The sequence below is a fragment of the Ostrinia furnacalis genome, unplaced genomic scaffold (genome assembly GCF_004193835.3).
Source record: "Ostrinia furnacalis isolate ACB-3 unplaced genomic scaffold, ASM419383v2 OfSCF1268, whole genome shotgun sequence".
NCBI classification, from domain to species: domain Eukaryota; kingdom Metazoa; phylum Arthropoda; class Insecta; order Lepidoptera; family Crambidae; genus Ostrinia; species Ostrinia furnacalis.
The window spans coordinates 22,247-166,425 of NW_021131507.1; the positions used below are offsets into that span (position 1 = coordinate 22,247).

General features: G+C 37.5%; 4 protein-coding genes, 1 long non-coding RNA gene and 1 pseudogene across 8 annotated transcripts; 5 read left to right on the forward strand and 1 right to left on the reverse strand.

Annotated features, from left to right (window-relative positions):
* Positions 1-4,610: 4,610 nt before the first annotated feature.
* Cad86C (Cadherin 86C) lies at positions 4,611-21,631 on the forward strand. 4 transcript variants are annotated; one of them, XM_028303667.1, is made up of 13 exons: positions 4,611-4,803; positions 6,261-6,505; positions 7,311-7,394; positions 8,278-8,403; positions 9,138-9,402; positions 15,180-15,372; positions 15,930-16,173; positions 16,438-17,023; positions 17,113-17,455; positions 17,560-17,887; positions 17,977-18,107; positions 18,615-18,932; positions 19,154-21,631. In XM_028303667.1, exons 1-13 carry the CDS (start codon positions 4,611-4,613, stop codon positions 21,624-21,626), a joined length of 5,529 nt encoding a protein of 1,842 aa, XP_028159468.1. In that variant the 3' UTR covers positions 21,627-21,631. The 4 variants fall into 4 exon arrangements, with proteins under 4 accessions (XP_028159468.1, XP_028159471.1, XP_028159470.1 ...); XM_028303670.1 differs by lacking the exon at positions 19,154-21,631 and adding an exon at positions 18,356-18,411 and having other exon boundaries at positions 18,644-18,732; XM_028303669.1 differs by lacking the exon at positions 19,154-21,631 and adding an exon at positions 18,356-18,411 and having other exon boundaries at positions 18,615-18,705.
* Positions 21,632-26,835: 5,204 nt separating this feature from the next.
* On the forward strand, positions 26,836-56,346 carry LOC114352182 (uncharacterized). Its single transcript, XR_003655839.1, has 3 exons — positions 26,836-26,906; positions 27,221-27,409; positions 56,197-56,346. It is a non-coding gene; the product is annotated as an uncharacterized LOC114352182 (long non-coding RNA).
* Positions 34,345-35,332, forward strand: LOC114352181 (uncharacterized; annotated as a pseudogene).
* A 3,323-nt stretch (positions 56,347-59,669) lies between the features above and the next one.
* Positions 59,670-60,308, forward strand: LOC114352208 (uncharacterized; the record flags this gene model as incomplete). The annotated part of the gene is made up of 3 exons (XM_028303728.1): positions 59,670-59,737; positions 59,875-59,992; positions 60,073-60,308. Coding segments are annotated over 3 exons (372 nt in total), but the record flags the coding sequence as incomplete, so codon positions are not given.
* Positions 60,309-60,816: 508 nt separating this feature from the next.
* On the forward strand, positions 60,817-61,975 carry CycC (cyclin C). Its single transcript, XM_028303682.1, has 3 exons — positions 60,817-61,407; positions 61,511-61,603; positions 61,691-61,975. Exons 1-3 carry the CDS (start codon positions 60,817-60,819, stop codon positions 61,811-61,813), a joined length of 807 nt encoding a protein of 268 aa, XP_028159483.1. The 3' UTR covers positions 61,814-61,975.
* Positions 61,976-103,774: 41,799 nt separating this feature from the next.
* On the reverse strand, positions 103,775-110,240 carry Atg14 (autophagy related protein 14). Its single transcript, XM_028303729.1, has 7 exons — positions 109,958-110,240; positions 109,183-109,605; positions 108,504-108,631; positions 106,771-106,924; positions 105,309-105,499; positions 104,409-105,080; positions 103,775-103,788 (listed from the first exon to the last, which is right to left on the reverse strand). The coding sequence occupies exons 1-7, from the start codon at positions 110,134-110,136 to the stop codon at positions 103,775-103,777; spliced, it is 1,761 nt and encodes a 586-aa protein (XP_028159530.1). The 5' UTR covers positions 110,137-110,240.
* Between the last annotated feature and the right edge of the window lie 33,939 nt (positions 110,241-144,179).

The window sequence follows — 144,179 nt, forward strand, 5'->3', positions numbered from 1 at the left end:
ATAGGTCGGTAATAGGAACAACTGCTTTTTCAGATTAAATTGCTATTTATTAATTATTGTGTGATTGAATACTCATTTTTACTACTTGAATTCAAAGATTACTTCATCATTGTTATAAATAAATTAAAGTGTCTTTTCTATCACCACGTCTTATATCTAATTTTCTAACGTTTATCCGAAGTGAGCTTAAACTGGCGGTAATAGGCGCATTTACGTTACCTACTTTGAATCTAAAAAGTGTTTTCAACATGTTTTCTTCTTTTTCTTTCACTATTAGTCACTTAATGCTGTAAGTGACAGTAGGCTCATACATACTTGATATCACCTTTATCTGGTGAAGGTCAAGGAAAGTAGGTACCTGGATGCGGACGTCATTTGGCTGAAACGATTTCTTTCAATTGTCTGTCCTACTATAATTTCATTTCCAAAGTGTACGTACCCAAAATTGTGTATTCATTCTCCATTGTAGACGCCATACCTAGCGTCGTCGCATCTCTCATTCGCTGTCTCTAAGCAGTGTCGGGCACGAGTCGAGCACGCAATAACTCCCGGTGAATAATTACTCTAGGATGGGCCCACAAAGTTGTGCTAAGACGTCTCAGGCTGTAGACAAGGGGAACAAGATGAATCCGTAATTAAGACACAAATTAACCCGGGTAAGTGTTCTGTTTTATAACAAACTATCCATCATACCGTGGAGGTAAATTAATACCTTACATTCTTTGAGATGATTAATGTCGTCAACAATGTCCTATCTATTAAATTGGTTGGTATAGAGGAGTTTTAACATTCAACAAACATAGTGTCATTTGTTTTTCCAAAATATTTAAAGTAGACATTTAAAAAATATGAGTTTTATTCTATGAAAACTGTCTCACTTCGTTTTATTGTCCTACAAACAATGTCTTCATTCATATTAAAACATTAGCCGATGTAAGTCCATAAGACAGCTATCAGGATAGCTCCAGCTCTTGAAGGCACTAGATTATCTACCATATTCCACACGAGCGATCTTGTTCGTTGTCAACCGCACCGAAGCGATAGCGCTGCCATCTCGAAGCGCTGCCTCTGTAAATTATTCGCGAGATTAGAAACGGAGGAAGTAGCCGCATGAAATAGAAATAAAATTAATCTCATAGCATCCTTAAGCGAGTTATTACCTACAAAGCTATAAGGCTGCTTCCTGGTCGCAACAGAAGCGGTGCGATTTCATAACACAATTTTCCCTTTCGCAACTCGAGTGAGAAGTGTGCAGGGATGCGCGTGAGCGGGTGATTAAGCGGGTTACGTTATTTTTATTCCACAGTAGACAAAACATAAGGCAACTTGAAACTACGCTTACTTTGGTCAAGTCTCATCTTAGGCTGGGTTGCACCATCTTACTTTAACTTTGACATACGTCAAAAATCTGTCAAACTCCATACAAAAAACATCGGCTAACGTTATAGTTACCGTCAAAGTGGTGCAACAAGACCGGCCGTTGTGGAAATATTTATGAGGTTTTTGTCTAACTGTGGACATCCTTTAGTAGAAATGAAGGTGTAAAGCTCATGTCTACCTAAAGTAATGAGAAGGCATTTGATAAAATTATACAGCCGCATACTTCCATAAGTGACACGGATAGTGTGACGTATATTTATAGCAAATGAGGTAGTATTCAAAGCGTACTATAGGTACCTACCTACTACGAATAAATACGATATGCTCCACATATCAGCAAACATAAGTTACCTCGCTGCCAACTTCAGCTATACTTGTTGAGTTACATCGGAAACGTTGGCTTCAGGCCAACAGATTTGCATAAAGGTTACTCACTCAGCGGATGTTTTCATAGCTCAAATATAATTTAAATCAAAGCTGCACTACTTTTGCAATATTACTATTTACTACATAGGTATCTACGTACCTACTACATTACTCGACCTACATTGATAACTTGCTTTGCCACCCTTATTTTTTCAAAAATGTAGGTAAAAAGATTGAGCTCACATCTAGAGAAATTCACTTTCATGAATGCATTCCTTTATTTGCTTTATAAATATTTCTATCGATTTTAGACGAAAGCCAAAGGATATCTCATTTTGAAAATGACATAAGATATGATCTTAATAGGAGCGGTGAAATATGGTCTCCACTTTTGGTCTGAACTCTGCTGTAACTTACAGCAGAAGCAGGCAACGAAATGCGGATTTTTACAGCCTGTAAGCTCCACATTAAGCTCCGTGTGTAAAAACCCGCATATCCTTGTCGCTCTCGCTACCGCCTACTGCTAAGCCAAAGCTCCTAACCGAACAGCTAATACTCTGCGGTTGCCGCTCTGATCCAACGCCAGTCCAGAGATACGGGCAATTTATAATTTAATGCACTCCACTCGCTTGTCCTAGATGCGTCTGCGCCTAACTTTTGATTTCTCCAAGTTATCGACGAATACAAACTGGGTTGAACTTCAAAGCAAATCTGTCCCGAAGTTAAGGCAGCCGACGCCGAGGCGACAGTTCGACTTCCCTTTGTTTGACTAAAACGTGGGGTCGAATGTGAATTTGGAAATTCAATAAAGGTTTGTCGTTAATTTAAAAGGAAAATACAGGCGAAATTAAAGCAGTAATTTCTTTTAGTTTGCGTTGAAATTAGATAAACATTTTGCGCATAACCAGCGGTAAAACAAATTAAAGTGTAAACAACTTCTATATCTTTGATCTTTTTAAACGGCTATTGATGTGGGCACGAATTGCTACTTAAAGCAGAATGTTTTGCTTCTCTCTCCAATTTCCTTGGAGAGCGGAAGACAGCGCTATTCAAACATGACACAAAGACAGAACTCAAAGTGCTTAGTGCCAAAATAGATGAGCAACTTTGCGCCTAACTTCGCCCTGCATTCCGCATTTCAAAGAAGTTTGTGAGCTCTTACGAGTGTGCCAAAGTGCCAAATTGTGCCGCTGCAAATTAGTCTTGTGCTGGCGATACGAGTATTATTCACGTTGTAAATAGCGTTTTATTAGAATGCTTTGAAGAAATTGAAGATTCAAAGGGTGTTTTATCTTTGTTGTTATATTCTTGCGAGTTTCGCTTGCAGGCGTATCTTTACTTACTAATTAAACTCTGATTTTTAATTCGACGGAATTTTGACATTTCAGAAGTGTTGTCAACATTGAAACATTCCCATTATGAATGGAGAGCATTTTCACAAATTAAAAAATAATCCTTTCTTGAATTTAAGGTTTCACTTGAAAAACTAAGGCTTAAAAATGTACTGATCATTTCAAAATGGTTATTTGAATTTTTATTATCATATTTTTGAAGTTACAAAAAAGATTGGGAAATTATTTTTCTATTACTGGACTCCCTGGCCAATAATCCATGGGTTACAAACCTTTTTTATGAAAATCCTTTTGTTAATAAAATCTTAGGTTCATAAAATAACCAATTTAACAAGATGCCAATTTTATAATCCAAGTTGATTATGACGACGATAATGATGATTGATGATCAATACATATTTTCGTAAATGATAATATGTTGTTTTACTGTGTTAAAAACACGTTTTTTTCTATTTAAACTCTAAAATGTACATAATAATTAGTGTACATTGAATTGACACTACAAACAATAGTTCATTCTTGTAAGTTGTACTTGATGAAATTTCATTTCGTATTATTTAATAATAATTCAAAGCAAAAAAGGCTTATTACATCTGAATTGTCAAAAAATGACAGCTGTCAGAATTCCGTCGAATTAAAAATCGGACTATAATTTCGTGAAAGTGAGCAAGTCGATTATTGTTTATACGTGGGGTGGGTGTATGTCTATTAGTTAGCCACATTTTGATTGTGAATTTACTAAGTCATTCCCTGAGTATGAAGCGACTATTATAAATTAAAATAGATTAGATATGCCGTATGGTGACGGCAGAGTAGAATACATTTGTCACCAACCCCTACTCTTCCCGCGGGTGTCGTAAGAGGCGACTTAGGGACTACACATCAAACAGAGAACGGGCAGCAGCGCTCTCTGAAAAACATCAATCTTTTAAACTGCGATCTCCAACCCGCCTGCCAAGCGTGGGGATTATGGCAAAACCCTCCACTATAGTGGAGGAGGCTCATAGTCCAGTAGTGGACTGTAAAGGGCTGTTGATGATTATAAATTAAAAACTGAGTTTTTTTTAGGAATTAAGTGAATCTTTACCTACGTACCTACTTATTAATTTCTTGAAAGTGAGCAAGTCGATTTTATTATTGTATACTACATATGTCTATTAATTAGTCACGTCATTTGCATTGCGAATTTGCTAAATCATTGGCTGAATATGAAACAACTTTTAAAAATCGACCTACATTTTTATTGAAAACTGTTTTTTAGGAATTAAGTAGGTACCTAAGTGAGCAGACAGCTCTGACTCCGAGCTTCTGGCCGCTCTATTTCTCTGACCGCTGAGTTACTCGGACAGTAATTAAACCCTTCAAAATACTGTTCGCAGAGTAGCGACTTTGGTGTCTTTCTTGTCCGCTTCTTATTTAACAAGAATGGCAATCTGTTTCCACAATTATTCTGCCAACATCACGTAAGTGACCAACATAGTGAAGTGACGTATGCTTTTGTTTTGTTCCAGGATGACGTTTGCCGTGGTGGTTGCGCTGGTGCTGGCGTGCGGAGCGCGCGCGCGCGCCGGCGAGCCGGTGTTCGACCCGAGCACGCTTATGCGGCTCGTGCTCGTGCCGGCGGACGCGGCCGTCGGCTCCGTCGTGTACCGCGTGCGCGCCTCCGACCCCGACTTCGACTACCCGCTGCATTTCGAACTCATAGGTACATACAATGATCTGGAACTGGCAAACGTCAATGGGCAGGGCACATGGTACGCAAAAGTGACGGCCGATGGGGCAGCAAGGTTCTGGAATGGAGGCTGCGTATCGGAAAACGCAGCGTGGGATGTCCACCCACAAGGTGGACCGATGACATCATAAAGGTAGCAGGGAAGCACTGGCCGCAGGCCGCTACCAATCGATCAACATGGAAAGCATTGAGGGAGGCCTATGTTCAGCAGTGGACGTCTTATGGCTGAAATGATGATGATGATGAGGTACATAGAATACTTGTCAATCAATCAAAAGGAAACAACAAGGCTTCGTGCCATTGCCTTTTCCTCTTCCTCACTTGTTCCTTCTAGAGATGCACTTGGCCAATCATTCGCGAAGGGAGAGCGACAAGCGATGGTTCATTTGGATACCTACCTAGTCTATTCGTAAGTAGAGCCGGTGTTCGACCCGAGCACGCTCATGCGGCCGTCGGCTCCGTCGTGTACCGCGTGCGCGCCTCCGACCCCGACTTCGACTACCCGCTGCATTTCGAGCTCATAAGTATAAAATCTACTGCCAAGAGTCACCAAAGAGGTGCCGGGCTGCCACCAGAACTTTGGCCTTTGGACCTCTCTCCAAAGAGGTGCTAAGACAGGCTGATTTTATCCACCTCTTTGCTAAGAGCACCTGTCTGAGATCCGGAAGTCCCAGACTCGATTTCCCAGTAGGCATAATTTTCAGCGGCTAAGCAGTGGCATTTTTGATACCAAACCAGTTTCATTGGCCAATCTTTTGCAAAGGGGAAACGACAAGCGATTGCGTACTTGGATACCAAGTCAGCTTCGTAAATATCTTTTGTGTGCTGAAATAGCTGGAAACTGGCCGGCCAAGTAATAGAAAAAGCTTGTGCATCATAGACTCTTCAATTTCATCATCATAGATTCCTTTTTAGGCAGTCTCTGAACCCATGCTACTTTGATCTAAAAGTTGATCTGTACACCTCAAAAGTAGCTACAATTTAAGTCTTATATTTTATGATTAGGTGCACTAGGACTACAATATCTCATGCCCTTCAATGGTACTTGATCTCACAACTAGTATCTTATTACCTACCTACGTCTATGCGCAGCATGCGTAAAACTAGTAGCATTACAACACGGAAATCGAAAAGAAATACGTTATTACGACCACAACTACCCACGAGTTATGGTATGATTGAATTTACTGATCTAACTATGGGCAGGCTATCTAAAGCACCGCGCCGCAATTGATATATTTCTTCAGTGCTGTTTACTGATACTTCGTAACACTTTGCACATTAAGTTACTCGTAAACATTGGGTTCAGGGACATTTTCTCTCCTAGGATACTCGAGCCTGTAACTTAAAGACCATTATATGGGTAGCTACGATAAAAATATCATTTTAATGAGCAATAACCTAACATTTTAATGTACCGTTTTGCACAGGTCAAATGGGTCGCCTAGACATCGGCATAGTGACGCTGCCCTGCACCCGCTACAATTCCGTGTGCCAAGCCAATGTGGTCCTTCTGCGGAGGCTGGAGCCAGGCCGCTACGTGGACTTCAGGTTGTCAGTGCGGAACACCAGGGGACGAAGCAATCGCATCGCCTGTTCCATCACTGGCACCAACGCCACTACGCCCAGAGACACCATTTTCCCGCACCAGCCCAGCATCATTTTAGTCCCTGAGGTAAGCAAAAATAAAAGCTATTTTTAATTCACGAGCCATCAAATAATGATCCTACAGGCGCTGCAGTGCGCTCAGTCGTTAACATACTTCGAGATATTGGTTCGTAAGGACGCAGGTGCCGCCCAGCTCGCTTCATCACCATCACACGAGCTGAAGCTGACAGCCATCGCAATTTATTACATAAACGCCGCCCTATTTAAGACGTGATTACACTTTTTTTCTTTAAAATAAAAGTTAGCAAAAACAAGAACGACCGAAATGAATATTAAAAATGCACGAACCCACCTGATTAGGTACAATTATCTTCATATATTACAAAAGTAATTCGCTATTTTTTCAATATCATAAGAAGTAGAGAATTATGTTATAGTTTTAATTTAAGACCGGCATTTGCGTACGTAACTGAATATAAATGTAAAGTTGTGTTACGCACCAGCAAATGAGGCAGCGTCGGAGCTTGATTGATGATGATAGCTATGAGTACAGCAGCAGCGCCCTCTGCGAATATGAAATATCGAAATTAACTCGCACTCTATAAAATGTCATGCACAGACGGAACGTGAGAAATTAGGGCGCGGCAACACGCAAAATAAACATAACAAACCTACGCGTGTTCTTACAAAAACCTTCGCGACACAGTTCGCCCCGTATCCTACGTTTCATCTACATTCATTAGACACACACAACCTATTCATTGGCAATTCTTTACATCAAAGATTTCCCAGTAATTTGATCATGGCTTTCAACCTATTCAGAATACTCATCTCAGTGAGTGTTGATTTCAACCTTTGATTTATTTTTGCAGGACGCAAAAAGAGGGACAGACCTAGAGATTGTTATAGCGAGGAAAAATCCATTGTCACCAAAACCTTTAGAGCTGGAGTTGTGGGTAAGTAATTACGGCTTTTGCATTTAAAATACGTGTTACGGCGAACCATTAGGGTGTTTAATGTCATTTTCTGACGCTCGCAGTTCGCCACGCATTCTGATATAACCACATAATGGGGTTTCGTTTACACACTAATAGAGCTCATTTTCACCGCGGAGCTTCGTATCCTAACGCCCCCGACAAAATTCGTTTTAAGATTTATGTGGTTGGCTCAGCACACGGCCGCATAGGGAATTATACCTGCCTCTAATAATTTGCTGGAATACTTTTGATGTTAATATTGCGTTTCAAAACTTCCAACGGGAAACAATCGTGTTGGAGACAATTAAGACGTTGATATTCGAAGTTTTAGCAAAGTAGCACCAGATACTATTAATTATATTCACAAAGTTGTTAAACATTCCACGCACAAAAATTAAGGAACGATTAGAAGTCGGTTCATTAAAATGCTGCTTTCAGACCGCAATCTTGTTCAAATGGTCGAAAACTTCAAAATTACGTTTACAATCGGTGCGTTGGTTTCGGAATTTTATTTAAATTGGTCTGATTTGCATGAAATCTGGCTGGGATTCCTTTCGAATTCGCTAGAGCCTTGAGATGGGTGCACAATGGGATGGGTTGGGCTTTCGCGACTCCCTATCCAATGATGTTGCACAATTACCGGACATTAAGAAGGCTCGAGGCGTGTTAAATTTCTCACACTCCGTGGCGAACGGCGGGCACCCGTAACCTGAGGTCGTTTTGTCGGCCACTTAAATGCTATAATAATGGAGAGCGTGTCCTTACGCGTACTGTAATTTCAAAGCATCGTCTATTACGGTCTTGTTTCTGTTTTGCTAAATGGATGTAGCAATTATATGGTTTTTACGTTTTTTCGTTGCAGGGATCACCGCTTTTTGCGATACGACAGCGGCGGGTGTCGACTGAGAACACTGAGGGTACCATTTTCTTGGTGGGACCCCTAGACTTCGAGGCGCAGTCTATGTACCATCTGACTCTGCTGGCTGTGGTATGCGTTTAAACTGAACCAGTCCATTAGCTTTTACTTCATTATTATGGTAATCGAGTTGCGCATTCGCAGGCCGGGTGACTATGTCGACCGAAATGGAAGGTCAACTACCGGACAAATCTTAATAATGCGCCCTTATATCAATCACAGTCTATTATTAAATGGATCTAAAACAAGGCTAGTATGTAGTGGTTTTTCAGAAAGAACTTTTAGTATTCATCTAGCATTTAGAAAGCAACAATAAGCTAAATACGAGTTAACAACACTTCGTGAAGTTACTTTCTACTTTAATTATGCAGTATTGCAATGCGAAATTGGATAACTATGAGGATGAAATGAATCTAACATTGTTAGTTTGCGAGCGAATTACTAAGTATAATGGTACGGATAGGTACTAGTAAAATACATGGCTTTAATTATCACATACTACGTATATTTGAAAATAATGATTGGTGATGTGCTACTCTATATTATACTTCACATAATTTCGAACCGACTTTAAATACATCACTAAATATTGAATGCCTCTAGAGACATAAAAATTTGTTCAGATTGCATGCTACTTATCCCAAAGTTAGTATTAATGTTTTACATTTGACTTTGTCGAATGTGAAACAATTTCGAAATCGAATCTTACTCAGTCTACAGGCTCCGTAACTGATGAACAATAATCACATCAAAGATTACTCATAAAACAATTGATTTCCTTATCACCATTTAATTTTATCCTCCAGGACCCATACGTAGAACTGGGCAAGGACACCCGCAACATCGCCGCATTGGAGGTCGTGGTGGTAGTGCAAGACGTGCAGGACATGCCCCCTGTCTTCACGGCAGCGCCCCCTGTCACCCACCTGCCGAGACAGGTGGCGCCAGGGGACGTGGTGGTCAGGGTACGGGCAGAAGACGGCGACAAGGGAGCGCCCAGGGCAATCAGATACGGCCTGGTGTCTGAGGGCAATCCGTTCACTCCGTTTTTCAATATCAACGAAACTACGGGTGAGTTTTATTATTTAATACTCTAACTAAATGCAGGTCATTCCGTTTATGTAGATTCCAATTAAATGTAGCCCTTGTGCTTGATGGTGTTAGATGCTCTATGACATTTTAAAGTTTCATCGAAATGAGTTCTTGCATGAAGGAGTAAAACATAGGTAAGCATCAGCTAGCGACTTTTTTAGCTAATTATATTTTATCTTATTAGTGAAACTTTCAGAAAGTTAATGATTGTAGGTTAATAATCGTATTGTAAATATTAACGAAATATGCTGAAGAGAACAATTATTTTACCTTGTCCGTCCATTCTATTCTTGACACCACAATGGAACGAAACAAAAATTGAGAGAGAAAATAATTAATTGAAACGTAAATATAAAAAGAAGACCGCAGAAAAAAAATATCAACATAACATCGCCCATCACTGTTTGCATAATGGAAATGAATGTAATTAAAAGATTTTTACCATTAATTAAATCGTGGGCCGTTTTAACTGAAATTAAATAACCATTTCGCACGTCACGGGTTCGGCTAAGTGCCCAGTGCCCACCCGTGTCAACATTTTGCGAAATGAGGCCGAACGTTCGCCACCACTGGGAAATTATAAACATGCATTTGCCCAGTGGGCAATTTGTACCAAGATTGTACTTTTACGTGTCCGTAAGGTCAGCGCCTTTTTAACGAGTTGTTCTGTCTACGTTCTGGTTAGGTTCTACGGATAGGTGGTACTTTAAGTGATGTATAACAACCCAAAAGGTCATTGCTACCCGCAACGGCTCTGTGTTGTTAAAATTTATCAAGAACATTTTTCTTCTTCCCATTGATGAAATAAATACAAACAACTGACATAATAGTCCGCGAAGTCTCTCGAATCTATCTAATAACATGTGGCATGTGCTATTTCCTGATAGATTTTACCTAGTTTTCCTAGAATTCTACATAATATGGGCAAGGAGGTCTATCCTCAACCGAAAAACATCACGAACCAAAAAGGTTTGGATGCCACTGAACTACACAGTCAATTGTAGGTCACGAACTCACAAGATGCCTCTAAAACCTATACTCTAGTTTAATAACCCCCACAGACCAGAAATACCTCTAACATTAACCATTAAGTGCCCACCTAATACCCTCGGCCAGTCACTTGAATTACACACCAGCCTTCTACGACTTCCGATCCTACAAGGATTCGTTGAAATTAACCCAAATGTGTCCAACTGAAGCCATGAAACATTCTATAATGGATACTAATGATTTGGAACTTATTTTGACTTATAGTATTTGGGTTTTTGAATTCTATGGCTGGTTGGGTTTGGGTTTTTGAATTCTATGGCTATTGTAGTTGGGTTTTTGAATTCTATGGCTGGGTTGCACCATCTTACTTTAACTCTGACAAACGTCAAAAATCTGTCAAACTCCATACAAAAACACCGGTTATCGTTATAGTTACGGTCAAAGTTAGGTGGTGCAACTAAGTCTAAGATTATTTAGTATCATCAACATAATACTCATAAGAGACGATGTAGAATTTGACCTCATTCAACTACAAAATACCGATGCCACAAACATGACAGCCCTATGTCGTGGCAAAATACCCTCCAGTACAGTTTATAACATGTGCTGTAACGAGCCAGATAACGGTGAAGTGGCTCAGGCATAAATACGTTACGTCATGCGATGCACTATCACGTGCATACAGCCTGTAAAAAGTATAGGTCAGTGGGACTCCTTGGTCTATGTTTTTTTTCTTCGCGATAGCATCTTGACAACCGACGGGCAGTCGCTTCCGTAGGATATCCTCTTTCCTTATCAAGCTTTACAAAGGCACCATATTATACCCTTGCGTGACTCCGCTAACAGTATCAGATCGTTATATTCCTAGTTTACAACTTTCGTCATTTGCGAAACAATTAACATCACCATTTAAACTTGATTCGGACGTTTCCCGATTTGCGGTTTCAATGCCTAATAGAAGTTTGTATAATGGCTCATTAGACCATACCGGTCGCTGTGCGTCTATTGTTTATGGGCGGCCTTGTTTCATAAAGGTAGGGTTGACAGGGTCCAAACAAACCCAGATAGTTTAGACTTTTTGGACGCCTTTCCTAATTCAGACTAGAGTCTTGCCAGAGTAGGTTTTACTGACATTCAGCCGGCTGAAACTTTACAAATATCCTATAGGAGATCTAGACACGCGAGCGTCAAGCTGAGTTCCAGCGAAGAGACGCACCGCGTGTATATTTACACGAACCTCTTGGAGTCACTTTTGACCCCTGTTCTTAACTCAAAAACTATTTTACATAAACACGTCTTTGACTCATTCTTTTTAACTTCGGAAACTGAATCAATTCATCCAAATGTTCAGCATTGCCTGACAAATCCAGCTTTCTGATTAGACTGATCCAGCTTGATTTTAGGTACGACCTGGCAGCCCTATTAGGGTTACTTCCCTTGAATGCTGGGCTGACAATACTTGGGTTCCAACATTATCAGCTCGGGAACTATGCGAGGCCGGAGCACCGTTAAAAGTTGACGATATTAGAGCACTTGTGAATTTACCGTATTAATCAGACCACCTATGGAACTTGAATACGGAGTTTGAATGCCGAAGTTGGGGACTTCTGATATTGGTTATGGAAGTATGGGAATTCTGTGAGAATGGAACGCGTATGTAAATTGGATACCTGTAGATGTAGATTCTTAATTATTTCGCGAAAGTTTAATCCTATTTCGAGGGGGATCGATTTTGTGGGTGTATTTTAAACGGTTCGTATGGTTAAAGCATTGTGTTAAGATTTATAATTAACTTATTTTTGTGTGAAAGTAAGTACTATTCAGCAACGTACAGATTTAGGTACTATGATAGACCAAGCAAGTGCAATAACTGAAGAAGTAGGTAATTAAGTAGGAATATGAACTGAAAACCGTCTGTGAGACTGACGGTCTGCATACCTTTACCTACCTATTGATTTTATGGACTAAGAGCTGGTGAACCCCAGACTTTCAATGTTTTTAAAAGCCAAAAATTTATTGCTGCCAAAGCCAATAAAACCCAAACTTCATGATGGTCCATCGTTCTTCCCTGTGTTGGGACGACAAGAGAGTGCGCTGACAAACTTTTAAAAAATGACGAAGGTCTGGGACTCACGGGCTTTTGCTGTATCATAAAGAGAGTTCTTATTATTATTTTAACTAAGTAATATTATGAGGTTTTAAACTTTCATGGTCACTAACTTCATTATTATTATTTACGGGATTGCTACCATACCATAATAATTATTATTATGTGGATCAGAATGCCACATATTAGTACTAAAATATAAAATTATAGCATAGAATAATGCCTTTAAGCAAACTAACAAAGGCCCAGAATCAAAGTGTAGCGTGCTCTATTCGTTCTAATGAACCTTTGAAGATAATTAATACAAACACGGTGCTCATTATGAATTAATGAGCAACTAATTTGCGCCTTGTCATCACGACAGAATCATAAAGAGAGCACTTTTGTATGGTAATTAAGACGCACTTCGTCTAAACATTTATGTGGGCGAAATAAAAAAAAAAACGATCAAAGAATTTATAAATTATGTAGTGGTATGATTTAAATAAGCAATACTAGAGACACGCAATAATGTTTTGTAATTTTTGTTAATTCATCAAAATCGACTGTTGTCATTTTTATATGAGAAGGCACTATATTTTTTTGTAAGAAAGAAATTTTGTACCGAGGATAAACAAAAGTTTATTATGATTATTGTAGTCATAATATTAATATTGTTTTTTTTTATTCAAACTAGCAATAAATTGCCATCTATCGGGGATTGAGGGAATCATTTCTTTCGTTTCCCACCAAAAAATATGTCAAACTAGAAACGTAAGTGTTTATCACGCTAAATGCATAGATGGCGCTAAAACAAGCCTACGAAAAATGTTTCTAATGTTTAAGAGTTTTTATGCTAATTTCAAAGATGGCGCTAAAGCAGATAAACAAGGAAAATGTTTTTCAAGGTCTAAGAGTTTTAATGTGTATTTCATAGATGGCGCAAACAAAGAAAATTAAAAAAATAATGGAAACATTTGAAAAGCGAAATGGCAATGCCAGATTTTGTATGGAAGGTGGCGTCTTTTTTTTTTCGCGCGGCCATCGACCAAACTTTGTTTTTCGATTACAAAATAGTGTAATAAACCAAACATACTATGGCATGTATACCTCTAAACTCAGTCTGAACTGAGTTACGAGCATTATAAGTTTAATGATTTTCATACTAGATTTGCTTTTTGCGCGCAAGTTTTGTAAGAAATTGTAACAAAATATTGCGCTATTTTTTTATTGCGCTGATTCTGCTGCATACTGATGTCTGGAGCCTTTAATTTATGGTATTGTTGGTTTACACATACAATGTCATTATTTTGTTGCAATTTCTTACAAAACTTGCGCGCAAACAGCAAATCTAGTATGAAAATCATCAAAATTCTGATGCTCGTAACTCAGTTCAGACTGAGTTTAATGTCATAGTAAGTTTGGTTTATTACACTATTTTGTAATCAAAAAACAAGGTTTGGTCGAAAAAAAAAAGACGCCAATTTCCGGCATTGTCTTTTATTAGACTGGCTGTAAAAGCTTTTTTATCAACCGACTTCAAAAAAAGGAGGAGGTTCTCAATTCGACCCGTATGTTTTTTTAATTTTAAGAACAAAAACGTTTACTTACAGTCGACAATTATTTTTTCATTTGTTTTAACTTTCCCACCAATAGGATTGTTGACTGTTGAGTTGATTGAAGCTGTTTTAAGTGTTTTTTTTTTTGGTAAATATCGGCAAGACGTTCATTTAGTAAATCGGGAAGAAATTTTTCTTAGTAATTTTTTTCCTCTAGTCTATAGAAGTTAGTTGATTATTGACCTTGTCTACTAGACAATTATAAGGCGAAACACAAATTAAAGTAACTTATTTATAAAGTGCATAAGGTCTGTTTTCAACCGACTTCAAAAAAAGGAGGAGGTTCTCAATTCGACCCGTATGTTTTTTTTTTTTTTTTTTTTCTATGTTTGTTACGCGATAGCTCCGCCAATTATGAACCGATTTGAACAAATCTTTTTTCAGCGTATAGGTAATATCTCAAGGGTGGTCCCATTTAAATTTAATAATAAAAAAAACAACCCCCAAGGGTGGAAAATTGGGGATGAACTTTTTTATACGCAATATCTCCGCCGATTATAAACCAATTAGAACGATTACTATTTTGTTGAATAGGTATTATCAAAAGGGTGGTTTCATGCGAATTTGAAGAAAATTTTCACCCCCAAGGGTGGAAAATTGGGGATGAACTTTTTTATAATATACATTAAGAATATGGTCTCAATGTACTGCCTACCTTCAGTGGTAACATCAAGGTAATAATTAGTCAACTAAAAAGCAAGAAATAAGTTAAATTTTATAAAAAAAAATAAAACCGACTCCAAAAAACCTACACTAAAAAGCAGAATAATAATTACTAATTACCTACTTATTTATTAGGACGAATTATTAATATTTATGTAGGTATACCATGATTGATACTTTTGGAGTCGGTGCAGGCAAACTTTACATGTTTCATAATCTTGGCACCGACTCCAGAAGTATCAATCATGGTATACCTACATAAATATTAATAATTCGTCCTAATAAATAAGTAGGTAATTAGTAATTATTATTCTGCTTTTTAGTGTAGGTTTTTTGGAGTCGGTTTTATTTTTTTTTTAGTATTAACTATCTAATCATATTACTTATTTCTCTTCCAGGTGAAGTGACTCTCGAGCGACCTATTGAAGAGATAGCAGCGATATCCCACGCTGGAGCCCCCATCCTCCTGACTGTAGTCGCTGAGGAGGTCCGCCTGTCCCGAGAGGAGCCCGAGGCCATGTCTTCCACAGTCCAGCTGGCATTCATACTGCCTGAGAGAGAGAACTCGCCGCCGTACTTTGAGAACCAATTGTAAGTCAAGTATTCTTTAATACTAAGTAAATTGGCACATGTGCGTGCGAAATTAATGCTAAAAGGCTTTGTCTGCTAGTTAACATTTGGACCAAACGGAAAAAATACACAAAGCTATGTAGCATATTGAGAAGTTTTGATCTCATAATTAACCTTTGCCTTTTATGCCTAGAGCTAGACCTAAGTACGAAATTGCGTTAGTGCCTTTAATCTTGGAATAGCCTAAAATTAGTATTTAGGGGCAAAAATAAGTGTGTGTTACAGTTAATTTTTGTCATGAAATAAAAAAGACTTGTAGTATTAACGCTAATAAGCAGGCACATAAATATTTGTGTCTTTGTTATTCCTACTAGGTGGACCGAATGATCTGGTAAAGGTCGCGGGAAGAGCCTGGATGCGGGCAGCGCAGGACCGTTCATTAGCCTTGACCAAAGGCTTGGGAGGCCTTTGTCCAGCAGTGGACGTCATTTGGCTAAAACGAACGAATGAACGAACGATTATTTTAATGCAACGAATTTTTCGGATGACATTGACGGTCCCTTTTCTCCTGTTTCCAGTTACATCACATACTTGGACGAGAACGCTCCCCAAGGCACAGCGCTCACCTTCATCGACCCATACATCCCCCAAGTGAACGACAACGATGCGGGGAAGAACGGCGTCTTCTCTCTTACCCTGGTGGGGAACAATGGAACCTTCGAGATTTCTCCCACGGTGGCGGAGAGACATGCTCAGTTCATTATTAAAGTCCGGGACAATACGATGCTGGACTTCGAGGCGCGGAAGTCTGTTGTATTTCAGGTGGGTTTCTAGTTATTATCGCTATTGAGCAACGCAAGCAAGTACAGAGTATAAGACTTATAGTATTTTCCTATCGTCCATCTGGTCCAGTTTTCTTCAACAAAAAGTGAGTTCGAGAATATTGCTGACTTTTAGGCCACATAAAGTAACTACTGGCGATAGTCGTACTATCACCCTCAAATTAGGCTTCTAGATGCCATAAAACTTCTGCGATAATTTTAAAGTGCTACTCTTTACTGATCCCTTTATTCTTTGCATTTACAGATTCTGGCACAAGAACTTGGTCCAGCAACGAATTTGTCAGCGACTGCCAACGTCACGGTCTACCTAAACGACGTCAACGACAACCCGCCCGTCTTCCTGGCCTTGTCTTACGACGTCGAGCTACCAGAGAACGTGACAGCCGGCACTAGGGTCGTACAAGTCCAAGCTGATGACGTTGACACTGGTGCTTTTGGGAAAATCCAATACACTGCCATACTAGGATACCTAAACACATCGCTACACTTAGACCCCATATCAGGGGTCATTACTGTAGCAACGAACAACCACGGCTTCGACCGTGAAGCAATGCCAGACTTGCATTTTTTAGTAGAGGCTAGAGATAACGACGGAGTAGGTTTAAGAGTAACAGTGCCATTAATTATTAAGTTATTAGATGTAAATGACAACCCACCAGAGTTTGAGAGGTCGTTGTACGAGTTTGTGCTGTCGCCAAGCTTGAACAATTTCACTTCGGCAGCGTTTGTAAAGGCAGTTGATAAAGACGCTGAGCCACCAAATAATGTAGTCAGATATGAAATTATACAAGGCAACGAGCAAGGCAAGTTTGCCATAAATGAAGAAACAGGTGAGCTATACAAAGAAATCACACTATTAAAATTACCTAGTTCGTAAATATGCATCCATATATTCACCAAAATTATTCTTAATTTACAGGTGAGCTGTATCTTCTAGAAGCCCTCAAAAGAACGAAGAAACAAAACGTTCACAGGCAAAAACGCCAAGATATCGACCAAGACAGCGAAGTTGTTGTTCTTGTAGTCAGAGCGTACGATTTGGGAGATCCCATGCTATCTTCTTCTACAACTGTGAAGATATACCCACCAGAGAGTAAAACAAGGACGATGTCCTTCATAGTGCCTGGTGCTAATCCTGATAGGCAAAAGTTAGAAGAAGTGCTAAGCACACTTTCGGGAGGCAAAGTAAATATAATCGAAATAAAGCCATATAAAGGAAACGGTGGTACAGATTTGAGCGGGCAGGAGTCTAGTCAAGAAAAGTAAGTAACGCAAAATTGAGCCGACAGGCTTCTGCTTTGATCATGCCTTTTTTTCTTTTTTCTTAAGTTATTTTCGGTGTAAAACCTAATCTTTTTAATTTCAGGAGTGAAGTAATAGCTATAGTCCGCATGACAGGGAACACAGCAATCAATGTGGCGAAGCTTCAAGATCAGCTTGCCAAAAATATTACCATTTACACTAATGGCAGTGGTACGAACACTGTCATCAATCCTGTAACTAATACAGGATCAAATACTGGAATCGGCAACACCGGTTCTGGTACTTCTGGTAACACTGGTTCTGGTAATGCAGGTTCTGGCAATGCTGGTTCTGGAAACAATGGTTCTGGTAATACTATTACTGGTAACGCTGGTACCAATGGAGGAAAGGGTCAAGGAGACCACGCTTCGACGGTTGACAATAGCGACTCAGTAAGTTTTATATTTTGCTTACTAGGGTACTTTATGATAACAAAAAGTAATGGGAACAAAATATTTTATGTTTTGTAATTTTCTTTCAGAATCTGTACAAAGCTGAAAGTCGTCTATTGTTCTGGCTGTTGATACTTTTAGCCATAATAGTAGCTCTTGTGTTGCTACTCCTAATATGCTGTTGTATATGCGAAGGATGTCCACTATACATGCCCCCAAGGTAAATATCACAACTTCTATTTAAAAATACACGCCAAAAATACGAATAGATTTACAAAATAATTTAGAAAAACAATTGCATAGTCTAAATCTAAAATTGGAAAATCTATTCGCGTTTTAGACAGAATTATAATTTCTTGCGTCCGCTTTATTCAGTTTTTCTAGCTAAAATTCATAACTGGTCATAATAACACCCATTTTTGTCTATGCAATTTCATCTTCTAATTTTGTCTTTTCTATCATTAACAGACCAATGTGCACTAACTAACCAGTGCATGATTTACATCAGCTTTACCACATTATAGGTAATAATTTATGTATTTTACTTTACATCCTCCAAAACCTATGTTGTTGTCCCCAAAAATCACACAACCACACCATTCAGTTACCACCCAATTGCGCTTCTTCATCACATGACTAATTATCCTTAATTTTCATATGTAAATATGTACATGTTTAAGTTATAACAGAACAGCTAGGTACATAGACATCCATTAATAAATTCTAGGAAAAGAGTGATACGTGTCAACTCCACAGAGGACGACGTGCGTTTAGTGGTTCACGACAAGGGACTTGGGAGAGAAAACAAGTCGACGCAAAATATAGAAAATAAGTCAGTACAAGCGAATGAGTGGAGGAGAAGGGAAGCGTGGAGTGCTGAGCAGGCAGACTTGAGGACGAAGCCAACGCAGTGGAAATTCAACAAGAGGAACTATAGGTCCAAGCCTGCTTCGACCCCTGGCGATATTCACCAGGAGTTTGTACATGCGGCCGCTGATAATGACTACAAATCTAACAATGATGCTCGGCAATCCTTTCGTACCAGGTAAATATGGGCTAATTTTGATAAACGTAATAGTACCTAGATTATCAACTCAAAAAAACAAGAATCAAGAATTAAAATACAAAATGAACATTACAATCATTTAAATGTAAATTGTATTTTTGTACCAAACGAGTAATACTTGATCAAATTCCAGAGTTAATACATAAACCACAAACTTTTGTTATCTGATGTCAATAAAATGTAAACATTTTAATTTTCAGGGATGGTCCAAACATCATCTACACAAAGGAAATGCAACTTCAAGAAGCATTTGCCAACAAGCATAAAGAATACATAGAAGATTTAGAAAATGGCTACGACAGGATCGCTACTTTGCATTATCAACGAAGAGAACAGGACAACGATTCGATTCGCAGGCATGAAATAGACCGCGGCTCAGATGTTGGCATCTTCGTCAAGTCTGATGACAAAAACTTAAATGATAAGGCTGATAACAAGAAACGAGATTTCCAAGAAAAACAACGTGCTCCGTCTTCCCTTGGTAGGGATCAATACTTCATTAAAGAAGGCAATACAGAAATCTTACGACTTGTGACGAGGGGTAAAAATGAAGAAGAGCGTTATGTAAATCTACCTGTACATCAACAGAGACCTGTAACACTTATTCCACATACTCAGTATGTTGTAGTTGATAGTGGAAAAGATTTACTAATGGAAAGATTCATTAGAGAGCAAGGAGAAGAAGCCAAAAATATTAGAGAAAGAATGAGTGTAAATAACAAAGTGACAGATTTGGACAATATGTCAACCGGAAGAGAAGGTAAAGGCTTCGGTCAAAGGTCTCAGGCTGGAAGTGAAACGCACAATCAATTTCACGATTATTCAAATGTAGTTCCTGAAGTTCCTGGAGTTGTACCAATGAAAAATGATTATCTACAATCAGCATTACTAGAAATGCAAAACAAATCAACTATACACCAAGAACTCTTGGAATCCTCTCTCAGAAAACAAAATGAACTATTACATCAAATTTTAATTGAACGAGAAAGGCTATTGCAAAATCAGGAAACTGCCTCTCAAGTTGAGAGTAAACTAGAAACTCAGAGCTTACCTGGTCATTCTGTTATTGCTACACAAACAGAGTGTCATATAGGAACACAAACAGAACCTCAGCTTTTAAAACCTACTAGAAGAAAAGCAAGAAGTGATAATGACTCCTATAGTGAAGATGAAGAATCACAAATCGTCGATAACGAAAATAGGAAAGTAGCATGGGTTAAGAAGAAAAAACCTAAAAAGAAAATAAAATACAAAGATCCGAGAAGAAGTATTAGAGTGTACGACTTGAAAAGAAAAATTAAAACTCCAATCATCGAAGAAAGCGAAGTTTCGCCGTCACTGGAAAGCGAAAAACATGTGAAAATTAGTAAAACAAATAAAAGAGAAGAACGTGTTAGGAATTACGGGGATCGAACGAAAAGTGTAGTCACGACATCCAAAAATGAAACCGTATGCTCTACCCAAATAAAGATGACAGACGGTGAGAAAAAATCCAGACTAAAAAGAGAAATCCTAATGGAAATCTCCGACTCATTAGAAGAAAAAGTTGAATCAGACTCTCGCGAACGAAAGCGTTTACAAAGACAGACGCCTATAGAAGAGCCTCTTGCTCTTGAACATGAAAGCAGCAAGGAGGTCAAGAGCAGAAGCAGTTCAGCATCTGTGCATGATAACCGTAACTTAGTATTTTCCAGGCAAGGTTCTTCAACTGAGGCTCACGAACTTGCTGAAATTCCTAGAAACATCAAAACCCCTGAGCTGGAAGAGGCGTCTAAGAAAGAAAGTGCTAGCAATACAGATTCCAGCGCCAAAAGAACCGATCCAGTCAGTGAATCTGTAAAATCTGGAGAAAATGGTAAAGCTCAGAAAAGTTTACCACGATACATGCAATGGTATGGCAAAAAAGGCAGTTCAAAACCAACAGCTCCAGAGAAAGTCGTGCCTTCGAAACCTAAAAGGCCTTCAAAAACCAAAAATGACCAAGATAAGGATGCAAAAGAAGATAAAACGGGACGATATGGTAAAATTATAAGCAAAGATCAAAGTGACAATTTAGAGGTAAAAAAAAACTTCAAAACAAAAGAAAGTGAATTTATTCACCCACGATTGTTAAAAGAAGAAAAAGTGACTCCAGTGCCTGAGGGACCTTTGCCTGACGTGCACCCATTGCTTCAGCATTCTGAGCATAGGTATGAACACAATTATGAAAACCAAAATCCGCTTTGTTATATTCAGCCAACACACATTCCTAAATACTTGGGTGGTCAACCGAACTTACCTATCTTACCAAGGAGGCAGTCTATAGAACAGCAACCAATATACGTGAATCAGGATGATGTAAAAAGCAAGGATCAATCACAGGAGATTTCTGAGAGCGCTCTGACTCACAGCATATCAATATCAACGAGTTACGATGAAGATAGAAAAAATGGTACAGAAGTGCACGTTTCTAAAATAAATATCGGTGGCGATAGTGTGGCAGATGTTAGTCATAGAACATTAACGACCAACATAGATGATAATGACTCTGGAATAGCTATGAATACTCTTGTACAGCAGACCGGTAACATTAAGAGGCTACCAATAACAGAAAAGAAGAGTGTATTTACTATTGCCTATGATGATGTTCAAACTAAACAACTGAGACCAGACAGTAGCTCGACGTCATACTAATTATAATTATCAAAACATTTTTAAATGAGTGCCTTAATATTGTTGCGTATTTTGTTAATTTTATCATTCGTGAGACTTAAGTATTCCGTCCAATGAAACATTTAGTATTGAATATCGTATATTATGTACATAATTTACTTTAATTTTATTTAGTGGGTGTTGATTACCTAAAATGAGTATACTATGTAAAAATCAACTGCCTTTATTTGATGACTGGTATTATTAATTTAGACTTAAGTAGTGTCACCTGTAAATATGTCACAAGTTTAATTTTAGTTTATGCAAATGATATTATTTAATTTAGCTTTAATAAGAAAAGTGTTGTACATATTTTTCTTGTCCCACTTTGAAGTATACTGAAGCAGTATGCTATATATTTGTTATAAAATATAAAGTTATAATTATATACATATTAAATGGCGTTTTCATTTATTTACAAAATCCCATCCATGAATTAATTATGATTTTAGTAGATTGCCTATTACAGACTGTCAATCAACCATCAACTACAATTAGGTCTACAAAGTTTGCTTAGTTATGGAATGTCAATTATACTTTTTCTAGGAACCTAATAATATGAAATGAAACAATTTCAGTCGGTATAAAATGTAGTTATAATATTGTACCATATCAATGTCATTTTATTAATTATAATTAAGTAATTCTAAAATTAGAAAGTCAAATTCCCATAAGTAATGCACATTTTATAATAATAATAGAATCAATGATTAATAAATTTAATTTAAATAAAATAAACATGCTGTTACGTTGTGTGCGTAACTTATTCAACAACAAATGATAATTATTGTTGGTCATTTAGATTACAATAAAAGCCTTACAGCACTTTCTATGGGATAAAAGAAGTACCAGGTTAATTTAGCTGCTGTCTTCTGAATCATCCGGGTCAGGGACTCTTCGAAGCATCTCAGTGATGAACTCCCGTTCTTCGTCAGAGAACGAGGGGTTGCCAGGAACCATTCTCCTTACAAGATATGGCACGGCTGGCCTGGCTAATAGCCGTGGCTGTGGTCGTGGTGGTTCTTGTTCTGGCGGTTCTTCTTCGGCCAAATCCTGTTGTGGGTATGGCATTCTTTCGTACAATCTCCGTGGTGGCCCAAATTCTAAAGGCCACTCTGGTAACGCGATTGCTGGGCCCCAACCAGGCATATGGAAGCGACGAAAATGAAATCGGTGCTGCTGTGCCTGTAATACGACCTGTTGACGCCTCTCAGCCATATTCTCAGCATATTGCTGGCGCTGCCGTTCTATCTCCCAGAAGTTATGATTTGATACAATCCTTCTAGCCGCGTCCACGTTAAGGGTAGCAGCATCAGTTCTCAGCCCAAGATACCGAATGATATGGGCTAAGGCTTGTCTCTCCTCTTCCTGTTCTCTCACGTCGTCAGACATAGGGCCGGTTTGCGTGGCTCGACTGCTCGTGCGGACAGCAACGGTCGCACATTCACAGCGGTTGACGCGGTTAGCGTGGCATGGCACGATATCCCCACAGCAATGACACACCGTATGTTGTTTGCTCATTTTATTGAATTTCACCCAGATAGGTTACTTACTGCGGGGTCTGTGGGGTCAACTTTATTCTTGTCTTCTGTTGTCACCGTAATATTTCTTAGAAATCGAAATTCTATTTTGTATAGTCCAGCGTAGAGAGAAAAAGCTTTGCAGGTAAGTAGATAAGTTTTAAAGCGACCGCGAAAAGAAGCAAGTAAAGTATTGTTGATTAGATTTGAACAAAAGAATATTGCTGACGACTGGCAGTAATGACGAATAATTTTACAAAATAATGACCGTTTCCAAGGTACTTTATGAAATAATATTTATAAAAGGGGGTAGGTAGCAATAAAATTGCCAACCATAAATTCAGAAACGATTTTATTCAAAATTATTTTTAATGAAATACTCATAAAAATAATCATTAATTATGATGTTATATCAGAATTTAATTTCTAGTTACTTACTTAAGTAATCGCGAAATCAATTATGTCTATGAACGCAAAAACTTAAATTCAGTTCTTAGAATTTTAACCAGATGGCGTTAAAGTATCTACGCAGTTGCTACGATTTGTATAAAAAAAAATCCGCTAAAAATACTGTAATTAAATCTAAAATAATCCTTAAAATTATACATTTACAATCGTAATTCCAAATTATTAATAGAAGCCATTGATCATTTTTGCACAGTGACAAATTAATATTTTAATTTATTACTATTGAGGGTAAACACAACGATGATAACAAATTTTGCTCAGAATATTGCCATTAACTCCAAAACCCAATAGGTACACAATCCCGTAACTTCAAAACTTACAAAATACTCTTCTGCCCTGAAAGAACGTAGATAATCGAATGGCACTGTCAATCAGTTTCGTGTCATGTGTCATGTCGAACGTAGCAGTCATTGCTCGCAAAGTACTAGGCGCACATAAAATCAAAGAGGATTCGCAGTTACTACGACAAAGCGGTCACTGGGTGGGAGGGAGGCGGGGCCTCGTAAGTGTCATTACACTGTATGGTTTTGCTACTCACCGCTAGATGCCACTGTGAAATACCAGGCGAGTATAAACTAAGGTTGGGTTACTTTATGATTGGGAGGGACAGAATAATTCGTTCAAATAAATGTCAATAGATAGCGTTGGCTGTTCGATGAGTTCAGTTTGATGTGTTTTAAGTTCGAAATAGTCGAGTAGCGAAGTGAGTAATATGAATGTGCTGTGCAAATGTAAGAAAATACCGCAAGAAAGATTAATATCAAGAAAATAATGTATTGTGTACTCAAAGGCGATGCTTGCAGTCTTTTGGGCTTTAAGGTAAACTAAGTGCTATAGGTAAATGTATTTTTCATGATTTTATTTTGTGTTTCAATAACTTGAGCCTACCTGCATTATTTTAGATTCCAAGTAATGTGTGGAAATAGTAATATAGTTTGAATATTTATGATTCATAGAATGTCATTTTTTTTTTAAATTAGATGTAGGTAGTACCCAATGAAAATATTTTTTTTAATTCAAAAATTTCTCAAAGTATGTGCCTGTTACTGGATTGGATTAGAGGAACGATTATTGCCATGTATTAGTAATTTTAAAAATAAGTCAATAAGAATCCTTAATTAATTAATAAAATACTGCCGATAAAAGTTTGATTCTAGTCAAGTAATCATTAGATAGTGACAGTCATAAAATATCTTGTCCTTATTTTAGCTAACTATCCACCATAATTCAAACCGGTATAAAACGGACATTAGAGCCGTTACACACTTAAAATCGCATAAAACACGCTCCCTAACCTTTTTAATGGTCCGCGCTCACCCCAGGGGAAAACAAAGAAAACTTGCAAAAAACTGGTGGACTATATTTATTATTATATTAAAGACAGACCTCGAGAATTGCAGTGCCGCCAGCGAATGTAGTAAGAGAGCCAAGGAGCATGATTTTCATGTTTCGACAGAAATAATTATGTCATCTTAGTACTGAAATTATTTTCGAAGCCGTAGTAAAATAAGCAAATTATTTTAAAATATATATTTTTTGCCGCTTTATAACAGTGCAACTTACCATAAAATTTAAGGAAGAAGTATTTTTACTTTTCTTTTTTCACATTTTGTTACGTGTCTCCCTTTTCCCTAGCATAGCAAGTCCTAATCTAATGGCATGATCGCTCCTATTTTATCCATAAAAGGGCACCGATTAATCCAGTAACAATAATAGCGAAGTACATTATTATTTTTATTTTGTGACAACTGATAATAGTCTAAACTCTAACTAATATGTAATCTAGTTTTAAATTACGTAACATCTTTACGTTCTTGTTATTCCAAACGAGGCGCTTACCCAAAAAGAAAAATATGGCCTAAAAGATACTATGTTTCTCTAACAAAACAACATTATTCTTCTCTTTTATGTGACAAGAATATTGGACCTTGGCTCCTAGACCACACTAACTGCGACCACGGAATTTATGGTCAAACTTGGAGAAGGCGCGACGGCGAGCGTTTTTATTATGATCAGCCCAGTGGACCGTGAAAGCAAGTCGCCTGAGGGAAGAACAATTTCCATACCTCATGTCCCTCTGCCGCCCTGGTGCTTTCTTAAGAGCGTTGTCACATTTTTCATGCAGAAATCGAGAATTTGGCAGATTTCGAAATGATTTTAGTCATATAATTTATTGTTATAGCTGCTTTTGACTTATACCATCGTAATTATCATACGTTTTTCCGGAATGTCTATTGACAAAATCTCGTTCAAATTGGATTTTTGCCTACGAAAACAGCGAATTTCGAAAGCCCGATTTCCAGGTAACTCGCGAAGGCACAACTTTGAACTAATATTACAACAAATTTATTTCTAAGTAAGAAGATAGAATGTATTCATTAGAATAAGCATACCCTGAAGAAGAAAGTGTATTGAGAAAATTTTGATGTTTAATTCATTAAAATGCATTTTTATCATGTCTAAGATAGTCAAAATTCGAGAAAATTACTGCAAGAAAACAGGTCAGATCTCATAATCTAAAAGTCATTTGGCAACATAAACTACTTTATACTTAAGAAGAAACATAGTACTATTATTGTGTGAAAAAGAAAAAATATCTATCTTCAATCTTCAAATGAAAAATTAATTTGAAAATACTATAAAATCGGGTGCATCAAATGGCATAAATCAGTCGTGCTTTGGCACTCGTAGACGCCGGGTCTATGTCAGTTGACTGCCCACTGACGTTTATGTGCGGAAACGTCACAAAATCAGAATAAATTTTAATTTTTCCATCCCGCATCATAAAAACTAAAAAGTCAAAAGTAAAATTTAAATAGTAAATATTTTTCATAAACAAGCTTTTGATGCTGTAAAAAGAATAAAATAAAACATAAATTCTTTCAAACCCATAAACTTATTACTTTACTCAATTTAAAAATTAAAAACTTGTCGCGGGATTTACTAGTGTAAAAAATACATTAATAACGTAACTTGATTAATTGCTAAAAGTCTGATCTGAGAAAAAATCAAGTAGGTAAATTATACATTATTTCTTTATTATTATGTATGATGTACTGTCTTAGGTACGATACAACTACGGATTAAGATCGTTTAGTCGACGCAGCGTTGAAATTGTACAGATAAATGCAGTTTGCGCACTCACTACGCGACGTCAAGCAATAAAAATCTAAAATTCGAACGCCAACTTTTTGCTACAACGCTCTTAATAAAACTTACTTTTGTTCTTATTCTTGGTGCCATTGAAGATTGTCTTTCTGTCTGTCTCACTCAGGTAATTTTGTTCCCGAAGCAACGGATAAGTCTAGTTCGATAAAAAGTTTGATTTTTTAGTTATTTGTCAAATGACCACTTTTTACCACTTATTTTTCATAAAGGTAAGGTATTTAAATACCTATAGCTAGGTATCTTTACTCATGTGCTTACGCTTTTACATGGGTTGCAAGTGTTGCAGAAACCATATTAGATAATGACGGTTTCAACATTAATAAAATAACATTCTATGCTGCTATAATAATAGGATTCATTCAATAGATCAACAACTTCTTAACAATGCCAACTTTGTTCATTCAATATTGTTATCCCCAGATTTTAAAAACCTTCATCAAGAAAAATCAAAACGAACCCTCAATCAAGACTCGTCGAAGAATAAACAAATCTCCGAGTTGAAGAACGTGAAAAATGGCGTATGAAAAGAAATAATTTTCCGCGCGAGTCGCCCGCGCAATGAGCTGAAGGCGCCAACCGAGGCGCATGATGAGGCGGCGAAACAATCCCGTAAGTATACAGTTAAAAACAAAGACAAATAGCTGAATAAATTGCAATCAGAATTCAGCCTACGGAAAGTCAGTTAATTTCTGTGGTGGTGTAATGTTAAATGCCTTTTCCTGAATTAATATGAATCTGTTTTAGGTAGTTTTCTTTTACTTTTTGCAGATATTTTTAGCTTATTCTTATTCTTGATTTATGCCTACAAAGACTTTGATGCCACATTTCTATCATTACTAAATAGTAAAACCTAGTAAGCAGGTGACAAATTTTCTTGCAATACTGAAGTCTGAAATATTTTGCCGACCGTTCGAGTTCGACCACGCAGACCCATCCATGAGCCATCTCAAGTTACCTATGACAGCTCTTATGTAAATCATGAGAGCAAGTGGATTAGGACACAAACGATAGAAAAAAGGAAAAACTATTAAAAAATTAAAATTATCTACTTTAAAAACCTATCTTCTATCCTACTTTCTATAATATTAGCAAGGCTAATCTCAATAACCCATTAATGCCCTCTTGATATCCATCCCGAATACTTCGCGACAGAGAGAGGGTTAACTTTGAAGTATCATTCCCATTTATTAATGGTCAAGTTCAACCCACCGCCAATTAGAAATGAGACGCTTAAATTCAAATTCAAATTCAATAATTTATTTGCTAGAATACATAATTACATGCTCGCTTAACTGAATTATTAAAGACCGTCATTTGTTAAAATGACATATTTTCTTGATGAGTTTATTATGCCACACTCTTTATTGTTTACTGATGTAGGGTAAGTGCGCTAGTTTTCGTCCAATTATCGGAGTTGCCAACTTTGTGATGCGAAATGAATATCTTAAAATACTCTTACTCATATGTATCATATGTCATTTTAGTCCTTATATAGTCTACTTTACGTTAAAATTATATGACAATAAGTAAATACCACGGGTTTTTTTGTAAAAAATATTTTATGCAAAAGAGGCGATTTCACTACTTTTCGTCCAAAAAAATCAGTTTTCGTCCTAGTGTACGCTAGTTTTCGACCACTGTGTAGAAAAAAGGGTGCAGTTGAATTATTAACTTAAAACCAATTCTACAATACAGTAAACTATGGATTGTGGTATATCATTTGAAAGGTAATTTTATTAGCTTTCAAATGATATCAAAAAGATTTAAATAAGTTTCTTACCTAAATTTAGGAAAATATTGCAATAGGTCGAAGGACAAATGGACGAAAACTTATCTACAGGAATAGCAAATTTTGGTTTTCGTCCACCCCAGTGCTTGCTCATGACGTCATGGACGAAAACACAACAACGTTTAAAGCTGTTTTTTGTTTTCGTCCACATCTTTTTAACGGTTTTTATGGGTTTATCACTGTTAAAAAGTGGACGTAAACTAAAATGTTTAATGTAATAGCAATAAAGATCATATTGGAAGAAAAAACATTGTATTTTGTAGGTCCATTGAAGTAAAATGATTATTAAAAATATTAACTAGGTGTCAGGGTTTCCGTCCACGTGGACGAAAACCAAAATCTTGCAAAATTGTTATGCTAGTATTAGTCCACTTAATTATCTAAGATTTCTATACAAAAACTTTAATAAACCCTTAAAATAGTGTTTATTATGCTAATAATTAGACATACGTGCCAAAAACATTACGTAAAGTAGCTAAAACAGTAATTAAACATACCATGAAAGTTCCCTACCGGCACGTTTTTTTTCTAACTTGACGACGTTTTCCATTCACCTGTGTGCAGCAGCAACTTCCGTAGATTTTTTTGGAGTTATTACTTGTCAAATTACATTTTCATGCAGGCAGAACTGTTACTTAGATATTATAAATTGTAACAAGTCCAAACTTGCACGGAAAGTTAGGTTTGTATTCTAATTTTCCGTATTTGTTTGTGGCCCGTCGGTCAAATGGACGAAAACAGGAGCTGGACGGAAAACCGGCGCAATTACCCTACCTAACTATGGGTGATTTTTGCGCAATTACGCATTTATGTGTTGTGTGGTATATTTTGATAGGCATCAATATTGGGGTAATGATTATTTGGGTACCAATGCCATTACTTCGAAAAAACCTATTTTAGAACATTGTTAACGAGAGTTCATGCATGTATATAAACTATTGAATGAATTATCTAAAAGTTGATTAACAATCATTTGGATCATACCTATTGAGGGACATCAAGATTATAAAGTTTTCTCAAATCCTCCAAATTTTAATAACAAACCTCACCATAATTCATAAAAAACGTTAATTAAGTCCTATTAATTTATCCAATGAATCGGGAACACGCACAATTGACACTTATTGCTTTCCCAATTTATCCAAAAAGCAATTAATCACGTTCTCTTCCCAATAAATCCCTTACGGACTTTAATTATTTTCTTATGATTTTAATTTTCTCCACCCCCGACTCAAATCAAGGATTTTCTAACAACTGTCTCCTGTTTTCGGACTAAGTTCACGACTTTTATTAATAAAGGACGAAGATAATTAATACTACTTAAATTTTGTTTAAGAATTCCCCAAACTTAATTAGAAAAATCTTTTTTTCAAAGCGAAATGAAAACACGGCGCAGCTGCTGCGGAAAAATGTATTTGTAATGTCTTGGGAAGGATCAAATATTGGGAGTGATAGATAATTTTGAGATTGAAGTTGAGATTAAATTGAGTCGGTCTTTCCGTGCGCGAACTCATTTTGGAGATGTGAGTTAGTTAACACACCTGTAATTGCGCTACGCAAGTTTCATTCTTGTCTATTTGCGACTACGGTTAGATCGTCGCTTGCCTCTCTAAGTGACGTAACTGACATTTTGAAAAAAATTCAGGCGATTAGATAGATCGATTCGTCTTGCGAAATTGATTAAGATGGTGTAGATGTTACGGTTAATGTGATAAATTGAAAATTATTAATAATAACCGGTTATTATGAATAATTCCCGACAGTCGCGGTGAAAGTGATAAATTAATCACATTTAACAGTGATTATTTAATAATTCAACCTTAGTACTAACAAATTTCATAAAAGAGAACAACATCTTGTGTACGTACTCGTGTACAGCCAAACTTTTGAACGTTTTGATCATATATTAGTATAATTTGGCATAATGAGTTTGGAATGTTTTTTGCATAATATTACTTTTCCATGATGCCTATAACATAATGTTTTGATTTAAAGCGAAAAATAGGTTAAGGTGCGGCGGGGGTGGCCCTTGGGCCACCCCTAAGCCGCCTATTTAGTTTTATACACACACAAATGACCTCATATTAATCACATTTACCAAATCATGCGGTAATTATTCATAATAACCGGCGATTATTCATAATTTTCACATTTATCACTTTGACCGTAACATAGATACCTCAGTTTCGAAAAAAATTTCAGATACGTCAGTTAGAGAGACAAGCGACGAGATGTGAATCCAGATTTACTGAAATTGGTTAGAATATCTAAATGAATAGCATTAATGATTCCATGCTTAAATTTGTATTGAGTTATGAACTTTACTTTACAATACTATGATCTGAATCTGGATCGGTAAAGTCAGGAACAGTTATTGTGAGATTTATAACAGGAACTTAGGGAGTAATTTTACATATTTTCCAAGCGGGCTGGTTGATGGGTAAGAAATAGAATTTTATCGTTAAGATTTTTAACAGAACTGCAATTAAAATAATGGGTGTAATTATCTATCAAAATAATCAGCAGACCCAAAGAAAAATCACGCCATTCAAAACCATCGGTAATCGAGAGCAATTACCAAAGTCGCCAAAACCTCGCAATTTGGCGGCATTTACCCAAAACAAAAGGTCCGTCGCCCTCAATTCTTCCGAAATTAGTGATGACTTCAATAAAAATAATTCTTGTCTCTCACCCAAATTGCATCGCGAAAAGTCCAAGAAAGCCTTTAATTAAGGCCCCCCTCGGCATCCCGTAAACAGCGGGCCGTCCAGTGTTGCCAGAAGGTTACTTTTGAACTGCTGTGGTTACTTTTAGGTTACATTTAATGAAATGGTTACTTTTAGTTAGGTGATTTTTCAGAAATTGTAGAATTAACTTTACAGGTTATTCAGTAAAAATATTAATAGTGACAATTTCAAAATTATGTCAAAAAGTGCATAAATCCATGAAACGTTTTTGGTCACTTTTCGAATTTAGATGATCAATTGTATTCATTTTCCATCCATGAACAACCTTACACAATCATCGCTCCGCACCCCCCCCCCCCCCCCCCCCCCCCGTATGAAGGTTACTTTTTATTCAAAAAGGTTACTTTTTTTATATTTCTGGTAATTTCTGACTAGACCCGACTGGCAACACTGGGGCCGTCACCTTTTATTTTTGCTAATTCTTGGCCTCTTTTCTTCGCCGCATAAGTAACTTTGGCCCCCTCTTTACGCCTTTTTGTCACCATTTGGATTCTTTCGCGAACCCTTTCTTCCCATCTGCCGCGCCCGTCAATATTAACTCCGACTTAAACTTTTTAATATCCGTTAAATTTTGTTACGCTCGGTAATACCTTTTAAGGAGATTGGGCAAAAATTTGCACCTCTATTTAGAAGAAAAAAGCCGGGCCTTTTAATGAAAAAAGTCACAGTCGACAGTTTTTACATGCTGATAAAGTTTACGCCCTTACAATTAGAATGGTTGCGTAGTCAAATAAGGTTACACGAGGCAAAACCTTAAATAAATAAATAAATAATGTCATACATAATTGAGGTGTAACACACCATATTGCCTATAGCTAATGTCATCAGCACATCACTCATTTTAGTTGTAAAGTAGCATCATTTTAGTTGTAAAATAACGACTTTAACAAAACCACTGTATTATTTTTAAAATGTACCCAAAACCCAAAACACTGGCATAAAAGTTTTACAATACTTCTGCGGTTTGATTTTATTGGCACGAAAAAAAAAGAAAAAACCCCAAATTCGCTGGGGACCGTTAAAAAATAATGTAAATGAGGTGGGAACGTTTGAAAAAAGTTGTTTGACAACAAGAGATCGCGATGGGCTGCGGAGACATGGAATTTTTAATCCATTTCCTTAGCCTATTAATATTCAAGGCGAGGCCGAGTCTGGTTCATCTCCTCTATTATTGCGTGGACTTCTTCGGCACAAAGCACGAAAAGACAGCAGGTTTACTTATTGGAAGAAAATTTGAAAGTCGCACGATAGTGGTAACAACTAAATTAATGAAATATTATTTGAGATAAACATGACATTTAATTTTAACAACATCGTTACTACATATATGTATAGGTACTACAATACAACGTATAGTCTAGTCTCACAGGAACTATGCTGGAATCCCAGCTAGGATACATGTAATGTAAAATTACTTAGTTTTGGTAAACTGTTTCTAGATCATTACAAGTCAACGTTATTATCCAAATGGCTTCAATGCTTCGGTAGGCACATTGATCGTTGATTGAGATGACCTGATCGACAATAGGACACAAATCCGACCTTGTGACATCTCATGAATTATGTCTGACACAAGGTGTTTCTGTAATGCTAGCTCCACACTATCGTCCATCAGTACAGCCAATACCCAACTCTCTCCCAATTCAGGTTGACCAAACATGACCCTCCACACATCTGTAGGCCTTGTTTCAACCTTATTACTTACGGAGGATAGTGTCCTCCATACCTACTCAATCGTGTGAGTAGACTAAAATAATGGTGCGAGTACACTACGCGGGAAATTGGCCAAGCTAAGTCAATGTGAAAACATACTTGATAAGAACTTGACAAGTTTATTCATCCCCACCCCACTGTCGGCAAGTGCGCCCAAGTCTACTTGGCGAATTCCGAGCTACCAGCTACTGAGTTACTTGCCAGGTTGTCCTAAAGTGGAACACGCGACTTGACTTAGGGTTATCTTCGACCAGTATCTGGTCGTAATGCCGAGGCGTATAGTGTACCGGCGCCATAAGACTTTAGATCTGGGTAGGTACTATTTACCACCATTGGACCGATCGTAATGGCGCTGCAATATGATCCAGGATCGTCAACTTCTCTCTCTCGAACTACCTACCTCTCTTTACATATAAGTTTGGACAAACATTTGGACTGTCAAACGATAGTGTGGGGCTGGGGGCATTACAACCCAGAAAGTAGGTTCTCTGTATCTTCTTCCCTTTTGTAATTATTCCCTCGGACGTCTTCGGGGCCGCGGCTTTGATTTCGAAGCTGATTACCTTCCTTTTGTGCTTAATTATTCTGTGGAGGTGCGGCGGTGCAATTATAGGGAATAGTTATTACTTTTGCATTTTAATTTCTAGGACGCTTTGAGTAGGTCCATATTACATTTTGGTTTTAAGTAGATATTCTCTTTTACATTTACTTTGTCACCATTGAATACATTTTTGACTTAATTAAGATGCGTCTTTGCTTTTATCCTTAAAGTACATGCTCAAAGTAAATTTAAACAAGTAAATTTTACTCATTTTAAGTTTATGTTAAATGTTATGCAGGCCGCCACCAACCGGCCATTGTGGAAATTAATTTGGGGGAGGCCTATATTCAGCAGTGGACGTCCTATGGCTGAAATAATGATGATGATGATTATGTTCCACGGCTATGATAATCTGGATTCTGAAGCCTTTGCCTACCTACCAACATTATTTATTACAAACTGTACTGAAGGAAATCTTCATAAATAAGACATGAAACGTGTGTTGAAGTGGAAGTACTTTCTCTCAACAATTTCAATCATAAACCTTTGACACAGAATAAGTAATAGTACCCTTTGACTCTGAGTCAGGTCACCAACTTATTTTTTATACCTATTTGCAGGTGCCGTGCCGTGTGGGGACGGCCGTAAAAGAATACTTTTCCCCACCGCCCACAGGAGGCGTGTCGTAAGAGGCGACAAACTCCTGTAGCACCGGACGGGCAGCAGCGTCTGCGTGCGAAACCAAGTAAAAAACTGCGATCGCCAACCCGCCTGCCAAGCGTGGCGATTAGGGCAAAACCCTCCAAATGGTGGCACAAACAAAAAAACGGCCCCTAGTCCCCGGCGGCCCCACTATCCCGGACCACGGTAGCGGTCACGGTAACGGTGGGGCAAGGGGTGCGAAGAATCCCCGGGGGATGCCAGGCTACCAACACCGACGACCTCTGGCCCTGGCAACCTATAACGCTCGCACACTGCGTACAGACGTGAAGCTAATGGAACTCGAGGAAGCATTGAGCAGGTTACGGTGGGATATCGTAGGATTATGTGAAGTCCGAAGAGAGGGAGAGGACACCATAATTCTCAAATCCGGAAACCTGCTCTATAACCGGGAGGGCGACCAGCAGTCCCAGGGTGGTGTCGGGTTTATCGTCCACAAGTCCCTTGTCAACAACGTGGTCCAGATCGAGAGTGTTTCGGCGAGGGTAGCGTACCTGATACTCAGAATCACCAAACGGTATTCGCTGAAGGTCATACAGGTATACGCACCGACCACGGAACACCCCGACGACGAAGTGGAGACTATGTATGAGGATATTTCCAGAGCCATACATAGCTCCCGGTCCCATTTTACCGTTGTGATGGGGGACTTCAACGCGAAGCTAGGTAAACGAAGCGATAATGAGCCGAAAGTGGGGCAATTTGGGTATGGAGAGAGGAACGCACGTGGCCAACTGCTGGCTGGCTTTATGGAGAGGGAGGGCCTCTTTATGATGAACTCCTTCTTCAGAAAGCCAAAACAGCGAAAGTGGACATGGCTGCATCCCAATGGCGCTACAAAAAATGAGATAGACTTCATCTTGTCGACGAAGAAGCATATATTCAATGATGTCTCTGTGATCAATTCGGTCAAAACAGGAAGCGATCACCGAATGGTAAGAGGCACATTGAATATCAGACCCAAGCTCGAGAGATGTCGACTGATGAAGTCTACGCTCCGCCCAGCGCCCATCCAACTCCAAAACCCCGAAAGCTTTCAGCTCGAGTTGCAAAATCGTTTCGAATGCCTAGGAGACTGCGAAAATGTGGACATATACAATGACAGGTTCGTGGAAATTGTCCAAACGACTGGGTCTAAGTTCTTTAAAACCCGTCNTGGACGTCATTTGGCTGAAAAGAAGAAGAAGAAAGATTTGCAGGTAACTTAACTCACAACTAAACAAACAATGTTATAACGGCCGAGACACACGTTCCAAATTAATTAATACTCCCGAATAATTCTTGTTATTCCTGCCTATTAATTAAGCGGTCACCTCCCCCAAACATCCTAAGATCAGCAATTACACAAATACACCGCTTTGCATCTGTGATATTGCCTTAATATATTCAATATCCAATATCCGCAAGATGATAATTTACGGAGCGGAATCCATTATGGTGTTTACTTGACCTGCTGCGCAGACCACTTAGTTATAAAGATACCGAGGAGTAATCAGAAGTTATCCTGGCTTGGAAATTCGTTCGTTCGTTTCAGCCAAATGACGTCCACTGCTGAATAAAGTTTTCCCCAAGGATTTCCATAATGACCGATCCTGCGCTGCCCACATCCAGGTATTTCCCGCGACCACCATCGCGATCGTCGATCCACCTAGTGGGAAGCCTGTCCTGTCCACACTACGTCTTCCGGGCCGGATTGGATATTATCACCAATGAAAACCTAGTTCAATTTATCCCAAATATCCTACTTGTTCTCGAAGGAGAGATGTGCCTCTCGTACTGCCTAATATGAATAGGTATATTTTATTGTCACCATTAGGTCACGGTAAGTTTCTGGAAAAGCATTCGAAGAGCTCGTGAAGCTGTATTCACAGCTACTATAAAGAATAGAGCTGGTTAATTTTGCAACTTTTGTAACTTCATAAAGAGACAATCGCGAAAAGCTCTTAATCTCTTTGGAATTACGGAACTAACCCTTATGCGGCTTCTATGAGAAAAAGCAGACAACACCTTGCGCTTACTAAGACAACAAGGGTGACCGCTTGCTGTTTCGGCGCGCCTGGTACTTACGCACTTAGCATAAGGGAAAGTACTTGAGTTCCCGAAGGAGAAGGCTCTCCAATTGGGATTGTGTTTGTTGGACGGCAGCTGTTGTCCAAAAAAATGATAGGTTTTAAATATTGTTTTTTGCTTTATCTGGGTAGCTTCATGGACGATTCGAATTTGTGATAATTCTTTTGATTTGTAGGTATATGATAGCTTACAGCTAAATAAAATAAAAACAATATTTTTCAACAATACACGCATATTTTAAGGAAACCATGTTGTGAAACAAACAACGTTTTCAAGTGTTTTTCTGCAGCATGAAACTTTAACCGGATAAAATTGAATCTGAACGCCAAACAAAAACGTCCATATGCATAAACAAACATTTCACCCTGCCAATAACAAAATAAAAGAAAGAAGATAAACAATAAGAAGAAAAACACAAAGGTGAATCGAACACCGCAACTTTGAATTTGGAATTCAAATCTTGCGCGTTGACTTTGCGTCACAATGAACATTCCAAAATAGAAACGGGGGTTCATATTTTTGTAACCGTTTCTGCGATTGAAATGAAAATATGTAAAGGGAGGTAGGAGGTAGGTACACTATGCTCGTACCTACGAGTATAATTAACGTTATCGTAAAATAGTTAGGTATTATTGTTAAATCGCTAGCGACTACATACCCGTGCCCATAACCCTTACTCAAGAAAAAAATTCAAGAATTCGAAAATTACTTATGCAAGAAAAAGTTAAAACTTGAGTAATAATTATAATATTTGCTAAATACAAAAGACAATAGAAATATGAATATAAATAAATAGGAGAAGGGGCAAACTTTCCCTTAAACTATTGAACATAAACAACATCGTTTTGAATAACCCATTTTTATGCCATCCAAAAATATGTTTATGTCCTAACGTCCGTATATTTCAAGGCAAATCCGGGATAATCTATAAATTTCGCCCCGCACTTTCGCTGCAAATTCTAAAGTGACAATATTCCTTATTGTATTCGAAACGTGAAAAATGTACGCTCACCCCTTGAGGGTTGATATACGGTGAGGAGTTATTAAAATTATAAACAAATAAAATTATTCACCACGCACCCCTACGGCCGTGGCTTGAATTCTTCGACTGTGATATGTGACTATGCGAATACAATGTTTATTTATATAAGGTAGGTATGCTAATTTGGTTAGGGCATTAATTACAGGCAACCATAGCACAGAATCTTCGGAATGTTTACTATTTATTTAAATAAGCTCTCAAAGATAACTTTGGCACGACCCAAACCTACTTACCAGTGCTTCGGGACACTAATAAGTATGGGCCAATGCTGAGAGGAAGCAATGCAAGAAACTCATTGATGATTGACTCATTATTATCTTTGTAACGCCTATACTGTCAGAATATCGGCTCAATGAGTTTCAAAAACTTCTTATGTTAAAGGAGGTATTTAAAAATCAAGTCTCCCCTAAAACAAAGTCCCCATGCAAATTCAAGCACACACACCATAAGAATGTTGCTGCAAAAGAAAATACAATTTCCCGTCTTGGATCACATGTCGACGTTTTTCATCTATCGATACAGTTCCCTTTATTTTATATTAAAGCGATAAACATGTCGATCGAGTGCCTCACGCGTGGTCGCGCTCCCTTTGAAAGAATAAACAGGGACGGACTTGGAGGAAAATGGTGGGGGTCGCTTTTGTTTTTAAAACTGAACGAAGAACAATTCAGTGGAAAGACACATGGATGGTAAAGATAACAAAATCGAAAAGTTGGATTAAGATTTAAATCTAAAAACAATTTTGTATCTTTTGATTTTCAAACCACTTTTGTCAATTTTGTCTTTTTATTTTCCAACTACTTTTGGCGCTGAGCACTTATTTTGAGTGTGAGCTTATAACATAACTATAAGACATTATTTGAGTAATGAGCATCCCAATGCCGACTGAAATTGTGTGTTAACTTACTGTGTAACCTGAACCACATCACTGAAATTCTTCTTCGCCTATTGGTGTGTCTTCGAAGAAATTTCAATAAGATGCACCCTACACAAGGCTTTATTAATTTCTTCAGCTGTTCATTTTACATTTAAATCCGAAAATATTTAAATAAATAGTGAATTCATCTCTTTGCTTTCGCTTTCGATAAAACTCCACCCTGAATCCCTACCTGTAAAGGTAAACGCTCAAATATGCAAGTCATGAGAAAACGCTTATCACGGGCTTAGATAGCCCGAGATAGACGGGATGAGTTATGGAGGACCATATTGGGAGGTGATCGGCAATTTCCAGTTTTCTGCATAAGGTTATGTTCCTTCTGCCCACATTTTTATGACTTGTGCTATTTAATCCTGTGCAATGACTACCACCTAATTTGCAGACCATATTGGGAGGTGATCGGCAATTTCCAGTTTTCTACATAAGATTATGTTCCTTCTGCCCAGTTTTTAAATATTATATGACTTGTGATAACAATTCCTGTACAATGACTACCACCTAATTTGCAGACCAATTAAATTAAAAACGTCATCCAAAATATATTTTTATTAAAACACAATAAAATAATTATGTAATACTAGACTGCATCCCACTCAACATCAGGTGCGATTGTGATCAAATGCCTGCCTTGTTATGCATAAAAAAAACATTGAGGTAATATTTTATAAGTTTTGAATTAATTAATTAATAAAAATATTATTTATCCTTCTTTAATGCTGAGAACTCGGTTTATATACAATACACATTTCCGCGTTTTTCTGATACTATGGTGCGAACTTCAAAATCACCGTAAAAAAACGATTTTCCTATCATTATGGCCTACATTCATTATTTCCTAGCAATTCATTTTTATTATAAATAAAAATGAATTGTTGTTCGTTAGTCTGATTAAAACTCGAGAACGGCTGGGCCGATTGAGCTGATTTTGGTTTTAAAATGTTTGTCGTAGTCCAGGGTAGGTCTAAACGGTGAGCAAATAAGGAAAAATTGCGATGGCTTATTTATTGCCTTTAAGGCGGAACAGAGGTCGCGGGGTCAGCTAGTTTTAAATAAATAAATAAATTTTAACACTTAATTCTCGACTGATGCATTCGGGAGGCCTGCAGCACATCTGCTTTTCTCGCTCGATCGCACAATCTAACTAAAGGACAATAATTATGGTGACGTATGTCAAAACCTCCAAAACTTATTAAAAATCTCTTACTTACTTCTTGTATCGCAATATTGGTGTGAACAGTAGTGTTCACATTTAATATCGCGCTGCCATTGCGCGTTGTATTCAGGTATATGGTGGAGTCCGTTAAATTTTTATATTTGGGCCCTCTACATAAGCCAAGGCTTGTGACCTTTATGATGAAGGGACCCTGATGGTAGAAAGTTTTATTGCTATTTTATGTATTTTAAACAAAAATAAATAACAAACTGAGTTCCCAATAACCTTCTGGATCCTATTTAGGAACTAGAACATAATTAAACTGCATTAAAAATTATACATATAAATTAAGTCCTAGAAGATAACATTAACCCTAAAATGCTACAGGACAATGTAGTCTAATACTAAAGTAATAAGTCACTGACTTGCCAGGGATTAAGTAACGATTACAAAACCGAATATTTAAAATATTTACATAGTAGATAATGGGTCTGAATCTGATGAAGTACTTACATAATGATTGTTATCCTTGGATAAGTCAAACGCAAGAATACTTGGTATGAACAACGTAAACATTAGAAGAATCATTTTTTTGCCATTAAAAATCACTTTATCTTCACCCAAATATTATGCTGTGGATGATACCTTTGTAAGCAATGATCTAGGGAAATGATCCACATAAATATTATTATTTCGTTGGTAAAATATGATAATATCGGTAATTGCATTGTAATGATTTGTTTATTGCCCTCATTACTAGTAAATTCTAGTACATGTTTTGAGTCAATTGCGGAGCATAAGTGATGATAATTATTAAGTATTTACATGATAGTTCTAACTGTCGCATAGGGAAACCTATACGTTGGTTTGTTTTGTCACAGGACGTACTTGTCAAATACTTTGCTGTTTAGACACTGTAGCGACGAAATAATAATTTATGATATGACGTAACTTCTTTCAAATAAAATTGTGTGGTTGACTCCAATAACACCACCTTACGAAGCAAGCTAGCTTACTTTTCCCCTTCCCTTTACAAAACGCCAAAACACAATTCCGTATATCATACTCGTATATTATTAGTATTATTTATTACGTCATTTCAAAATTTTACATTTAATTGCCGTTTTCCGGTGGCTGATATGAATTTATATAAATTGGATTTTTTTTGGATCATCAATAAAATAACTACAGATAAATTAAAAATTGACATCAACCAAAATATCATTTATTAAAACACAATAAAAATTCATTACATTTGAGGTAATATTTCATAGGTTTTGAATTCATTAATTAATAAGGATATTATTATTTACCCTTCTTTAATACTGAGAATTCCGCTTGTATACAATACATATTTCTGCGTTTTTCTGCTACCATAGCGCGAACATCAAAATCACCGTAAAAAAATGATTTTCCTATCATTATAGCTGTAAGTTCTGTGATATTGATCTCTACGTGATGAAATCCCTAAAACAAATTAAAATGACAACTTAAAACTACTACTGACATCACCTATACTTACTAATATTATAAAGCTGAAAAAAGACAATGCCGGAAATTGGCGTCTTTTTTTTTTTCGCGCGGCCATCGACCAAACTTTGTTTTTTGATTACAAAATAGTGTAATAAACCAAACTTACTATGACATGTATACCTCTAAACTCAGTCTGAACTGAGTTACGAGCATTAGAAGTTTGATGATTTTCATAAGATTTGCTTTTTGCGCGCAAAGTTTTCTAACAAATTGCAACAAAATAGTGAGATTGTATGTGTAAACAAACAATACCATCCATTAAAGGCTCCAGACATCAGTATGGAGCAGAATCAGCACAATAAAAAAATAGCGCAATATTTTGTTGCAATTTCTTACAAAACTTGCGCACAAAAAGCGAATCTAGTATGAAAATCATCAAACTTCTAATGCTCGTAACTCAGTTCAGACTGAGTTTAGAGGTTACATGCCATAGTAAGTTTGGTGTATTACACTATTTTGTAATCAAAAAACAAAGTTTGGTCGATGGCCACGCGAAAAAAAAAAGACGCCACTTTCCATACAAAATCTGGCATTGCCATTTGTTTATTTGTTTGCTTGAACGTACTAATCTCAGGAACACCTGACTAGTTTGAGAAATTATACATATTTGTGTTGGATAGCCCATTTATCGAGGAACTAGCTTTCCGCCCGCGGCTTCGCCCGCGTGGAATTTTGTCTGTCACAGAAAAACTTTATCGCGCGCGTCCCTGTTTCAAAAACCGGGATATAAACTATCCTATGTTCTTTCCCGGAACTCAAACTATCTCTATGCCAAATTTCATCAAAATCGGTTGCGAGGTTTAAGAAAGCGTAACAGACAGACAGACAGACAGACAGACAGACAGACAGACAGACAGACAGACAGACAGACAGACAGACAGAGTTACTTTCGCATTTATAATATTAGTTGGGATTAACATGCATAAAATCACCCAGTATGATAATTATATGAGAAGTAAAATAAAATGTTGCAAAAACTGGAAAAATAATTTTACTTACTTTCTTAATAACACAATTCGTAGTTTTAAATTGTGTGTTTACTAATTCAGCTAATATTAAGCTGTTCTGGCAGAGATTTTGAACTTTAGTGCTCCACAGCAGCTTCGATGAATTATTTTTTTTAATGTAATAAAATAATTTCATCTGAAATCCATAAAAAAATCTAATTTACTTGTTTTGATCGGTAACGATGGCATATCAAACTACTAACACTCCCAGAATTCTATGCATTTTTTAATGTTTATGTTTATCCCCCAGGTTTTCCACAACGACCGGCTCTGCACAGTCCAGGTACTGCCCGCGACCTTCACTAGGTCGTCGGTCCACCTAGTATGAAGCCTTTCACTACATTATACACACCTACTTCCGGTCCATAGGTACCACACGAGAACTTTTCTGTCCCAACGTCCATCAGCTCTACAAGCTATGTGCCTCGCCCACTCCTAATTCGCTTTGGCAATTCTCCGGGCTACGCGCTGGTTTACTTGTGGATCTCCTCATCACTAAAGGATAATAATATTATGGTGACATTAATAACTAAATATTATAAAAAATCTCGTACTTACTTCTTTTATCGCAATATTTGTGTGAACAGTACTATTCAAATTTAATATATAGCTCCCATTGCGCGCTGTAGTCAGGTATATGGTAGAGTCCGTTAAATTTTTATATTTTGGCTCTCTACAGAAGCTAAGGCTTGTGACCTTCATGATGAAGGGACCCTGATGGTAGAGAGTTTTATTGCTATTTCATGTATTTAAAATAAAATTAAATAACAAACTGAGTTCCCAATAACCTTCTGGATCCTAGGAATCCTTAGGAACTAGTACATACATACATTAATATTTATACAGGATGTGCTTTTGTAAAATCACGCCCAGCTCAGGGGTGGTAGGATGCACGACGACACTGATGGCAAAAATAAATATTTTAAAAAATACCTTAAATTTTTGTAAAAAATTCCATGAAATCAGGAATATTGTATTATTACGTGGGCGAGCTATCGGTCAGAATAAGCTACTTAATCAACTCCCTAAATATTGCGAGGATTGAAATCAACACTGTATTTTTCTTGTAATTACTTTCATGTGTACCTACTACGACTCCTGAGATGGACGTTGTTTTACAAAACCACAACCTGTATAACTTAAGTCCTAGACGGTAACATTAATACATTGATGTTTTTATACAGGGTGGCCAAAACAGTGAGGTCTAAAAGAAAAATTTAGATTCCTTACATCAAGGGGTACCTACCTAAATCACCCCCATGTATGTAATACGATTGTGCTTAGTTTAGGAGATAGAGTTAATTTTGTGATATTTTAAAATTTTGTGACCTAGTAGGCTTTAAACATTTTTATCTTTTTTTTGGAGTGACTTTTCTCTGATTATTAATTGCAGATGTTTGAAAAAAATAATCACTTTCCTATCTTTGATTCAAGATACAAAAGTTTTGCTATAAACATTAAAATTAGGTTTTTATCAGAACACTATCACTAAAAGTTTAAGTAAAAAACAGAACTTCCATAGGTCCAAAACCATTTTAAAAACTGCGCCGTTTCCTGAACTTTCATAATAATACAAAAAAACATGTACTTAATGGGCCACTATTTCCTGTAATCAGTTCACTAAAGTGGTAAGTCGGAGATTCCGTTACATGTTTTTGACTTTCTTAGAGTGAATTAATATTGGGAATCCTCTAAGTTTACATTACGTAGAACAGATTTAGAGCAGTAACTGGACAGAACATGTTTTTATTCTCAACGAGGAAGCTCTTGCCCTTCATCACACCTGGTGGAAACTGATGTTTAGGCTAAAGGTGGAAGAGATCTTTAACTACAGAAGAACTATGGCTCCTACCTCCAAATGCCGGAATACAGTAATGCTATTAACATTATTGTTATAGTGACAGACTTAGGAAGATAGAGTTGCTAGCCAGGCAGAGATAATTTTTTTTTCAAACATCTGCAATTTATAACAAATCTGTCGAAAAAAAAATCTGAGAAAAGTCACCCCAAAAAAAAGATAAAAATGTTTAAAGCCTACTAACTAGGTCACAAAATTTTAAAATATCACAAAATTAACTCTATCTCCTAAACTAAGCACAATCGTATTACATACATGGGGGTGATTTAGGTACACCTTGATGTAAGGAATCTAAATTTTTCTTTTAGACCTCACTGTTTTGGCCACCCTGTAGAGTACTTACATTTTTTTATTAATAACCCTAAAATGCTACAGGACAATGTAGTCCAATACTAAAGTTATAAAGATAATACGTCACTACTTGCCAGGTATGAACCATTAATAAAAACAAATATTTAAAATATTTACTTAATAATGTTAGATTATGGTGTAGGTATTGATAAAGTACTTACATAAGTGTTGTTATCCTTGGATAAGTCAAAGGCAAGAATACTTGGTATGAACAACGTAAACATTAGAAGAAACATCTTTTCCCTTAAAAATCACTTTATCTTCAGTCAAATATTATGCTGTGGATGATACCTTTGTAAGCAATGATCTAGGGAAATGATCCACATAAACATTATTATTTCGTTGGTAAAATATGATAATATCAGTAATTGCATTGTAATGATTTGTTTATTACCGTCATTACTAGTCAATTCTAGTACATTTTTGAGTAATTTGCGGAGCATAATTGATGATTATAAAATAGGTGTCGTGGCCATGGCCTGTTGTCGAAAATGACACTATATGTCAAAGTCTTCTTCTTCTTTTTTTAGGGTTCCATAGCCAAATGGCAAAAAACGGAACCCTTAAAGATTCGTCATGTCTGTCTGTCTGTCTGTCCGTCCGTCCGTCTGTCCGTCCGTATGTCACAGCCATTTTTTTCCGAAACTATAAGAGCTATACTGTTGAAACTTGGTAAGTAGATGTATTCTGTGACCCGCATTAAGATTTTGATGCAAAAATAAAAAAATAATAATAAGTATTGGGGGCTCCCCATACTTAGAACTGAAACTCAAAATTTTTTTTTTCGTCAAACACATACGTGTGGGATATCTATGGATAGGTTTTCAAAAATGATATCGAGGTTTCTAAAATACTTTTTTTCTAAACCGAATAGTTTGCGTGACAGACGCTTCCAAAGTGGATATAAACTACCAACGAAAATTGTTTTGAACGAGATCTAGTAAGTAGTTTTTTTAATACCTCGTAAATCGTAAACCGCTTATTACCGCGTAATCTTTCATACAAATAACTTAAATTAAAAAAAAATAATTTAAATTTCATAAATCAATGGTACGGAACCCTTTGTGCGTGAGTCCGACACGCACTTGGCCGGTTTTTTTTATATGGCCCGGTCAGGGATATTTTAAAAATTAGGTTACAAAATTTTAGAAAGAATCTTTAATGACCCTGGCTGAAAAATTAAAAATTTTTGTTAAAAGAAAAAAATTGGAAACTTGTCCATTCCAATATACATATTTTCATATTACCTATGACGTCATTTCACAATAATATACTTTTGATTGCCGTTTTCAGGAGGCCGACTTGAATTTATAATATAAATTGAAATTTTTATTCTATGATGCTAACTCTCCAAGCAATGCTATTAACCGTAACACTTACCTCTTAGGCCCAGAACAGACGGTGAAACGCAACTGCAACGAAACTGCAACTGCTAGTTACTTTTGAGTTGCATCGAAGTTTCTGCCATAGCGTCCGTTGAGAGACCACACATGACGCGACCAGTTTGAAACTTTCAGTTGCAGTTTCATTCATCAGAATCATCACAAAGTTTCAGTTGTGTTTCACCGTCTCTTCTGGGCCTTATTCCGAGAGTACGGTGTATTAACCCTCCTTTCCCCCTGGACAGGATCGCGGGTTCTCCGGACAGTCCGGACACCTCAACAATGCCGTTAAAAATGATCCCGTCAGCTGTCGATCCTGATGGATCACTTGATGAAGAGGATAACTATTTGCTCTTCTAAATTGATACTCATCGGTTTACCTGAAGGTATGTGGAACATAGTTCACGGTATATTTGCTGATATGTTTTTTGATAAAGAATGTAAGACGACATATTTTTAACGTTTGACTTGATATGCCGTCAGTCTAACTAATTTAATTTTCATTAATGGTAAAACAATATTTTTAAGCTGTAGAATACCACCACTAAATATATTATAAATTATAATATTTCGCTCACCCTTAAGTATCGATGATTTAATACTCAATACCTACTCAATAATTTATTGCATCCATAATGTTAAAAGTTAAAAGATTGTGTATGGACGCTTATAAAAACTGAACCATATTGCACGCAGCCGCAATATTCCCTGTTAATGAAACATTCCAAAATCGCCACAAAAGAAGTTGTAACATAACTCACTCAAGTAACGTTTTCATACAAACATTGTTTCAAGCGAGGGTAACTCCTTTATTGCCACACATCGAGGTATTCCCTACAATACCTCTAGACCAGTGGTTCCCAACGTTTTCTGAACCGGGGACTACTTTGATTGCTTTATTCGTCGCAGGAACAATGTATTTTTTAATAACCGTAAATAAATTTAAACACAAAACTCTATCTAAAATAAGTATTAATTTAAAAAGAAAACCCTTAAAACGAAGACATTTTTATCAAATACCAAATCAACTACAATAACAATGTGATTTTCGACCTTGCAATTCCTTGCATTCTTCTGTATAATTTCGGTTCGCGAATATTAAAATCGTTTGTGGAACATGTTTCTATTCCTGCGGACCACCGTGATCTATGGACCACTGGTTGGGAACCCCTGCTCCTAGACCCATAAGCCCATAACGTTTGTTTCTCGATTGTGTGAACAACCGGCCGCTTGGGACGCAACTTCCATTCCCCATGGGTACATGTCGGGAGCAGAGTTTTACGGCGAAATTAATATGGCAAATTAATGCCATACTGTATAATTTTAGGGCTTCTTGCGACACTCCACGCCGACATATTGCGAATTGTAACACACTGGGGTGAGATTCGTATCGTTTTTAGGGTTCGCTACAAAATTAAAAGCTCTTTAAGTTTTTTCTATGAGAAAACATTGATCACAAAGTTATTTTTTATTACACTGTACTTTATTTCATTTATGTTATTTCGATATTTAACCTATAGCATCTTTGATCCCTGTTAAAAAAGTACTTTAAATCAGAATAAAAATATTGAGACGCTGATGTGCGAACAAGCAGCACCAGCAAAAGAAAAAATACGCGAAAGTCCGAAAATATATCCACTGAATTTCAACTGAAAATGCCAAAGTTTATTCTTTCTGAAAATGTTTATTTATGTGCAAATCTTATTTTTCTCAAAACATGATGCATGCATATGCCAACATATGAATTACACCCTGAATACAATAAAAAACAGTCCGTTACCGATTCAAAATCTACCTATTTAGTTAGACGGAACCCTTACATCGTCACAGGGTCGCCCTTCACCAGTTTTTCCATATGGAAATGAAGAACGGAGCGCAAGACAACAGTGATATGCTAATTGAAGGAAAACAGCACGGTTCTGTTTATTTTCTGTCAGCGAGAAATAGGAACCGGTTAAATGGCCCGTTTTTCAAAATTGGCAACATTTATCTCTTGCAATTAGATCGCGATCTGGTCAAGTTCCCACGATTGGAAAAAACTTGGGAGAATATTGAGACGTGAAAAGTAATGGTTAAGAGTTGGAAGTTGGAAGTGAAACCTGCGACTGTTTTATTTATTTTTATTTTTTGTTGAAAGAACCTATTTTTTAATATATTGTGATTTTTCAGACGTTTACTTCCATAGTGTAATATTACTGTTGTGGGGCTTAGCTGCGGGCACTGAAACTGGATTTTGCAGAAGAAAGGGTAATCATTAATATCATAATCTCTATCCTTTTGGTAGGGTAAATCAATATTATACTTCGTATCTCTCCCGAAGATGATTACGTTTTACATGCAGCAGTACCTGGGATGACGCCGTCCTTATCACACTTTTAGAGAATATTTATTTAAAAATATAAGTTTTAAATATAATAAAGTACGTGTTTTGACTCCTCAGCACCGTAGTACATTCCGCGGTCGCCATATTTCTTGTCATTACTTGTGTTGGTGTTCGTCCGACTCACACGTACTTTTTAAAGAAAAATAACTTAGCGTGAAAATGGGTAAAAGGAAACGATCAAGTAATGGTGATAATAGTGATATGGTGAGAAGTTTGTTAAGAAACCTCGTATGTACATAGACAACGACAAATTATAGTTTTATCTGATGATGATGAATCAGAAAAAACATCGTTGTCTCCATCGTGCAGTCACTGCAGATTTGCAGACATATCTACATACATACATATTTAAAACATTCTGGTAAGTTGTGAATCGTGTATTTTGAAATTGTTATGAAATAATGTGAATAATTTCTATTTTTTGTATTAAAAATGAATATTTTTAACTACCCTCCGTGGTAATACTTTGTGTCCCGACTTAATCGTGTGTGGATACTAAACTACACGTACAAAAATCGTGTTATATAAAATACATAAACATCCCGACGTAAATCGTGTGTGGATGCTTTATTGCTTATCCCGGCGTGTATCGTGTGTGGATACTAAACTACACGTACAAAAATCGTGTTAATTACAAAATACATAAACATCCCGACGTAGTCACATACTACACCTGAGGGGAGTAGTAGGTATATTCGACAACTGTACAAAAGCCAAATTGTAGACATAGATTTATTCCAAAATTTAAAGGAATTTAATTCCTTTTTAAAATCCATTAATATGAACTATTTTAAAATGCAATACTATCACTGACTTTACATTATTAATTAGATAACAATTTTTATTATGTGAAAACCTTAGATTTGAAAGACTCCTATCTTTTATTACCAATTGCTGAAAATGGATGAATTTGGCTTCGTTTGTCATGGAACTCCAAGCACTTTAATATTCAGTTGTTTGAATTTCTTCGTGATCGATCGTTTTTGTCTTACATCCGCACGGTGCCTTTTGTCTTTACAAAATTATTAAAAGCAGTTTTACACTTTTTGCAATCACACGGCCATCTATCTGTACCTACCAATACCTGTACCAATTTTTATGTATTGGAACGGTCAGAATGCTGGAATAATATTCAAACAACGGGAGATTTATAAGAGCAACTAGGGTAGGAGGACAAAAGATTTTTTATCTAATCAAAATAATAATGTTACCTACATTTCTAAAATTTACATTCAATACGACAAAATTTAATTTAACTTAACAAAAGTGCAAGACACTAGTAATGCTAAAAACTACGAAAAATATCATTCGAGTAATTTGCTTCATTCTTGGGGTTATTGACCTCAGCGTGCCCCGCCGTTAAAATTACGGCTGGATGTACACGAAGTTACCGGGAAAAACATCTTGGCACTCAATTACTCAAATAACTACAATAAACATTATAATGCATCTGCCAAGTATTTAAAACATAATTTAGCATAGTGGAGACTGGAGAGATTACATTGACACAGCACATCATGTACCCTGCAATCAAATGATTTGTTTCGATGCCTCAACTACTGGTCAACCTCAACCGCAATCGCGCATCGTGTAACAGCCATCGGAAATTGGTCCCAGTTACTGTTACTTTTACATTTAAATACCCTGGAATTGCTCGCTGCACTCTATGATCTTGAAACATTTGCATCTCACCTACTTATTAAGAATAGACAATACAACGGTTATTGCCTATTAAAAAAAAGGGGTAGTATACAGCACACAAAATTAAATAATATTGTTCGAGAGTTATGGAATTGGTGTGGTTGGGTGTGAAAACGCGGTCACAGATTTCGAATCTCGTCAATCAAATATAGACACGTACTATGAATTTAGCAGACTACGCATTTACAGAAATTACATTACCTTTTGGTATTCCAGAATTCGTCTTATTTGCAAGTACATTTACTATTCAAAATCATCAATGTTCTACGAATGCATCTTGGGAGTTAGACCATATTTCCGAAGTTATTGATACTTTCACATTTAATGTAACTTTCTAAAGTTTTATAAAAAAAAAAAAAAAAAAAAAAGAATGGCGCTAAGGGCTTAGTAGTAGTACCATTCTGACCTACTACCGTGGTACCTATTGTGGTCAAAGCTCCTCGTTTCAAAAGTCATACGTTTCGAACCTAACAAAAATCTGTTGTGTTCGCCCTTCAGAGTTGATCATCCTCTCCATGCGGATTTAACCCTGATGGTCGGCAACTTATCAGGCAATCGCAGTTGAGGCGAGGCGCACCTACTAATTCTCTGGATATGTTAATGACATCTTTCTCACATAGTACATACTAATATTATACAATATACTTCAGGTCTAAAATCATGGTTGTAATTCCAATTCAGCTCATTTATTGGAATACTCAACGGACAAATTAAATTATTCGTGTTAGTTACAGTACAGTACTCTCAATGGTTACCGTTTGACTTTATCTATACTGTTATATCAGGATATTACTACTAATGACTGTATTAAACGTTTTCTCAAAAGCGTGTTTCGCCTCAGACCGCCTAAATATGACACTACTTGGTATTAAATTATCATTTCCCTGAAAAAATTTACAGTTAAGTGTATACCTCTTCTAGTTCTGGTTTCTGCACAGATAATGAATACTCCGAGTTTATCTAATAATATTACTAATAATATTTTATTGTGTCCAGACTAAATATAAATTAAAGTAGGTATATGAAATTGATGAAAACATTAAAACCGGACTCGATTAATTTTATCAACCATTTATTATTGTACCTATATATTACCGTACATTATGGACAACCTTGTACTATGCCCAGCCTCAACACTTAAATCTTACATTGACAGGACTATTGGTATACGCACAGATGATAATCTTTTTGTCAGTTACCAAAAACCACTTAAAAAGTGGTAACTCAGTGGAACTTCAAATTTGATAATATCGATTTTTATAGCGCTCATAATACCCGCCATACGGGCTACGTCTGCGTCCACCGGGCTGGCGTTAATTTATTAATAATAATTTAAAATTTGTAAGTCATTCGTAAGGCTTGCAAGCTGGTGGACCGAATCTTGTCAAGTAGGCATTTCTTAAATATTAGACTAGAAACTTACTTAATTTAACTTTTTGTGTGATTGTGATTTTGTTAACTGTTCGTTTCAAAACCATCATTAATTATTACGAAAGTAAACAATGTTTTGTTTATTTACTAAAATACCTTGAACAAGTTAATAGTTTCTACGGTTGTAATTTTTTCGATGCTCTAAACATCTGCATGTAAAACGTAATCATCTTCGGGAGAGATACGAAGTATAATTAAGAATCAAACGAACTTACCTGTGATGTTTGATATCTAATTATACGAGTGTCTTGACCGAAGATGATTACAGTCCCACCTCACCCGAGAATAATTACCCTTAACCGATCGAAAAAATTTGCTCTAAAATAATGACAAGAAATATGGCGACCGCGGAATGTACTACGGTGCTGAGGAGTCAAAACACGTACTTTATTATATTTAAAACTTATATTTTTAAATAAATATTCTCTAAAAGTGTGATAAGGACGGCGTCATCCCAGGTACTGCTGCATGTAAAACGTAATCATCTTCGGTCAAGACACTCGTATAATTAGATATCAAACATCACAGGTAAGTTCGTTTGATTCTTAAATATCATAATCACTATATCTACTATCCAGAGTGTAAAAAGAATCGATAAAAAAGACATCAAAATTAATATATTCTTAATTTATCTCCAAAGTCTCTACTCTTATTAATAAAATGTAATTTGAACAAAGAAACAGTTAAGAAACGATACAAAACATCTACAATCATACAATTAACCAGCAAACACACAGGTAATGAAACACATATCTTCCTAACGCGGCAAATAAAGAACCTCCCTTCTTATAAACAGTAGCAATGAACATTACGTTTAATTGCGCAAGAGTTCTCAAGTCACATGTAAGTGTGGAGTTTACGGGTGCGATTCGTCACGACTGTTGAACACGAGGGGAATTCTGGGAATAACCGGCGATGAACCGTAAAAACTAAGATGTGCGTTTAATTTGGAGAGACTGAGTTTAGAGGGAATTGGGGCAGAGTAATCAGGAATTCCGACACCTTATTCTCACTTTAAAAAGAAAACAAATGAATCGATGTAATTGTAGTCTTCTTTAATTAAAAGTCTAGATTTGTATTCAGAGAAGAAGTCAAACTCTTTCCAGTGATATTATGCTTCAAAATCCTTTATCGCACTTGAGTTCATATATTACATGCTTTAACATGGTTCACAGACAAGCAGTCATATTGCTGCCAGATAGCGAAAAAAGAGCGAATCCCGTCTCGATTTTTTAAACTTCCCTCCTCTTTTTTTAAATCTGTTAAAAAAATCCCCCAATATCATGCAGCATCATCTCCAAATGCACTCCCAATTGACCGCAAAGAGGGCGGTCAATTAAGACATTAAGTTATTCGGCTGACAGGGCCCCAGAGGGTCCATAATGCCCCTCTTAGCACTTTAATAGTGGCCCAGGACGGCGGTCAGTGCGCGGATTGCCCGGAGGCGGGCAGAGGACATTAGCGGAGACCTCCCCTTGTTTGTTACCGCAAATTGTACCTATGCGAAGAAAACGTAACTTCACACTTGTGAGGATACGCCGGTAAAAGTTAACAACTCCATAGAGTAATCAAGATAATGAAAATTTCAGTAGAGCGTCTGCTCATCAGATTGCAAAGGCCGAATAAGATGTCTCAATTTTTAGACTGCTTACAGAAAAAGGGACGTACAGATACTAAACCAAGCGCACAAACGATTATGCTGTTCTTAACGAAAAATCTTCAGTCTAAGTAGACGTTAAAATAAGAGACGAATAAGAGAGAGCCATATGAAAAAGAATTTCGTATCATGTTAACTAATGACGATATCTCGACATAATAGGTAATTCTAATCCAATTCTTCTTAAAACTGATTTTCACCGAACGGATTTCCCGAATCAAACGAGAGCTAGTCCCACATTTCCATCCCACGCAGCATTGTCCCATAATATTAATATTGAACGGGGGTGAATACTAAATTAACATACCTTGGCCAAACATCGTAAGACATCGGGCCTATGTTTGTTTAAGGGCCTCCATGAATCTTAATCTTCCTTAGTCAGCTTGCCCTATGCCCGTATGTGTAACTTAATCGGCACCCTTCTATCGTACCTCTAATTGTTTGCCTTCGATATTGTCTACCCATTGTTGAGGTACTCTGTATTTGTGCAAACATACGTGTAAGTTTGGAATCAGACCTCTTAGTCAGCGTACATTAATTTATCAAGTACACTTATGTAAGTTTCCGAATTTAAGTTGTAATAGCATATAAATATTATAAAATATGTTCTTTTGGGGTACTTACGTCGAAATCTTTTGGACAGCTAAACTGATGATAATAAGTCCTCTGTATTCTTGGAAGAATTTTTAACATTTATAAGAACAAATATGTATTTGTAAGTACCTTACCTATTACTACAACAAGTTCGTCTCTGTAAACGAAAATTTTCATTTGATATTATCCATGTAAATCTAGAGTTGGTACTCACGACTTCTCTTTAAGTTTAACCTAAGTGAGAACTTAGGTAAGCATAATAACCTAAAGCTTGTGAACATTTACAAACCTCGTTTACTTTATATTCTGACCTTCCTACGGTAGGTATTACTTAGTCTAGCTATTGTCCGAAATCTATTGAACGATAAACCAGCCAATTCGATAGTGTAAATTTATGCTGAATAAGCTTCCAGCCTATGGCCACGATATTTCATTCCAAAAGTAATAGTACTTTTCCCAAAACCGTACAGCGGCGATAAGCAAGTTAATCCAGAAGACAAATAGTGAGTCGGACATTACTGAATGACCAATGTGGGGTGATTCTTTTGTCTCGGTCCGACCCTGTGGGGAGATTCTGGTGGTATTACGTGAGGGAAAAGCGACCAGTTGATATAAACTTTACAGTAGGCATTGCTATGGTAGCTTTGGCAAAGATGTGGCTTTGTAAAATAGTCTCTATTGATGATGGACTTCGAAGATGGATTACTCTTCACACATGCTCACTCGAGTAATATAAACTAGCTAGCTGACCCAAAAAACGTTGTTTTTCAACTAGGGGTATGAAAAATAGTTGACGTCCTATTCAAAGACCTACTGAATATACACACAATTTCATAAGAATCGGTCAAGTCATTTCGGGGGAGTTTTTTTACAAACACTGTGACCAGAATTTTTAAATCAGAGGAATATTGTGTGTGCCTAATTTTGTGCTGACAGTGGTCGACGTCGCCATCGAGTTGATGTAATAAGACCACGGGTCCCTATAGGGAGTGTGGACCTTTGGAGACAATGTAAGGACGGTCGTCAGCAATCGACAGTGGCTAAGGAATATTGAGGCGTAGACTTTAAAAAGATTAGAAATGAAGTAGATAAAAAGAAGTTTAATTTAGTCACATTGTAATTTGAATTTACAATGTGAGTTTAGTTACTAATTTCCATTTATCCATCAGCTGTTGATATACATATAGTGAATTCCTTCATAAAGTTAAACATACGAGTATATTTAATTCTTACAGAAATTAATTTAACCAAATGCAACTAAGTAGCTGACAAAAATAACATCTTTAGAGCACCTAGAGCCCGGTTTCCACTGCGGCGGAACGGAGCGGAGAAAGGACAGTGCCAATTCATGTATGGAAGTTGGACCAAGTGCTGCCCAGAATCAAACCATAGTGCATTTTGTTCCTCAGGCCAATACTAATTTGCAAACCGGAGCGCACTGGAATCTATTCCTGGAGTTAAGAGAAAAAAAGTTTTGTTTTGAAATATTTACATACAAAATATCATCGATGTATACGTACTACGCATAAGATTTCGCGATTTTGGCATTAAATAACACTCGCTATGTTGAACTTAACCATACTGCATCCGTACACCTTACTTTAGTACGACTTCGACAGTTTGGTGAGTTGACTGACAGAAATTAATTATTTCCAAAATGGAGCAAGAAGTTTTAGCTTAAAATAACTTTAATAATCAATTGTAATACACAAATAAATTGACTTTTTGCAAGGATAGAGAACTAAAACTTCTTGCTTAATAATAATAATAATAAATACTCTTTATTGCACACCAGATAAAAAGAACAAAAAGAAAAGGAACACATAAGGTACAATTAGGCGGTCTTATAGCTTGCTTCATTTTGGAAATAATGAATTTCTGTCAACTTACCAAACAAAGTCGATGATTATTTAAAAGATAAAAATGTTTGGGATACGTTACTGCCTAGCTCGCATATATTTATAACTTTGAACATTTTAAAGCACGTAAACCTTTGAAAAAGAGGCTGACAATAGTGACTGAGTTTCTCGCGCTGCTTCTTCTCAGCACTGGCCCATTTATTGTCCTGAAGCAGTGGTAGGGTTAATACTGGGCCGTGTAAAAGTGCTTTTTTTAAGCCTATTTATAGAAATAAATGATTTTTAATGAGAGAGTTTTTTAGTTTCTTAATTAAAACAGTGCTAGATCGTTTATAAAGAACTAGCTGACCCGGCGAACTTCGTACCGCCTTAGCGTAGAGATTTTCTTTATATTTTTTCCGTAAAAACCTTGTACAGAGTATTAGAAAACTACAAAAAAAAATCAGCCAAATCGGTCAAGCCGTTTTCATGTTATGTCGTGACAACGGAAAACTGGTTTCATTTTTATATATATATATAAAGTACTAAAGTAACGTGTACGGATGCAATATGATTAAGTTCAACTTAGCGAGTGTTATTTAATGCCACAATCGCGAAATCTGATGCGTAGTACGTATACATCGATAATATTTTGTATGTAAATAATTCAAAACAAAACTCTTTTTTTCTCTTAACTCCAGGGATACATTTCAGTGCGCTTCGGTTTACACATTAGTATAGGCCTGAGGAACAAAACAAAATGCACTATCGGTTGATTCTAGGCAACACTTGGTCCAGACCCTGACACTATCCTTTTATTTTATTTTATTTATTTGAATGACATTAATAGATTTATTTCTGCCTAAGCGGTTTATGTTTTTAATGACACCTATTGATAAAATAGTTTACGTTTAGCCGTGTCTAACGATACCTATCTCTTACATTTCAGTGGTTCCACCAACGCTCGGAGTTCTAAATGTCCGGACAGTCCGGCACATTAACTACAGACGGGAAGCCGGTTTGTCAACGGGACTTATTTAAACTGCCACCTATTGTGCTAAGACGCTGACCATTGTGCCGAGTAGATTTGTGGCTGTTATCAGGTCTGTATCGATCTCATTGCGAATGGAATGCTGAATAATAGAAGTCAGTGAAGTGAAACGAGCGCTGCTTTTATTTATTTATTTATTACTAGCTTTCCGCCCGCGGCTTCGCCCGCGTGGAATTTTGTCTGTCACAGAAATACAATATCGCGCGCGTATTTGCTCACCGTTTAGACCTACCCTAGACTACGACAAACATTTTAAAACCAAAATCAGCTCAATCGGCCCAGCCGTTCTCGAGTTTTAATCAGACTAACGAACATCAATTCATTTTTATTTGTATAGATTATCAAAGGCAATTGAAACATTTATTTAAGGGAAATAGTTTCTATATCTAAACCGAACACTGAAAACTATTTGTAAAAATTTAAACACTGAAAATCAGGCTTGAGAGCATGCGAGAGACATAGTTATAGCCTGACCAGGAACATAAAAACCCTCGCCATGTTGCGGAAAACTAATGGTACTAATTTCTTTTAATGGCAACAGTAACTGAAAACTTCATTGACATGTCACCTTGCATGTCAGTCTATTGCTGTCAAAGTGTAAACAAACTTTATTTTAAATGTGCGCAATTGGTTTTATGAATTAAATTGCTGAAATATTTTTATAGTCGTCAAAGAAAAGTGGTTCACAATGTGTTAAAGTATTTGTCGAAGAGAAATACTAAGGGTTCGGACAATATTTTCATTGAATAATGTTTCCGACAAAGGTTGTCAAATTGACTGACATGTTTATCGTATAGTACAGTCCACTATGAAAATTAGCTGTGGTTTGTTTCAACTACCTATTTTAAAAATTTTGTCACTTTCTAAGTGTTGAATTTTATGGGATTGGGAAAGAAGTACCGAGTTTGAAGCGTTCATGAGCAGACATTGCAGTTGAATATTCAAGTTCTGAATTTGATTATTGATGAATAATAAAATAAATCTACTAGCTCGATTGATGGTTTCATTTAATTTATTTAAATCAGGTTACCTATAATAATATTTTTTCGTTAATTTATGAAAATATCAAATTAGCCCATAATCCTGAATCCTGATACATAAAGTTAGCCTATTAATTTAACACAGGTACGACTGTACTCAGTGTTGCACTATCAAATGCAATTGAAGCGCCTCTATGCCAGGGTTTTTATATGTTCCTGGTCAGGCTATACTACGATTTGTGTAAGTACGCCTCCATTAATAAGCCTAAATATATTAATTTATTCAATCAAGAAATTATGAATTTCTACAAGTTCATGATAATATTGATCAAACTATTGCTTCTAAACCGTCTTTACCAACATCGCTTATTCAATTATCAGCAACCGTTGTTTCTTCTTCAACAACAAAAGGCCTTATCTTTAAAGGCGAATATTTGTGCATCTGATTACCAACGTTTGTCCCAACGAAGGCCAGTTGACCGTCATAATTTGGGCAAGGCACCGGTGCGTGAAATATTCGCTGGGAGTTAGGATGTGGGCATACTGATGTTGACAGTAGGTAAACGTTTCGATGATAAGAAATAATTATTTGATGTTCCGTTCAATTTACTTAACTGACTTACAGACATTAAACTGAGTTTTTATTTTTAAATAGATTAAAAAACATCACCATACAAGAAAAGAGACTTGTGTTAACATACTTTTTATAATTTATCAAAACGCGAATCTCATAAAAAACTCTTAAAAAAACTCATAAAACTCATTTATTTCTGTAAATAGGCTTTAAAGAAGCACTTTTACACGTCCCAGTATTAATCCTACCACTGCTTCAGGACAATAAATGGGCCAGGCTGAGAAGAAGCAGCGCAAGAAACTCAGACACTCTCCTTTAGATGCTTAATGGTAAGGGGGTCTGTGATGACGTATATTGATTTCAAAGCACCCAAAAGTTTAATTTTACAGCCTGTTGAAAAGTAACTCTGTTTTCAGGGCTACTATTGCCATCTATTTCTAATCTACAGACATATTTCGCTTGTAATTAAAGTTGCAATTCACGCCAGTTTAAGATACATGTGTAGCCACAGCCTTATCATACAAACAGTGAGCCGAAAAGCGCAAAAGGACGAATCATTACACTTCTCACCTGCCGGGCCGGGACTTTTGGCAAACGTGTGCATCTGGTGTGAACATACAAACGATTGTTTTTTGTTTTTGTGGCGCCCGCTCATTTGTTTTCAGATTTGATTTCTTAACAGCTCCGTGTTTTGTTTGAGTGCACAACAACAGCACGTTTAAACGAAGTTTATTGTAACCTTATTTTTAGTCTGAGTTACATCAGCTAACTTTAAACCATAACTATAATGATAACCGGTGCTTTTTATGGAGATTTTTGACGTATGATATAGTTTTTTTATGTGATTACTAGCGGCCGCCCGCGACTTCGTACGCGTGGATCCCGTTTTACCCCCTTTTCCCGAATTTTCTTTGCTATAAACCTCACGGAGCCCGAGACCTTTCCAACGAATGCAAAACCGTGGAAATCGGTTCGTGCGTTCTGGAGTTATAGCGTCAGGGAGGAAAACCCGACTTATTTTTATATAGTAGATTTACTTGCAATAATCTTTACAACTATTCTGTGTGATATATGTGGACTGTTACGTAGGCTAACATAGATAAAGCTCTACAAATATGAAATTCCCAGACAGACACAGGCAATCGCTAGAGCTGAAGGCCTGATAATGTCTCAAACAAAGAAAACCAGACAAACAAAAATCGATCTTATCACACCACATCAATCTTACGTCTGTGATCCGCCCAACGCCGTAATGCCGCGTCATCAGTTTTTGCCCGTTGATAGTTTCCCATAAATAATTAACTTTTTAAAAAAATAAAACCGNTTTTGGTTTTGCGAAGGTAATACGATAGAAAATAATACAAAGTAATAAAAACCACCGGTTATAGGGGCATTTTTTGGAGAAATTTATCAAATAACAAAAAAAACACGAATTTAAAAGAAGATTTTTTTCAAAAAGTATCATTTTTTATTATTTGTTGGCATGTTTTGTGTATTTTATGTATTTTTTTAGTATTGCCTGTTATTTAGCATTATTACTGTTATTATTTTATCAGGATATACCGCTTAGTTTAAAAGTTATTACGTTTTCTTTACAATAAATAATTGGAAGAAAAAAAATTCTATAAAAAATTAAAAAAAAATCAAAAAAAAATTTTGACCTCTTTTTTGTCGATAAAAATAGGTCTAGTTTCATCTATTTTCATATGTACACTTTAACGTGACTCACACTGTATATTGGGAAAGTGGGAGGGCCCATTCGATGAATTTGCCACGGGCCTCGAACGGTATAGTTACGCCACTGATTATTTTTTACTCTAACAGGAAGTTACGATGCCCGAGCCTCCATTGCTTTCCTTACGCATAACGCTGGCGGTAACTTCAGGTGAGCACAAATGTTGTTGTGATTAACATGAAGTTTTAAAGCAAATAACATTAATAAAAAAAAATATACTGTTTAAATGACGACTACTTAGGTCATGTATTATTGTCAACCGTTGGTTTTAAAATTTTATTTTACAGGGTGTTCGTAAACCGACTGGTAGTTGGCGTTGATGTCAGGCTGGGAGCAAATATCTTCGGAGGAGGTCAATTGTTTTTGAGGGAGCTAGATATCAAAATCGATATCCATGATACACATGTATGTGATTTCTTTATAAACTAATTATATTTATAATTTTACTCGTAATAAATTAACATGTAAGTAAATGCTTGCTTCAGATTTCAATGGACGGTATGTTTGGGTCGAGTCTGCTTAACAGTTTAATCAGCTCTATGGTGCAGAGTATCACGCAAGACGTAATCCAATCCCAGTTGGAAACTGTGAGCCAGACGCTCAGCGAAGAACTATTCGATGCCATTAACGATTTCCTGAAAGATTTCACTCTTGCCGATATATCCGGTTAAAACTTGATTGTAAAACGTTACAAATTAAAATTAATAAGTTTGTTATCAAACCGTTGTTTTATTACCTTTGTTGTCTATGTATAGCCAATAGCTGATGGCAAATTAGACGGTCAATATTTTCACACAGTTCTAATCAGATAATGTGCCGATACCGCATGTGTCGTCACCTTGTGAGCACGTAGCTCGAAATACAAAATTATTTTTTAGCATTTAGCAAGGTTATCTCTTCTTTGAAGGAGTTTTCTGACCGCTTCCTTATTTTTAGATGATAAAGGTTTCAAAATGTTAATTTTTATGGTTAATGGGACCATACAATACGAAAAAGATTAATAACAAATTAATTAGCATCTTTTCAATGACTGAGTTGTGTGTATGCCTTTGCCTGACATAGAAGTTCGAATTTCAAATGTCAGTTTGACAGTTCGGTCGGTCATTGACATTTAATGTTGACGTTTGTGTAGCGCCGTTCGTTTCAGATTCTGCTATTTTTGCATTTTTACATGCATTAAAACCTAATTCTAAGGATAAATCTATTTTCTATACGTTACGAGATAAATAATGGCAGGTAATTTTTGGCAAAGTTCGCATCACCAGCAATGGTTACTAGACAAAACAGATCTAATCAGAGACCGTCAACATGACCTCAATATTCTAACCGAAGAAGAATATCAGAAAATATTCAATTTCTTTGCGAGTATCATACAAGCATTGGGTGAGCAACTGAAGGTGCGACAGCAGGTGATTGCCACGGCTACAGTTTACTTCAAGAGGTTCTACGCAAGGAATTCTTTGAAGTGCATAGACCCGTTACTTTTAGCTCCTACATGCGTGTTCTTGGCTTCCAAGGTCGAAGAATTTGGTGTAATTTCTAATTCTAGAGTAATGACTACTTGTCAGACTGTAATCAAGACTAAATTTGGCTATGCATACGGGCAGCAAGAATTTCCCTACAGATCTAACCACATACTAGAGTGTGAATTCTATTTATTGGAGAACTTGGATTGCTGTCTCATAGTGTATCAGCCATACAGACCCCTGCTTTTATTTGTTCAAGATATGGGCCAAGATGACCAATTGCTAACTTATGCATGGAGAATAGTCAATGATTCATTGAGAACTGATGTCAGTTTACTATACCCACCATATCAGGTATTTATGAGATATATTTTGCAGATCTATTAACATCTATTTCTGGTTATTTTATTTTTGTTTAAATTTAATAATTTATTTTGTTGTTTTTTTATTCTTTCAGATTGCAATAGCTGCTTTACACATAGCATGTGTAATGCTAGGGAATGAAAACCAAAAGAGTTGGTTTGCTGAATTGAATGTTGATATGGACAAGGTAATAAAAAGTGTTAGTTTTATCAGAAAATATATTATAATTTGAGGTGAAATCATTATATTATTTTAACACATGCCGTTTTTACAGATTCAAGAGATTGTGCGGTCCATCATTAACTTGTATGAAATGTGGAAGAGTTACGATGAAAAGAAGGAAATACAAGGGCTCCTAGCCAAGATGCCAAAGCCAAAGCCAGCCCCCCAGAGATAATAGTCATTTATTTAATAATAATTCCTATCAGAGTTCATAAGACTTAGGAAAATGGGTGTTTGTAGTATGGCTTTATTTTTATATCAATTCTATAAGTGATACCAGCACAATTTGTGGCGTTCGGTCAAGTGTATGAACTATTAAATATTTAAGGCAAACTAATCTGTTAGCTGTTTCACTGGTATAGTTCGGTAGGTTTGAGCCTTGAATGAATTGGTACAACTGTATGTAATATTTAAAGTCTGTAAATATGTAATAACATTATTGACAATTTCAGTACAATAAACGTACTTCTAGAATTTAGGAATTGGGTATTTGACACCATTTCCCAATAATTCTAAAGCACAACTTTTTTAATAATTAACTTTTTAAAAAAATAAAACCGACTTCAAATGCGTGAACACAAAAAAAAACTAAAAATTAAAAAAATTGCGTATAAAAAAGTTCATCCCCAATTTTCCACCCTTGGGGGTGAAATATTTTCTTCAAATTCGCATGAAACCACCCTTTTGATAATACCTATTCAACAAAAAAAGAATCGTTCAAATTGATTTATAATCGGCGGAGATATTGCGTATAAAAAAGTTCATCCCCAATTTTCCACCCTTGGGGGTTGTTTTTTCTATTATAAAATTTAAATGGGACCACCCTTGAAGTATTACCTATACGCCGAAAAAAGATTTTTTCAAATCGGTTCATAATTGGCGGAGTTATCGCGTAACAAACATAGAAAAAAAAAAAAAAAAAAAAAACATACGGGTCGAATTGAGAACCTCCTCCTTTTTTGAAGTCGGTTGATGACCGCCTTAGGTGCCCATAAACCCCCTATCTGCTCAGTTTTCCAATACACTGCCCGGCGGACGGGGCCAACAATTATCTAAATAGCATCTACATTCTTACCCTTTACGTTTTTATCACAGTGCAAATGGGTGCAGTGGGTCAATTCAATCTCACTACTACGGATACCACAGAGATACGATGCGCAAAGCTGTCTCTAAAAGGCAAAAACTTCTTTAATGTCATTTCATAGAAGAAATACAAGGCTCTATGTGATTATACTTAGACCTATAAGTAATCCTTTTGCTATCTATTATGAATAAAACTTTACCAGTATTTGTGTGCTTTATTCTATATAGAAGGTAACAAGGTAAAGTCTTTAAGGATTTTATTATACTCTTTTATTTTATTTCAGGCAGTAAACAATATGAGGCAAGCCTAGTGGAAGACCGGCGTGGAAACCATTTTCCGCCAAGGAACGCCTCAAAGCCCGATCTACTACTTTTTTCATCTAGCCGCTGCCAGCCATCTCCTTGATAATTCATGTGAGTAATTTTTCCATACACATTCCTATATACCTGTGTGAAACTAATTTTAAAAAACATATAAAGTGCAATCCATTCAGTGGTTTAAGCTGTGAGTTAATAGGTCTGCCAGTAACGGTTGCCTTTTAAATCTCTAGCGGTCAGTTAACCTACTGTGTTCTCTTAAACTGTGGCTTTATTATTACCGGTCAATTTATCCTGTGTTCGCAAATCTCAGCACATCCTCCCGATCGGTGTTTGCTTGGTGGATTTGATAAAATCAGGAATTTCGGAAACAGAGGAAATAAAACAAGGGTTTAGAAGTTGCGAACATACCGATGTGCGTAAGTTATGGTTGTTTTCATAAGCTTATGAGGAGAAGTGTGTATGCAAGGTTCCTTTTTATTAAATTGTCAGACGAATTTCCCATTTAGGTAGTTAAGTAATTCAATATTTTTCCTAAAATAATTTAATGGTCTCAGTTGAGACTTTTAAACCGTACTATAATCTTTTCGGACGACTGTTCGGTGTCACTAGATATCGCTTTCTCAACAATAAACAGTCGCCTAATCTATATACTTAATTTTTTATGAATATTCATTGCAATATGTCAAAAATAATTATTATTACTGACGGGATTGCTACCACGTACCTTAATTTTGAGTTTCCGATATTTCGGCACTGTTGCAAGCGCCATGAAAGCTTAAAACAATAAAAGTAAATGTCAGAAATAATATGAAAAATCTTCAGCAACCGGATTGCTCAACAGTGGACGTCCTATGACGATGATGATGAACCTTTTACTTGTTTTATTTCTTTAAGTAACAAATTGAAAACAAACCGCATTTTAGACTCTCTTTCCTCTAAAATCTCTCTGCACATTCGAATTGTACTTACTGTCGTACCCAGGACGTGACTGACACGCTCAGCTCCTCAACTTGGATGTTTAGCGGCACCTGCGACGGCCATCGTCTCATAATATTCAGCTTAACGCTGCCGACGTTATAGCGTTGGAATATACAGGCGTCTATTACGTCAGGAAACGCGTCGTTTATGTAACGTGGGACTGAAATAACACGTCCCACTGCTAAAATAGGAAGTCTCGGGCTCTTTTCAGTAGTACCTAGTCAGATTTAATTTTCTAATGACAAATATTTTCATGGGAAATAATATCATATTTTCAATTGTTACTCAAATCTGCCATTATTTTACTGTAACAATGTAAGTATAGGCATTTATTTTAGTTTAAAAATGTAAGTGCCTTTGAATTAATGGCCTGTTTGAGTAACACAATAGTTGAAAGTATGACTGAAATGTATAAGTATTTGTTTATAGTACTTATCTATTTTCCTAGCTCTAGCTACAATAAATATGAGTTCATAAAACAGTAATTATTTATTGCAAACCCTTTCAACACAATCATTTATTCACAAAATAAACCAACTGGAGCCTACATGTAAAATAATCTAAGTACAAAGCCATAAAATAATCTAAGTACAAAATTAATAATATGTTATATGTAATAGTAATACCAATTATTAAATTAATTGTATACCTATTGTGATAAATAATTAATAACTAATAATATAATTAATAATATAATTGAATTAATTAAATATTTATAAATTCTTCCCCTCTCTTAGAATGCTGTGCCCGACAGGGTACATAATTGTATCTTATAAAACCATACATACCACCTCTGTAACATTATGGATGCAATAAAGAATTGAGTATTGAGTATTGAGTACATTTTTCACCAAAAACTTATTTTTCCCTAAGTGTGCCATTCCAAAATAACTACCCGTATGTTTTCCTCCCAAAGCGCGAAAATCGCCCCGCATGCCGCTTTATTGAACGACTTGAACTTTGCATCGGGGATACATGTGTAAACACTCGACAACGTTTTATTAAAATGCAGATAACGTTTTACCAACGCTCGGTTCAAGAGGGGTTTTGAAAAATCAAAGGTAACACTCATACAAAACTGAATACATAATAAGTAAAAATATCTTTCAAATCCATACTCGTAGAATACCTAGTATAAAGAAATTAATTGGAAATAGAACGTGAAAACTAAATTAGGTGGCTCAGGTTTAGGTTTAGAGAAATAAAGTTCATTGACTTTATCAAGATTAGTCAAGATTTTTTTATGATAGAGTGCTATATGCCCACTTTTCTTAACTTTAACCGCCAAAATTTTATACAAAACAGTATACCCACACAGTAAAACAGTTATTTGGAAAAGAAAACGAAAAAATCTCATAAGTGGTGGCTCAGAAAAATATCCTTGTTTTAGGTTAGTAGGTAGATTTATTTGCATTTTTCATTTTATATATTAGTAGAGTTTAGTTCAGTTTTCTCAACTCTAATACACTTACCACCTAAACCATCTAACCCAATCCAAACAAATTATTTAATTACCACCAATCCAGAGACACCCTTAACGCATAACAGCAAGGAACAACATCCCATGAGTCATGGGGCCCTTGAAATAATATTATCGTTACCCGCTCTTACTCTAAGGGAAATCAACATAAAGTGAATAAAAGAAAATTATGAAGCCCGCGGAAATAAATTACCGTGTGTTGGCGGCGAAATAACATCGCATTTGAATGCCATTTATACTTTACGAGTTACGACTGTACGACTATATCGTAAGTACGTTCACGGGAAAAATGTCGTAACACAAGAAAAATAAGTTTAGGAAAACCCTCACTTTTCCAGTTATAGTAAAATTGTTACCCGACTGCGCCATAAGGAGGGTTATTTATATTTGTTTTTCACAACATATTACAATGCTAAAACGTGCTAACTTTACACAAATTGTCGTGATTGCTGTCAAATACAGTATTTAAAAATGCATTACAAGAAGATTCTAAAATAAAAACACGATTCAAATTCGAATTTAGGGCTGTACTTTTGGTTAGTAGGTAGTACTTGATAGACAAAAAAATCGAGAGACAAGAAAATCGAAAATCTTGGGTTATATCATTTTCGTGCATAACCCGTGTGCTTTCTTTATGGGGCATGAGGGCACGTATGCGGCATAATTTTAGAGTTGTTTGTTGAGAACGTAATAAATAGGTGCTTGAGAATTTTGAAACTTGCAAAGTTAATGGTATTGAATAATGGATGCACGCGCAGCCGCTTTTTATTGCAAGTCTTATGAATGTGCCAGCTTATGATGAAATTGCTGTCTGTTGTATTTATGTTTATTTAGTTACATAAAATAGTGAAGGTTCTACAAAAATCTTATTGGTTATAGAAGTAATTATTTTAGAATGAATCCCAGCAGCGGAACGTTTCTTATTACTTCAAACACCATCGTTTTGCTTTAATATAGGAAATATTATGTTTTTTAATTAATCTTTAATATAAAACAAACAACTGTAACAACTGATACTCAATATCTGATGTCACTTTAGTCGTATAAAATATGTATTAAGTATCATCTTTGATTTGAGATCACTCTGACTCTTCAATTTGTATCTACCAAGATCATTCACTCACTCAGATCCTCAAAATCGAAATAAAAATAACCGCACCCTTCTCCTTAACTGGATTGTGAAGGTTTTGACAATTGAAATCCCTCGGGAGCGTGCGGAATATAAATATACTACCGCCGGCCACTGGTCAGAGAGTGTTATTTAGATTACCGGCAAATTGGGGATTGGAGAATATTATTTTGATGTTTGGATAGTATGGACATGTCGGTAGATGTTGCCAGTACTACTGGACTTTTTAAAAGCTCTTTGAAATGATAACAAGAAACTACTACTACTGATATACTGATAAGTAGGTATTTTAGTGTGTAGAGCTGATCTGAACCAGGTATTTTGCTATTTGTCTATGATCTGCTGCAACTGTCTCATCAGTTGTCAAGTTAAAATCTAATAAATTTTTACAAGGGTCGTTCTGAAACTATAAAAAAGTCCTTTCGCGTTTTTGACCATTGCACTACCTACTTTTAAAATTCTCGTTTTTTCTAATTTTTACACACTAACGTAACTGGTAACATAATGGTCATCATTGGAGTATATTTTTAAAGCACGAGTAATTTAAACGATTAGATTCTTCGATTGAAGAGAAAAGGTGACATGTCTTATCCCCGACTTTTCTTTCCCCCACACTACCTCGTATAAGAAGTGAAATCAGTGCGGCGTAAAAATCAAATTGAGTGGCCGATAAACAGCTCCCGCCCAATTTTTGATTACCCAAAGTGTTACAAATAAAATTCGCGGGGTAAAACTCGCAGGGTAAAAAATTCGCTGATGTCGATATTGTTATGGGGGGTTTACGTCGAAATTGGGGTACGGTTATTGCATGTCATTAGGAATTATGGGCTTCGGAGGTGGAAGAAAAATGCTGCCGGTGAGGCGGTGGAATTTGTGATAATGTAATTATTGGGAATTTATTCGACACTGGGTAAGGAACGTACCGCGTGACAAAATCCGAAGCAATGACGTCGTACTTTTTAAGTGTTATTAAACAGGTTATTCGTAAGTGGTTTTAAATTGACGTTATCTTTATAAGAAACAAAATTGCTTAGTAAAATAAAGTTACCTGAAGCAGAGTAGTTAGAGTTGTAGAACAATGTTGGTCACTTCAATGACCTCTCAAATCTATATTAATCAAAACGTAATTTAGCCAAATAAATAAAGTAAAATGTACACGTTTCGCATAGGTAAAGACATATTTATTTTACAAACAAATCATACTGATTTATATTGTATCTTATCAAACTGCCTTACTAACACACCTTTATGCAAATTATTTTGGGTTTAACTCTCAGTATCAGTATCTTCAACACACGTGACTTCCACGTAAGTGACATGGCCGCTATCGGCTATCATCTCCTTTCTGGTCACGTCTGTAGTCGTTCAGAACCCCCCACTCTTATGACTAATGACGGGCTCACATGCCCGCGTCACACCTCATGAACCTCCTAAACACACCATAACCCCCCACTCTTAAAACCATACCATAAGACCCATTTTTCAGTAACTCACTCCAGTTTTAAGAGTGTTAACGTTTTATATTCAAATCATACCGCTTCCTGACCCTGATTAATGTCATTTTCTTTGCACCCATTTGTTAGCGTCTTTAAATTTGAAGACGCGTGTCATATGCGCCCCGCGTCAAATCAGGTTCATTATTCTTATTGTAATGTTATGAAGAAAACATTACATTTGTTAGACCGTCTAATCTTAATAAATGATGTTTTTTAAGAAAACAATTTTATTGTACTTATGCTTTTTTGAGCCCAGTATCTCACTTTCTTTTCCACTCAGTAAGACTTGTAGTTGGATCTGGTGAAGGTCGCGGGAAGAAGTACCTGGATGCGAGCAGCGCAGGATCGTTCGTTATTTAAGAAATCCTTGAGGGAGGCCTTTGTCTAGCAGTGGACGTCATTCAGCTGAAACGACCGGAGGAAAACTTGTAGACGTCCGCGTCCTTTTGGCTAAGGCTAATTAGTTGAACGAGCATGAACTTTTTAGCTTATAGTTTATCTATCTATGCAATAACTCTATGACAACTAAACTAAGTTAGGGCAATATAATTGTGTTCTTACCACTCCAATCTAAATTCGCAGCCAAATTTTAATTCTCAACCGCACTGCCAATATTATTCAAAGGTTTTAACTCGATAACAGATACTCAAGCCTCAAAGGGTTAAGGTGTGCAATCCCATTGAGTTAAGTAATCCGGCAAGTTTCGCAAATGTTTGCCTCTCTCTCGTTTGTAAGACGTCTGGCTAAGACGTTACAAATTAATAATAAGATAAAGAAACTCGCCGGTTCTTAATTCATTAATTAAACTAATTGTATTTGCGCGGCGCCCATTATTGTTGTGTTTGTCTGATTTTAATGTACAGAGTAACATAGTGGTATGTCAGAGCCTACGGAAGGATAACATAATATTTTTTTTCAAATTAATATTTCACTCTATCTCGGTTTAAAAAACTTGAAAAAATCGAATTGCCTTTGGTGAGAAAATTATAATAATCAAAAGTCATAATGACACACAAAACACAATAATATGAATTATTCAAATGAAGGTAAAGTTTCGTTTATTTAAAATCAGATGACACTTTCTCCACTACTTATCATGTGTTTTATTTCCCAGTCATATCAGTAAAGAATTGTTTAAAAAAAATTGTAATCCACTAGTACATAAATAAAAAGCACTCTCTACGAAATACTGCTCTGTGCCTCTTGCGGGGGCGTTGTAAGAATTGCCTGATTGCCAAAGAAAGGGGTCGAATCAAAAAGTTTCGCAAGAAAAATTTGACCAATTTATAGAAAGAGTAAACGGCGGAGTTTGCAGATTTTTCACTTTCGCCTTTAATTGCTAGCGAAAGTACAATAAATCTTGGCTACTTTGCTTTTCTTGAGGCTTGTTTCTGAGTCAGGCCAATCAATTAAATCATTTGTTGACATTTTGCCGGAGGTTAAAAATTGCCAAAAGTTTTTAAAGTAACGAAGTTAATGTCAGAGGGGTTTAATTTATTTTTAAAACAAGAGAAACTTAAGGCTTCTTTTTACATAAATTAAATACTGTGCTTAAAACTTTACTTCTCCAAGTAATAATAATAAGTAATAATACCTCCGTATTTTGAAATAAGCATCTGGTTACAGATTAACCGAAATATCATATCAATTACTAAGATTAAGCAGAGTTTTTTCTAGGGCGATTAGAGTTTTTACTCATTCCTCTTTTATATTTATATAAAAGAGGAATGAGTAAAAAATCTTATAAGATTCCCGTGTTGCCAGTGTCACAATGCCTGTATTTGATAACATTTCACTTAGTATTTTTCTATCTGTGATTTTGTGATTTAACTTACTGTAGTCATACTCTACCTACACAGGTATGACTAACACACGTGCTAAGCAATAAATTCCTCGCAAAATACAACAGCCATAACCAAACTTTCCAGATAAAAAAGGAAAAATACTCACGTCCCCCTGTATCGATACATTTGGGAACCAGTAACATTTTATCATAGGTGTAATAGGAATAACGTGATAGTAAAAAAGTTCAGCTTTTATTCGTGAAGTTCGGATATTTTGTATGTTTTGGCATGTTTGTCATTTCAGAGATATGAATACAACAAGGAATCCCCTGTGGATGGAAGGTGGATGTGAAACAAATCAGTCGATAAAATTTTATGCAGCAACATAAAGGTTTTTAGTTGAAATTACCTACATTCTTTGGTTAAAAACCCAAAATGGGTTCAGTTTGTAAATCTTTGAAAAATTACTTTGTGTCATTGTTCCCAGTTTAGAATATCATGCGTGAATCAACCTGTACTTATACGAAAAGAAATATTAGTTTCTCTGATTATGTATTATGGATTGCTCTATGTCCAGATCTCTATGTGTGGGATTAAAGTCTAACATGGAATATCAGCTGTGGTATTTTATATCTTCATTTACCAAAATAAAACTAGCGCAAGAAGAAAAAGTCCAAGAACTTATTATTTTTACGGCCCCAATGTCCCGACTTATCCTCTTTTACATAACTAAACAAAACTAAAACTGCAGCTCCCAAGTAAAAACGTACTTATCCAAAGAAAATATTAACTCGGGCCGTCAGGTAGCCCCAGTTAGAAAGATCAACATGTTGGCAACACTTCACGGACACTCAATTTAAAAAGTTTCTGCTCTTTGTTTTGTCCTGAACAAACTCAATTAAGTGCCCTTTGCCCTTAGAATGCTTAATTTTATGTACACTTTTCTTTTTAAGTAGTCTACATTATGTTGCTGAGTCGGTGAAAAGGTACATCCAATATTCCTGTAGGAATTTAAAGCTTAATTAATTTGACTTATTTTATGAAACTTACAATTTCTTAAAATATAGGTACAGTGATTATTTTTAATATTTTCTACTTTTAAAATAAAAAGCTGAGTTGCACCACCTAATTTTGACGGTAACTATAACGATAACTGGTGTATTTTGTATGTAGTTTGACAGATTTTTGACGTTTGTTAAAGTCAAAGTAAGATCAGTAAGATGGTGCAACCCAGCCCAGCCTAAGGGTGGGTAGCACCATCTTACTTTGACTTTGACAAACGTCAAACTCTATACAAAAAGCACCGGTTATCGTCATAGTTACCGTTAAAGTTAGGTGGTGCTACTCAGCCTAAGTATAGTTTTTTGAATGACCACCATCAGTCACAGGCAACTTTTTCTAAATCAAGCGCTTGTCTGAAATATATGTATTGTGTTAAATCCGTAAACGAACCAAAGTCGCTGACATAGCCCGACGGATTAGCAAGCTGAAGTGGCAATGGGCAGGGCACATAGTACGCAGAACTGACGGCCGATGGGGCAGAAAGGTTCTGGAATGGAGGCCGCGTACCGGAAAACGCAGCGTGGGACGTCCACCTACAAGGTGGACCGACGACATCGTAAAGGTAGCAGGGAAGCGCTGGACGCAGGCCGCTACCAATCGATCAACATGGAAAGCATTGGGGGAGGCCTATGTTCAGCAGTGGACGTCCTATGGCTGAAATGATGATGATGATGATGATGAAATCCAAGAACGATAAACCTGTAATTTAAAGTAAAGCTTTCTCGTTCTAGAGAAGACTTTATATTGATGTTGTGAAGTCTATTATTACATCGATAAATTGTTCGTAACCCACAGATCCAGTAAACCACACAAAGTCCGTATCAGCCTTTAATCAGCGTTGACAAGTACCAGGCAATCAGAGCCGAGTAGGAATGGGTGTTTCGAAATTAGAATTGAATGTAAATGTGCGGGCCTTATCGGGGATTATAGTGTCAGCTGCGCGCGCGAGATAGTTCGAGGGCCAGGCTAGAGGTGGACTTGTCATTTTAATCTGAACCCGTGCCCTTATGGTTGCTTAGTACAGTCTATTATTTTAGTAAGATGAAGTACGTATTTTCAGGTAAATTAATTCAACTCAATGATCATGTATTTACAAAATAATAAGAAATAGAGATCTTGAGGTCTCCCCTACTAGCAGGACCTAAAATTGCTTCTACTGATACTTTTAGTGATAATATAACATATTGGTCAAACATGAGTGCTAGTCCAATTTTAACATAATATAATAAATGAAAAATCTAACATTATTATGTAATATCAAGTCAGTATTAATAGAAAAGAATAGTAATATTTATTCGGCACACAGGGTATTAGGTAGATTTCTATCTACCCTGTGTGCATAATCAAAAAAATCATTAACCGCTTGAGTCCCAGACGGCATTAATTAATGTTATAACAATTGATTATCTATTGTGTCTAGATTCGCGGATCTTGAAGGATAAAAGAATGCTCAATCAAAAATGTTTAAGCCTCTCAACTTAGAACCTGTTACCTATACCGATTTTTCGCATTTCCATGTGCAATTTCCCATCACAAGCTATGGTATACCAAGGCTCTACCATCCCTGGCTACACGCTAGCCCGTATGAGGCAACTCTTTGGCGAATTTCCTGAACTAATCCGGCTTTCCCGGCTGCAGCCTACCCCATGTCTTGTTCCACGTATTATGAGGTTATTATCCGTAAATAAATTAAGGGACCCGTAGGGGATAGTTAATTTTCAGATTAAGTATTTGATATAAATATATTGGGTATTTATTTTAGTAGACGTTTTTGCTAGAAAAAAAGATAGAAAAAAAGAGTTATTGTTAATGAATCCATATTGTTCAGTGCTGCGGGCGGCTTTCATCAATTGATTTTATATTGAGTCATCTACGAATGTATGAAAAACAAAATAACCTGGATCGCGCTCACAGCTTTGTGCGTGTCGCAAAAGTTGACTGACGAAAAACGTTTAGCAAGTCCATTCTTTTTGCATTAATTTCTGCAAAAAGTTATTAAATAACTCGACTAATATGAAAGTGTTATTTTTTAATTAAAGTACTGTATAAAGTGACAGTTAAATCTATCCATGTTACAGTTCCCAAGATGGGATTTTCCAATATTCATGGGAAATGAACCGTTGTACTGTTTTCGGTTTGAATCTCAAATAGGCGTCATTAAATCAGTTTGGGCTTAACATTGCAACTATCGTTAGTTTTGCGGTAGTTAGAGAAGCGGAGCGACTCGGATAGGCCGCGGTTTGACCGACAGCGGTTTTAAGAACTTTTAAAACGCAGTAACTAAGTAATAGACTTTTAATTATAACTGTAAAACACAGTTTGTAGAATGTAAGATCATAAATTTAATGGTGTCGATATTATCAAAAATGTTTTATTAGCATAAAGGTATCTAATCTAACAAGCTTAAAATCTTTGAGTTCCTTCCAAGATAAAAAAGATAGGTCTAAACAGTGTGAAACATAGTGACTTCTTTTCAGAGGTGAGGCGAAAGGAAAAATAAAATAAAAAGTCTGAACCAAAAATTGTATATTATCATAATTATACAGCCATTTTATTATCAGTACATTGGAATTTGGAACCACACAATAAAACAACAAGAGGCACTAAATAAAAACAGTTCAACTTTGACATAAGCTTTAAAAATAAGCCATAAATTCTGGAATAATAAGCCGAAAACTAAACTAATATAATACCTACTTACATTACTAATCCCGACTCTACAGGTGAACTAAAAAATCTATCGCATCTCTCCGCTCTCAGTCAAGCCTACCCGCTATCCTGTCAATCCAGCCAAACCGCGCATTACGCCAAATGGCTCGAGAAACGGCCCGGGATTCCGGAGGGTAATATTGTAATAGTAACGCAGGGGAATAGTAACACAGTGGAAATAGTAACTGGCCACGCGAGGATACGCTTATGGACAATAAAGCATGTTACACCACTGATATGAACTAAATGGACCTTGTTATTCGGTTACGTTTGTAACTTAGTGAGGTTATTCGTATGGCTGTTATTAAATTAACTGGTAATGCAAATGAATGAATAGAGTAAGTAAAATAAAAAGAGAAATACTTGAAGATAGTTTTTCTTCTTTAGTGAAACATGATAGTTCTTTTTAGAGTAATTTCCTAAGCAGGCTAACTTTAATAAACCTTAAAAATCTGTCAAACTTCATACAAAAAGCACCGGTTATTGTTACAGTTAAAATAAATTGGTGCAACTTAGCCTTAGTATATTACCCTTAAGAGCGTTTACGCCGTTTGGCGCAAAAACAGTACTTTTTCAACGCGTTACAATCATTAACCAGTAATACTACAAATATGTTATAGGCATAAATAGTTAGGCAATTTCGTCGTCTAAATAGTTAATTGAGAAAATATTGCGATTAGTTTAGCATTTAAGAATTCTATCAAGATAAGTCCACACAGGTTTTGTAAATTTCCACTTTAGCGTCAGTTTACAATCTGAAATTTTTATAAAAATACTGTGAAAACGATTTAACAAACATTTATATCCTATAGCATAGATCCTTGGGCAAATAGTTATCTGAGAAAATTTTTAGATTTAAGCATTTTACAATAAGAAATCACAAATTAAAAGAACGTGAAATACCCAAAAATCAAAGTGATTTTTTCACCAATATTCTTCCTTTATTCAACACAAAAATAGCTTAATATAATAGAAGAATATCTTATCTAAAATATTTACTTTGAAATTTAAAATAATTCATTGTAATTTTTTTTCTATGAGTATTTGAAAACTACTATAAATCGCCGCGCACGAATCGTTCAAATTCAGTCCGCCTCGAGGCGTTCCAGAGTGAGGTCACGTCGCTCGGTGCTCTGCTGACATGTGTCACGCGTACGTTGATCTTTGACAGGTAGCTGGACTTTTATAGTGTATCCGCAAAATCTTGGTGGTAGATTTTGCGATCACGTGGTAATTAAAATATTTTATTGTTATTTTTCATTACAGTCTATTAAGTATTTCTAATAAAATCTGATTTTATAATGATAAAAACCAAAATGTTTTCGCCTGCTAACTTGACTATTCTCATACAACAAAATAATTATGCCCTTTCCAAAGCAGAATAATCGTTATTTTATCCATAACTCGATGAAATCAGACACATTACTGAACTTTAATTATTATGGCAGGTTTGTTACAAATTAATTATTATTTCAAAAATATGTATTTTACTGACCTTTTATTTTCCTTATTTTTCAAAAAATGTGTATTTATCCTCGTCGCCACTTGTAGTGTACCTAAATGTGCACACTGGCTCACCGTCACACCAAGCGTCTCACTGCGGCACGTCCGTACTCGCCGGCGTCTGCCGTACGACTGACTCGTCCCACTCGTAACGACGTCACGTGACTGCCTATCACTTGTGTACGTGAGACAGCGTATTGTATCTATCTAGTACGTAGATACAAACACTACAGCAGGGAAAATCTGAAAATGGGGTTTGGTCGGTTATACGACCCAGATTATGGGAAAAATCCGAAATCATGGAAAATCAAGATGGCGGCAGAGCGAGCGGCCATTTTGTAAAAAGTTTCAGTTTTCTGATTTTTCAAATGCATTTTTCAGGTAGTTGGCAACATTTGGGAAAGTCAGGAAGTATGGGGCGATTACGTAGTTTATCAAGGAGTATTGTTTGGAAAAACAATGATTCCCAGTGTTGCCATACTTTGAGAGTTTTGGTCCAAAAATGTAAAAAATGGAAATAACGACTTTCGGTCATAAAGTTGGATGACGCCTCCTGCAAATAGGTCAAACTAATGACATTTCACCATTTTCATCTCGATCACCTGGCAACACTGGGAATTACGGGAACACAAAATTTTGTGACATGGGTGTTTTTAAGGCGTTGCTCCTCGGGACTGGGTGAAGTTAGAAAAAAAGTAAAAATGGGTTTCGGCGCGGAAAATGGTCCAGATTAAGGCAAAAATGCAAAATTTTGGAAATCCAAGATGGCCGCCAAGCGTTCACCCGTTTTCCTAAAGGGACTAAATTCTCCATACAAATTGTATGCAGGGGGGCTTAGCTAACGTAGAAAAAGGCGAGGCCGAAGGCCGAGCGGTAGTATCAAGCCCAAAAATCGCCCAAGATTAATTTTTATTGCGTCAAAAAAGCACTAGAGCTCAGTGACAAACAGAAAGGCGAGGCCGAAGGCCGAGCGATGGTTCAAACCCCGAGAGTTACCATAGTTAAACTTGTGTTGCGTCAAAAAAGCACAAGAGCACAGTGACAGACAATAAACGCCCCGTGTAATTTTTGCGAGGCCGAAGGCCGAGCTCCGAATGCGAGGCCGCAGGCCGAGCGCCGCGTAGGGCGAAGCCCGGAGCGGCCAGCATCGCAGATCTAGCTTTTGTAGCCCGCGTAGCGGGCGACCAAAGCTAGTAATTTTATATAAAGTTCATTTGTTATAATAAGCATTGCATGCAGCAAGCAAGCAAGCGAGCAAGCAAGCAAGCTAGCAAGCAAGCTAGCATGCAGGCAAGCAAGCAGGCAAGCAAGCTAGCAAGCAGGCAAGCAAGCAAGCAAGCAAGCAAGCAAGCAGGCAAGCAAGCAAACAAGCAGGCAAGCAAGCAAGCAGGCAAGCAAGCAGGCTTGCAGGCATGCAGGCATGCACGTGTTAGAATATATATGTTACGGCTAAAGATAGTTGTGAACATAAACTTAAGATTAGCCGGCTAAACTTAAGTTTATCTTCGACGAGGTGTTAATGTTAGTTTCTTCTATCTTTAGCCGGCTAAACTTAAGTGTAACCGCAGGCCCTTGGCTAAAAATGTAGAAATGTATAATAACGAATTGGAAAAGGAAACAATGTAATAATGTTTACTATTTTGACACGGAAACTTTATTAAAAAATAATCACTTTCATTAGTTCATTACACATACTTTTATGTACCTACGTAGGTATTCAATATTACAATTATTACAATAACGAAATATTAATTACTTAAAACAATATCTACCTAATCATTTTTTTTTTCCTTTATTCCATCATGCGATCAGTCAGAAGACTATGAACAGATTTGTTCTGTGATTATCGGCGATGAAAGCAGAATCCCCACTGGGACTCCCTCCATGGTCAATTCTGGCTCTCCATGATGTCCAGAATGTGCCGTCGCTTCAGTCGCCGCATAGCTTCTGGGATTGTGAGCTGCACAGCAAGGTGGTTGGGGTGGTTAGTCAGCCTCTTTTTGTATTTTTGACTAATGTTTTTGACTTCCTCTTTAACTGTGTTGATTTTTAGATTTTCATGGAGTTCCGAAATTTTAAGAAACCATGGTGCGTTGGAGATCTGTTTGAGGATGTAGTTCTGACATCTTTGTATGATGCTGATATTGGAGTCGCATGTTGATCCCCACAATTGGATTCCGTAAGTCCACACCGGTTTCAGAACACTTTTGTAGATAAGAAGCTTGTTGTCGAGAGACAATTTGGAGTTTCGTCCGAGCATCCAGTATAGGCCCCTGTATCTGAGGTTTGTCTCATCTCTCTTGATCTGTACATGTTTCCTCCATGTGAGCCGGCGGTCCAGGTACAGACCCAGATACCTCGCGTGATCCTTTTGTGGAAGTGGGTCATTTCCGAGAGAGACTGGAGCGCAGTTCCCTCGTCGCAGAGCGAATGTGACATGAACTGACTTTGATGTACTAACGTTTATTCGCCATTTAGTCAGCCACTTGTCAATCTGGTCTAAGCTGCGTTGTAGCATCATTGAAGCCTCCAAAGGGCATTTGTTGCGAGCCAAAATTGCGGTGTCATCAGCAAAGGTTGCCACAGTCACTTCTTCGTTTCGAGGTAGGTCATAAGTAAATATTGTGTAGAGGACGGGTCCCAGAACTGACCCTTGTGGCACCCCCGCCGATATGGGATGGAAGCAGGATGTGAATTGACCCTCTTTGATCTGAAATATTCTGTCAGCTAGATAGGACTTTATGAGTACACAGTAAGTGTACGGTAGAAGCAGTTTAATCTTGTACAACAAGCCAGTGTGCCAGACCCTATCAAATGCTTGCTGTACGTCCAGAAACGCTGAGGAGCAGTACTCTTTGTGTTCAAGTGCCTCCCGGATTACCCTACACACTCTGTGTATTTGCTCCACTGTGCCATGATACTTCCTGAACCCAAACTGATGGTCTGGTATGATGGAATTGTTTATAAGCTCCGTGGACAGTCTCGTCAATAGGACCTTTTCGAATATCTTTGAGGTCACCGGTAGGAGGCTTATAGGTCTATAAGAGGTGACTTTTTTTTTTCCTTTATTCCATCATGCGATCAGTCAGAAGACTATGAACAGATTTGTTCTGTGATTATCGGCGATGAAAGCAGAATCCCCACTGGGACTCCCTCCATGGTCAATTCTGGCTCTCCATGATGTCCAGAATGTGCCGTCGCTTCAGTCGCCGCATAGCTTCTGGGATTGTGAGCTGCACAGCAAGGTGGTTGGGGTGGTTAGTCAGCCTCTTTTTGTATTTTTGACTAATGTTTTTGACTTCCTCTTTGACTGTGTTGATTTTTAGATTTTCATGGAGTTCCGAAATTTTAAGAAACCATGGTGCGTTGGAGATCTGTTTGAGGATGTAGTTCTGACATCTTTGTATGATGCTGATATTGGAGTCGCATGTTGATCCCCACAATTGGATTCCGTAAGTCCACACCGGTTTCAGAACACTTTTGTAGATAAGAAGCTTGTTGTCGAGAGACAATTTGGAGTTTCGTCCGAGCATCCAGTATAGGCCCCTGTATCTGAGGTTTGTCTCATCTCTCTTGATCTGTACATGTTTCCTCCATGTGAGCCGGCGGTCCAGGTACAGACCCAGATACCTCGCGTGATCCTTTTGTGGAAGTGGGTCATTTCCGAGAGAGACTGGAGCGCAGTTCCCTCGTCGCAGAGCGAATGTGACATGAACTGACTTTGATGTACTAACGTTTATTCGCCATTTAGTCAGCCACTTGTCAATCTGGTCTAAGCTGCGTTGTAGCATCATTGAAGCCTCCAAAGGGCATTTGTTGCGAGCCAAAATTGCGGTGTCATCAGCAAAGGTTGCCACAGTCACTTCTTCGTTTCGAGGTAGGTCATAAGTAAATATTGTGTAGAGGACGGGTCCCAGAACTGACCCTTGTGGCACCCCCGCCGATATGGGATGGAAGCAGGATGTGAATTGACCCTCTTTGATCTGAAATATTCTGTCAGCTAGATAGGACTTTATGAGTACACAGTAAGTGTACGGTAGAAGCAGTTTAATCTTGTACAACAAGCCAGTGTGCCAGACCCTATCAAATGCTTGCTGTACGTCCAGAAACGCTGAGGAGCAGTACTCTTTGTGTTCAAGTGCCTCCCGGATTACCCTACACACTCTGTGTATTTGCTCCACTGTGCCATGATACTTCCTGAACCCAAACTGATGGTCTGGTATGATGGAATTGTTTATAAGCTCCGTGGACAGTCTCGTCAATAGGACCTTTTCGAATATCTTTGAGGTCACCGGTAGGAGGCTTATAGGTCTATAAGAGGTGACGTCACTCAAAAACTACTGAACGGANTTCATGACTTGGTTTACCTGGTTTTTTGATCATGATCACCTGGGAAACTTTCCATAGGGCCGGGTAGTAGCCAGTTCGTATGACACCATTAAAGATCATGACCAGAAAAATAATGGCTTTTCTTGGAAGTTCCATGAGTACCCTCTTATCAATCAGGTCAAATCCCGGAGCTTTCTTCTCCTCCAACTGCCTGATTAAGTCTTCAATTTCACTCGGTCTAGTCGGTCTTATGGGAAGATCTAGTTGATAAGCCTGGTCCAGAGCATCTTCTATTTCCGTTTCATCTGACTCTGGGTCAGCCTCATTAGGTTTGAAGACTTCAGCCAGATGAAATCCAAAAGCGTCCGCTTTTTCTTGGTTGGATCTAGCCCATTTGTTGTTTGGCAGTCTAATTGGAGGTTTTGGTTCTATAGGGCGGCTGTTTGTGTGACAAGCTTTCCAAAGAGAGTAGTTTGTTGCATTGGTTGCGGACAATGACGTTAGGTACGCCTCCATAGCAGCATCTTTCTCGTTCGCTATCATATGTTTGAGGTCTTTGGTAGCTCTATTGAGGATAGTCTTGTCTTCAGGATGCCTACTGCAATGCCAAACTCTACGAAGTCTTCTCTTTTCCAAGATGAGGTTTTTTATCTCTGCTGAAACTGTGTTCTGCCTGGGTCTCTTGTTCTGTGATTCTGGAGTACACTTCCAGCAAGCCGCCTGGACTGTGGTCGTAAATTTCTTAACAGCCTCATCTATGTCATTCTCAGATTTGAGAGCCACCTGAAGCTGCAATTGTTGGGTCACCAGGTCCCGAAACGAGTCCCAGTCAGTGCTCTTGTTGTATAGGTGAGGAGGCTTCTCTGTGCTTAATACCATTGTGCTTACTGTTAAGATTACAGGAATGTGGTTAGAGGATCCATCCAAGCACGAGTCAACCCGGAAGAACATCCGCGACAAACCTTTGGTGATGAAAAAGTCAAGAATATCCGGCAATCTATCCGGATCTGTAGGCCAGTGCGTTGTAGTGGANGGCTCCGGAGTCGAGATAGTTCTCAAAACATTCACATCGACGCTTTTTTTCAGTTCTCTACCGCGAGTAGTCACCAGTCTAGAGCCCCAATGAAGGTGTTTGGAATTCCAGTCCCCTCCTGCTATAAAGCGGCTACCTAGGCTTCTAAAGTACTCGGTGAACTGGTCTTCTGTTATTCTATGCTTTGGTGGGCAGTACACAGCTGAGACATTGAAATCGCCATTTCTATCGAAAATTGCTACTGTTGAGGCCTGGATATGGTCCGTGCTAAATGTTGGTTGCTCATAATGTTCAATATTTGTTTTGATAATAACTGCCACTCCTCCATGTGCTGTTCCATCTGGGTGGTTTGTCGAGTAGATATTGTATCCTCTGATTCTTACTAGGCTGCTACTAACAAAATGGGTCTCTGCGACAAGCAGTACGTCAATTTGATGCATATGGAGTAGAGTTTCTACTTCATGAATGTTGTGTGCGAGTCCGTTAATGTTCCAAGTGGCTATCTTTAGGGTAGCCATTATCCCAACTTAGAGATTAGAGTCGTTATTAGTTGGAGTAATGTNACCTAATCATTAAAATAAAATAATAAGGAACCATTTGGTCACTACAGAATCTTCTGTAGGTATTTAAAATTACAAAATAAAACTTCTTCAGTGTTAATTACTTACTTAAAACAATATCTAGTCACAATTGTTAAATAATATGGAGCTATTTGTTGGAACAGGATGAACTAGAATGGTATTTCATCTCCGCCGGCCTGGCGCGCTTATCGAATACATTTTTAGCCGTTTTGTTTTGGCTAATGTGAACATTACCCGGCTAAAGATGGAATATCACGACGCAAACTAACATGTTATCGAACTTTAGCTGCTTCTCGAAGATAAACTTAAGTTTAGCCGGCTAATCTTAAGTTTATGTTCACGCCTATCTTTAGCCGTAACATATACATATTATACATAGTTACACCCAGACCCGTCACAGAAATTAAAATTCATCATTTCAATTTCTGCCCGGCCGGGAATCGAACCCGGGACCTCTCGGCATAGTAGTCCGTTCTGAACCACTACACCAAACGGCCGACACACACGGTACACAACGGTAGGTGATAGACTATTAGGGATCTGTATTTTAATACTATCTTATTAGCATTTAAGCTTCTTAGTACAGAAAATAACCAATTTATAAAGTAAAGCTAAGTTGTGTGGGTAGGAATTTTTTGTTAAAATAACTGGTTAATAATTTGTCTACTTATTTTCACTTATAATAAAGGATCTTTTACACGTATTGTATTATTTTACAGAATAAAGTTTAAAATTGAGGAATTCTAAGGCAAAAATAAGACTATTTACATGAAAATATAACCTCAACGTTGGGAATGTACTGTTATAATTTCAGTGTATAATGAAAAATACATGTAATTTACCCATAGATATTAATTAATTAATGAATAATAAAAACAATACGGCCGTGTGGTGACGGCAGNACTTATTTTTATTATAGTTGCGGTTCTATTCAGATGTAGAGTATTAAGTAACACAACTAAAAATACTTTAATAAGTAAGATTGAAAACGTACAAAATACTACACTGTGTCAGTAGTAAGACACAAAAACAAAACAGAATCAACTAACGATCATTAAGCCGCGGCGCATTTATCAAAACAAAAGAAGGCAAACAATCGAAAGAGCACATTAAGGTTAATACACATTCACGGGCCGCAAAATATTCAGTCGGGGACGCATTATCGCCGTTTGACTTCACATTAAATCTTAGAGGCGTCACATAAATAACAAACTTTTATCCCGCTCGAAATAAGCACTCAAAAATGCAAAGAGCAGAACGGTATAAAGCACGTTCACTAAATTTATTTTGTTTCGCACAATTCAAATAACCATAACTCACGGACCGACCTAAGCCTATCTAGCGATATAATGAAACGCAAGTTCGCCATTGGTAAAGCCTGGTGAGGTAAGAAAGCACATTCTGGCAGCACATAAACTATGCGAAAAAACTTAATTGGAGCGACAATTTACTACCGTTATATGAAATCAAACATTGACTATGTGCTATGAATAAGAAAATACAGGCTAGTTGCCTAAAAAAAATTTTTTTAGTCCGTAATGTTTAATATCAAAAAATATTGGACACATATATTTTTATTTGTCAATCTAACAAATAATTACATAGTTATGGTGCGTTGAAGTTGCGCACGACGTCACAACGTGCGGCATTTTTAAGCAAGCGTTGACGTCACGGGCCTCTTCTTATGAACTTTGGGGCGCTTTATCTCTTTAAATTTTCATTAGTTTGAAAAAGTGAAAAATACGTGTAATGTATTTTTTGATAAGTTAACTGACGGACTAATTAAAACTCTTGCTTTTTGACCCAGGCAACATCCCCATTGGTAGATAACCGTGTATAGTCAAAATAACACCCTTAAAATTATATTAGCTTATATCAAGATAACGTGTCAAAATTAATAAAAGACACAGGCTCTACAATAAAATTGTCACTCGTCCATGAATCAAAACCTACTTGGGTCATGGAAAATAATATAATTTACTTTCTTTTCTATCAACCACACAGAACTGTACGTACCATAAGCTACTACTCTACTTCACTGGTTGGGTTTTATTAGCGGTCAAGCTGTAGATCCTGGCTACACAGTAGTTGCTACACGAGAGGTGGGAATAGTCCCCTTAAACAATTAATTTATCAAACCGCTTTGATACTCAAAATGATAAGCTGTTCTTTCTGTGCTTTGCCATTACTAAGTTAGGGAAAACGCGTATTTACCTTCCCGATAAAGACGTTACTTTCCGATTTATTGATACCGTCTGCTAGAATTAAACGAGAGTTTAATTTTGCTTCAGGTGTAAATCTAAAGTTTGTAAGATTGCATTGAATTTATTTTCTAAAGTTAAAGCTACATTCAGTATGCTTCTCCGTTGTTAAAATAACGTCAAGGTTTAGTATTTCTTAATGTTTCTTAGAGGTGGTTTTTCTCAAATTTTAGTTAGTTTGAGATTAATTTCATATACCACCTAATCAATCAAAGAAACTTAGCAATTATGTACCTGTAATTACTGTACTCTCTCCTGAGACAACAGTACCAATAGGTACTTAAATATTATTACAGTAATTAAATATAATTACATTTTTCCTACTGGCACTACTATCAGAGGTAAATGACACATTGTCATGGTAGAGGTAGGTAGGAACTATCTGAAAGTTCTGAAACTTTATTAAACCTATGAGACTTGACCTTAGACTTGTAAACTTTAACAACTTCGTTATTAGGTACTACTGGTACTACTCAAGAATTAAATTGCATTACTTTTTACTACAGGTCTAGAGGTATATGACACATAGTAGAGCTCGTAAGAAGTATCTGAAAGTTCTGAAACTATCTGAAGCCTATGAGACTTAACATTACTTAGACTTAGAAAACTTAGTAGTACCTACTCAAGGATTAAATTCGTACTTTTTACCGCGCCAGGTCAGTTAAACCTTCAGCAAACTTAGCATGAAGCCAGCCAAACGTAAACTCGCCTTCTACTTTACAGCCGCCATCTTGGATATAATTAGACCATTTGAATGCGGCCCGCGCGTCCAATATGAATATCACCTAGTCTCCGACTTTGGACCTCCGAAGCTATATCATTTCCTCGAATTACGAACGTAAGTGTAGGGGAGTGCAAAAATACGCGTTATGAAATTTAAAAGGAACAAGCGATAAAAGTGATAAAGGGATACAGAAAGTTGAGGATTGTGAATTGGATGATAATTGAAACAATGGTATATAACTTACGCTATGATCTACGACACCGATAAAAGGTAATATAATTGATCAATTATCAATATTTTATTGATATCATTAAACATTATAATTGACTCTAGTGGAAACTCGTATCTGGCATGCATGGGACGTGCTTCATGGAACAGAATCATTTCATACAAATTAACACGTTCATAGGTAGGTATTCAAATCCTGAAAGTGCTCTACTTATGAATTGCAACAAATACCTCGATGGAGTTCAGTTTTTAACCGACTTCAAAAAGGAGGAGGTTCTCAATTTCGTTGGTTATAATACGCAAAAATACTGCATAGGGGAGAGTTCGGTATATTGTACCGCCGGGTAAATTGTACCACCCTCATATTTCGTAAAGTATTTATTGAATGTCTGTAATTGCAACACTCAGCGATACACAACTAAATTCAATTAATATCGGCCATGTGGTTTTTGCTGTGACAACGAACACATGTGTTTTATTTTGAAAAGTATTTTTTCATTGTTTTCAAGTAACTTTTAACAATGCGTGTTTAGTATGTAATTTTGTTAAATTTAATCACAGGGTGTTTCTAATATATTATTTAAAAGCGTAAATTAGTGTGGATTACAATTATTTGAAACATTTTTCGGTATTTATAAGTTATATTTTTTACCGATTTTTTAAAAGCACTATCACCTAGTCGGCTAAATTGTACCACATCAAGTTGTATGGAACTTTACCACAGGATTTTGAATTTTTTTTTAGTAAATTATATTTTGAAGTTATAATAGCGTAGTTATGTTTGACTAACAATAAATGAAAGCAAAAGACTGGCAAAGTAGATGAGGTACAAGTGTGCGTTACGATAATTAGAATTACAAAACGTTTACTTAAAATCGTGATAACGTGTAAAACAATATCGATTGTCTATGTTATTAACTACTGTTCCTTTTCGTTACCTAATGTGTTAAGAATGTATCGTATAATATTTTGCCGTAGTTTTTTTATAGGCTTGAAATTTATTGAAATCCAATTTAGTAATCCTGTGGTACAAATTATCGAACCGGTTGGCTAAATTGGACCGAAGGTCTGAGCTGGTATTTTGTTGATTTGTGCTAAATATACGACAATTGTGTTGATTAATACATATGAAATAGTAAGTTGAATAATTTATCTTTCATTATATACCATGAACATTAGCAAAAACAAAAGAAAACTATGTGTAAAATGAGATTGAAAAAAACTGGTCCAAATTAGCGGACTCTCCCTTATATAATAATCTAAGCTATAATACAAACGAAACAAGCCTCAAATCCAAAGAATTTAAATATCACGACCGCACTCACAGACATGGAAAACAATGTCTTATAAACGGCATATTTTAAAATCCCTCGGGTGTTTCGGAGAAGAAATTAATGTAAACAAAGCCGAAATCTCCATTTTCCTGTTAACTAGCGGCCAACCCTTGTTTGTTGATGTCTATGTTATTGCTAAACGACGGGGTTTGGCATGGTTTGAAATGGTTAAAGTAATGTAACATTCTTAACTCTTGGTTTCTCTCCGCAGACTGCATACTTTTTGTCGGCCGATATTTTAGTTGGGCTGTTACACCGTGTGGCAAACCGAACCCTTTTGTTTTTGATATTTTTTATTTTTCTTTAAGAATTTTGTTTTTGACTGCTGACTTGTTTGTAGTGTCTTAGCAACGGTACGAAATAAACGCGAAGTTTTACATGGATATTTTTCACTCTTTTGCACGGCCAAATCTCTGATCCCTCACTGTCCTCAACACACCGATTTAATTTCGATCGATTCCTTTATACAAATTACAAGCCGACCAAACTATCAGCTGATAAAAAGTTACAGACTTTTTCAACAGGGAATCTTACAGGAGTCTGTCATTTATTGTCGAATGGAATGCATTCATATCACAGCTATATTTTTCTTATGAACACTGAACAGTGTTTAGGTATTGAATTCTTTAAAAAAATACATATAGACTTCGTACGCGTGGATCCCGTTTTACCCCCTTAGGGGTGTTTGCGCTGTGCGTTGATAGATCACTATGTCAGTCAATCAATCAGTCAGTCAGTCACCTTTGAGTTAAGTATATACAATTTAGGTTTACTCCGGCATAGACACATGTCACACAATTTTACGTGCATTACGTAGAAAATAATCTTTCTTTATAACTTTGAAGATTCCCTGCAACACTCACACATCCATTTGCTCTCAGACACCCCAAAATAAAACAAACGCAATGAAAAATATTAATCTCGCCCTTAATAGATATTTATGCATGATTTGAACCAATATCGTTAAACATCCGAGTACTCGATGCATCGATAATGATGAGATGTTTACGAGAACTCGATACATTTCATGCTTCGATGGTTTTTTAAGTAAATTTAATCAGGATCGTGGACTATGTTAGGTAGAATGTTGTGCAACCTTGTTTATCATGGTAGTCTCATTAGTGAATTAGTAGTTTAAAATCTATTACATGAACGTAAACAATTGAAGATCACGTCAGATAAATTGATTATAGATAAAACCTTGACGAATTGAATAATCAACTAAAACTAAAAAAGTGTTTAAATATTAAATTAAGATTTTAAGTTACTCCTTTAAATCCGCCTCCAAAGGTTCTATTAAAACTTCTTCATATTTCTAGGATTATAATTTAAAAATATAGCAACATTTTCAAATGTTACCACTGTAATACTTTCAGTTTATAACAATTTAAACAACAAAATTAACCGCGACCAAAAACTTCGAACTGAAAAGTCAATCGAAATAAGCCATATTCTAAAAAAGTAGAGCTAAAATCGCATTAGACATTCTACGTATAGTACTCGTATATTATACTATTGTATATACGCCGTCTAGACGAGCAGGCATGAATCTCCATTGAGCGGAATATTTGATTATGTAAAGAGACCGAGTAGTGAACCGATTATTTTTTATCGATACGTCCGAATGATTCCACGCTTTATTCGATGGTAGACTAATCGATTAGTTAATAATGAAACCTACCAATTAGTTCATCGGCGTCGTAATTTTAATTTTGAATATGAGAAAAAGTTTGCTGGTATTTGTACCTTTAAATTATATGTAGGTATAGTATAGGTATTTGAATAACCAAAATTAATTTAAAAAAGCTATTTTTATCTTTGATCGATAATAAAATTAAAATGAAACGCTATAAACTGACATATTTTTTTCTTAAACTTGCAAATAATAATATTAGTGTCCAGATAGAGAAACTCTACTCTACACTCTCGCAAATATCTCGATAACCTAGTCAGACTTATTTATCTAAACAGCAAACAAAAACTAATTTGACAGCTGATTAATGGTCTCCTTGGACACAATAAAAACATCAGAGTGTAAAACGATACGATACGATACGATACNATGCATGTCAGGTGAGTAATCACACTCTCCTAGAATTCCCGGATATCTATGTATAAAATATGTAGTTTCATAAGTTTACGTCTTTTGTCTAGTTGAATATAGTTATTGAAGATGTAGAAACTATGTCAACTTGACTCTGAATATTTGTTTTAAGGAAAACTGCACGAAATCCTTCACAACACCCACTCTCCTGAGTGCCCACATCCGTAAAGTCCACTTCTCGGAGAGGCAGCACACGTGTGAGGTGTGTGGAGCGAGCTTCACTGCTTCGTACCTGTTGAAACGACACTTGCTCGTGCACGGAGCGGAGAAAGCACAGTGCCCTGTTTGTAAGAAGATGCTGAGCTTGAGGACGAAGTAAGTAAATGACATTGATATATTAAAGTGCACTTCTCGGAGAGGCACCACACGTGTGAGGTGTGTTGAGCAAGCTTCAGCACGCTGTACCTGTTGAAACGACACTCGCTCGTGCACGGAGCAGAGAAAGCGCAGTGCCCTATTTGTAACAAGATGTTGAGCTTGAGGACGAAGTAAGTAAATGACATTGATATATTAAAGTGTACTACTCGGAGAGGAGCCACACGGGTGAGGTGTGTGGAGCGAGCTTCACTGCTTGGTACCTGTTGAAACGACACTCGCTCGTGCACGGAGCGGAGAGAGTGCAGTGCCCTGTTTGTAACAAGATTCTGAGCTTGATGACGAAGTAAGTAAATGACATTGATATATTAAAGTCCACTTCTCGGAGAGGCAGCACACGTGTGAGGTGTACAAAGCGAGCTTTTACCGCTTCGTACCTGTTGAGACGACACTCGCTTGTGCACAGAGCGGAGAAAGCGCAGTGCCCTATTTGTAACAAGATGCTGAGCTTGAGGACGAAGTAAGAAAATTACATAAATCTTTTATTCAAAGCCTTGTTGTTAACACACCGAACTTGCGGTGTTATAAACTTTAAAAATACTTTTAATCGTTCGCGTTCTATTTCAACTAAAATAGTAAGACACGGGTCTTAACGCGACCTTTATTAATGAGTCACATTATAAACATCAAGCCGTGAGTACATAATGTAACTCATTAATAAACGTCGCGTTAAGACCCGTGTCTTACTATTTTAGTTTAAAAATACTTTACTTGCGCGAATTAGACACAGTATACCGCCATCTGTAGGTTGCATTTTGAACTTAATACCACCGATTTCTGTCCCCGGCCACTTGCATCCAGTTTATTCCAGCTTGTTACTGGAGGGCTGAGTGTAAGTTTTCATCAAACGCGCTCACTAGTGAGCGTGTCAAAAAATGACATTTGTTGTATGACGGATTGTACAGCGCCCCTAGCGGGAAGCGTTCAAAAACTAAAGTTTGATGTAAGGCGATTATCACACTGCGCCGCGCTCCGCCGCGGTACGCCGGACGACAGATTTAATCATTGTATGCAAGTACCTCAGTTTGTATAGAAAACACGCGCGGCACTTCACACTGACAACGCGTCTGCGCGCGGGATTTTTTATATGAAATCACGCGGAGCGCGGCGCAGTGTGATAATCGCCTAAACTCATTAACTCGCACTCAGTCCACAGATGTCATCTGTCCATCTTTTGTGGTCTTCCTCTGTCATTGCGGGGTCTCCACTCTAAGGTTTTTCTGACCCAGCAATCGTGCTTGCTCTATGCAATGTGTCCTGCCCATCTCCATTTACGGCTCCCATTCTTTTCTAACACGTCGGGGACTGTTAATAAATAACCAGATTTTAAACTTGTCTGTTTGTTCCCAGACTCTCGCAACACTTACGCAGCCACGCAAATATCCGCCAGCACGAGTGCCCCACCTGTGGGAAACGTTTCCTGAGAAGATCTACTATGAAGATACACCAGAAAACGCACACAGCGGCTACGGATCCCTGAGGTGGTGTTGGTAAGTGATTTTTCATTGTTTCAGCCACTTCGACATTGGGGGCGTTTGGCGGAAAATAGCGCTAGTAAGTAAATGGCGTCCTTTTAGCGGTAAGTGCCGTCACTGTCAAAAATATGTATGGGAAAACGGCACTTTTGAGGTTTAGCAAACGTGTCCTCGCCGAAAACATGCTAATCTTTCGGCGGTTGCCATGGCGATCGCCATTTTGCTAACAATTTCTAACAAGCGCTATTTTCCGCCAAACGCATCCATTATTTCGCACTCTATGATGTGTCTACTGTCTACTGCAGGAGACCCTCTCAAATTTATCAGAGGCAAATCTTCTTCTTGTCGTGTCGACAACAAACCTACAGTGTCAGCCCAAAACTCCGCTACAAGAGTGGCGTTGACCGTTGTCAGTAGACCAGTAGCCTTCATTAATTAATGTTCCTGCGTGCAGTTGTTTGGGCACGCAGGGCACGTCATCATGTGGTTAAAGGTTCTATGGCCCATGTAAATGCCACTATTTTCGATAACATTTATCCTGCAAAAAAATCCTGAACAGGGTCTTATTTATCCTACACTAGCTTTTGCCCGCGGCTTCACCCGCGTGAAATTTAGTTTGCACTGATCGTCATAAATTATAGCCTATATGTTATTCTGGTTTATAAACAATAATACTGTAAAGTTTCATCAGGATACCTCACCTCGGTCCGTTTTTCGCCCACCCAAATTCCAGACTTTCCTACTTGTTGCAGAGTTGCAGGACAATGACGTAACATTTTGAATATCGAACGACTATTGAAACCTAAAGCCGCGTACACACCGGGCGAATTCGCTCGCGAGTCACGCTTGTCATCCTGCTCAGCCTGCTCTTGATTGAGCAAGATATCGGGCGTATCTATAGTGCCCACCCCAGGATGTTGGAGAAATAAAAATAAACTAAGAGTACACTCCATTTCGATTCCGGCTATGGCAAGCCAAGGGCTCTCTCTGAAACTCATGCGCCAATGCAAGCTCATGCGCCCGGTGTGTACGCGGCTTAACGCATTCCTTATCACAGCTCCTATCACGTAACTCTGTTATCATTGTTATCGAAGAGAATATCTCTCGGTTAAGGTTATGTACGGTTAACATTAGTCAAAAACAACAAAAAACTTATTTTCTTTTTCGATTTATTTCAAAATTTTAAGTTTTTTACAGTTATTCAAAACAATCTTTAACGTAACGCTATCATAGAAGAAAGAAACGTGATTTCCTTGGTCGCGATTTGGCGGGTTTTTTCCAATTTTTTGTATGTCCTCCCGAGTCTTGACAAAGTAGATACTTTACCGAAAAACAACATCATTTTAGTTCTAATTCTTTATGTACCTTCGTTGCTGTCTGTACAAGTGAAGTCACATTGCCTGTTTGGTTAAAGTAATTACGTTTTTGTTTATTTTCAATGATTTATCTTTTAATATTTGAAATATTTCTATTTATCTTATGATTAATTTGATTATTGTAATTTGTAAGTTACCTAGGTATATAAAAAAGGTAGGGATACTATCAGTGTAGACCAAATCCTCCATTTGCCTCTGGTAAAATAATTGTAGATGGTTGTTCTTCCGCGAAGACTAAACTATACTTACGCCCGATTCACAAACATTACTATGAGGTCTCACAGTGCGCGTGGACGCCCAGGGTGAAAGACAAACCAATCACAGAGATCTATTTATTTATTTAATTCAACGCTATGCGTTCGATTTGCTGCTTCACTTAAGAATACCACAGATAGTAGTATCTGCGCTATATCGTAATTCGTATCGTAATGGAATGCTCTGCATAAGATAAAGTTTATCATAAACTGGAATGTTTCGTAGCGTTGCGCTCTTCTGTATAAGATAAACTGGAATTTTCGTAGCGTTGCGCTTCTGTATAAGATAAACTGGATTTCTTTATGCATAACAAATAGGTACAAGACAGGTATTTCGTAGCGTTGCGCTCTTCTGTATAAGATAAACTGGAATTTTCGTAGCGTTGCGCTTATGTATAAGATAAACTGGAATGTTTCGTAGCGTTGCGTTCTTCTGTATAAGATAAACTGGAATGTTTCGTAGCGTTGCGCTTCTGTATAAGATAAACTGTAATGTTTCGTAGCGTTGCGCTCTTCTGTATAAGATAAACTGGAATGTTTCGTAGCGTTGCGCTCTTCTGCATAAGATAAACTGGAATGTTTCGTAGCGTTGCGCTTCTGTATAAGATAAACTGGAATGTTTCGTAGCGTTGCGCTCTTCTGCATAAGATAAACTGGAATGTTTCGTAGCGTTGCGCTTATGTATAAGATAAACTAGAATGTTTCGTAGCGTTGCGCTCTTCTTTATAAGATAGACTGGAGTTTTTCGTAGCGTTGCGTTCTTCTGTATAAGATAAACTGGAATGTTTTGTAGCGTTGCGCACTTTAAAGGAAGGAAGGTTCTATGTATAATGCATTGCATAGCACCTGTCCGAAGCCGGGGCGGGTCGCTAGTATAAGATAAACTGGAATTTTTCGTAGCTCTGCGCTCTTCTGTTTAAAAGTCGCGGGTTCGAATCCAGTGAACTTGATATAACTGTTGTCTGTCTACTGGTGTAATACTCATAGTACTAATGTTTATTTATAAAATTATAATCCTATGACGAATTTTCCGGACTGTTTATGAAAACTGACCGGATATTTGTCAAAGATTTTCAAAATACATTTCCTGAGACGACAATCCTAAACGCATCCCTTTGTATCGATAAATGAGGGGTGTTTGATGCACAAAATTCGACACCTTACACAGTTGAAATAAAGGCGAGTTTGCAAGGTAGCAGGAAAGCGCTGGACGCAGGCCGCTACCAATCGATCAACATGGAAAACATTGGGGGAGGCCTATGTTCAGCAGTGGACGTCCTATGGATGAAATGATGATGATGATGATTGCAACAATGCTTAATATTTTTGCAATCATCATCATCATCATTTTAACTGTAGTATAAATATTTTATATGAGCAATTATTTGAATTAATTAAAAATGAGTTCAATAAAACTTTTCCTAAGAAAACAATTATAATTAAAAACAATAAAACTAAATTCAGTGACTGGGCTACAGTAGGTATTTATATTAGTAGGAAAAAAATGTTTGAATTATATGGTAGAAAAGCCTATAGTAGCGACCCGGACTTTATAGAATATGTAAAAAAATACTCAAAAGTTTTTAAACAAGTTTGTACTATGGCAAAATCTATTTACATACGTGACAAAATTAAAAACTCTGGCAACAAAATTAAAGCTACTTGGAATTGTATTAATAAAGAAACTTGTAGAATTATATCTCGGGATGACACATTCGCATTAAAAATTGATAATAAGTATATTAAATGCAATGATAAGGTAGCAAACGCATTCGAAGGTTACTTCTCAAATGTACCAATCATAACAACAAGCAATCTTAATTCATGTTCATATCAGGCAATGTCTCTTCTCGAGGGTTGTGTTGATGTTTGCAATAGCCCATTAAAATTTAGACAAATAGACCCCATAGTTATTATAAAAACTTTCAAAGAACTAAATATAAAAAAGACAGAGGATATATGGGGCATATCAACAGACATAATAAAACCCATCATTCCTCTTATAGCTCCCCATTTAGCTCATATCTTTAATGAATGTATTAACGAAGGTCAGTTCCCTACCCTGATGAAACATAGTAAAATCATACCATTATTTAAAGCAGGAGACAAAAGTGACCCATCCAACTTTAGACCTATATCGATACTACCTGCGCTCAGTAAAATATTTGAAAAAATTATTTTCAATCAACTACTGTCTCATTTTAACTTAAATAAACTGTTTCATGAAAAACNAGTCTGCACATATTTGATGTACTTAAATTTGACTATTCTTACCGTTAGATAATTCCTGGCAATAAGTGGTGACTGAGTTTGTTCCGGCGTTTCTTCTCAGCACTTGCCATATGTTTGTCTCGAAGCGCTGGTAGGGCCCAAAAGATAAGGAGACATGTAAAGTGCCCCATAAGGGCTACCTTTTCTTTTTTTATTATTTTCTATTGACGTTCATAAGTGCCACTTGTGGTCTAAACTGAATAAATATTTTTGATTTTGATTTTGATTTTGATATGTTATCGACTCTACATAATATCTTATGTCTGTCTGTGTGTCGCATTCGATTCCCAGGTGTGGAAAGCGAATTTTCGGAAATGTTTGAAAGAAAGAAAGTGTAAGAGCACTTACACACTCCAGGTGTCATTACATAATTCCATCCTGTATACAACAAAATAACTGACAAATTTTTCACGGAAAAACCTAATCATAACTTTGTGGGGAAAGAATGTCACATCGTATTTCGAGTGTGATTCGTTTACGCAGCCGTGTAAAATTCCATACACGGCGTAGATTGAATTTTTAATGTTCATTTCAAGCTCTTGTTGATCTGTAACTCGCCCTGTAAAAAGAAGACGGGCGGGGTCAAAAAAAATAAGTTTTACCTACTCATCTTTTTTGGTACAGTTTGATTAATTTTTTTTGCACAAATTCACATGCCGGCTGCGCTGGTGAGATAAGCTGCACCTCTCTTTAATTTAAGACCACAATTATTGTACCACATCATCTCTTTCTCACTTTGAATCTTTGAGATGATCTGCTAATTTTTAATGATTTCTAAAACATGTAAGCGCGTTTTTAAAAATCCTCCCGCCTTTAAAATCTTTGGAAACTTGATTAGTATGAATGGTTGAAGTATAGTTCCAAATAAACCTGTAATTGAACTGAGATTCAAACCTGAGACCCCTGGATCGTAAGAGTCCATCTCTATCCACTGGACTACAGATATTCTGTATTCCGTTTAAATATTAGCTTATTTGTAATTTCCGCATTAAAGTGGAACAAAAAGTTTGTCAATGACAGACAGACAAAAAGATTCGACGGAAAACTAGACTAACCCTGAAATGTATAACACTTGCCTCTGCCTGCGGCTCCTCTCGCGTGGTCTAGGTTCCTTGAAATCCCTACTACTAATATTATAAATGCGAAAGTAACTCTGTCTGTCTGTGTCGTTTTCACGCCTAAACCACTGAACCGATTTTGATGAAAGGTATATAGTTTGAGTCCCGGGAAAAGACATAGTACATATAGCTTTTCTCACGGATTTAAAAAAAAAATGTTTCATGAGTACGAAGTCGCGGACGGAAAGCTAGTTGTATATTAAAGGTAGTCCGTAAGGCTAGTCAAGAATATACTATAAAGTAAACGATTATTTAAATGACAACAGTGTACTATCAGGGACTATTCCGCCTGACCACTTTGTAGAAATTTTAGCGTAAGCGCATCGCTCCGGTCACGTGCTCACCCCGTCTCTAATTGGTTACGCATTTTACTATATTTTTACTACGACCAATAAGAGACAATCAGGGCTTAGGTTGCAATACGAAATACCATTGTGCACTTTATTGTCATACGGTTAGGGTTTAAAACGAAATGTTTCTTTTTTTTCAATCTTTCTTAGTTTTAGGCTGAGTTGCACCACCTAACTTTGACCGTAGCTATAACGGTAACCGGTGCTTTTTGTATGGAGTTTGACAGAATTTTGACGTTTGTTAAAGTTAAAGTAAGATGGTGCAACTCAGCCTTAGAATTTNTACATAGATTTAACCTGCCTAGTTCGCACTTATTGCGTGTCATGTAAACTATAAATTACTGTATTTTATTGAAAAAGAGGCTGACAAAGGTGACTGAGTTTCTTCCGCCACTTCTTCTCAGCACCAGCCCATAATGTTGTCCCGAAGTGGTGGTAGGGCAAGCTTTGTATATTTGGGACGTGTATAAGTGCCCTGGAAAGGGCCTATGTACTGAATAAAATATTTGAATTTGTAAAACAATATTTTCCACCACATAGTCGGGATAGCCGTGGTAGTTTACGCTGTAGAATCTAGCAAATCCAATATCCTTTATCAGAGTTCTCTTGTAGTATTCTAGATTTTTCTGTTATTATTACGGATTCGGATCCGACGTTGTATATTATAAAAATGAATCGCAAAATGTGTCGGTAAGCGCATAACTTTACAACGCCTGGACCAATTTTACCAATCCTTTTTTTTTTTAAATGTTCGTTGAAGTCCAAGGATGGTTTTTACGGCGAGGAACATTCGAATAATTTCCGGTAAAATAATGATAATAAATAATATAAATAAATATCCTTGGACATTTCTGCGCTTCTATTCCCAAACTAAGCAAAGCTTGTACTATGGGTACTAGACAAGGGATATAAACATACTTTAATACTTTTTTTTGTAAATACATACATACTTATTATACATAGAAAATCCTGGACGAAGCCGCGGGCGGAAAGCTAGTAGGTACTAAATGAAACTCATAAGCACTTACTTAGCTAGATCTGTCTTGGGCCTTTATCTTCCTCTTTTAAACGTCAATTTTAAATTATTATTATTCTAACATTTTCTAACCACTAAAATAAAAGTGCAACGTCTGGAATCTAGACTAGATAATTTGCTAAATGTAGAGCTTGAGACCGCTTTCAAGTCTCAACTCAATTCGCTTTAGAGTAGGCGCACACCGTTGATTTTTAGTTGGCCAATAGATTTAAAATTGTATGAAGAATCGGCCAAATCGAATCGGCGTAGTGTGCGCACTCCCATACATGCCCATACTGATCAACTGCCCGACTAAACTATCGGCCGACGAAAAATCAACGGTGTGCGCCTACTCTTAATGCAGATCTATTTCGTGTTTTGGATTAACACAGCGATTTTCTGCTGTGTCCGATGTTTTTTTGTTTTTCAGTGTACTTACAACTTGAATATTTTTCTCTTTATTGTCTTTTGTCAAGTAAAGAATAAGGTAGAGTTAGCATGCGGCTAATTTCTGTCACAGAATAATTACTGTGTGCTTAATTTGTGGGTTACACATATTGTATTCTTCATTTTATTAATTTTCAAGGCAATCAACCAAAATTTTATTTTCACAAACAAAATTTTAGGAGTCGTGCTTTGGAATTGTTTATTGCCGAATGATTTCAACTATCCAACTTTTGGTACACCCTAATTATCGTTTCTGTCCTCAAAATAATAATCTTGCGTTTGTACACGCGCGCGTGTGAAAGGGAAACAGAATGATATCTGCATTGTTAACGTAATTTCGGAATGTAAGTGATAGAACCACGATAATGCCGCCATTCTAAATTATTATTTTAATAATCAAATTACACTACAATTTAATGATGTTTGAACCTACGCGCTAATGAAACCAGTTTACGGAGAATGGACGCGTCTGTAACCAGCCATGATTCAATACAGGACAATACTAACCGAGTTACTATGTTGAACTCGGAAATATTATAACCAGAATTCCTAACTATCATCAGTATCAAATTAACAACCAATTGTTGCAAATAACGCAGGTGCTTGCCGCAACTTCTCAGTAATTATTACGTAATCAGAACAATATTTTTACGCGTCCAAATTCGGACGTCAGACTTAATTTTAGTTTAGAAACTCCAGCTGTGTTTGCGATAATAGTAAAACTAAAATAGGTTTAAAAACGCAAGCATCTGTATCCTACATTGCATGCATCTTATTTATTTATTAGTAAGGAAGGCGATATCACAGCGACCTCAGTCGCACCCAGCGAGCCCCGTCCCGCGCGCGCCATGTTGTAGCGATGCGATGTCCGCACCGCAAGCAAAGCCCGCCAGTTTCACGCGGACGTTCGAACGCGCGTATCGTTTCCCGCGCATTCAAATTCGAGTTTCGAATTGTTGTTTTTTAAAATGGTCCGCACGAAAGACGGCGATGGGATCAAGAGCAATCTGATAGTTTCCGAAGTGCAAAAGAGGCCGTGCTTGTTCGATACGAATGATCCGTTCTATGGTGATAAGACGGAGAAGTTGCGGTGCTGGGAGGAGGTGTGCGAGTGTGTGGTGCCAGGATGGCACGGGCTAAGCCTGACGGAGAAGTTCGCCGCCGGTACGTAGTTGATACATAATTGATTATAGTTGCGTTTGCGACCGCCGCCATCCGCCGATCCGCTGCGGTGCGGGTTGCGTGCTCTTTGTTTCGCTTTCGAAACGCAGTTCGAAATAACGCCTGCGTCTAGGCACGTGTCGTATGCCGTATTGTTTTCGCCGCCCGCCATTATGTTGCGGAAAAACTTTTTTGGGAACCTTTTGAGTTTTCCAACGCAATCGTTAGGTAACGGAAAATTTTCTGGGATTCTAATTACGAACCCTCTTACAACACTACAAAGAGAAAGAAACGATGTTATGTTATTCGGAAAAACAAAACTGAATATTATAAATAGGTAATATTGTTATTTTATTATCTAACATATTGACTTGTGACTGGAACTGTATGCAGTCATTACCATAAAATGTGTGCTGCGTATTCTAAAAATAATATTTCCCCTGTTATTTGAAAGGCCTGGGCAAACATGATAAGTGTATAGAACATGGAGGTGCTATTCTTTATTTATCTATTTTTTATTATGGGGCGTTGACGTTCGAACAAGTCGGCTGATTACACGCTGCGTAATATTACTTAGGTATTACAATTGTAATCAATTGCATGATTACTTGATTACAAGTTAGTTATATTATGCTGCGTTTTGTTAATAATTACGTAACTTGAGAACGGTTACATAATTAGTAAATTAAAATATTTTGTTTGTATTTGAACTTGAACGTTTGATTATGTTTCAGTTCAGTAATTTTTGAAATTTGCGTGTAATTTTGTAATGTATTTTAATCTAATAATAATAATATTTCACATAATTAATTATTTGTAGTTTAATATGAACAATATAAAAATCCAAAAATACTATTAAAAAATTGAAACGGCTCCAAACATTTTTTTTTCTCTTGATTACGAAAAAATCTTGACGCGTTTTGAAGTTGCGCGTAGTTTAGGAACAGTTAACCGCACGTCAACTAAACACTGTGGCATCTTATGCTAGTTGTAATAGAAGCTATTCCAACAAAAATGTAGTCTGATGACCTGTCGACTGTAGGTACCTACCTACCTAGGTTTTGTCTAGGAGTTACGCCCGTACATACACAAACGATGCTTGCTTAAGTGAAGCAGCAAATTGAACGCACAGTGTTGAGCGCTGTGATTTCTGCGTCCACGCGCACTGTGAGACCTCATAGTAATGTTTGTGAATACGGGAGTGATTTTCGTCTGTGTGCGTTATTTGAATTTAGAACTTAATAAATTCTAGTAATTTATAACCTTTGGTTAATATCTATTATCCTATTTGATGAATATTGTACTTAATTATAATATAATAATTATACATTCATGAAATATGACGTCACATGACATAATGTTTTTCGTGCGTTAACCATTAACGGTTAACATTGTAAAATAAAGTTTAAAAGATTGGACTTAGCATTGAGTAGTAAACGACCTTATACAAATACAAATTACAATGCATAATTTATTAATTTATAAATAATCCCGTCAATCAATTATTTTTCAATTCATTGTAAGCTCTAAAATTCTAAACGATTTAACAAACAACATAAAGTGTTAAAAAAACATCAACTACAAACAATTTTTTTTCCTTTTTCATCTACTGAAAGTACTGAAATCATTAACAAAGCATTATTGGGTTAATAATACATACCTAGGTTTTTTTAATAATATGATTTAGTAATTGTAAGTGAGGTGACGTATTCAATTAGCTAACAACAAGCCACTTATTTTATTGTTACTCATGTGACAAATACATTATTAAATTGCCACGTATTATTTTTTGCTTTTTTTTTGCGTGACAAATAATACAATAAAATAATGTAATTAAAAATTATGCCCACCGCTCACGACAAGTCAAGACGACAGCAAGCGACGACAGTAATTTTGTTAAAAACGGTAATGGGCGGGGAATCACGTGATTGTATGAGCCGCACGCTGCGCCACTCCGTCATACAACCTGTATGGACAAAGCGTTGAATGCATTTACAGAATAAATTCAATGCAGCATTATTAGGTCTAATTTTAGTTTTTGAATATAATAGGAGAGGAAGGAGAGACTTGTTAGTTTTTCAGAGACAATAATGTAGAGTTTAGAGAAAATTCGGCAAATTTATATAATAATATATGTTTAATACATATACTATACAGGGTGTTAGGTAAATGGGTATATGAGCCGACACTAGCCCATGTTAACATGGTCATATAAATAGTATGGTGAAGTCAGAAAATTGATATCTTCATTTTAATTATTTTAATTTTCATACAAATCGGATTTTATAACATTTATTTTGTATGAAATTAAATAATATTAAAATGATAATATCAAATTTCTGACTTCACCATACCATTTATATGCCCATAATTATTTAATACCAAGTGTATTGATAAATGATTAATACCCACTTCTACACTAGAGATTTGAGTTCAGAGATCGCGCGAGTTCGATCGTAGATAGAAGTGTAAAAATATACATCAGAGATATTTTATCTCTAATGTATATTTCTATAACAGTATTACTCTCCAGTAAGTACCAACTTTGAATGTAAATAAATACAGCCAGTTTTTTTGGAATATAAAATTATATTCCAAAAAACTGACGTCGCACTTCATTAATTAATTATGCAATTTAATTAAATATTAATATGTTATTGTTTGCGTTTCAATTTCATATTCACATCTTACTTCTCTTTACAAATGAAATAGCAGACGAGATCGATTTCCGTGTAACATTCGGCGAGACGCGCCCTTATTGTGTTGTGGTTAGGGTTTATATTTGCGCGAAAATAAAATAGACAGTCACTTCGTAAATAAGGTAGTCAAAGAGCACTCTTTTTGGATGAGCTCTCTTTTGAGATGTTACGTGCTATATTAATACGCGTTTGAGAATATATTTTAATATTTTTTTATTTTTGACGAAGCACCTGTCCTGCCAGTTGCCATACCTGATGGAAAGTGATGATCAGGCCTAACGCCCGTATTCACAAACGATGCTTGCTTAAGTGAAGCAGCAAATCGGACGCACAGCGTTGAATAGAGCTCTGTGATTGGTTCATGTGTCATCCTGTGCGTCCACTCGCACTGTGAGACCTCATAGTAAGTTTGTGAATACGGGCGTAAGTTGCAAGCGAGCTTCAAACGGAATCCTCAACCTCAGAGGAACTGTCTATCTTACCTCCACTCTCTAAACACCAACAATGCTGTTAATGTAGTTAAGTTAGGCGATAAACTTAACTAAGATGGTGGTAGCTAGCTATCCGGACTTAGAACCAGCTCTATCACCAACCAAACTGTGCAAAAAAAAATTTCCTCCCACTGGAACCACGAACCAGGGACTTCTGAGTCTCGAGCTAGGTTACCACTAGACCACAGAGGCAGTTAAATTTCCCCACGTATATAAATAGCCGTAATTCCTTCATTCTAACGTCCAACCAATTAAAAAATAATTTATCAATCTTAATTATATTGAACTATTAATAATGCTCACTGAGTGTACTAAAAATCGTCTTAACTCTACCATTTTTATATTTTAGAAATATACACGCGGAATAATATAATATCGTAATGAGCGGTTAATCAGACCTATTCATTAAATTATTAACTTCCAATTTCGTACATGAATAGGTATCTAAAAAAATAAATAAACACATTATGTAAATAAATGCATTCGTTCATTGGTCTCTACATATTTTTCAGTGGCATGTCATAAACGAGATTGAAAAAAATAATAAATAAAAAGGAAGTGTCGTTCATTTATTTGTTTCTTATGTTTTGTCTAAATAAACTTCATGGAATAAATACCTAAGTATTTATTGTATATTTAATCCCACCAAAAACATTCTGTAAAAAACTAGCCAAGTCTCGATGGAGCTGCTTGTTTATCTCTAAAAAGTAATGAAATCTAGACAAAGTCGTGCCAAGTCTATGGTTCCTTACTGCGATTTCTTTATTATTATAGTTAATGCTGTGTGACTTGGCCGTTGAAGGGTGACAAGAACCAGGTGCTCCATNAGAGGTTTCAACATAGGTCTGACTCGCGGTCATCATTGTCCGACGCGGCCCGAACGGAAAGTTAAAGTGTCGCCCATCATTGTCCCCCATGGCCCGAACGGAACAGTGCCATTTTTAGCCTGGCAGCGAAGGTGTTACGCACATAATTCCTAGGAAATGTATACAGTTCCTAAGAATTTTATAGAATTCCAATATAGTATTAGGAAATGTAAAGCTGTAGTAGGTATAATAAATTCCGTTATATGGCGCATATTTTGTAAATATGTTTTGATAGGCCACTCAAAAAACAGCGTACACTCAACTTATCCATATTTTTCGAATCCCGTACTTAGCAAGGACTTTAGTTCGTATTTTAGCGCAATAGCGCTTACAAAAATATAATATATCTACTCCTTATATTATTTCGTCTATTGTATAGCCTAGCAATGCATTTAAGTACACCTTAAACCTTACTGGATCTTACATGACTAGAAATAAATTAACTGGTGACTGATGAATACTTTATCAAACCTTAAGTAAGCCACTGAAAAAACTTTGCTAACGCGATGCAAAAGTGCACAGTGACATCTATGTTTTCTTGTAAGTACTTTTAAGGCTGTACGTATTGGTCAAAAACCTTGTCTTGTAGTTCTTGCCAAAATAAATAGATGGCGCTGTGCGCAGTTATAATATCTAGCACACCAATACAATTTTATCAATCAAAAGACACCTTATTACAAATACAAACCGCCACCAGTACTAGACAATAGAAAGCACAAAATTTACTGGGACCGCACAATTTTAACCGATAGGACAACTCATTACAACAGGCCCGATATTACCATCCACGATAAAGAACAGAATATAGTATACCTTATAGATATTGCAGTACCGAATACCCATAACATACAAAGCACAATTAATGAAAAGCTCACAAAATATACAGATCTAGCCATACAATTAAAAATACAGTGGAAAGTAAAATCAGTCCATATAATCCCCATAGTACTATCAGCAACAGGCGTAATACCCAAATCCTTAATAAAGAACCTGGACATCCTCAAATTAAAAAGCAACTCATATCACTTAATGCAGAAAGCTGTTATTTTAAATTCATGCCGAATCACCCGAAAATTTTTAGCCGACGCGCGCTCCACATGTAACGAGTACTAAATTAAACATCATATCAATGCTATCCACTTGGTCTCGACCCGTGGATAACATTAATACCAGCATAAAATGCTGAGAATTTAAAACAACTCAAAATAATAATAATAAAAAAAAAAAAGCATTTATTTCTTTCTTTCACAATCCAATAATACAGTGAAACACAAATTGCTATGTACTAATTGAACAGGGTAAGATTGTGAGAGAACTGGAGTCTGAACTAGGCGAGAAGCCTGTACTACAGAGCGCCAGTACTCTCCTCTCTCGATAATGGCCGGAGCACATAGAATTTATTAAAGTTATTTTAAAACTAGACAAAAACTAGACGAGTATTGAAAGAGAGTGTGTATAAGGTGAAGTGTAAGTGATGTGAGAGTGAGTGTAATGAGAGTGTGAGTGTATGTGTGTGTAGGTGTATGTAAGTGTGAGTGTATGTGAGTGAGAATGTAGGTGTATGTGAGTGAGTGTGCGTGTGTGTTAGTAATGAACCATCTGCCCATATTACAGTTACCTAATTGGTTGAAGCAGGTTTTCCGTTTCAGCATACGTCAAGGATTGCAAGTAATTTGAGACCTTGTACTTACAATAAAATTTTGGCAAGGAGTGGAGATCTAAATTATGGTGAAGAGCATTATACAAAGAAGGACCCAAGAAACAGTAGAAGCGATGAGAGAAGTAAGTTTTAAAAGAAGAAGACGGAACTACCAGGTGATTACGTCGGACAACAGAGGGATCGAAATTTGCTAGATGGTGTTGTTTTAAGACAATATACAAGATGAAGAGTTGGCGGACGGTTAAAACTTGGCAGTATTGGAAGAGCTCATACGTAGGGAAAAGCAGCGGTTTGAAGGTGCAAATTTTAAGGATGGCCCTTTGAGCTCGTTCCAGCTTTATCAGGACAGTCTTGCAGGCACCTCCCCAAGAGGTTATGCAATAAATCAAAAGTGACTGGCAGAGGGCTACATAGACTGTCCTGACAAGGCTGGGGTCTGCTACGTGGCGAAGCCTACGAAAGACAAACATAAGCTTGCGGAGTCTCCCGGCTGTAGCTACGATATGGGATTTAAAAGTTAGTCTCGAATCTATAGTTATGCCTAGATATTTAATTTCATCAGTCGAAGACAGTGGTGAACAGTTACAAGGTAGGTCAGATAGAAGGGGGTGAGTATGGGCAATTAATCGAAGACCACTAAGGGTATTTGTTGGGATTTTCTTAATAGAGAACGTAATATAATGGGTTTTTTTTACGTTGAGCGTTAGAAGGTTTTTTTGTAACCATAAGGAGACTTGGTGAAATCCAGACTGTGCTCGCCGGAAAGTGTCACCCCATGAGTCGGCTGCAAATACGAGGGCTGTGTCATCGGCAAAGGAAATAACTTTACAGTTTGGGATGGGAAGGGAGCAGAGATCGTTGATGTACACCAGGAAAAGCGTGGGGCCAAGAATGCGATCACTGACGTTTGTCAACAAAATGGTGCTTGACTCTTGAGACAGGCTAAATTACACCATATTGTTAATGACATTGAGCATATTTTTTTTAAATACCTTCGCGAAGTAAAACTTCTGTACGTAGTACTTATTATTATTCTGTGGTAGTACTTATTATTATTCTGTGCCTGTACTCACCGTCCGAGCATGGCGTCGTCGGCGCTAGCGGCGCGTGCGAGCGCGTGCAGCGCAGCCAGCGCGTGCGGCGCGGTGGGCGCGGCCACGCCCCCCCGCCAGCACAGCGCCGCGCCCGCGCCNCCGCATCAGCTGTAGATTTACCCTGTCTAAAGCCGTGTTGACCAGGAGACAAGAAATCCCGCTCCTCAATGAATTTGATCAGTCTGTTGTTTATTAACCGCTCTAAGATTTTCGACAAGGCTGGCAGAACCGATATAGGACGGTAGTTATTGACACGGTTTCGATCCCCAGACTTGTAGATTGGGTGAACTAGTGCCTTTTTAAAAGCATCCGGAAAGCAACCTGAGGAAAGGCAGAGGTTGCAGATGTGTGCAATAGGAGGGACTAGCTGGTCCTTACAGCGCCTCAAGAGGGTGGTAGGGATATTATCCCAACNAGGAGGGACTAGCTGGTCTTTACAGCGCCTCAAGAGGGTGGTAGGGATATTATCCCAACCAACTGCGCACTCCTCCCTGAGGGATAATAGAAGGGTTTCAACCTCTGCGGTAGAGGCACTCAGGAGAACGAAAGATTGACAGGCAGAAGACGAAGAAGAAACAGGAGGTGTAGGAGAAGAGGAGGGAGGACCGGAATTATTTGAGAGAATTTCTTCGGCGAGGGACCTACCAATGCCTGCGAAGAAAGAGTTAACGTGCTCAACAGCTTGATTTGGAGTGGGCATACAAGAAAGGAGGTCGGTAGAACTTGAGTTTATTTTTTTGATATTAGAAACTTCTTTGATGGCGTTCCATAGTCTTTTGTTATTAGAACCCGCCTTAACAATGAGATTCCTGTCATGTGCAATTTTGATTTTTTTAAGTAAAGAGTTACAAAAGTTACGGTAGCGAATATAGGTCTTACGAAGGATTTCATTGTTAGGCTCATTTCTGAGTCTTTTGTGCATGTTATCCCTGTTTTGGATACACCTCAATAGACCTGGGGTGATCCAGGGTTTAAGGANCCCCCGCCAGCACAGCGCCGCGCCCGCGCCCGCCAGCCGCCGCCAGCGCGCCGACAGCGCCGCGCCCCCGCCGCGCCAGCTGCTGTACTCGCTGCCAGGGGAAAATATACATTTGTCAGATGGCTAAAAACAATGCACGCAGAATTTCAGTGAGCGGAGCCCAAAGCTTGTAGACGAATGGATGCAATGTGCCGAATAGTGTGATGTGTTTTTTTTTATCCACAACGGGGAAGCTCTTGGCCTATATTCACCTGATGGTAAGTGATGATCAGGCCGAAGGTGGAAGCGAGCTTCACCCGGAATCCTCAACCACGAAGGAACTGGCTATCTTACCTCGAACTGCCGGAACACAACAATACTGTTAACATTGTTGTTATGGCGACAGACTTACGTAAGATGGTGGTAGCTAGTCAGACGGACTTAGAACAAGCCCTACCACAACCAAACCGAACAGAAAAACCTGCCTCCACTGGGAATCGAACCCGGGACCTCTGCGTCTGTAGCAGATGGTCTTACCACGACCACAGAGGCGGTTGAAGGTAAATTTTCAACGGGCGGAGTCCAAAACTCTTAAAGAGAACTCGCACTGTGCGGTGCGACGCCGCAAACATTTTGCCGCATCACTGTACACATCATATGGTATGCGGCGCCGCAACGGCACCGTCTCGCTCAATCGAAGTGCGGTGTGCCTGCGGTGCGGCACCGGAACGCACCGTTTGGCATATCATTTTTAACCGCACCGTGTGGCTTCTCCCTTAGACGGATGGATATAATGTGCCGAATAAAGCTAAGTGTCCACTTGTCGGTATCGTACGCAACGGACGCATCGTACAAAACACATCGGATGTGCGATCCGTACGATGTGGACAGGTGGACGCACTTATATGAGTTTCCATATAAATAATACTACGATCCGTTGCGTGCAATACATACGTCCGATGCGTACGATACCGACATGTGGACGTTAGCCTTTAGGCTGCGTTTCCACAAGGATGTGTTAGGAAGATAGGAAGATGAGCGGTGCTGCGAGGATGTGTAGCGAGTTCTTTTTAAACGCGAGTTTCAGTGATCTGCGTGCGTCGATAGGGTCCGCATGCGGCGTGCCGGAGATTTCTGGAACGCATGCCACAGGTTCTAATCCAACAAGCACACGTATGAAATATTGACTCAAGACCCGCAAGCAAGCTGTATATCGAGTGATGAATTTCATTGGTCGATAGCACGGTCGGTATAATGCATGCGGGGATAATGATCCCCGAACGCGTATCGACTTGCAACTTTCATTGGTCGTTATCTCGCATGCGGAGAGTCCCCGCATGCTGTATACCGAACGAGTTATCAACTAATGAAAATGCGCCATACCTGAGCGAGATGGTGTGCGGCGGGCGCATGTCGATGGTCCAGGCCAGCAGCGCGGCCAGCTGCGCCGCCAGCGCCAGCGCCGCCTGCGTGCGGTGCAGCGGGTTCCACGCGCCCGCGCCAGCGCCCGCGCCCACCGCCTCTTTGTTCTGTACTACTGTGCACAGGAACACCACATTAAAAAAACTCATTTAGGTATTTATGAAATTTATGAAAGTAGACTTTTAAAATGCAGCAAGCTTTAAGAGTAGGCGCACACCGTTGATTTTTAGTTGGCCGATAGTTGTGCCCGATTTTAATTTGTATAAAGAATCGGCCTAATCGAATCGGCGTAGTGTGCGCACTCCCATACATGTCCATACTGATCAACTACCCGACTAAACTATCGGCCGACAAAAAATCAACGATGTGCGCCTACTCTTAAACAATAAATGGGCCAGTGCCTGAGAACGAGCAGCACAAGAAACTAAAGATTCGGCCAAATAAACGCGATCACACGCAATCAGCCGGCGTGCAGCGATGGCGATCAATGCATTTTAGTGTTGTCGCCATCGCTGCACGCCGGCTGATCGCGTGTGATCGCGTTGGTTTGGCCGAACCTTAAAAATAATTCATTTATTTAAAGGCACGGGGTCTCTATCAGGAGCTCTAGGGGTGGAATCTCCATTGGCGTGGGTTAGCGGGCAAGGAGATAATATGTTAGATGGTTGACAATCACTTTAACTACAGTTTAACGTTCCACCAAACTCAATACGCTTAGATAACTTCGTAACCTCTTGACATGACACAACTGATTGACCGTTACCTTTTTCTACGCATCAGTCGGTGTTACGTTTAAAAACCACAAAACTTCCGTTCTACAGATTTATACAGATAACATAATATTAAGATTTCTACTATTAATCATCAATAATAATTTGCAGCATCTGTGTCCGGCGCCGACATAATTACGAAATTTATGAAAGTAGGCTTTTAAAATGCAGCCAGCTTTAGGACAATAAATGGGCCAGTGCCTGAGAACGAGCAGCGCAAGAAACTAATAGGTGAGAAAACTCTTGACACCGCGATGCAAGTTTATGAGCGTATGCCAGTCATTGCATGTGTCAGCGCCATCTATTGGGTGATGACTACCACTAGTCTGTAGCGGTGCGTCGATAGATGTCGCCACATTAACATTGCATAAGTTTAATGTAACACAGATGGAACCAAAGTTAAAATACTTTCCTTGCTCGGCGATTAATGAAAACGACAGAAAATTGAGACAGCTTTGATGAGCTTTGTATCAAAGAGGCGACTGTTGTAGTTTTTATTTCGCAATGGTTTTCGATAGGCGTTTTGCGAGGTAACCATCATTGCCAGAAAATCTATCATAGGACTAAAGACCCAGTAATCCTGTTAACCTATATGCTTCTCATAAATAGAGCAATAATTCGAAACAGATTCATTATTATTCAAACAACAACAAAGCATTTTCGCCACGAGAAGCCACACAGTGCGGTGCGGTCGCGGCGCGGCGCCGGAGCAATGTCGCTGCGGCCTCCTGCATATAAAAATCAATGATATGCCCGACGGTGCGTTCCGGCGCCGCACCACAGGCACACCGCACTTCGATTGAGCGAGACGGTGCCGTATTGCGGCGTCGCATACCACATGTGATGCGGGAAAATGTTACCGTGTGGCTTCTCACATAGAGCATTTCTAATAGGCTTTGGTAAGATAGCAGCGGCTGTACTCACGCCAAGACTGCACGTGCGCCAGGTCGCCGTCGGCGCTGACCCACGGCGCCACGATGTGCAGTTGCGAGCGGCACGGAGCCTCCTCCTCCGCGTCCTCCCCTACAAACTCCATGTCCTCGATACTGTCACTGGAACAGTACAGGAACATATTTAAAATAATAAGAATACTTTATTCAGCATAGAAAAATAAAATAAAAATACAGTACATATAACATTAAACTACAAGCTATGCTGAAGAGGCGTCCGCTCAGCTATATTCGCGACATAACAAGCGCCATGTCGAGAAGCTGGTTTTTTAGCGGGAACCAACACACGATGAAGATTGCGGATTGCGCGCCCTCTTGACCGGGACCATATTGAGGCTACCAGTCAAGAAGGCGCGCAACAGGGGGCGTTATGGACATAATGATAAAATATCTTGATACAGTGTAAGAATCTCTAAGTAAATAAATGAGTGTCTGGAATGGTGTGTGAAATGGTTTGATTGATTTATTTCCTGTCTTTTCATTTGCTGTTATTTATTCCTGATCTTTTTAACTCTGGTCTTTATAATGTGATAATTATTAATTAATCTCTGTGCCTTCTTCATGGAGCATTTTTTACAGCATTAGCAAACAGTTAATTTCAAAATCAAATTAAATCAATATAAGTATAATAGCCACTGCAAATATCCACTCACCTTGTATCATAGCTTATGTAAACTGGGAATATGTACTTAGTGAGCTGCCTTATCCGCGAGCGCCGGAGCGCGGCCAGCTGGTCGGCCTGCTCGCTGTAGCGGCTCATCCGGTTCTGCAGCTCCATCTGCTGCTCCTGGGCGTGCTTGCCCAGCAGTGACACCCGCTTCTGGTACCGCGGCAGTTTCATACTCAAATCATGGTTCTGCTGTTTTAAATTTAACAATTCTTTTTTCTTTTCGTCAATGTTGTTCTTGCGCTGCTCTATCGCTAACCGCAGTAAGTCAAGTCTGTCTCGGGATTGTTTGGCCTCCGTCAGTAAGTTGTCCTTCTTTATTTTCCCTGATAATAGTTTTTCACATCTGTCCAATATGTGTTTTCTGTTTGCTTTCAGTCTGAGTAATTTTGCTTGTTTTTCTGAGTATCTGAAATGAATACACAATAATTTGTGCCTCGTTAGATTGTAAAATAATATCACTTGGGTTGCAAAGTTTTCCACTAGATGCAGTAAACAAATAATCTGTAAACAATCATCAATGTAAATTTGACCAATACCTTTTGTGTACATATACCGAGATAATATTTCCTGTCATTAAATTCGAATAACTTAATACGTAATTAATGTTACGTTAATAGCATATGGACGGTCTCAACTGGCGGGCCACGAAATTTGACTATAATCTTGATTGACAATGAATGGACTTCAATTCATGATGAAACTAAGTTATCATTACGAAATCTCTACAAGTAATTGTATGATGGAAGCTGGTCAACTACCTGTCTGAGTAGGGCATCGATGAATGTACGAAGCTGCCTGTCTTTATGCAGTCCTGGCAGTAGAAGTTCCTCTTAACCGTATAACAAAGGAGGCACTTGGTGTAATGGCCATCACTCTCCGTCGACGACACCTTGAAGTCCCGGGGCGCTTCGCCCTCGGATAAATAACTTAACGCCATAATTCGTACTGTTGCGTATTCGTATTGTTTGCAAAATCAAATGCGATGCGAAATGTTCCGTAATGAATGAACACAAAAACTTGTCAATGTCAAATATGTCAATTTAGCAGCTGGTGCCAGTGTTGCCACCTCGGATTTTATTAAAGCACTTGGATTGGACCTAACAAACAAACATTACCAAATTCCGCTGAGCTACTCAGCGATCGATGTTTAGAAAAAAATAATTAATTAAGTATTTAATACAAACTGAAATGCGAACAACTTTTATGGATCTTATTCTTCTTTGTCTGTCCCATTCCCATTTATTTGGGGTCGGCTCTCCGCGTCATGCATTGCATCTCCAGGCAGTTCGGTCTTGACTTTTATGGGTCTTATATTCGTGGAAAATGTACAAGCAAAATTAAATGTTTTGTAGGTATGCATCTATGCATACCTACAAAACATTTAATTTAGAATATTATACATTCCGGAAAGTTGGCGGGTTTCCCTTTCAAAAATATGTTCAATTCCATACGGAAAAACCGCTAAAAACCGTTCTGAACCCTAGGTAAATAATGAAAACATACCACAAAGAGCCTCGAAAAAGCGCTAGTTCTGGTGGTAAAACCACCAAGGTGGCAACACTGGCTGGTGCGTGACAGCGAGGTGTCAAAATGACATTTGACAGTGGTGATGGTTACAGATAAGAAAAAGTTCGCGTTTTGTTGTGTATTTTCAGAACCGAAACATTTTTTCCGACCAATACGCATAGCATTCGATCGAGGACCGAAAAGTAGTTTGTGATATGGGTCATTCCACAAAAATATGTCAACTCTTAGTCCGCGCCACATTTCACATGAAATATTTGTTAATATTTTATTCCAAAATTGTTAAATAACAGCTCGCAATGTGCTTTATTTATCACCCATTTATATTTTTTAAAACTATTTTTAAAACATCTTAAATTCCTTTTGAATGACCCAAAACGTCATTCCCTAGGCATGTCCGTACTCCAAAAGTTTGTGTTTTGGGACCCACATTTATAAAAACATCAACTTTATCCTTTGTTTTAATTAACGAATAATCTATTTAAATGTATATTACACCAAATTCTATTAATATTTTGCGGTTTCAATAAACAATAATTTGATTTTCTTTAGTTGAAAAAGAGTCTACAGTTTTTAGCGTCATTCCCTCGCCACGCACTGATTTTATAATTTTGCGCTTTAATATGTATTTAGAGTGAATGACATTTAGTTGAGTTTAAAGTACGATACGAAGTTATCCTCAGACCATACTGGCTTTGCGGTAGCCGTTTTTTGAATTAGTGCAAACGTGACAGTTGTTACCGAAACATGTGTTAATCCAGTCACTTCGTCAGTCCCTAGTTGAGTAGCTTTATTGATTATAATAGGAAATTGTATATAATTTAATAGTATATTATTTACGTGTAGTTTTTTGGCTATTTTCGGCACATGGTATTAAGCATCTTATAATATAAAGTTAATCTGCATTTGTGTTAAGTTTTACTCCAAATTGTCAGTCCCTAGAGCGTCAGGCCCTAGCTTTAAATGGCACTTGGGACTAAATTACTAGTTAGGGAATGATGTTTTTTATATAGTGATAATAACAAAACAACTACATTATGTGTATTAACTTATCTATAAATGTTAAGGTTAAAAGTTTTATACTTTATTAGAAGTCATATAGGAGTAATGTAGTATGAAAAAATTGAAAATTATAATTTCTCCTAAAATAAAGCATAAAGTGACTGGCCCTTTTAGACATAACATAATTAATTAATAAACAATAATTTACACTAATAAAGTATTCAAAAGCATCTTAAAAAAGTTACGGACAAAATGACGTCGAAAATATACAGATTTTTATGGAATGACCCATATAAGAAAGGGATGAATATAATTATATTACCTAACCCACCACCACTTATGTAATTTTCGGCCGCAAATATTTACAAGTTATGTATAAATTTTTCAAATATCCTAATGAAAGCGGATAAATTCCTATTCCATAAGTACTTAGTTATCTGAAGTGGGCTGATCATTTTTAGAATTCAACTCAGTTTAACGAATGTCCTCGTCTGCATACACACAGGATTTTACTCGTTAGCTTTGCTTTGGAGTCAAGGACTCGTGGCTTCCAAAGAGATTGTTGTTGAATTTCATCAAAGCCCGTTAGCTCGTTTTATTCGCCTTTCATCCAGAGGTTCACCCGCACTGTGATGTGTCATTAGTATTGTGGAGATCTCCAGAGGCTAGGCACCTATACCTACTTACATTACATTACAGGCTCCTGCATCTTGCGAGCGCAACGACTAAAATTTTAAACGAAACGAAATAATTTACCTACCTTCTTTTAAAATCCCTTAGGAAAAAATAATTTTTAGCTAGTCACAAAATGGGTCTTTTTGACCCAGACTTAAGGAATGTATCGTTGGTATTATCACAGATAAATGGTATTATGAGTACCTAGGTAAAATACCAACCAAGATTTAAACCAAGATGATTATCAAAAAAATTACTAACAAGCGCTTCTTTCTGATAGTGAACTATACGACGAGTAGGAGCACTCTTAATCTGAAATTAGTTTGTAGAGTGTAGGTACTTACATATTTACCGGTCTCGCAATCCCGCATCCTTTGATATTCGAAAAATAAATAGAAGGCAAGGGGTGGACGAGGCAAGGGTCAACGAATCAGCTAGATTGGATTACCGTGTGTCGAGTAATGAGCCGCCATTTTGTTTTTATTTTGGCGGGAATTTGCCCGGACCAGGCTAAGTACATAAACTTATGTGGGGTTTTAATTGAAGTCAGCCCAAAACAGCTAACGAGTTGTTAGTTAAGTAGTCGAGTGGTTTCCTAACATGTAAATTAGATTTGTTGCGACGTGTGACTTGTTTTGAGTTGAGATCGATCTTTCCGAAAACGCGGGTGGATCTAACCGAATCCGAGTAAAATGTGGTTTAAACAAAAATAAAATCGGCGATGATCAAAGATGAATCAAATGGTGGCAATAGATGATTAATTTTATTCTATCTACTACTTTCCTATGTGGACGCCTCAACATGACCACGACCGCTCTGCTAAGAGCGAAACGACTGAGAAGAAGAAGAATTTCCTACCTAAATAATGACAGTTAAAGTCCTCCTTATACCAAAAGTAGGTAAGTTACATAAAATGCCTCATCGTTCGTTTCAGCCAAATGACGTCCACTGCTGGACAAAGGCCTCCCCCAAGGTTTTCCACAATGAACGGTCCTGCGCTGCCCGCATCCAGGCTCTTCCCGCGACCTTTACCAGATCGTCGGTCCACCTAGTAGGAGGCCTGCCCACGCTACGTCTTCCAGCCCGTGGTCGCCACTCGAGAACTTTCCTGCCTCAACGGCCATCGTCTCTACGAGCTATGTGCCCCGCCCACTGCCACTTGATTTTAGCAATTCTGCGGGCTATGTCGGTTACTTTGGTTCTCCTGCGGATCTCCTCATTTCTGATTCGATCACGCCTCATAAAAAGTGTGAAAACCAAATATTTTTGTATTCCCAACTAGACACAAACTTTTTGTTGTTCCTTATCCATCGCTAGAAGAAGGACTCCATTCGGTTTCTTAAAAATAGCTAATCCCGACAAATATTAAACTCGTCCTAAGTTGCGGCAATCAAGCCCAGGGGAAATCAGGTCGGTAGTGCACACGTCGCCTTATTTCTTGGACTCAAGGCCTGTTTTCCTAATCGCATAAACAGTTTAGTGCTGTGTAAGAATGTCAAGGGATTTTCAGCCGAAATATGTTTTGGTAAGTCAGGATAGTAGTCCCATGATGCAGACGCTATAGTAGTTCTAGGCTACAAACTTTCTTTCATCAGCCTTCAAGATAAAACTTTGTAAGAGATTGGGTACTAGGTACGAGTAGTTACTTCCTACTTTTGACAGAGCAAAAACTTTTACTCCATCCATGTAACGGTTACTTTTGGCAACATGACAGTTTCATACCATCGACCTTTCAAGAAAAATCACACTATCACAGTTTTTAATTAAGTAGGCAATTGTTTCCTCGAAATAGAGATGTAGAGAGCAGTACCTACCGTTATCATTTAAGACAACGAAATCTAATGACATGCATGCAAAGGAACTTTCAATCTTCTATGGTCGAAAGTCACAGCATCTGTTTTATCCGGTAAACAGCCGAACAGCCGAAACGCCCAGCCCTGCGTCGCTAACGCGCTGACCACACAAGGGCGTTTTTGGCGGAGTTAATTAGGGCGGTCGCATGTTATGGAGCGCGAAACCCGACAGTGCCGCTTGCCTGGATTAGACGCCTCTTTAAGACTTGGGGTCTTAATCTTAAGACAATTGTGCGAGAAGCACTATTTCTTAGAAGGATTATTTGCACACAGCTAAAGCACATTTGTACCTAAGTATTTGTTTGACCTTGTTACTTAAAATTAGAGGCTCGTTGTTATGGCCATTAGGTTTAGGGACAGTGGATATTATAGTTATATTTTTTTGTCATTTAACTGATATACAGGCTGTGTGTCAGAGAGGGCGAACTCATGTAGGTATAGTGGAAAAGTAAAGTAACTAAATGAAACGATCATCAAGTCAAAATGTAGGTATTTAAGCGTGTATTTATGGACACGTGTAGGTAAACCGAAACATACGCTAACAACTTTCCCACGCGTTTTATTCGTATTTTTCAGGGTAGCTCTGGTAAGCATAACAAAGTCCGCGCCTTCGTTAGCCGGTGATTGCGAGCGTAATTACGTTAATAATTTGCCAGATCATATGCAAAAATGGCCGCTGCCGTTTGCAGCTCGTTGGTTTTGGGTAAAAATTCTCTCTTTTCCGGATGGGAGGTTTTTACACCTACTTATCTGTTTTATATTAAGCATAAAATGTGAAAAACAGTCCTATTCCTTTCGGAATCGGGAAGTAACGAGATAGAATTACCTAAGTATTATTGTTAATTAAGATTCAGTTTTAAAAACAACAACTTTAACAACATTCGTCTACAATAAACATTGTTTCTGGCAACAGGGTGTTTTATATGCGTGCAAACTAATAAACATTAGGTATATGCCAATACATTTCCAATGAAATGTTTTGATATGCTAATCCCAAACAAAAACGATTTGAAAGCGCGTCTATATTTCACAAAAACAACTGGTTATTTCAATATGAAATCAATTTTCTTTCCGTGAGAATGGGCGCGTTAGTCGGTCCACTAGATTCGGCAAGCCTAACTAAAATAGAATAGTAAAACATCTTCAACAAGAGTTTTTAGCTCACAACGTGTTGGCAGTCAAAACATGAATTTTTATGGCATTGATACGAAGGCAATTTAACCTTGATAGAGCGCTCTGTTTTAATTACCTACTTACACATTCAAGGGATATAAAAAAACACTTCGAAGAATTGATAATGTAAGACGTGCTCTCGGTGTCAGGACGCAAACAGCAGCGTTTCGTCTCATCCTGCTTGACATACTTATTGCCAAGCTGCAGGGCCGGATCGTGAATTTGTGGGGCCCTGGGCTGAAACTTCTTATGACGTTGTCACGTAAAAATATCGTCCGTAAACCGACTTTACAGACAACTATTTTTTTTTTCAAATTATGGCCTACTTTTTAGCGGGATCTGGGGGCCCCTTGTAACCCCGGGGCCCTGGGCTGCAGCCCAATCAGCCCATAGGTGGCCCTGCCAAGCTGCCCTTGAAAAAAGGCTGGGTTTCATGCACTGCCACTTAGGCTAGTACTGAAAAGTAGCAGTACCTCAATCTCGTACTTAAAAAAAGGTAGAATTAAGTAACTGCACATAACGACTTGTGATATAAAATTAAATGATAAATAAAGATGTTCTACTATTACGAGTATTATTTTGACTGTGATACAACGCCGCTTTATCTTGATATTTAGTCCAGTCGCTTTGTGAGCGGGCATGCCGAACGGACTCGGGTTCGATTCCGAAAAACCGGTCCGAGTGTGAATTGGAAGGCCTTTGGGAATCTGCGATATTGCGTTCACGCTATTAAATTTAGTTTTCATTTCTGAGAATATGGGAGCCCAAATGAAAAGTTTGTCTGTTTGGGAATTGAAATCAGTTTTCGGATCGGTTGGAGTCGGTATTTTTGAGGCAGTTGCCACACAGATCTTTTCGTGCGATTGCGGTGCTCGAAAATAGCCTTTGTGGGCTTTTACAAAGTGCCTGGTAATAGAAAATTCATTCACTGCACCAGACTTGATTTGTAAAATCTAATCGTCAGTAAAATGTAGAGAACTCCGAAAAAGCGATTGCAGAATTCCTTCTCATATTTTTCCGCAGTTGTTCGAAACGCATTAGGGGGGCCAATAAACTGCGCGAGTCGCGCGTGTAAAGAAACGTCGCAAGGAAATCGGTCCACAAAATTTTCTCTCTACCCCCAGGTTAAAATGGACTTTGGGGGTATGTAAATAAGTTGTGTTTTAGGTTGGTGGAGCAAGGTGGGAATCGACACGACATTTGGCTGGGGAATTGAAGGAAGCACTCGGGGACTAGTCGGAGGCCTTCCTACGGATGCGTTAACGACACGCGCCCGAGCCGGGATAGGGGGACTAACTTTTCCTTCTTTGACAACAATCGGGTTATATTTTGGTCGCACCTAATCTTGTTCACCTACTAAAAGTAGTCTCTTACTCTTTGCTCTATCCCAGGCAGTTAGTTATAAAACTCAATCTTATAAAATACTAGCTGACCCGGCGAACTTTGTTCCGCCTTAATGGCAATAAATAAGCAGACTTTTTATTTTATTTCGAACGGGATAAAAAGTATCCTATGTCCTTCTCAGGAGAAGAAGAAAGGGAGGTAGTTTAGAGCCAGGGCTCTAAACTACCTCCCTGACAATTTTCAGCTAAATCGGTTCAGCCGTTCTTGAGTTATAAGTGGTGTAACTAACACGACTTTCTTAACTCAAAGGTGACTGACTGACTGACATAGTGATCTATCAACGCACAGCCCAAACCACTGGAGTCTGGACGGATCGGGCTGAAATTTGGCATGCAGGTAGATGTTATGACGTAGGCATCCGCTAAGGAAGGATTTTACGAAACTCCACCCCTAAGGGGGTAAAACGGGATCCACGCGTACGAAGTCGCGGGCGGCCGCTAGTTACGCTATGAAAGTGAATCTTGTTGATGATGATGATGAACTATTGAGTGTAGAGCCACAGAATAATAATACGTACTGTAGAGCCTATTTACTAGCTAAAAGAGTGTAACTTCTTAGGTTGAGTTGTAAGGTGCAACCCAGCCTTAGGTACTAGTTCAATCAAAGTCAAACCTTGCAACGTCTCTATGCCAAGAGATCTCGCTGACAATCTTGTTGTTTATAATTATTTTTTGTTGGAAGAATGTCCAGTTGTGACCAAAAGCATGGCTACCCCATACCGCGGGGAGATATTTGTGCTCTCGTCGGAAATCTGCCGCCTGATGGTTTACGGCCGATGCCGGCGGAATACCGGATTGGCCCGGCTCGGCCGGATCACCGGCTCGTCAAACTACCCGACATCTGGTAACGCCGCGTAAAAGATTATGAACTTATAAGTTAGGGTGTGATTGACAAAGAAACATGAAGGAAAGTCTTGGGGTAAGTTAAACCACAGTTCTCCACAGTTCACAAACTCCCATTGGACCCGCAGCGAAAATAATCAGAATGAAAATGACGGTTGGAACTATTGGTTAACTTTCCTCAAGAGTAAAGTGGATGAAATAAGAAAGGGTGACGCCACTACGAGGTATACTCGTACCTAGGTATTTATTCTAAACTAGTAGTAAAACGGTCAGCTGTACGTTTAAATATTGTGTCACGTGTTATCAATTGTAAAGACTTACATTAGCTATTATTGTAATACCTCGTTCGTTTCAGCCAAATGACGTCCACTGCTGGACAAAGGCCTCCCCCAAGGTTTTCCATAATGAACGGTCCTGCGCTGCCCGCATCCAGGCTCTTCCCGCGACCTTTACCAGATCGTCGGTCCACCTAGTAGGAGGCCTGCCCACGCTATGTCTTCCAGCCCGTTGATTCGTAATAGCATGTAGGGTACGTTACTATAAATTATCAAAATTAAAAACTTTAAAACAGTGTTTTGTTGCGAAAATCCCGTAACAGTGATAATTTACCTATAGTGAAATTGCAACATAATAGTTTAAAATATTATTTACGTTATTGCAAAATTCAATTACATTCGCAAATGAAAAGATTTAAAATACAAAACCTTTTCCCCGAGTCTAATAATACTTTCATCAAAGCCCCGGATGTGTTCATTCATGCACTCGCTCAGATATTGGATTACCCGCTCATTTGTCAGTTTGAACTAGGACTCAAATGAATATGCAACGAGATTTTTCATATTCAAATAGCGATCTATCCAATTAAGTTTCTAAAATAGGACGCTGGAGTATCATTTCTATACGTAAAGTAGAAAAGGAAATCACGTTGAATGGAAATAGGAAATTTTTATAGACGCACTAAAACGGGCCAAAAGAATGATCATTGCACGCCGAAATAACGGCATTTTATGTGCAATAGAAGTAACTTAGCTATAAACAAAAACTTTAGAATCTTATTATGCAGACTTTTAGAAATCTTCATATCATGACGATAATGATAGTTAACGTTTTATAGACTCAATAAAAATCATATTACTCGTATTATGCCGCCTTAATTTTGAATAGAGCCATGAAAATAGGTTGAGTACCTATTGCAAACTATTTTGGTTACCTTCTATCTTCAATCTTACTTTAATACATATATTATTTCTATGTGTATCTTGAAGGTTTAGTTATATTTTCCCTGGAAAATGATAGGTTTATTAGTTTTCGCGGGGCTTTTACACGAGTCATGTGAAAAGCGTAGGTACGTAGGCATATAAAATTTGACACCAGGCTTAATTACTGCCCACGCGATAACATAATTAATTATGTAATTAAGTCATATCAATATGAAACTATGTGGTATTTATATTACTTAGTAAAATATAATCGTCTGCCTACAGCATTTCAGTCACGTATTATTTACACCACCCACGTCATTACTCAACTTCGTAAGATTTGTTTGCCAGTAGCAATAACATCGTCAGCTGTTATTCAAGTCTGTCATTAAGGTTGTTAATTACAAAACAAAACGGTTCATTCCGAAACCTATTACGGCACCAAAGCGGGGTTCAAAAAGATCTTCATAACGTCACGAAGCGCCAGGGCCGGCGCCAGGCCGCCGAATGTGCGGGATCTCCCCGCGTATAATGGGGATTACCGCTAATCCCCGAGTTGGCTGGAGATTTAAAAGTCACTTCATAAGAATCACGAAAATAATCGCCCAATCACCGGGTGTTTGAAGAGGACTGGAACAGACATGGACTTAAAATGGGAATCCGGATCTTATTTTGTGTGCTACCACATGCTTATATCAAAAATGCTTTCTAAACATCGCATCTCACTAAGACAAAAATTTTAAAAATAATAATGTAGAATTTGTAAATGAAAAAAAAAATGGTAGAAAGTACTAGGTAGGTCATTGAGTTCGTAAGTTTGTACTTTTTCAATTGCTAGATATTCAGCCTAGTAAAATAGGGTTTGCCTAAAATTCGGGCCCCTTAGTCCGTGCCTACGCGCGGTGGCTGTGCGTACTTTACAAAGTGCTCCTGCCGTCTATTCCGGGCGCTACGTGACTGCGAAAACAAATATATTCAAATTCAAAATCGACGACTGGACAGCGTAAACAGGGCGAAGTTAATGAATCTGTTTGCTTAAGGACCTCTGTTTCGGGGAAACCTGAAAAGGGAACCAAATATCTCTTCAAAGACACTGAAATTGTTTTGTTATTAATGATCCAAAGAATACGTGACAATGATATTTTAGTCCGGGAAACTGGATTATCATAAGATTTGATTAAGCTTAATAGTTAGAGTGGATTGGAGGAGTGCCCATCTTACCACTAAATGAGTTTTCCTCCATGACCTTATTAACCTTATTACACTTAGTGGTGTTTTATTAAATAAGACATTCGCTTTTATGGTCTGGATTTATGTGCATTCGTAATTGGTGAAATTATGTTGGTTTTAATAGCACTCATCAGTGGCAGAGGATAATCTACATAAGTTGAATCATTTTCATCTTCCTTTTTTTTTAGTTTTTGTGTAACAGAATTGAATAATAGAGGTACTTTAATAAAGATTTTCCAAATCAAAACGCCAGCTGAGTAGTTCGGAATGTGAACTACTAAACCAAACGTTTAAAGCCACAATTGAATTAGTTCTGCACTGAAATTAGTTGCTTCTGAAATTAACTCACTATAGCGCGGGACTGCTAGCACCGTGTTAGCGTGTGCTAACTGCAGTTAACTGTGTTCGCTGACTTAAAACAGCAAGCAGTCTTCGCGCATATTCATAGTTATTTAAGTATATTTGAGTAATGTAGCTGAGTGAGCCAAAGTTAAGCTGATTTAGAGAACAGTTCGTGCTTTTATTTAAAATTAACTTAAATTAATTATTACCATAATAGATGTTTCGGAATAATCACAAGAAAAACATTTGTTGCCGAGGATTTTTGGAATTTATGGCTTGATATAAGGTTTTAAAGTTTCGCATTTGAGCAGCTGAAACATCAAGCTGTAAGTACATAGTAATTCATTTAAAAAAGTCGCGATGAGACCCGAGTTTCTCTATTTATGGTACTATTTCTAAAAAAAGCAAAAGGAACCAGTTAACTTTCATTCCATAAGTTCCTAGATATCGGTGAAATGAGCCCTTATAATTGAACCTACATCACATCGATATAGGGCTTGTATGGCCAATTGAATATCGATTCAGAGCTTATAATCGACTTACAGGCTCGCTGCGCTAACTCGTCGGTGTAATAGTGATGCAGTCAATAGGCATTGGTAATTAAAGTCGACACTCGACACTCGACGCGGTGTCAGAGCCGTCACAGCCGTGATCAGTCGGACAAAGGCGATCGATACTGCAATTAAACAAGATGCACGTTACATTTTAAATATATTTACTTAATGTAATGTTCTTCTGGTTATTAACTTCGGTAAAGTCGTGAACGATTAGTTTAAAAAAAATTTCATACAACAACACAATTTTAATGCAAACCTTAATATGTTTAATTTTGGACAAAATCTCTCTGATAGCTTATTTGACGTTAATGCAAAATGAAACAAACATCTCTAGAAACATACTTACATAATTAAAAAAATCATTAACCTTCTTAATGCAGTCGGGTCAAAAATTACACCTTATAATTTTTATGGCAGAACATTTTCAAGCGTCATTTTAATAAAATAAACGAGTCCAGAGGCGTTTGTAAAAGTATCATTATGGTACAAATAAAAACGAACATAATGGTACATTTAAAATTTTACACCGAATTGTATAAACTGAGCGGCCATAAGGCGGCCGGCCGGGCGTAAAGCGGAAGAGTCGTAAACCACCGCCTTGAGTTATTATCGGGCGCGAAGTGCTACGGCTTTACTACGAGCCCTGCTACGATTGCTACGTTGCTACGCGCTACGAGGGAGTTACGCCGTTTTATTGTCATGCTACAACAGTTACAGCAGACAAAAATGTTGCACTATATGAAGTCTAGTATATTTTTGGGATTCCGTACCAAAAGGGAATCTTATTAACGTACCTTTCCTAATCGTCATCTGACTATATTTTTAGGATTACCAACGGTAATCTTAATAATGAGTCTTCTTGTCCGTCGTCTGTCTGTCAACCGGCGGTCTAACAACTGGATCCATTTAACTGTACCGAAGTGGCCTTCCAAAAATAGTCTGGCCAATTCGTGATCCGGGGAACGCGCGTTCGGTCCCCGCCGCCGCTCGACTATTTTGTAGTGAGCTCACTCGTAACACAAGCATATTTAACTTAGTACAAGGGGCTAACGGAACTATTATTTGTTAGTACAGATTACTAAAAATAATCTTTTTTTAGAAAAAAAAAGTCTCATCACATCATCTCTATCGGTACTTAGCATAAAGTGCCATTTCCATCATCAACTTTTACTTGTTGACAAAATAAAAAGGACAAGAAAGAAGTGAATAAAGCTTTACTTTTCCTCTAATAACATTATGTCCCATCGTAATAAAAGGTATTGTCCAACAACAGGTCTCAATTCCGCGCTAAGTCGTGCGCAGTGTCCGTCGGACAATAGTGGAGATCTGGGCTCGTGGCCGACAAATGAAAACAGGACTTTACAGGGCAACAATAACTGACGTAATAATAGGGACAACGGTAATGTATTTCTTCTTTGTTGGCGGTAAAACACTTTGTAAAAAGATAAAGATCGTCCTGGTGAAATCTCTTAGATGGCTTAGTTGTAACTTAATTGGAATTGCCGCAAAATTATGTCCAGTGTTTGTAAACAATTATTTGGTAAAGTCGCATTAATCTTCTACCGATTTTTTAAGAACGTCGTAAATGCACTTGGGAAATGGAAGCTGTAATAAATGAATCTAAATGCATGGCACTCATTACGTTCAAGTTGCTTGGAAGAAAAGTCGAATCGAGTTGTTACATTCGCTGTAACAACTCGATGCTCCAGAAAAGCACCTTATTATTATTGGTGGAAGCCTATATTTTCGTCAGAGAACTTCTATGGCTTATAAGTGTCACGTTGAAATTTAATGGTAGATGTAGGTACACGTATGTTTAGAATTGAGCATCACCGCAACAAATACATGGAAGCCGTCCGTTAGTCTTGTAACACATTTCCATACTCACATAAACTTATTACCACTGCCACCTCCAAGGTTCACCTGCGCTCACTTCCTTCGTAGCTCCCAGATCGCCCAGGTCTTCTTATTTCCTAGCAATAGGGCTGTTGTTATGATTCGACAGCGGCCATTACCTCCCCACCCCCTGAGATTAGGGGGGTACCTGTAATTCAGATGATGGAAACGTTTTGACATGATAGTGGCGTGGAGATGGCTCGGTGGTGATAGGAAATGACACAAATAAAAGCTAGTTTCATTCGTAATTATTTTATTTTCGCCAAACTTTTATCATTAGGATCTTATGAAAAAAATAAAATTCCATTGAGACATAATGTACTAGTAATATTACTTCAATGTAAAATTCACTCTTTTAGTTAGTACTTACTAATGAAGAAGACTATATTCTAACTATGGTTGGATGTTCTACTTGGGAAGACTTTTCNCATAGGTATTTTCATCATTTTGACGATCATTTTGGTATCGCGTGGGCAGTAATTAAGCCTGGTGTCAAATTTTATATACCTACCTACCTACGCTTTTCACATGACACGTGTAAAAGCCCCGCGAAAACTAATAAACCTATAATTTTCCAGGGAAAATATAACTAAACCTTCAAGATACACATAGAAATAATATAATATATTATGTATTAAAGTAAGATTGAAGATAGAAGGTAACCAAAATAGTTTGCATTTGGTACTCAACCTACTGTCATGGCTATATTCAAAATTAAGACGGCATAATACGAGCAATATGATTTTTATTGAGTCTATAAAACGTTAACTATCATTATCGTCATGATATGAAGATTTCTAAAAGTCTGCATAATAAGATTCTAAAGTTTTTGTTTATAGCTAAGTTACTTCTATTGCACATAAAATGCCGTTATTTCGGCGTGCAATGATCATTCTTTTGGCCCGTTTTAGTGCGTCCATAAAAATTTCCTATTTCCATTCAACGTGCTTTCCTTTTCTACTTTACGTATAGAAATGATACTCCAGCGTCCCATTTTAGAAACTTAATTGGATAGATCGCTATTTGAATATGAAAAATCTCGTTGCATATTCATTTGAGTCCTAGTTCAAACTGTCAAATGAGCGGGTAATCCAATATCTGAGCGAGTGCATGAATGAACACATCCGGGGCTTTGATGAAAGTATTATTAGTAGAGATGAAACGGATAGTTGATTGGCCGGATACCGGATACCGGATATCCGGCCAGCTGGTAGGCCGGATAGCCGGATATCCGGCGGCCGGATAGTTGGCCCATTGTCTCGTGTCATGTCGTAACGAGTTTAGCGCCGCACAGGTGCTTCGAACGCGATCAGTGGGTCTATTAGTAGACTAGACTAGTCACACTTTTCTAAAATCGAATCTGTCCGAACAGAATGTCAGATTTTGCCACTTGTCTAGGAGGCAGATCAATTCGAGCGATTTCGGTTGCTATCGTGAGTGTGTGATTGGATAGCGAAAATTAAATTAGTTTACTTGCTGCGTAATCTGACTGAACTGCATGCATCATGTCATCAAACCATCAGTGAAAAAAAGATCGCCTTTTTTATTTGCCAATATTTCGACATTAACAGATATTATTTACTACAGGGTGGCCCAGAAGAAAATTCACTTTTGAAAATTCAATGAAACGAAAACTGTACGTTTTTGTAGAACTTTAACTATTGCAATTTAAAGGAAATTTAGTGCATTTATTTTAAAATTTATTTCCTTTTATAAATTTTATCGTACATGTGATTCCCTTGGCGTTTACAACATTCGGTCAACATACATCAAAATTTTGGAAAACTTTCTTTATAGTTACCTCGAAATGGATTCAGAATGGATGAATGCTGCAGAGTTTTTGGATTATTAGAGTATACTCTGCTCATAAGGTAACCCCGCAAAAAGAAGTCTGCTGGAATGAGATTAGCGCTTCTTAGAGGCAGTGAGATTTCATTCCTGCTTTTGATGTATGTTGATCGAATGTTGTAAGCGTCAAGGAAATCTCCTGGGCGATGTAATTTAATAAAGGTAAATTAAAAAATAAATTGCATTAAATTTCCTTCAAATTGCAATAGTTAAAGTTCTATAAAAATGTACAGTTTTCGTTTCCTTCAATTTTCAAAAGTTAATTTTCTTCTGGGCCACCCTGCATTTATGTATTCGTCATTAGAGTGAATAGCACAGAAAACGAAATTAGTTTTTTGAAAGGCTTTTTGAAGAATGGCTTTTTTGTAACTTTTTGGACTTTAAATAAAAGCCGTCATTATTTTAAACCATTTTATTGATATTTACCTCAAAGATTAATGTATTTTATTTTATTAATAGGAAATTGTCGTAGTTTTTTAATATCCGGTATCCGGCCGGATAGTGAGTTACTATCCGGTATCCGGCCGGATAGTAAATTTAGGCCGGATATCCGGCCTACCGGATAGTTGCCGGATATCCGTTTCATCTCTAATTATTAGACTCGGGGAAAAGGTTTTGTATTTTAAATCTTTTCATTTGCGAATGTAATTGAATATTTTTGCAATAACGTAAATAATATTTTAAACTATTATGTTGCAATTTCACTATAGGTAAATTATCACTGTTACGGGATTTTTGCAACAAAACACTGTTTTAAAGTTTTTAATTTTGATAATTTATAGTAAGGTACCCTACATGCTATTACGAATCAACGGGCTGGAAGACGTAGCGTGGGCAGGCCTCCTACTAGGTGGACCGACCGAAAGGTCGCGGGAAGAGCCTGGATGCGGGCAGCGCAGGACCGTTCATTATGGAAAACCTTGGGGGAGGCCTTTGTCCAGCAGTGGACGTCATTTGGCTGAAACGAACGAGGCATTACAATAATAGCTAATGTAAGTCTTTACAATTGATAACACGTGACACAATATTTAAACGTACAGCTGACCGTTTTACTACTAGTTTAGAATAAATACCTAGGTATACCTCGTAGTGGCTGGCGTCACCCTTTCTTATTTCATCCACTTTACTCTTGAGGAAAGTTAACCAATAGTTACAAACTGTCATTTTCATTCTGATTATTTTCGCTGCGGGTCCAATGGGAGTTTAACTGTGGTTTAACTTACCCCAAGACTTTCCTTCATGTTTCTTTGTCAATCACACCCTAACTTATAAGTTCATAATCTTTTACGCGGCGTTACCAGATGTCGGGTAGTTTGACGAGCCGGTGATCCGGCCGAGCCGGGCCAATCCGGTATTCCGCCGGCATCGGCCGTAAACCATCAGGCGGCAGATTTCCGACGAGAGCACAAATATCTCCCCGCGGTATGGGGTAGCCATGGCTTTTGGTCACAACTGTACATTCTTCCAACAAAAAATAATTATAAACAACAAGATTGTCAGCGAGATCTCTTGGCATAGAGACGTTGCAAGGTTTGACTTTGATTGAACTAGTACCTAAGGCTGGGTTGCACCTTACAACTCAACCTAAGAAGTTACACTCTTTTAGCTAGTAAATAGGCTCTACAGTAGGGGAGACCGGGTACAATAGTACCACGGGTCAATAGTACCATCGGCGATAGAGGTATAATACCAATAAAGGTGATGATTAGATAAACATAACTACTTTTATTGCCTCATATATTACGTTTCCTCATACGTTCCGTACTACATGGGGTTACTAGATTTGATTGTGTAGTAGAAAAAATATAGATGTTTCAGTTTCAAGCCTCCATAACTGGACGTTCGTATTGGCCAAAAGGTTACAGTGACTCTACTTAATAGAATTCCATCGTGCAACGTGCAAATAATTGCAAATTTTATCTTCCCGTAAATAATTTTCAAGATTTTGTTAATTCAATCTTATTTTTTATGGCTGTAGGTAATACGCAGGTCATGTAGGCATAGAATATGTACATACAGTACTCGGAATCTGTCAGTCCTATATCACTCACTGGAGGCCTTCTTCATGTCTTGCAAACCTGTTTTATTCTCTTTCATTGCAGTACCAACGGAATAAACAATAGAACCTTACCTACATCTCGTTAAAAGCAGGAACATTGTAGCTAAGTTTTTTTAAAAGCACTCGACCTGAGAACGCTAGCCTTTGGAGTTTACTAACAATAATTTCATTACAACATTAAGCCAAGTGCAATTGTTGTTCAGGAATCCCTCCTGAAAAGGTTTTAAGCGGGTTCCGTTTGTTTCGAGGGAACTTGGGTAATAATTTAACTAAATGAAAAACCTCCTGTGCTGGAGGGAAATGTAATTTCGGGCAGTAAATACAAGAGATTGCGTTAGCTGGATTTATCCCGTTTTCGTCGGTTCTGAATATTAATAATGCGCTTATTTATTTATGGGACGTTTTTCTTTGGCAGGTAATGTTTTTAATGTTCGGGGCGGGAGACGGGGACGTCGCCGGCTTGGCGTGTTTATCTGTCTTGGCTTCATCTTCGTACAATTTTTATTGTGCCTTCAAAGGACTTTCTTGAGAAAAATTACTTCGTTCAAGAAGGATATTGTCAGAGATTTCTCTATTTATTACTCTCAGGGCAACGAGACAGTGATATAGGTAAGTATCTATCCGTTTAATAAAACATGTGTGATAGATTCGATTTCTTCAATCAGGTATAAAACAGCAGATGTAGGTAGTACAATAAAACAGCATTTCAGACTCATATTTTTTTGCTAAAATAGCACCAGAATAGGCATATTGTTTTAATTATAAAAGGTACTTAAATAAAAAGGGTTAACGGTTAAACTCCGAAAGCAGTTTGCATTATAATTGGGCGGTAACATTTTCTTGCAACTTTATGCAATTCTGTTTTTACCTCTGCTTTACACCGCGTCGTAAAAACTTAAAAATTGCACGTGATAAATTAAAAATTGCGGCCGAAAGTTTTTATGCTGTTTCTGAAAGGGCCGTATAAATGCCACAGAGGTGTAGGTACCTTGGATTAATCGTAAAATGCCACAGAGCAATTTTCGTGGAGGTGTAAAAAAAGAATAACCCAAAGTGACAATAGAGGTAAGGGTCGGAAATGCTTTATTTTACTATGGGGCCAGTTAGTGATGAGCGCGACCACCGGGGTGGATGTCCCGGACTTTTAGTCACTATAATTTACGATAAATGTCACTTTAGTATGTAAAGAAAAACCTGAGTGAACAATTATTAAATTCAGTCACACTTTTTTGATGAAGTTCATGTGAATAGTGTTTCAAGTGAACACGTGAGATTTCATTTCTGGATAAAAACATCATTTTGCATAACCAACATGCACGCTCGTTTCTGTAAGTTTGAAAATACGTAGAAAATAAAATAAAATTCACAGACAAAATTCATGTTGTGAAAGAAACTTTTCAGAAGACAACGATACAATGATTTTTAGACAAAATATTTACTTTATACTTAATTAATATTTTAATACATATTAAAAATGTAGAGTAGCCTAAGTAACCTCACGGGTAGGTTTATAAAAGACCTGTTATCTTACGACCATATTCTCGTGTAGGCAGGCAGGTACCCCGTATCAAAACAATCCCGTGTGGATCCCGGACACGTACTCTCTCCCGGACACCTGCATTTGCTCTCTAAAGCAAATGCAGGTGGTCCGTGAAAGTATAAAAATGATTTGTAAACCACCGCGACCGCCATTGCCGGCGACTAACGCGCCGAAAGTTTTTATTGTAATTCGCGGCTCTCGCGCGCAACTTCGTCTTAAGTCGCCCATCTTGGTTATGGGACGCGCATTTCTCTTTATTGCATACCTTCGCCGGAGATTTATGCCCGTCTCAGTGTAAGCTGTGTCATAAAGTCTACTTTATTCAATAGCCCGTGTTTAATAAATCATCCAATCCGTAACCTCTTATTATTTACGGAAAATGGAATAGCATATCTAAGATCAGATACTGCTACACAAATCGGCTTCAAAATATTGTCTGTAAATCTATTTCTCATTCATAAGTACAGAAGAGAAAAGGTCGTAACGGCTCTCCATATCAACCTACTCAAAATAATGAGCATATTTTCAGAAGTTGGGCAATTCAGGACGTCAAACCAATCCTATTTGGGTTAAGTACCTTTATTATCATCCTTTTGTTTCCATACACGCTGTATGTTCCCTTTGAATAACTGTAGCTATGTTGATTTTATTTTATTCTCAGTAAGTATTGGCTTTTTTAAAAAGCACTGCTCTGTGATAGGTAATAATGTGGGCCAGTTCTGTGGCCACTAGATAAGACCCTCATAAGTCTGAGCTCTATTGAACCTTCAGGGGTTTGACTTACGACCGCTGGCTTTTTCTCTTGTCATAGATTTATAGCCGGTTTAAAAGAACGAAATAACTCCATGTATTTTTCAATCTTTCCTTTCACCCTTTTCCGAAGCACTAAAAGCCGGCAAATCATTATCAGCGCGGTACATAAAGCATCCAAGAGGTTCTGTGAGCACACGTAGTATGCTGTACTCGTATATGTCGAGACAATGCGAGAACAAATGTGTCGAGGAGATAGCGGTATATCGCTGCAGTAGCGTCTCCAGGGGTTGAGAGAAATGGGGACAGTCGAGCAGTCCTGGACCTAAACTTGGTGGAACTTTGTTAACTTGACACTGAGTCTATGTTTCACATCAATTTCAGGGCTCGAACACGATTACTCTTTTAAGTAATATCTACCTATCGTGCTATTAGAGGCCGGTGTACAGTCAGCTTCGAATAGTTAGTGACACATAATAAAATGGCTAAAAGTTAACAATACAATCTTATTCCAATTGTAACAAAGATGTGTTGCGAACTTTTTGTATACTTTGGGTGTCACGAACTGTTTGACGCTGCTGTACATAACTGAAGTATTGTTTCATGATCATCTAGAACTTTAGAATACTTGGAAGTATTTAAATTAACCATATTTCCATCTCTAACAGCAAGAAATATAAAATATAACATAAAGTACACACTTGACTAGATATCTACATAACTTTCGGCGAGTTGCGCGGTTTTCATTTTCCTTCTCAGAAGCAAGCCTTGTTTTCACATAGTTATTTCAAGTTACGGCTGACACGATCTTAAGGTAAATTCCTAGAATTTAAGACTTTCCATCCTTTAAAGAAGTGGCTCCAAAGTTTCTTAATTTACTAAGTTATGTTTTTCGTTGTCTAGACTGGAATCATGATTATTTTATCTCAAGAAATATAAGGGTTATAAAAGTTTGGGATACTTTTAATGCTAATTTGGTAATGAATTAGTTAGAAAGTTTAGAAACACAATCCACTTTGTATTTTTTGTGGCTTTTTCAAATGTTTCATGTTATTTCGCAAAACAATTTTGATTGTTTTTCTGACGTTCATCGTCTCGATTATCCCGATATGTGCATCAACGTGGTCACCCCAACCGACGTACCCAATAACATTTTATTCTCCTCCTTTCAGATAATGATAATATTGTGTTTAACGTTTCCATTTGCCGGATTTCACAATTGTGTCGCCGATGTGTTTCGTTCGTTCGATCCCAATTCGTACGATGTGGGTGGACGAAAATTATTTTAAGTGCTCTTACGTATGTGGAAAATCACTTGCAATTACTACTGTAAGTATGGAAGTATTTTCAGCAATGAAAAAGAAAATGAGGACTTTTATTTTGATTTTGTGGAGTACCTAAGATTTTATGATGAAAATAAAACCAAGTCTTATCAAGCTAAGTAATAATAAATCTGAAAGTTAAATCATGTAATTACTAAATCATAATTACTACTAACTGTCGTTATGTCGTTAGTCCAGGTAGAGAAGAAATTCTCTCACAAATTGGAATGTAAGTACTGTTTACACGACCTGTGTCAGTCCGGCCCGGATCGCTCTCGCCTGTATCGCCCTTTGAAGCCCGCTAAAGGACACCTATCATTAGGCCCTCACGGTCAGTGGCTATTTGTGGAGGCCAGTTTGTGCCAGCCAGCCTTTGTGCTGTCACAACCCTCGAAACAAGCCAAAGGGTGGACAACTGTAATTGAAGGGTTACGGAATTTTATTGAGACCGCTTGTATTTGCTATTTGGTGGCTTAAAACCTATTTTTGTTATTGATTTTTATTTGGAATACAAAATTCCTTGGTTTTTGAATATCAATCTTGATATGAATGGAAATATGCCGACACGTAAGCAGCTAATCTATAGTTTACCAAGAAAGTTTATTAATACTTCCAGATTTTGATTTGATGAATGAAATCATTATAGATGTGCGTCAGGAAAGTACACTTGACTCAAATATGACTTTGAGACTCGCTTTGTGTTTTGTTTTGTCTTATTTACTTTCTTAATGCTATGCTGCGCTAAAATATGAAACTCAATAATGTAAAATTATATTTATCTCATTGTAAGTGAATGTTTTTATGAGAATAAAGTCTTTAAACCTAAATCAAATTCTTTATTAAGTAGTATGCAAGCCCTTTTTAGGGCTTTTGGGACTTATACATTTCCCAAATACCTATAGCTTGCTCTACCACCACTTCGGGACGACATATCGGCTGAATCTAGTGTTAATTTTCCTGATTGATGCAGACTCCTGTGAGGCTTACGGTCTAGATATTAGCAAAAAGAATCCAAGGCATCTTGCATTTAGTCCTTTGTTCTGTCAAAACAGTCCCAAAGACAGAGGCACAAAGGCAGTGAAAAACGGCCCACCCGGAGGCGGCAATTAAATATAATTTAGTGGGTTACAAATTCTAGAGGCACTCGCCCTAATAACCGTTACTATAACGGCGTTATTGCGCCGCGTAAATATGCCGGCCGCCGCAATTGATATGGACCAAGTTTGCCCACTTATCGTTAGTGCTTGAGCTACGATGGTTCTAGCTATAGAAATAAAACATAATTCAATTCTCTTCCCTTCATAGAATATTGTTAATGAAAATGTATCAGCTCAGAATTTAATGAACACTAGTGAATATTGCAGTAGCCAGTACCTACCAACATCTTTTAGTTGTAAAATTGAAATAAAAACTCAAATCTAGCGAAATACCGTAAGACTTTTACCTTTCGAGTATCAATCATAACACTATGTACCTATTTTGTAATCCGAAGTAGGTACTCATTACTCAATGGGTGGTAAGGAACGTCATAAAATCATAAAAGGAAATCCCATAAAATTTAAACTCAAGTTAAGTTCAATTTAAAATAACGACCACAATTCTCACTTAAAGAAATCCTTTCAAATCTGATCGTCAAGACAAAGTCCCTTTGGCCGTAAAAGCGACGTTTCCACAAAGCAAAAGCAATAATGTCTTTATTTCTTGAAGTGACCAACCTCTTGATTTCTCATCGCACGTATCAATACATAAAAAGAACGGCATTTTGAACCTTAATACGGGGTAGTAAAGACGACTGCGGATGGTCGAATCGAGTGATAAATCTCGTGCGACACTTCGTTATACAATTGTAGGGTGACAATGCTTTGGGCTGAACTAATTGCGGCAATAAATACTGCTGTATCTGAAAGGAGTTGGGTGTACTATCAAGTATCAAGACCGTACCTCTACATTTCATTTCATTTTACCCCAACTACAAATTTTAATGTGACTTTCACTTTATTGTGAAGAGTGTAAGTACTCTCTGTTGCAAAAAAGTGAGTGAATGAACTGAAATAAGTGATGAAAGTTTATAGTTTTAAAGAGCTTCCTCGTTGTGGATAAAAAAAAAAAAAAAAAATATGCGAATATGAAAATGGCAGTATTTTGTCAAGTGTTTAATTGCTTGCAAAAAAGCTTTTGAATTTATGGTTTCCCGCAACTTTTTTGCAACCGTCATTCCCGTCTCACAGTAGTAACCAGTGAAAGAACGTAAATCTTTTTACCCTCTTACAAACTAGCGAACTAACTAGTATTTAATCTTTCATTTAATAGGGCAGTAAAGATCCCTTTGTCTTGCAACTTTGTAGTAATAACTTGCTTGTAATATTGGTGCTTTATTGCCGCTCTTTGTCAGCCACGTTACGTAGTGAAGCTTTAAGCTTTTGATTGAGAGCCAAGAGCTTTACGTCACAGCGTGTATAAAATCTCTTTCTCTCGTCTGAATGAAAAGGGTACACTATTTTGGAATTATCAAACTTTAGTGAAATGATTTTGAGTTACTTAATTGGCCATTAAAGCATCTGCAATCGACGGAGTGGTTTTCGATCTGTGAACGAATGTATATGAGTAGGAAAATTATTTATGAAAAAGTAGTATAGACAGAGTTACTTTCGCTTTTATAATATTTAAATATTTAGTATAACAGGGATACATTTTTTAAAATATTTTTTTTTTATCCACAACGAGGAAGCTCTTGGCCTGTATCTCACCTGATGGTAAGTGACGATCAGGCCGAAGGTGGAAGCGAGCTTCACCCGGAATCCTCAACCACGGAGGAACTGGCTATCTTACCTCTAACTGCCGGAACACAATAATGCTGTTAACATTGTTGTTATGGCGACAGACTTAGGTAAGATGGTGGTAGCTAGCCAGGCGGACTTAGAACAAGCCCTACCACCAACCAAACCGAACAGAAAAATCTGCCCCCACTGGGAATCGAACCCGGGACCTCTGCGTCTGAAGCAGGTGGTCTTACCACTAGACCACAGAGGCGGTTATTATTTGTAATAAAGACGGATTTATCGTGGCTACGGCTATAGCTCTGGCAGCCCAGAGAAGAACTTCTAAGTGTATTATTAACTTAGTAAGTTCATAAAAGTCTGTCAGCTCTATTCCCCTATTGCATAAACATTTGCATCGCCACGGTATCTTTTAATTAATCTCTTAGTTTCGTCAGTCAACTTGAAAAGTTAAGCGAGCACTAGGGAATTATTAAACAAAGTTGATTCTTTGATAATTAAGTTATACGCCTAAACAACTTTAGTTGACTCCCGCCTGACGAGTTGCGTTTACTTTGCTAAAGGTCGCGGGTTCATCTTTAAATATCACAAGTTTCTACAGGGCTTCAAACTTTAACAAAAGATCTTTTTCTTTTCTCTCTGTCCTTTATATCATAATTCAATTTCAAATAGTTTATTCAGTACATAGGCCTTTTCCAGGGCACTTTATACACGTTCTAAATATAGCTTGCCCTTGCATAATCTTTCAGTTGCCCAATCTTCTGCTTCCGTTTATACTTTATACTTCAGCTCTTGAAGTCTTTGATACAAAGACACAATAATCGTAGTTTGTAGAGTAGGTACAATTTTGCTGGCATACCCTGCATAGTAAATCCAAAATACAAACGTGGTCACCATGTCATAGTTAGTGGGATGTACGCGACATCACGCTGTGACGTATCGACGTGACATTTGACGCCTGCAAAAGCAGACGGGGCCTTTACGCAAATCATTTCCTATTCGACAGTCGTTGTGAGGTAGTGTGTATTTTAATGCCTAGATGCCTTTGAGCTTTGTATGAATGTGCAAGGTATTGCATTGCTTCACACTTTATAGTACCTACTTTTTAAGCTAATATAGGTGCCTGACATAGTTTAAAGTAGGTACGATCTGAAGGACGTCCAAATTAAAAGAGTCGACCACTAGACCACGCCTCGCTTTCTGTCAAGTCCTTATTGACTTACTTTGAGGTGATAATTCCTATTAATTGTCTTTTTTAAAGTGAATACATTCTATTGAAAGCTCATACAACATTCGTCCAGAAGTAACCACTAATAAAGGCAGCTCTACTGGAGTGTTACGAGTATGTGCCAGTAAAACCAAGACGATAGGAGCTGGACGTGACACCTCGCTGGAGCCTAGCAGTCGTTACCTAAGAGTATTTTATGACTACTAAACAAAAAAGTTATATTAAAATAATGTACCTATTACCACTGAGATCTTAATTACTAAGGTTTTTATTATTTGGCATTACCTACTAAGTTTAAAAGTTAAGGACAATGCCCCCTTAACACCCTTCTAACGCTCGAGTTTCTTGAATTGGGATTTTCTATCATTTTCAGTCGCTGCTAAAATGATAGTAAAGTACCTAATTAAAATTCTTCTCGTATGACTGTAGACCCCAGCTGAATAGAGGCAATGAAACTAGACGAAAGAAAATTACTTATGTAGCTAATATTGGGTAACATGGAGGTTGCCAAACACAGTGATCGAACTGCAACATAAGCACTATAATATGAACATTTAATTTTAATTCTGGAGAAAGTTGCGGGAATTAATTAGAGCGGTGTCATCAAAGAGTTTTTGCCTTTTGTGTGTTAATTGAGGGGGGGGGGGGATGCCCCGGGGAAGGACGGTTTAAACGAGGGCCCGGCTTGGGTCCGGTTGTGTCTTGAGCGCGCTTTACTGACACTATTCTAATTTAGAACTTCAATAATTGAAGTGATAGGAATTTACTATGTAGGAGCCTAGGCTTTCATACAAGGTCCATTCGATTTTTATAATAGAGGTTCACAAATACATAATAACTACATAATATTATGAACTTTACCCACGACTTACTATACATATAAATGAAAAGTACCTAGTTCTTCGAAACTAACCTATGTGTAATTCTGATGAATAATTTAGCTGGCAGAAAAATTATTATGCCTTATTATCAAATACAGACAATAGCATACTTGATAGTTACTGGGTATTTCATGGTCGAACTATCCATTTCACACATTTCCCTGATGAAGAAACAATCAACCCGTATAATGGCGTTATCACGGAGAGGGAAAGAGTGCATTCAATTTTCCAATTTTTAAAGAAGCGTGAAGCCACACTGGAAGTAAGTTGAGTAGGCTTATTCTTTACTAGGCCAAATGAGAATTTTACTACTTATTATACGCTATTTCCGTCCAATGAGAGCTTTTTTCAAGGGATGTAGAGGTCGATGTTTGAATTGAAATTGAATTTAATTGTAAAATGTATTGTTAACCCGCAAAAAAAAGTTTAATCTTTTATTACAACAAAGCAAAGATGACAAATTACTACTCATTACAGTGTATATTCGAGTAAAGTGATTTTATAACATTTAAAAATTTAGGTTTACAATATTTAAGGTTAATAAAATAAACAAACTTCATCCTATCAGAGATTACTGGAGGACTGACGGTATATAGAAACGAAGGAAAATAAAAAACGTATTATCAGAGTAAATACAAATGGGCGACGGTAATTACTTAACATCAGGTGATCCGTCTGCTCGTTTGCCTCCTGTCACATACAAACCGCGCTCGGTGCGTTTCTATGAAGATGACCTACTCATTTGTATTTACTCTGGTATTATACAGAAAGAAATTTGGTAAAATGACTCTACTGTACACCCCGCTATTGTGGTAGAGCGCATGCAGTTTGCACCCGACGCGATTGAGAACCAATTGCTATTGAAGACGTCTTTGTTGGACCATCAATTGGAGCTGTTGGGGGAATTGGACAGTTTTTAAATTTTAAATGGATTTAGCACTTTAAGGATAAATGTAATAATAAATAAAATACGTCTGTATGAAATTCTAATAAACTCTTTCCAAGTAACTATCTCTTTAGTAACATGCTCCTGTTTTATTCAAATTAGGTAGGTAGGTACTTTTATTTGGGAGAAATAAAGGACTATGTATAAAATTTGTAAGACTTTCATCCCTTTATTACAAAAAGTTGACTGGTTGAACTGTTTAAATTCACATTTAGCATGAAAATGACATTTTAAATTAGTGTTCGTCCCGAGTTTAACTTTTTTGTAATAAGGGGTCAGTGTTCTATGAATTAGAGCACTAAATTTTCCGATAAAATTCACGATTTTCCTCGAATTGTTGAGCAAATACACTCAACATTTTAATTTACTTTGATCCAACGGAAACGGTGTTGAGGAGAGAAAAAAGAAGTGTTAAAAAACGTTATTCCCGAGAAAAAGGCTAACGGACAGTTAGGCATCTGTTTCCTCTTCCGGTTTTGCCTATCTGTACTAGGTACTTTACACACTATATTTTTTATTATCTTTACGTAGTAGGTAGGTACCTAATGCGTAGGTAAAGATAATAAAAATTATAGCATAATATCTCTTCGTATGTTTGTACGCTTATATCTTTCATATTACACAACTGATTTTGATGCGGTTTTCATCATTAGACAGAGTGATTCAAGAGGAAGGTTTTTAGATTTTCACCAGTGAATCCGTGAAAAGCCGGAGAAAGTCGCTTATATACTTATATGAAACAAAAGTAGCCTGCAAACATTTTGATACACCAGTCGGTAGGTAAGTATCCTTCCACGGGAGTCGATTAGCAAAACTGGAAGAAAACGACCAAGAAACTAATTGCACTTGCATAAGGAAATAGAGCTTGCTAATTGTACGTAGAAAACACGTTTCTTTAGTAACCACGAGTGTTTTAACCAAATTATTTAGTTAGAACAAAGGAAACAATGCAAATTCAATTAGACTACGAGTGTTGTTACTTGGAATATAAGCTCATCCTCTCTAAGTTCATTCAGTCTACTTCTACTGTTTCTTTATATTGTTTTGAGTTTTTAACACGAATTAAATATGATACACACAGATTATTTTATAGCAAATCCTTAGGCCTGATTTAAGCCTTCTGAAGGCGTCAAATGTTACTAAAACTCAATTTGATAAATGTATCATGCTTTTAACAAACACCTCAGAGTACGAGCTGAGAATAACCCGCAGATAAACTTCCATAAAAGTTCAAAGTATGTATAAAGCCAACTGTTTTTGCTTTAGCGTTTCAAATTGGATTAATCATCCTCTATCTGTACTGAAGAGAAAAGCGTTTAAAGTTAGCGAATGAAGAATTCCTCCATCTTTAAAGTGGCTAACCCCTTAATTGAGTCGAGGGGTTTCCAAAGCCACTAATTGCCTTTCTTATCTTCACACTACTTCGGCTTCTTCTGCGGACTTTTCAACTTTAAATCGGATAGTTTGTTTGTCACAGGATGTCTAAAAGAGTATAATGAATGTTATACTTTTTGAGTCAGCATAACTATTTAATTAAGGGTGTTTAATTAATAAAATAAACCTAAATCTACTTGTAGGTTAGAGTCCTAGACACTATTCATTTTGTTTACTTGTATTTTGTTAATGTAATCTCTGTAACCCGTATGTGTACTTGTGTATTTTAGAATTAAAAAAAATAAGCGATGGTTATTTGCAAGCAAGTTTATGAAGAGAAGGGAAGCTTTTATTTAGAGCGATCTCTGTACCACAACTTTTTTCTATGTCAAATACCTATTTACAACCTGAAATATTGACTATTCATCACAGACACTACAGGTGATAGGATTTTACTTAAATTAAAAAGGATAAATTGAATCAAGTATCAAATAAAACGTAGACACCTACTTATTGGTCGCGCTAGTGCGCGTACGTTAGCTCCTTATTTGGGAAACTAAAGAAACTATATAGGTTATTGAGGATAGCTTTAGAGGTTCTTATGTGATAACCTGACAGAAAAGTCTACTGAGAGACTCCGCGTTGCACGACGAGCAATGAAAATACAGATGCTCGGCGTTTCTCTACAACATAGAGAAACGAGTGATTAGAGAATAGACGGGGATCAGCGACGTGGTGGAAGAGATTGAGAGCCGTAAATGGAGCTGGGCTCCAGCCCAATGAGTGCCCCGATGAGACATGCGGGAGACCCCGCAATAACACCCGCGGCAGAAGAAGACCGCCTAAAAGATGGGCAGATGACATCCGGCAACAAGCTGGTATAAACTGGATTTAAGTGGCCAGGGACATAAGTTGGTGGAAGGTTGAAGAGGAGGTCTTTGTTCGAAGACGAATCCCAAAGGCTGTTTGTTATACTTAAGTAGAGATAAATACATATGTGATAACTGGCTCAGTGCTGGATAGCGGGCTAATTCACTCGCTGGATGGCTATTGCGCCGTGTTTGCGGCCGGTAACTCGGGCCGAGTGCAGCGCCCTAATTACACGTGGGCTTTGGCCACAGTTCATGTACATGGAGAAGGTTAGCTTCGTCAAAAAGTCTCACATCGGACTGTATTGTTGTTGCAAAGCATCTCGGTATAATATATATTTTTGCTGCTGCAACGCCAACGCCGCCTAAGTAATTTTTCCGATTTTTTTTGACTGATTTATGTATGTACAATGTGTTTCCATGTAGCAGCAAAATAAACGGGTTTTTGTATTCTATTCTACGAGGGTGGTCTGAAAAGTTTCCGACCTAACTATACAATGTATCTATACAAGATTTGTTTTCTTAAAATTTATTTTTATTTTTCTACATAGTCTCATCTACAGTAATTAGTCGGCGCCAAAACTCGGATTTATTGCGCCTAAACTGCGCCAACAGAGCATTGGAAATGTTCATTCGAACACGTCGTTGGTCTGACGTTAGCAAACGCGGCACCCAACGCGCGGACAGCATTCTCATGCCTAAATCTTGATTGAATATGTGACAAACACGTTCTTTGGACATTTTCATTGCCTCTGCTATCTCTCTCACTTTAATTCGGCGGTCGTGTAACACCATTTGATGAACTTTAGCGATGTTATCGTCAGTAGTTACAGTTTTTGGACGTCCCGAACGTTCATCATCTCCCAAGCTCTTACGGCCACGTTTAAATTCGGCTGCCCAAAATTTTACTGTGGTAAATGACGGTGAAGAGTCCCCGTACACAGAATCTAACTCATCTTCGATTTGCGTAGGGGTATTCCCTTTCAAAAACAAATATTTTATCACATCTCGATACTCGATTTTTTCCATTTTCACAAAAATACTCACATCGACTCACTCAAACGACTTTCAAATAAAAACCGCGCGTCAAAAATGGCTGAAACTTTGAAGTGTTGCTATCAAAAGATGCACAATTACATTCCCTGACTTTAATTGATGTGTGCTGCCATCTTCACGTTGAGGTCGGAAACTTTTCAGACCACCCTCGTATTTTATTCTATCTCCATAAAATGCCACAATGCTTACATTGGTTGGTTGCTGTCTGTAAACTTAAAGTCGTTAGAGTGGATCAGTCGATGAGTTTATACCTTTTAGGATTCTAATCCTACTTCTTACTCCAACTAATATTATAAATGTGAAAGTTGACTTAAACTGTTTTGTATAGAGATTAGATTGAGACCAACATAAAACAAGAAATCAAAAAGCTATTTGAAAGCCAACTAAGCTTTTGAGGTAAATAAATTGTAGAGGCGTTGAAAATAATGAGTTTACTGCATTCATGCATACTATGCAGTGATTTAGCTGCACTTAGTGAAGCGCGATTAAGCATTCGAGAATTTCCAGCGTGTGTGCTCATTACATTTGCTAACTGAAAGGAAACAATTTTTGATAATGCCCAACCATTTCTATAAACTCTAAAATCTCACCCAATGATTAGAACTGTAAGGAACTTTTTCAGAAAATCTGTCTTTCGCACTCCTTCTTATGAATCGACGAAAGTTAGAATAATATGTTGATTAAATGTCACTGTTCAAGCTGCAAATCGAGTGGAGTCAAATAGTGATTAATGGATTATAGCATAACATGCAGATAAGGAAGTACCTTAACAAATTGTCGTTGCCTCATTTTGATTTCAATGGCAAGTTGAGTATTTGCTAACGTGACATAATGAGGTATTGATAAGTATGGGTCCTTCTTAATTATAGTAGCTTATCGCGTAAAATTGGTCCTCTACAGCACTACTTACTTCCTATCACGAAGCGTAGCGTAAGCACTAACTAGAATCTCGGCTGTGTGATCTAAGCTTTACAGAATCGGAACGAATTCACCTTTTCCATTTAAAATGGCGGTGATTCCAGCATTGACCAATTAACTCCAGGCCAATCAAGATTCATATCTGGTAGAATTAACGCGTTCGTCACCGCGATGCAGGCCACGTCTCCGCTTTAATTAAGAAACGGCGTGCTCCGCTGAATAAACAATCAACGATAGGTACGCACAAGCGGGGCTAAACAGCCATCACAAACAAGGGACATAATGGGACAAGATCTTATGAGATTGAAAAAAGAAACAACAAATTCAACCGTAGGTTCTCAATTTTCACTACGTTTTTCAGTTGCACAAAAATCCGCACGACTTCTATCATGAAAACTTGAAATTGATGAAATTGCGACCTCTTTTTTTGAGGCAAGTTTTAGTTAAAACTGACTTTGGGACGTATTTAGTTTTAAATTACGTAAGTCGGACGTTGAAACGTCTATTTTTTAAAATTGAATCAAGGTTTAAAACTAATGCGGCGAGCGTTCCAGAAATAGCTAAATGCAGCTGAAAGAAATCTTTTTTACCTGTGTCCTATCTTTCCACGAGTGCAGGCTAATGAGCCAGCGTAATGCGATCCGAAACTTAGCGTCGCGATAACGTTGCGCGTTAATGACATGCTTTAACTGGGGGATGGCTTTCAGCGGGTTAAAGCCTTTTTCTTCGAACGTTGGATCTGCAGTTGGATTTTTTATTGCTAGTTGGATGAGTTTTTCTGCCGCATTTTATGTGGTATCAAGGTTGAATTGAAACATTACAGCGGTGAAGCAAAATATTCGAATTCAAAGACTTAACATAGTTTGAAGGGATACTGTAAGATGAAAAAACAACTGCTAAATATGTAAGTATAATTTTACAGTTTTGAAGATAGTGCTGGCTTGTAATTTATTACGTTAGCCGCTCTTTATAGGCATTTTAAGCAATTAAAATTTTAATTACGAAATGCAACAATCCAGAACGCTTCTGATGGGAATCACTTAAAATAATTTGCCTTGGGAGGTTTTCTTCAGAAAGTCTGTCACTCCCTCAAACATTTAAAAGTCCTTTATCCGCGTTAATAGGCCGATAAATCAAGTTGCCCTTTTAATAAATGGATTTTGGAACCAATAAACATGCGCCTCTTTCCGCAATCCGCTAATCCTGGTCACAAGATTGTGGTCCTACTAAGCAACACGATTTTTGTCTATCCTCACTGGTATATACTGTCTGAATTACTTTTCAGTGTGAATAAATACTGCACGAACCGCCCTAGACGATTGTCCAGGGCGGGCAGGGTGGACCTTGTGAATTCACAAGGTTTAAATAAGGCGATTTGTCACCAACCCCTACTCCTCCCGCGGGTGTCGTAAGAGGCGACTTAGGGACTACACATCAAACAGAGAATGGGCAGCAGCGCTCTCTGAAAAACATCAATCTTTTAAACTGCGATCTCCAACCCGCCTGCCAAGCGTGGAGATTATGGCAAAACCCTCCACTATAGTGGAGGAGGCTCATAGTCCAGCAGTGGACTGTAAAGGGCTGTTGATGAAATAAGGCGAACTTTTATGTACTAGAGTGATCGGTGTAAAAAAATGACGTAGTCGGGTCTGAACGCCTCCCAGCTATGAACTGTAACTGAAAACTGTAGAGAAAACAAGGGAAACACTATTTGCTAAGAAAGAGTCCATATTTAAAAGGTTCACTTCTTACTCGAGTTCACAGGACTAAAGAAGGGCAAAAGAGAGAGATGGATACAACCGAGAAGGCAGAATTCGCGTTGCAGAGTAGGCCCCTGTCACAAGTCTGATCCAAACAAATTACATGCTAATGGCGGTCTCCGGGACGCCCATTTAACACATTTCCATTTTAATTCGTCGCCGCATGACTTTTTTCGATTTCCGCAATCACACAGCAGAAGAAAAGAAGCCAACCCATTATATAATTGTTAACTGGTTGAAGAAACATCTCGTAATCATGAGACGATTCGTTGCTTTTGTGTTTAGAGAAGATATCAAAGAGGATTGACAAAAGGAAAACCTTGCAACTTAACAAACAGATAACTTGGCAATAAAGTTGAAATCCTGATGTCAGATTCCTCGTATTCGTGCCAATGTAGAGCGTAAATGTCTGAGAAACTTGTTGTCAGTCTTGGGTTTGCAGAGGGGTATAAAAGAATATCTAGATGATAAAATAAGATGAGTCTATTAATCTAATAATTAAAAAAGCCTCCTCTCTTATATTTTATATTTTAAATTGCAGCGCCCAACAGGGTCCATAATAAACTGTATTATCACATTGTAACACCTAAATTACTATTATGGAAGCAATAAACGTATTGAGTATTGAGTATTGAATAATAATAATAATAATAATAAAAAATGTTTATTGCCAATGCCAAATAAAAAATGTTAATGCGGATATTGAGTATTGGGTGAGTATCTTAAACAAAGCCCGTGCCGTGACCCGTGAGTATTTCGTACTCAATGTTGAGCAAGTGAAGACCGTCAATGTGAGTTCGGATAGGCCTGAGCCGTGTGCTGGCTGGTCTGTTTGCGCCGGCGCAGCGATGGAGCGTTGCTCAGCGTTTATTAGCCACTTATTTCGGTTTAGCCCAAATTTGAGAGGTAATAACGTTTCATGTGCGCACTTAAAAGTACTTTTTATGTACCCACATTAAATTCAGATGGAGGAAGATGATTGATTATTTAAATTACTTTCCGCATTTTTGCCTTAAATTGTATTTGATTTGGATTTCCTTTGGTTATTAACGATTTTAACTAATTTATAGATACTTAATACATTTTATAGTGAAATTCTTTAACCCTTTAACTGGTATAGAGAAAAATATTTTTCATTAGTTTTGTACCTTATGTTTTCTCAATAAGGTTCAAAATATGGTGATGTAGGGACACATGTAGTATGAAAGGTGTATGTCAGCGATTTTGAATGCTTGTGTGACGTGTGAATCAAAGAGTCGGCCAGTTACTGCGCACTGACCGGCTCGGGCAAACGTGTTAGCTTTGGGAAATTTAAGTAAAATAAAATTGCATTTCTATTGGTCGGTATATTCGTATTTCATTGAAGGTCAGTGGCAGTAACTCCCAGGATAGCTAGGATCCTCACACTTTACCAACTTGAGTTAACTTTGAGTCAGATAAATTAACATTCTTATACAGACACTAAATAGGTACACTTACACGAGTTTATAAAATAGGTTACGATAAAAACCTACATTGGTGACCCCGACGATAAAGTGTGAGCATTCTAAACTGTCCTGGTTAATTAGGTTTGCGCAGTTAGTTGTAAGTGAAAGTTATAGTTATAGTGAATGTGATAGTAGAGTATGATGTTCCAAGCAGCCGGAAAACAAATGGAGGAAAGTCGACCGCCACCGGATGAACCGAAAACGAGCAAAATGGGAGGTACGTCCGAAACAAGTACAGAATCAGCAGTGATCAGTGTCCAAGCTAGATTACCGGAATTTTGGCCGGAAATGCCGCGTCTTTGGTTTGCGCAAGTAGAAAGTGTAATGGGACCGCAAAAACAAGGGGATGAATGTAATTTCAACGTGGTTGTGGCGAAATTAGGTCGTGATGCATTACAGCAAGTCAGCGACATTTTGCTTTCACCACCAGCAACGGGAAAATACAATGCGATTAAGGAACGGCTACTA

Coding starts and splice junctions, on each gene's coding strand:
- Cad86C (XM_028303667.1), top strand. CDS start 4,611: ATGACGTTTGCCGTGGTGGTTGCGCTGGTGCTGGCGTGCGGAGCGCGC. Junction 17,024..17,112: donor TGCCATAAATGAAGAAACAG/GTGAGCTATACA, acceptor CTTAATTTACAG/GTGAGCTGTATCTTCTAGAA. Junction 18,933..19,153: donor CGGCAATCCTTTCGTACCAG/GTAAATATGGGC, acceptor TTTAATTTTCAG/GGATGGTCCAAACATCATCT.
- CycC (XM_028303682.1), top strand. CDS start 60,817: ATGGCAGGTAATTTTTGGCAAAGTTCGCATCACCAGCAATGGTTACTA. Junction 61,408..61,510: donor TACTATACCCACCATATCAG/GTATTTATGAGA, acceptor TTATTCTTTCAG/ATTGCAATAGCTGCTTTACA. Junction 61,604..61,690: donor TGAATGTTGATATGGACAAG/GTAATAAAAAGT, acceptor CCGTTTTTACAG/ATTCAAGAGATTGTGCGGTC.